Source organism: Rhinoderma darwinii, chromosome 12, assembly GCF_050947455.1.
Source record: "Rhinoderma darwinii isolate aRhiDar2 chromosome 12, aRhiDar2.hap1, whole genome shotgun sequence".
NCBI lineage: Eukaryota > Metazoa > Chordata > Amphibia > Anura > Rhinodermatidae > Rhinoderma > Rhinoderma darwinii.
The window spans coordinates 4,219,879-4,364,057 of NC_134698.1; the positions used below are offsets into that span (position 1 = coordinate 4,219,879).

The 144,179-nt window shown below is 42.7% G+C and overlaps 4 protein-coding genes across 5 annotated transcripts; 2 read left to right on the forward strand and 2 right to left on the reverse strand.

Moving 5' to 3' along the window:
- Positions 1 to 1,106: 1,106 nt before the first annotated feature.
- On the forward strand, positions 1,107 to 67,065 carry VANGL2 (VANGL planar cell polarity protein 2). Its single transcript, XM_075844596.1, has 9 exons — positions 1,107 to 1,467; positions 34,706 to 34,899; positions 49,924 to 50,198; positions 51,052 to 51,175; positions 53,073 to 53,677; positions 59,481 to 59,614; positions 61,711 to 61,846; positions 63,504 to 63,735; positions 65,889 to 67,065. The coding sequence occupies exons 3-9, from the start codon at positions 50,128 to 50,130 to the stop codon at positions 66,147 to 66,149; spliced, it is 1,563 nt and encodes a 520-aa protein (XP_075700711.1). The 5' UTR covers positions 1,107 to 1,467; positions 34,706 to 34,899; positions 49,924 to 50,127; the 3' UTR covers positions 66,150 to 67,065.
- Positions 67,066 to 72,923: 5,858 nt separating this feature from the next.
- On the reverse strand, positions 72,924 to 92,752 carry LOC142665012 (SLAM family member 5-like; the record flags this gene model as incomplete). Its single annotated transcript, XM_075844541.1, has 5 exons — positions 72,924 to 74,418; positions 78,476 to 78,508; positions 85,056 to 85,161; positions 88,297 to 88,536; positions 92,434 to 92,752. Coding segments are annotated over 5 exons (699 nt in total), but the record flags the coding sequence as incomplete, so codon positions are not given.
- A 23,082-nt stretch (positions 92,753 to 115,834) lies between these two features.
- Positions 115,835 to 121,360, reverse strand: LOC142664380 (SLAM family member 9-like). 2 transcript variants are annotated; one of them, XM_075843449.1, is made up of 4 exons: positions 120,874 to 121,360; positions 120,443 to 120,769; positions 119,361 to 119,618; positions 115,835 to 116,923 (listed from the first exon to the last, which is right to left on the reverse strand). In XM_075843449.1, exons 2-4 carry the CDS (start codon positions 120,675 to 120,677, stop codon positions 116,745 to 116,747), a joined length of 672 nt encoding a protein of 223 aa, XP_075699564.1. In that variant the 5' UTR covers positions 120,678 to 120,769; positions 120,874 to 121,360; the 3' UTR covers positions 115,835 to 116,744. The 2 variants fall into 2 exon arrangements, with proteins under 2 accessions (XP_075699564.1, XP_075699563.1); XM_075843448.1 differs by lacking the exon at positions 120,874 to 121,360 and having other exon boundaries at positions 120,443 to 120,833.
- Positions 121,361 to 134,672: 13,312 nt separating this feature from the next.
- LOC142665013 (uncharacterized) lies at positions 134,673 to 139,165 on the forward strand. The gene is made up of 10 exons (XM_075844542.1): positions 134,673 to 134,708; positions 134,821 to 134,952; positions 135,053 to 135,212; positions 135,543 to 135,641; positions 135,877 to 136,007; positions 136,401 to 136,713; positions 137,010 to 137,121; positions 137,291 to 137,427; positions 137,851 to 138,036; positions 138,383 to 139,165. Exons 1-6 carry the CDS (start codon positions 134,673 to 134,675, stop codon positions 136,665 to 136,667), a joined length of 825 nt encoding a protein of 274 aa, XP_075700657.1. The 3' UTR covers positions 136,668 to 136,713; positions 137,010 to 137,121; positions 137,291 to 137,427; positions 137,851 to 138,036; positions 138,383 to 139,165.
- The last annotated feature ends 5,014 nt before the right edge of the window (positions 139,166 to 144,179 follow it).

Here is a 144,179-nt window from a genome sequence, read left to right on the forward strand (position 1 = left end):
AACAAGTATTTTGAGATTAGTACCACAGTCCATATTATTTACCACCCAGCTATTCTATAAAGGTATGGCATCAGTGGGTTTATCACCTCATAACTAGGCAGGTGTACTGTACAGCAAATGGAGAAATCCTGTGAGATCGGCCTTACTAATCACCACCCAGCTTTCCCATATCCCTGAATGGCAAACTTGCATTAGTGTACATAGATATGGATTCGGGGGGGGGGGGGGGTTATCGCCGCATAACTTGACAAGTGTACTGTACAGTAAACTGAGAAATCTGAGTTACAACCCCTGTGAGAGTAGCTTTACTAATTACCACCCAGCTTTTCCGGATTCCTGAATGACAAACTTGCCCTATTGTACATAGATATGGGATCGGAAAGGGGGAAGTGGGTTATTGCCACATAATTAGGCACGTGTACTGTACTGAAAACGGAGTAATCTTAGTAAGAAGCCCTGTGAGTGTAGCCCTACTAATTACCACCCAGCTTTCCCAGATTCCTGAATGGCAAACCTGCCTTATTGTGCAAATGATTAGGATCGGAGGGGCGGAGGGTTACAACTAGGCAAATCTGAGTAACAACCCCTGTTAGAGCGGCCTTACTTATTCCCACCCAGCTTTCCCACATACAGATATAACTGAAGGTAATTGGAAATAATATTTACTGGGGAATTTTGCATAGACAAAACATTTTCGCAACCTGTAGCGGGAATTTGGGGCAATATTTTTTATAATTACCCCCCAATGCATAATTTACACTAGGCTCTTAGATACCCCGATACGTTTTAGTCTTACACAGCTCCCCCTAGTGCCATGGCAGTGGTCCTACATGTGGCAGTGCCATCTTCCAACAAAGGGATCTGTTTGTCTTCTCACGTGACGGCGTTGCAAAAACAAATCCGGCCAAAATAATAGGATAATGTCCCAAAATAAGATCAAGGGGGAAGCCCTGAGGTCCAGATCCCTTGTAGCAGCCACACATTAGAAAGAGAAAGGAGATCTGTGACTGTAGACAATGGTGGGAGAGGGCAGGAGCTGAGGAGGAGGGGGCAGGCGGAGGAGGAGGAAGGGATAGGAAAGGAGGAAGGGAAAGGGTTGTCCTTGGATCAGCACAGAGGTGTAGTATCTGCATTCTGGAGAGACACACAACTACGCTCACATCTACAGATCCTGGCAATCACTTGATCGATGCGCCTGGAAATCTGCCCTAATCCACAGGGATCGACTCACCGGAACTGGGATTTTTTTTCAAAAATTTCTGTCCTTTTTGCAAAATGTGGATTTTTTAACTCAACCCCGGACAACAAAAGCTTCTCGTATAAAAGGAGACTCTACCTCCCCTCCTCCTTTTTTTTTAAACAGCCACCGTCCTGCTTCCCTCCCTTCCCCCTCCTCCTCCTTTTCCAAGAAGTGATCCTGGAAGCTGGGGGATTGCACATGTCTGAGGATTTTCCTAGCCGCTTGGGGTAAGCCGCATAAAATCTGCAATGATATTATGTTTTTTTTTTGCACTTGTTGGGGGGTCTCCTTGGCTGGAGATCAGGATTGGGGGGGGTTGGGATACATTGTAACGCTGAGCTGATACATTGTAACATTGAGCTGCTACATTGTAACACTGAGCTGATACATTGTAAGTGATCTGATGGGAGCCATTCTCTGCTCTGGGAGGGGGGGATCTAAGGATCCGCTGCCATTAGATCTGATACCGGTCCGATCTAATCTACATTTGGGGTTCGGGAGGGGGGTCCGGTGACTGTACGGTTATAGGATTTCCACGCTGTGATCTTATTATGTTCTGTAGATCTGCTCCACGCTTGTTCATAATCTTAATCCATATTACAATCCCATTAATATAATCTGGAGATAAGGGGCGGTTAATCCCATGCTTCTACCAGGTGGCGTTATTGGATTATGAATCTATATGGCTGGCCTGTCCCCTCCAGCAGGCCCGATGAAGCCCTGGACTTTCCTAAAGTGTCTGCCCAGGGAGGGATGCAGCTGGTTGGGGGGAGCTGCCCACTAATACCTTACTAGGCTTGTGATTGTCTGCTGAGGGGGAAGGGGTCACCCCCTTTTGTTCACTTCGCATTGGTACGATGGATCGGTGATGGTCGTTGACTGTTGTGGGATATCGGAGGACGTGTTAATCGTTCACGTTGCGGTACACAGACTAATATGGCGTAATAGAGATGTATTACCTGCAGATAACATGGTGGGCACAACCTTACCCTGTGCCCGCTTCCTCTATGGTCTTTAACTTGGAATTTGGGGTGGAAGACGTTGGCAGCGAGATCGTATGGGGGGTAGGGGACGGGTTCCTCCAGGGCGGCCTGTTTCTTTGCTGACTAGGGGGGTCCCGCTATTTGGATCATAGGTCCCACATTGGCTGAGACTCTCCTGCCAGTTATGGGGGCCCTACGATTAAGTTTATGATCGTGGTCCCCCCTAAGTGGGCCTGTAAACTTGTGATCATGAGTGCCCCTCCGCATTGCCTGCCGGTGATGAGGGACATGTGATCCTAACCCCCATAACCATCAGACGATTAACAATCTATGGGGGGGATCTACAATAACAGTAGTGGACCCCCATAGCCAGAAGGTGACTGCCAATAATTGGGACCCATGACCTCATATCTAGCAGTTTACTGACCGTTAATGGGGCACCTTAAAGCTGGTAGATGACTATTGATCACCTACCGACTATAGGGTGTCCCCCTATTGGGCTTGCCATTGACTGTCAGCCCTTCTGTTGGTTATCGGGGTCCCATATTACCAACAGGCTATGGGGAGGCCTTCAACTTTGTTATGGCTGGTCCCCATTGCCTGCTGGTTGTCCCAAGTCCTATACTGACCGGCAGGCACCTGCTGACTATGAGGGACCTGTGGTTGAACTTGGAATCTCTGGCCCCCCCATTCGTTGCCTGCTGGCTATGGGGCCCACAGCGGAGTTTGGGACCTTTTGGTGTCAGCCAAGCGTATTTTAATGAGTCCCATATTGGCTATGGGCGTCCCAGATCAGGATTGTTATTCCCCCCCCCCCCCAGAGACTTCTGATGAGATGTGTAGAACTGTGCCCCAAACTGGAGCACGATCGTAGGTCCCACATAGTCATAAAGTTCCCAAAAGGCCAGACTTCTCGTGAGTGAATTTAGTAGAGTGATTACGGTACAGGAAGTCGTCTGCATAGATTCGAAGGGTTAATTTCCTGGGGTTACGTTGGTCAGTAACGGAAAGTTGTAGGAAACTTCAGAGGTGGAGGTGTAACAATTGTTTATGGCACCGTTGTCCGAGATCGCCACGGTTTGGCCTAAGATGGTGCTGTGCACCTTCTCCAGAACCTCCTTGGATTGACGTCACCACCAATAATTTTGGAATAATCATGTGACGTTCAAGGTCAAATCGTTACCCGGAATCCACATTACAAAAACATTCATCAATTTTTTTTCTTTTTTTTTTTTTCTTGGTGGTTCCTGATGAACTGTCTGATTGTAGGGCATCGGGATTTGCAGCAATGGAAGCCATCTTCTACGTAGGGTTCTTCTTGGGTTCCTCGTTCTTGTTGACGTGGGTCACAGTCATTGATTGGGTCGCAGGATTTGTCCTGTGCAGGTACATCGCCACCTCCATAGAGAACAGACCACCGATGAGCAGTACACCTCTACTCGGTCACTACGCAGGTACCTGCATAGGACGTATCCCAGGAAGACCCATTGCACCTGGCCGGAACCCACAAATACCAACAAGCCCCTTGGAGGTCTGATTTGTTAGACTGTTTTTGGAAAATGTTCTTGTTGGTTGACAAATATCTGGAAAAAATTTGAAGTCCCATCAATGGTTGGATGTTTATTGGTCTTGCCGGTCAAGGATGAAGGATTGTTATTGGCTGTAGGGCAATTACAATGGACGATCTGTCCCGGTATGTTTTTGAAGGTGTCCTCCGAATGACCGGTAGCCCTTAAATTCCCAGACCTAATGTCTATGGGAAGGTAATTGAGTGTATTTTGAGGAACCTAAGGCCGGGGTCTACGAGGTGACTTCCTATTCGAGCTGACCCGTGGCCTCTGAAGTCGAGCAGCAATCTTCTCCATATCAAGGTGACCGACTTGATGACTTTCCAAAAAGTTTTAGTTGACACAGTCGCGCTACGACGGAACTCAATGGCGATGTCACATGACAACAGCAGAGTAGCATTTCCCTTTGAGTTCTGTTGGTGTGTGACTAGGTTGGGGGGGGGGGGGGGCACAAAAATATCAACATTGTACTCTCCTGCTTTGGGTTTAACACCATCGAGACGGCTGTGTAGCCTGGGCTGAGGAATGCTGGGCACTATGTACCCAATAACTGTGCCCCTCCCATTCACTTGACATCCTGGCGACGGAATGTGGAACTAAAGTGTTAAAATTCCAAATGACTCTCTGCAAACTGCGCCGAGAGAGTGTTATTGTGTCCCCTGCAGCCTCGCTTTCTATGGTGGTGGTCATCTGGGGAGATGGACGTTCTGTGGAGGTGGCATCAAAAAAGACTTTGATGGTTGAGCTTTGGGTCATTTGGAAGTTAGCAGAATCCTGATCCAGAAAAGCGCGTTTTTGGGGAGGTCTGAAATTTTGGCGTTGATTATGCCTTTAAAATTGTTTTAATTTTATTATTATATATATATAATTATTATTTTTTATTTTTTTTATGGATTGCATATAACTTATTATAGACCTAGGCCCAAATTAGGTCAACAATCAACAAAGCGTCTAAAATATATATATTTTTTTAATATTATAAAATTTATAACTTGGCAATTTATTTGAACATTTTTGTGAATTGTTCAAATTTTTTCAATAAATATAAAATAAAAATATGACCTAATTAGAATTTAAAATGAAATAAAAAATTGTTTTTAACTATGCAAATGTAATTAAACACCCCCCCCCCCTTGTTTGAATAAGCTCCTCCCATTTTAAATGGTGAACAGTATAAAATCTATATTTTGCCGTTTATTTATGAGCGTGACATCAAAAATGCCTGTTTTTTTTTTAATGATTTCATTGACTCCTATTCATCTGACGGTCCATACGGTCAAAATGGCTGTCTCGCTTATAAGCAGTAATCTGATTGGTTGCTACGGTCAAATCCTTCAAATGTTTTAATTTTAATCCTTAATATTGTTCATATTTGTCAGTCTGGCGGTGGGGTCTTATTTTTCTGTATTTGTTGGGACCTGTTGACTATAAACATCCTTTACAGGTATTATGGTCTAATCAGGAGGGGTTCATAAACAGACAACACATTGATATTAATGGGCACGGTGTAATACTCCATTTCTCCTGTGGTGGCACTGCAGAGAAATTGAACACTTACTGCCAGGTTCTCCCCAGATCAAAGCCGATCAATAGGGGTCATTTTGATCTACTTAATGTCAAGATCCCTTCTAACAAGTAGCGATTGTCCAAAGTGGACAATTCCTTTTTAAGTTTTAAAAAAAAGATATTTTTCTGGAAAGCTGGGTGATTTTAATATGGTCGTCATAACTGCTCCCATAGAGGTTGTCACTCAGCTTTCCCATACTCCACATCGATAAATGTGCCAAATTATTCAGGGATATGGAAGCCTGATGTCCATTTACCTTTAAGGGAAAGCTGTGAGAGATGTAACGGAGGTTGTGTAGGTAGTCACCCAGCTTTTCCAGGATCGCATATAACTGTATGGCTGTATTTGTTATTGACAACTTGACTTACATACATTATGCTGACACCTGCTCTTTTAAGAGTCACCAACCGGGTCTATTATGGTCCCAAAAAGGGCATCGGTTGTTAGCTGGGATGGTCAACCTTTTGATGGTGTTTACTCAGCTGAGTTTGGGATGACATATGGGACTGGAAGGTACTTCAAGGTCGAGTCTGTTACCAACTCCAACATGTTCTGGTGGTCCTTGTGCTGGTTATATTGGGGGGCAAAGGAAGCGCTGAATTGGTTTTTCTCATCCATATTAGAAGACAACTGTGTTCTAACGGCATGGAATGCTCAGGGGCGGGCCCAGGATTCTTAAGCAACACCCCTGAGCAATATCTTAAAGGGGAACATACAATTTTTATGAGCAGTATTACCAAGTTGGATCATGTATAGGGGCAGTAAAGATCGCTTTCACTGGTCAGGGGGTCTCATAAACTTTCCTTTTTCTAAAAACTGCCCTTGTGATGTTAAGATTTCTGTATCTTCTTCGTGGCTGAGGACTGGCAAAAGGCTGTTTTTTATTTTTTCCCCTGCCCTCACCAGGGACCGTGAAGCAGACTGTATCTCCCTGCAGGCTGCTGGTTAATTAATATGGGATCTCTGCCCTGGGGGTAGCTGTCCTCCTTCATTCCTAAGGAGTGATCCGCAGACAATAGACGGTGTTAATCATTGACCCTGGTTCCTTATATGCGCCCTGTTATGTCTCACAGAGGGGGGGTGGGGGGTTGTTGGCCCCCATGATGCATTCATGGCTCTGTTAGTACAGATGTGGTCACCTTTCATACGCAGATTCAAGATGGTTTGTGGTGTCGTAAATGGCCATGTGACTAACACGTCCTCCTGAGCGTCTGCATAGCAAAGGCCTATTGTGTGTACTCTACAGCTGTTGGAGAACTACACCTCCCAGCATGCCTGGGTATGTAGTCCCTTTCCAACTGGCTACGGACCACGGCATAGTCTAAAAAACAATTTTTTTTTAATTTACCGTAATGGCGGCCATTTTTTTATTTTTGATGCGCTTTCACTTTAAAAGAAATATGGCGGCTGACAACGCCCCTCCTAGACTTTTTTTTTTTTTTTTTTTAAATTAATTTTATATATATTTTTTTCAGATACAAGCTGATATAAAAATGAGAGATTACTAGATCGCCTACACGGCGTATGACATGAGTCACTGCTGCGGCGCACGGTTCCCTCCTCGCCATACTCCAGACGTTTGTAGAATAATTTGCATATTTCTCTATTTATATCTCAGGAGTCTTAATTAGGAAATACAAGCAGAGCGAGCACATCCCACCCTAAGTGATAGGAGCATCGCGGTGCGCCCCCTCCCCCGTATCGTGATGGGAAAGCCATTAGTGCGGGTCTGACACGTTACCTGCTCCTAGACGAGGTGCGACGTCTCCTGAAATATTTATAGTCCTGTAGATACGCGGTGATATCTGTGCCTGCAACACTAAACACCGCTCACTCTGCGGGAGATTTCTACGCGGTAGATGATTTGTGTCGCCCAAATGCCGACGGGCCGTCATTACCCTGTACCCCACATCATGCCCTGTAAGCGTTCTCCTAGCAGCTGGCCTTATTTTATTTTTTTCATGGCACTGTTATTTTTTTAACTATATGGCGGTATAATGCGGGCGCGGTGTGGCGGTGGTAGTATGCAGGTGCTACGTAGCGGTGGTATGCGGGTGGTATTATGCGGCCAGTAAAGGGCGGCATTATGCGGGCACTATAGGGCGGTATTAGGCGGGCACTATATGGCGGTATTATGCGGGCACTATAGGGCAGTATTATGCTGGCACTATAGGGCGGTATTAGGCGGGCACTATAGGGCGGTATTAGGCGGGCACTATATGGCGGTATTAGGCGGGCACTATATGGCGGTATTAGGCGGGCACTATAGGGCGGTATTAGGCGGGCACTATATGGCGGTATTATGCGGGCACTATATGGCGGTATTATGCGGGCACTATAGGGCGGTATTAGGCGGGCACTATAGGGCGGTATTATGCGGGCACTATAGGGCGGTATTAGGCGGGCACTATAGGGCGGTATTAGGCGGGCACTATAGGGCGGTATTAGGCGGGCACTATATGGCGGTATTATGTGGGCACTATGACAGTATTATGCGGGCACTATAGGGCGGTATTGTGCAGACATTATAAGATGGTATTAAGTGGGCACTATATGGCGGTGGTATTATGCGGGCAAAAATTTCACCGATACACTAACATGAAGTGGTGTTCTAGAAGAAAGGCAAAACTGAGCCGGTGTATCTAATCCGGTCACGTGTGATACTGTCTGCTGTGTATCTAATCCAGTAACGTGTGATACTGCCTGCTGTGTATCTAATCCAGTCATGTGTGATACTGCCTGCTGTGTATCTAATCCAGTCATGTGTGATACTGCCTGCTGTGTATCTAATCCGGTCACGTGTGATACTGCCTGCTGTGTATCTAATCCGGTCACGTGTGATACTGCCTGCTGTGTATCTAATCCTGTCACGTGTGATACTGTCTGCTGTGTATCTAATCCTGTCATGTGTGATACTGCCTGCTGTGTATCTAATCCTGTCACGTGTGATACTGTCTGCTGTGTATCTAATCCTGTCATGTGTGATACTGCCTGCTGTGTATCTAATCCTGTCATGTGTGATACTGCCTGCTGTGTATCTAATCCTGTCATGTGTGATACTGTCGGCTGTGTATCTAATCCAGTCACGTGTGATACTGCCTGCTGTGTATCTAATCCTGTCATGTATGATACTGCCTGCTGTGTATCTAATCCTGTCACGTGTGATACTGCCTGCTGTGTATCTAATCCAGTCACGTGTGATACTGCCTGCTGAGCCGGTGTATCTAATCCAATCACGTGTGATACTGTCAGGCTTAGATACAAAGCTCTCTATCATGTGTGATACTGTTGCTGTATCTAATCCTATCGTGTGTGATACTGTTGCTGTATCTAATCCTATCGTGTGTGATACTGTTGCTGTATCTAATCCTATCGTGTGTGATACTGTTGCTGTATCTAATCCTATCGTGTGTGATACTGTTGCTGTATCTAATCCTATCGTGTGTGATACTGTTGCTGTATCTAATCCTATCGTGTGTGATACTGTTGCTGTATCTAATCCTATCGTGTGTGATACTGTTGCTGTATCTAATCCTATCGTGTGTGATACACCCCTGCAGGAGTGTCTTGTGGTGTTATATATGACCACTGATCTAATAATTCCTGAGAGCCTCCACTTGGTAATGAGGGGCCACGCTGGGTGGGCGCAGATGTTGTTTTGCGTTGGCACAATGCGGCTTTTGTCCCCCTTTCTCTTGTGTTTATGTGACGGGTGATTACAGCGCCGTTTTCTCCTGCCGGGCGCCACTTTTCAGCGCTCTCCTGACTGAAACCGCTTTTTATGTTGGGCCAGCGAGGAGCACGAAGCAACAAATCAAGTGTCTCTGCGGGAGATGGGAGCGCCCCGCCCCCGCCGCACATTACCGCTTTGTTTGTACACATCAGGCTGCGGCCTATTCAGGCCTCCACAGCTGGAGGGTTCTGCTCACTATCACTACGGACACGCTGCGTGCGCTGAAGAGGCGGAAAGCCCTCTATATGTGTTTAATTCACTATAAAAATGTAGTCACCCAGCTCTCCCAAACTCCTGAACGGCAAATCTACACTAGTACAATGGGATGGGGGAAGTATCGTTTCTTAAGAGTGCTGGGAAAGTTGGGTGACGTCCCGTGTCTGTGTTTACAGATTAACATCCTGTGCCATAAAACTGGATATAGTGATGTATCACTGCTCCGATTTGGCCCGCGGGTGCCTGGGAAAGCTGGGTTATATGGGCGATGCTGTTGTATTATACAGATTAGTGCGGGATCAGGGGCTGAGCTATACGGGGTGCGGAGGTCGCAGTAACACTCGGGCCCTGCGGGTGCCCAGAGGTCCCTATTCCGCATAGCTGGGTTTGGTCCTGTTTCTGGGAAAGCTGGGTGAAGGCCAATATGGCGGTGAATACGTTTGTGATACGGTGATGGCGGCCATATTGGTTCCCAGAGATGTTGCTTGTCCTGGGCTGTGTCGCTCCCTGTTTTGCGGGACCTGTGGGTGTGACGCCGTCCCTTGATGCGGCTCCAGATCCATTGTGGGCCGGACTGGGCAAACAAACCTGATCAAACATTGTGCGCTGTCACCGGGCTGCCAGGGATAGTGATCGGAGCGCTACGTGCCCGGTGTGACCCGCTGCTGGGGGGGAGGGCAGGTGGAGGGCAGGGCAGGTAGAGGGGAGGGCAGGGCAGGTAGAGGGGAGGGCAGGGCAGGTAGAGGGGAGGGCAGGGCAGGTTGAGGGGAGGGCAGGGCAGGTTGAGGGGAGGGCAGGGCAGGTTGAGGGGAGGGCAGGGCAGGTTGAGGGGAGGGCAGGGCAGGTTGAGGGGAGGGCAGGGCAGGTTGAGGGGAGGGCAGGGCAGGTTGAGGGGAGGGCAGGGCAGGTTGAGGGGAGGGCAGGGCAGGTAGAGGGCAGGGCAGGTGGAGGGGAGGGCAGGGCAGGGCAGGTAGAGGAGGGCAGGGCAGGTAGAGGAGGGGAGGGCAGGGCAGGTAGAGGAGGGGAGGGCAGGTAGAGGAGGGGAGGGCAGGTAGAGGAGGGGAGGGCAGGTGCAGGGCAGGGCAGGTGGAGGGGAGAGCAGGGCAGGTGGAGGGGAGGGCAGGGCAGGTGGAGGGGAGGGCAGGTAGAGGAGGGGAGGGCAGGTGGAGGGCAGGGCAGGTGGAGGGCAGGTAGAGGGGAGGGCAGGGCAGGGCAGGTAGGGCAGGGCAGGTAGAGGAGGGGAGGGCAGGGCAGGTGGAGGGCAGGGCAGGTGGAGGGCAGGTAGAGGGGAGGGCAGGTAGGGGAGGGCAGGGCAGGTAGCGCTGTGGTTACTGTCAAGTTCACCCCTTCGGGTCACAAGAGACGTGAAGAAGAAGTAACGATGAATAATGAGGAGATCCTGTGCCTGGTCCTGTCCTCCGCCGGCTCCGGTGTAACTTGTGACCAGGGGCGGAGCGCCACTTTATTGAAATCGGCAAATTCTACGAAAAATTAATTCCAGCGACTGATTTATTGTCTGTCGCCCACGGTTACTGTTACTATTATTATTTTTTACCTGTTTAAAGTTTCTTAAAGGGGAAACTAAACTTTCAACAAACTTCTGAAGTGTCGGAAGTTTGGATTGGGGGGGGGGGGGTCCGAGCACTGAGACCCCCACCAATCGCTAAAATGAAGCGGCAGGAGATCTCATGTGAGCGCTCGGCCGCTTCGTGTCTGGTCGGCATTTTATGGAACGCCGATGTATCGGAGTACGGACTCATAGACTTTCTGTTGAGTTTTTTGTCCCGTGTTTTTGCGGCAAGGAGTCCGGGCCATAGAAAGGCTGCGCAAAAGACACGACCTGTCAGATCTCTCGCTTTTTACGGACCGTGCTCCCATACTTTATATGGAAATGTGGTGGCTGTCCACTGTGGCCGTGTGCATGGGGCATCACACAAGATAGGATTAGATACACCACTCAGCAGACAGTATCACACATGAAGGGATTAGATACACGGCTCAGCAGACAGTATCACACATGATAGGATTAGATACACAGATCAGCAGACAGTATCACACATGATAGGATTAGATACACAGCTCAGCAGACAGTATCAGACATGATAGGATTAGATACGTGGCTCAGCAGACAGTATCACACATGATAGGATTAGATACACAGCTCAGCGGACAGTATCGCACATGATAGGATTAGATACATGGCTCAGTAGACAGTATCACACATGGTAGGATTAGATACACAGCTCAGCAGACAGTATCACACATGATAGGATTAGATGCACAGCTCAGCGGACTGTATCACACATGATAGGATTAGATACACAGCTCAGCAGACAGTATCACACATGATAGGATTAGATGCACAGCTCAGCAGACAGTATCACACATGATAGGATTAGATACACAGCTCAGCAGACAGTATCACACGTGACAGGATTAGATACACCATCTCAGCAGACAGTATCACACATGATAGGATTAGATACACAGCTCAGCAGACAGTATCACACATGATAGGATTAGATACACAGCTCAGCAGACAGTATCACACATGATAGGATTAGATACACAGCTGAGCAGACAGTATCACACATGATAGGATTAGATCCAGCGGCTCAGCAGATAGTATCACACATGATAGGATTAGATACATAGCTCAGCAGACAGTATCACACATGATAGGATTAGATACACAGCTCAGCACAGTATCACACATGATAGGATTAGATACACAGCTCAGCAGACAGTATCACACATGATAGGATTAGATACACAGCTCAGTACAGTATCACACATGATAGGATTAGATACACAGCTGAGCAGACAGTATCACACATGATAGAATTAGATACACAGCTCAGCAGAGTATCACACATGATAGGATTAGATACACAGCTCAGCAGACAGTATCACACATGATAGAATTAGATACACAGCTCAGCAGAGTATCACACATGATAGGATTAGATACACAGCTCAGCAGACAGTATCACACATGATAGAATTAGATACACAGCTCAGCAGAGTATCACACATGATAGGATTAGATACACAGCTCAGCAGACAGTATCACACATGATAGGATTAGATACACAGCTCAGCAGACAGTATCACACATGATAGGATTAGATACACAGCTCAGCACAGTATCACACATGATAGGATTAGATACACGGCTCAGCAGACTGTATCACACATGATAGGATTAGATACACAGCTCAGCAGACAGTATCACACATGATAGGATTAGATACACAGCTCAGCAGACAGTATCACACATGATAGGATTAGATACACAGCTCAGCAGACAGTATCACACATGATAGGATTAGATACACAGCTCAGCAGACAGTATCACACATGATAGGATTAGATACACGGCTCAGCAGACAGTATCACACATGATAGGATTAGATACAGAGCTCAGCAGACAGTATCACACATGATAGGATTAGATACACGGCTCAGCAGACAGTATCACACATGATAGGATTAGATACACGGCTCAGCAGACAGTATCACACATGATAGGATTAGATACACGGCTCAGCAGACAGTATCACACATGATAGGATTAGATACACAGCTCAGCAGACAGTATCACACATGATAGGATTAGATACACAGCTCAGCAGACAGTATCACACATGATAGGATTAGATACACAGCTCAGCAGACAGTATCACACATGATAGGATTAGATACACAGCTGAGCAGACAGTATCACACATGATAGGATTAGATACACAGCTGAGCAGACAGTATCACACATGATAGGATTAGATACACCAGCACAGCAGACAGTATCACATATGATAGGATTAGATACACGGCTCAGCAGACAGTATCACACATGATAGGATTAGATACACGGCTCAGCAGACAGTATCACACATGATAGGATTAGATACACGGCTCAGCAGACAGTATCACACATGATAGGATTAGATACACGGCTCGGCAGACAGTATCACACATGATTGGCTTAGATACACGGCTCGGCAGCGCACTCCTGTATGTAACTTTGGCCGTTTCTTGCTTTCCCTCGTTCTGTTCGTGACATCCGGCTGCAGCGTTTTCTTTCCTTCGGGTCTTTTTCTAGAGATCTCGTTTTTCCAGACTATCAGATGACGACTCTGGGCTTGGAATTTCAGGTGTACAGAGTCTCGCGGTGCGCCCCTCACCCACCGTACCTTCTATTGTCCTGGATCTTATTCAGAAACTTTCCCGCCATCATTAATGGGGCGTCACAGTTGGCAGCACAAATAAGCGCAGTTGTCCTAATTTTTATGTGTAATATTGCTCAAACTGACGCTGTAGCTTTAAGTTTTCATGTTGTCATATGTTGTGCCGCATCCTCGCAGCAGGAAGGTCTTGCTTTACAGCAGTTTGACTAGGACAGGGTCCGCTCCTCTTCAATAGTAGACGTTCCCCATCCCCCAGTACTGTACAGAGCGATGAGGAGATAAAGGAATAGTTTACTGTATGGAGTGTAATCTAATTTAAACACAATAAAATTTAGTATTGTAATTGTTTTACAACAGTCGTAAAGAGAGACTCTGCTCCTGGGATCGAGTTCAGTAGCTGAAACTAATGGTGATAATTACTGATTGTAAAAAAAATATTCCTGTCTCATTTCCCTTCAACACCCAGCGTCCTGGGGGCGTACTTTACGGGATGTTATTTCCCTTTTTTATTTTAGTGACTCTATCCCTTTAAATACATTTCTTAAAGAGACAGGCGTCCAGAATGGGGCATATTGGCTAATCAATTTAAAAGTTTCAGGTATTTTTTTTTTACATGCCAGTTATCCGTAATTTTCTGACTGGCGGTTAGATATGGGGTGTGTAAATGTGCATTTTTTAATATCTGCTCGTCCTTTAACGTGCGCATCCTTTGGCGCTTTTCCAGACTCTAAAATGCCTGCCGCTGTATCTTCGTAACCGCGATCGGCTTGTTCTGATACGTTTTTCTGGTGTTTGCTTTGATAAATGACTTTATGGATGGAGCTGTAAAGCTATTAGACCGCAGATAATAACACGCGTCCGTCTTTATTGGGTCTATTTGTGGAACATAAAATAAGATGGTAGATAAGGACTGTCCGCCGCTCTCTAACCACACATCCACGCATGTCTCGCCTGAAATACTCTGTGCTGCTGGGGTTCTATACCTTTCGCTATAACCTCTGTTCCTCACTTAAGGACACTTGCCCTGTCCTCGCTAAACTCATCGCACGATTGGACGTGTCGGTGGCTTCTACAAAAACGGCACACTTCTCCTGAAATACTCTGTGCTGCTGGGGGCCTTGCTTCTGCCATTCTCAGTGTGTGAGCTCTGTCCTCGCTGACCTCTTCATAGATCGTGCCTGCACGTTTGCTTACTGAAACACTCTGTGCTGCTGCGAGCATTTGTCAGATCTGTTTATAGGTTGTTCTGTCCTCTAACCAAAATGGTCGTCCGACGCCGCTGACTGTTAAAATCGTTTGGATGTGGAATTTCTAATATGTCATTACGCTAAGTGCTCTACTATTTACACGGTTGGCGTCTAAGTGCCTCGCGGGCCTGGATTATCGTCTTATTAGGAGACAAATCACTTGAGTGGTCATAAATTAATTTAAACGTGTATTGATGTCATATTTAACCCGGCGTCCACTTGAGGCGGCCATTTTGCATGTTTAAGGAGTGTCCTTTAAAATGGCTGTCTTAGAGACTTACCCATAGCAACCAATCGGATTCTACCTTTCATTTTTCTATCACACTTTTTAAAATGAAAGCAGTCATCCAATTGGTTGCCAGGGGCAACTACTTGCCATATATGAGGCCTTGTGGTTTTAGGTTGGACATTTTTATGGGTAAATTTTCTGACTTGACGGCGACCTTTTGAAGGTTGATCTGATAACTTGCGTTGTTTGCTGTTTTGGCGCCATCATTGATTCTAAAAGGGTATGTCCGGCTGGGTGATATTTACTGTAGTATTACATGGCAGCCACTCTCGTGAATGGCCGTCCATACAAAACACGTCTCCAGACCTCCAGATTATTCGCAGAGATCCTCCTCAATGTCGTCCATATGTTCTTTGTGAGACAATCATGTGGTGGCCATATTGGAAAATGAGATGAAGATAAATAGGATGCTTCACGTCCGTCTATTTGTATATCTATAGGGGTGCAGATATACCAGTCGGACCCAGGCCGTAAAGTAAATGGCGCATGGTTGGTGAGGGCCCTGTTAAATATTTCGCTTTGGGTCTTAGTGGCTTTACGTTGCCCTTCTCGGCGCGATGAAGAAATATACAGGTTGTGCGTTTGCCGGTTGCACTGCAAAAACTAGAAATACTTTTCCATGGAAATTTCACCGCTGAGATTCCGCAACGCTTCGTGCATTCGTCCTTGGATGGACAGATGCGGTTTCTTATGGCGAGCTGCGTGTTGAACTTGAGGTGAGATACGTCTGACATCGCCTTGTCAGGTGGAGTCGGCGGAAAGTTTGCCCAGACAGCGGGGTACGTCCCATCTGTTCTGCTGATTTACTGCGACACGTCCTCAATGTTTCCCTATAGAAGACCAGGCTGAATGTGACCTTACTACCATTGTGAAAAATACCACCGGATCAGATCTCTTAGGGTATGTGCACACACACTAATTACGTCCGTAATTGACGGACGTATTTCGGCCGCAAGTCCCGGACCGAACACAGTGCAGGGAGCCGGGCTCCTAGCATCATAGTTATGTACGACGCTAGGAGTCCCTGCCTCGCTGCAGGACAACTGTCCCGTACTGTAATCATGATTACAGTACGGGACAGTTGTCCTGCAGCGAGGCAGGGACTCCTAGCGTCGTACATCACAATGATGCTAGGAGCCCGGCCCCCTGCAGTGTGTTCGGTCCGGGACTTGCGGCCGAAATACGTTCCGTCCATTACGGACGTAACCTGGTCGTGTGAACCCAGCCTAATACTGCCCCTATATACAAGAATATAACTACTATAATACTGCCCCCTATATACAAGAATATAACTACTATAATACTGCCCCTATATACAAGAATATAACTACTATAATACTGCTCCTATATACAAGAATATAACTACTATAATACTACCCCTATATACAAGAATATAACTACTATAATACTGCCCCCTATATACAAGAATATAACTACTATAATACTGCCCCCTATATACAAGAATATAACCACTATAATACTGCCCCCTATATACAAGAATATAACTACTATAATACTGCTCCTATATACAAGAATATAACTACTATAATACTGCTCCTATATATAAGAATATAACTACTATAATACTGCCCCCTATATACAAGAATATAACTACTATAATACTGCCCCTATATACAAGAATATAACCACTATAATACTGCCCCCTATATACAAGAATATAACTACTATAATACTGCCCCTATATACAAGAATATAACCACTATAATACTGCTCCAATATACAAGAATATAACCACTATAACACTGCCCTCTATGTACAAGAATATAACTACTATAAAACTGCCCCTATATACAAGAATATAACTACTATAATACTGCCCCTATATACAAGAATATAACTACTATAATACTGCCCTATATACAAGAATATAACTACTATAATACTGCTCCCTATATACAAGAATATAGCTACTATAATACTGCTCCTATATACAAGAATATAACTACTATAATACTGCCCCCTATATACAAGAATATAACTACTATAATACTGCTCCTATATACAAGAATATAACTACTATAATACTGCTCCTATATACAAGAATATAACTACTATAATACTGCTCCCTATATACAAGAATATAACTACTATAATGCTGCCCACTATATGCAAGAATATAACTACTATAATACTGCCCCTATGTACAAGAATATAACTACTATAATACTGCCCCCTATATACAAGAATATAACTACTATAATACTGCTCCTATATACAAGAATATAACTACTATAATACTGCCGCTATATACAAGAATATAACTACTATAATACTACTCCTATATACAAGAATATAACTACTATAACACTGCTCCTATATACAAGAATATAACTACTATAATACTGCTCCTATATACAAGAATATAACTACTATAATACTGCTCCTATATACAAGAATATAACTACTATAATACTGCTCCTATATACAAGAATATAACTACTATAATACTGCTCCTATATACAAGAATATAACTACTATAATACTGCTCCTATATACAAGAATATAACTACTATAATACTGCCCCAATATACAAGAATAGAACTACTATAATACTGCCCCAATATACAAGAATAGAACTACTATAATACTGCCCCTATATACAAGAATATAACTACTATAATACTGCCCCCTATATACAAGAATATAACTACTATAATACTGCTCCTATATACAAGAATATAACTACTATAATACTGCCTCCTATATACAAGAATATAACTACTATAATACTGCTCCTATATACAAGAATATAACTACTATAATACTGCTCATATATACAAGAATATAACTACTATAATACTGCCCCCTATATACAAGAATATAACTACTATAATACTGCCCCTATATACAAGAATATAACTACTATAATACTGCCCCTATATACAAGAATATAACTACTATAATACTGCCCCTATATACAAGAATATAACTACTATAATACTGCTCCTATATACAAAAATATAACTACTATAATACTGCCCCTATATACAAGAATATAACTACTATAATACTGCCCCTATATACAAGAATATAACTACTATAATACTGCCCCTATATACAAGAATATAACTACTATAATACTGCCCTATATACAAGAATATAACTACTATAATACTGCTCCCTATATACAAGAATATAGCTACTATAATACTGCTCCTATATACAAGAATATAACTACTATAATACTGCCCCCTATATACAAGAATATAACTACTATAATACTGCTCCTATATACAAGAATATAACTACTATAATACTGCTCCTATATACAAGAATATAACTACTATAATACTGCTCCCTATATACAAGAATATAACTACTATAATACTGCCCCCTATATACAAGAATATAACTACTATAATACTGCCCCCTATATACAAGAATATAACTACTATAATACTGCTCCTATATACAAGAATATAACTACTATAATACTGTTCCTATATACAAGAATATAACTACTACAATACTGCCCCCTATATACAAGAATATAACTACTATAATGCTGCCCCCTATATACAAGAATATAACTACTATAATGCTGCCCCCTATATCCAAGAATATAACTACTATAATACTGCCCTATATCCAAGAATATAACTACTATAATACTGCTCTTATATACAAGAATACAACTACTATAATACTGCTCCCTACATACAAGAATATAACTACTATAATACTGCCTCCCTATATACAAGAATATAACTACTATAATACTGCCTCCCTATATACAAGAATATAACTACTATAATACTGCCCCTATATAGAAGAATATAACTACTATAATACTGCTCCTATATACAAGAATATGACTACTATAATACTGCCCCCTATATACAAGAATATAACTACTATAATACTGCTCCTATATACAAGATTATAACTACTATAATACTGCCCCCTATATACAAGAATATAACTACTATAATACTGCCCCTATATACAGGAATATAACTACTATAATAATGCCCCTATATACAGGAATATAACTACTATAATACTGCCCCCTATATACAAGAATATAACTACTATAATACTGCTCCCTATATACAAGAATATAACTACTATAATACTGCTCCTATATACAAGAATATAACTACTATAATACTGCCCCCTATATACAAGAATATAACTACTATAATACTGCTCCTATATACAAGATTATAACTACTATAATACTGCCCCCTATATACAAGAATATAACTACTATAATACTGCCCCCTATATACAAGAATATAACTACTATAATACTGCCCCCTATATACAAGAATATAAATACTATAATACTGCCCCTATATACAAGAATATAACTACTATAATACTGCCCCCTATATACAAGAATATAACTACTATAATACTGCCCCCTATATACAAGAATATAACTACAATAATACTGCCCCTATATACAAGAATATAACTACTATAATACTGCTCCTATATACTATAATATAACTACTATAATACTGCCCCCTATATACAAGAATATAACTACTATAATACTGCCCCCTATATACAAGAATATAAATACTATAATACTGCTCCCTATATACAAGAATATAAATACTATAATACTGCCCTCTATATACAAGAATATAACTACTATAATACTGCTCCTATATACAAGAATATAACTACTATAATACTGCTCCTATATACAAGAATATAACTACTATAATACTGCCCCTATATACAAGAATATAACTACTATAATACTGCTCCTATATACAAGAATATAACTACTATAATACTGCTCCTATATATAAGAATATAACTACTATAATACTGCCCCCTATATACAAGAATAGAACTACTAAAATACTGCCCCTATATACAAGAATATAACTACTATAATACTGCCCCCTATATACAAGAATATAACTACTATAATACTGCTCCTATATACTATAATATAACTACTATAATACTGCCCACTATATACAAGAATATAACTACTATAATACTGCCCCTATATACAAGAATATAACCACTATAATACTGCCCCCTATATACAAGAATATAACTACTATAATACTGCCTCCTATATACAAGAATATAACTACTATAATACTGCCCCTATATACAAGAATATAACTACTATAATACTGCCCCCTATATACAAGAATATAACTACTATAATACTGCTCCTATATACTATAATATAACTACTATAATACTGCCCACTATATACAAGAATATAACTACTATAATACTGCCCCTATATACAAGAATATAACCACTATAATACTGCCCCCTATATACAAGAATATAACTACTATAATACTGCCTCCTATATACAAGAATATAACTACTATAATACTGCTCCAATATACAAGAATATAACTACTATAATGCTGCCCCCTATGGACCATTATGTGACGTTTTTATTTTTGGCTGAAGTTGCTGTTCGGTATTTGCTATGGCGGGCCATATTTCTGTATCTGGAGTCTCTCGTCCGTTTTACTCTCCGCTCCTAATAAATGTGGTTTTGATGAACCCTGCGCTCTGGTAATTGGCTTTTTTATCACTGATATTATTGATCTCTTGCTAATCCAAAGTCCATCTCGCAGACGTTTCCTCTTCATTTCCTTGGGTGGTTCATTTAGAGTTGACGCTCACCCGAGACATGAATAAGGCCGTGCATCCGTGGTGCTGGATAGGCCGGGGCGGGGTATGGACACCATTGTTTGTTTGCGCTCAGATCCAATTAAGGCGACCTTCACTGGGTTACATAATCTCCTCTCGCCAGCTCCTGTGTTGTGGATCCATCGTACGTGCCGCGCAGTGACTTGTATATACAGTCAGCGTGGCACAAATGAACGTTACATGAAAACTTGTAGAACCGGCTTGAAGCTTTGTTTACCAATGGCTTCCTTCTGACTCAGTATTATATTTCTATAATCCAGCAATAGCAACGTTCACGGGTTTGGAAACAAAAATAAACAAATAATGGAAACACAAAAATTCAAAAAACACAAACTTTTTGAATTTTTTTGGAATTCTTTTTTTTTTTTCTTTTTGTTTAATTAACTGTTTTTTTTTTTTTGTTTTGTTTTTTATATCAACATTTTTTTTTAGAAACCGGTTTGTGTCGTGAGTTGTGTGTTCTGCATGTTTTCACCCCAGAAAAACATACTAAACTCTGTCCATCATTCAAAAAGCGCAAAAGTGGCCGTACACTTTTTAGATAGCTGTCGGCCAAACACTCGTTCGACCAAAAGCTTTTCCTCCCGACTTTCCCATGAACGCTCGACTCGAACACCCCCCCCCCCCCCCTGTACACATTAGTCAACCTGTCCCACAAAAATTGGCGGGTTTCGGTTGACTATCCTCTAGAGCGATTGGGCACCTTTTTTAAATCGGACCTTAATTTGGTTGGTTCATCCAGTAATGAGACCGTCTGACAATTATTTGAGGCCTTTCTCTGTCCTTGGTTAGAAAAAAAATATTTTTAACCAGTTTGATTCGTTGTTAATAAAAAAATTTTGACGCAAAAGCCTTTCTAGGCCGCTGGCCGTAATGGGTTCCAGCTTTTGTTTTTAATGCTGTAACAAACCACCCATTAGGCCTGGTGCTTGTTGCCCCTCTACCATCTTCTGTTTATTTGCAGGGAAAAAGTGGCATGACCCTGTGAGCGTCCTCTCGCTCAAGTCAATTATTTAGTAACTCTGATGTGTAGCCGGCGCTGGGCCCCCTCTTCCACGCCGGCCCCATAGCAGTGGCGTGGGTTACCGTTATGGTATGCCCAGACTTGCTATTGGAAACTGACTCAACAATCGGGTAACTGGGTGCTACCGAAAGGTCTGGCATCTAAGAAAGCCCCACAGATATAGGCAACATTTTCTTTACCCTGCAAGGGGTGAGAAGAAAATTGGGGGCCAACTGGCCCTTGGTTTTTGTTATGGGGACCACTCTGCCCTGTGTACACACTCTGGTTATAACATTGACTTGGTGGACCCAACCGGGTCATTAACGGGCCTTTTAAGGAACTGATCGAGGGTTTGGCTTGTCATGTGTGCCCCCTGATCTGTGCCCTCTCCTCAATTCAGCAGAACTGATAGTGGCTACATGACACATTTCCAAGTCCGGACCGAGCGTGGTTGTTTGACTTTGATACGGCATCGTTGATCTCTTTATCTTTGAGACTAATTCTTAAACTGGATTGTCCTGTGGATTCTCGCCACATCCCATGACCTGAGAGGGCTAAATTGACGCAGAGGTTGCCTTGTCATCTCATGTCCCAGACCCCAAGTAACTTTGGAACGTTGTCATTAACCCAAAATTAGAGATGAGCGATTCGATTCTACACTAATGGAATTGGCTCAGTTTCCAAAAAGTTTTTGGAGTCGGCAAAATCTGAACCATTTTCTCTCAAATCGTGGCAAAAAGGCCCCAATTGGCTGCTTTTATATACGATGTGCCCCTCCGCCGGGGGTCGCGTGATGTGCCCCTCCGCCGGGGGTCGCCTTCAGGATGGGAGCAGAGGTGCTGCCCAGGAAGGAGACCTGTATAACCGGGGATCGAGGGAGGCTTAAAGATTACATAAAACGGGGCAGAACTAACAGTAAATTAGGAAGTGCCATATATCCTCTTATCCTGTGTCTGATTCGGGTTTCCAGGGCAATCGGGTCACTTGTAGTGTGTGGCACATTTTTTGTGGATTGCATCACTCCCGAAACGAATTTCAGGAAATCGGCTCATCTCGACCAAAAATGTTGTTGGTCGGAACAATCCAGGTTGAGAATACAAACCCCAGACGCTGACAATACCTCATACCTCCTACCCATGAGCCTCTACCACCGTGTTTCATACTCCAAGTCGCATTGACCAGGATAAGTGCTTCAGTCTGGCGGGGATTATCGTGTGTATTTTTCTAGGACAGCCGACACCTCGGCGTAATTATAGATAAATGCTCCTTTGTAAACAAGGTGAGCGGAGACAGCAAGTTGGGTGTAGTCACCCCCCCTTCATGTGTTCACTTTTGTCGAGTTGAATCTGTTTCAACAAGAGTGTGTCAGGCGGCCTCCACCTTCAAGGCATGACGTAAGGGGCCTTCAACGAGACCTAGACAATGGAAGTCCTACAGGAGACGCTTTCCCGTGATTCTCCTCTTCGTGTTGTTAGTGGTTAATCTAAAGTTTTTGTCTAACCCTGCACTAATAGAGATGAGCTTGTGGACGTATTTTGGGCCAACTACAAGGCCCCCAAATTGCCCTTATGGACTATGGGAGCAAAATACAATGCAGAAATATGAATGTACTGCTTATCTTTAACCCAGTCCGAATCAATGAGCGACCTTACGTGTAGGCACTTTTATCCAACATAGGTTGACCCTCCGCTTTCCGGGAGTCCTGAAGGTAAATTTTCCTACACTGGTTCGGGGGTAAATCCTTACATAATTAGGCATATTTGCCATTCAGGAATATTGAACCGCTACGCGACAACTCAAGTGGCAGCATTTATAAAAATCAGTTTTACTCAAAATGGGATTTGTTATATTTTTGAGGATGATTCAAAAACATCTACTGGAATTTTTTGATATATTTTTAAAAATTTTTTTTTTTTGGGGGGAATTGGGCTTTTACAGAATGGCGAGGGTACGGGGAGGTGTGTTTCCATCCATTCTGGTCTTATGGCTTTACTGCTCACAGGGACGTTGTCTCGTTATATTATGCAGCCATTCCGTCAGCGCCCTCCTGCGCTCTGTCAAATTCTTCATCTTTACCTGTTGTCAGCGCTGTCCTGCATCATTACAGGCTCCTCGCTGTGATCCCCTCCAGAACAGCACGGCACTTCTACTTGCAGACGTGTAGCAGCGTTCCTCGTCTTTGAGGGAAATTAGAGTTGATGCCTCAAGATCAAATACAAAAACGTCCGATTTTTTTGATATTTTATTTTATTCGTGTTACGAGTAATTCTACGGAAAAATGTTGCCCAGTTATATTGGCAACTTTCCAAACCTCTTTTTGGGAAACCCTTTCCACTTTCATGCCACGTGCTAGGTTCCCTTTCGGCATCGGAAACCCAAAAAGGGTTTTATTTCCCGAAGATCTATTGAATCCATCTGGTCGCCATTCAATAAGGTGTTTGGCACTGAACGCCCAGTTTCTATGTGAGGTGCCTCCTTCCTGGCACAGACCACTGGAGGGGTAACAGGGCCTTGCGTATACAGCTGTACTGTTTGTTTATACAGTCTGCCCTTTAGGGTTTGTCTCCATGTGTTTCTGGGTTAACCAAATTTTGAGAGGGTGGGGGGTGGAGGACTTCTTCATTGTGAGGCTCCTTCTTTCATCTCGGCTGGCTAATGTCATGGAGAGAGTGTTTGGTGAGGGGATGGAGTTTCTTCAGGGGGCATCAACTGAGGTCTGGACGTTGCATGAGAGAATGATGGATTACACAAAATGGTTTTAGTGCGGCGGTAGCAGCTGGCCGTTCTCCACAGGACAGCAGGTTGAAATGGTCTGGACTTCGGCTACATTTTGCCTTTTGTGCCGGTTGCTACTTAATGAGGAAAACACTCGAAATCTATTCATCGGAATCTAATTTTTTATTTTTTTTTATTTGTGACACAAAATGAAATTTGTGTTTTACAAAATGTTGTCAATTTAATCGATTTTTGTGTTTTTGTTTTTTTTTTGTTTTTTTTTTTGTGCATTTTGTTCACATGCTTTTTTTGTGGACTTCAAAAATACACTTTGCATGTTGTATTTTATTTTTGTATTGACCCCTGAACCCGTTCTCTGAACAACATGTGTCCTGTAAACATCCAATCAATTTTGTAAATCTGAAAACAATTTTGTGAACACGGAAGAAATTTTGTGTCTATTATGAAATGCGTAAGCACAGAATAGTTTTTGTAATAAAAATCTGTACTTTTTGTCATAAAATGGCGATTCGGCATGTTATAATTTTGAGGTCGGTATCTAAGTAAACCCATTAAGGAAACCCAATTCTCGGCGGATTTCTTTTTGGCTTCGGTTCCAAGCCGTCTCTTTATAAAACAGAAGCTATAGACAGGTAACAACAGGCCTGGGATTAATCAGAAGAGCATTTGTTGAAGGATTTGATTGCCACAACGAGATCATCCCCCGTCTTAATTCTCTATGTAGCATGTCATCTCTTTACGGAGAGGATTTTTGGCTAGAGTGTATTATTTGCGCTCTTGTAATTCTTAAATCTCCTCATAATTATAGTTCGTTCTATAAGACGGTTAGTCATTTGATGGAAATAATTAGATCGGCAGCTTCAATGTATTTTTTTGTTCTATATCTCTTAATACGGAGAGTCTTCAATGTGGGATCAACTCGGGGAATGATGAGTCTTAAAGAACCTGGATTATAGCGTCGAGGGTTTCCAGTGCGTCGGTCAACGAGCTACTTGGGTTTTAGGCGGGACACGGTGGGATGATATTTTTTGTATAATCTCGGATTTCGAAGACGGAACTCCAGCTCAAGTTGAACCATCACGAGACTCCACCACTGTAAGGCCACAACAATATAAAAAAAATCAAGGGAGAACCACCTCGACTCCACCTTGTTTCCTATTCTTAGCATGAGGATCTATCAATTGGGTAGGGGTAGATTTTTTTTGCTTTTGTCATGATGGGTCCTCTCGCCTTCAATACACCTATCGTTGCCGTGTTATGGGTGTTCAGAGCTTGTCCTGTTTCAGACGGGCCGTTTTAAGCCCCAGACGGAACGCCCACAAACCCATTTAGAAACGCCCAGTTTGGATTCATATCTGCATGAACTCCACCCCCTTGAGGCCCGTTTTTTTAGGACAATACCATGAAAAACGGGACAGTTGGGAGGTATGCAGGTGGTCTCCAGACCATAGATGATGTGGAGGCAGCAAACACTTGATGTCCGCAATGTGGGAAAATTTTGTTAAGATTAACTTTTTGTCAGGCTCCAGAAGAAGACCGGGCAAGCTAAGCACCACCCTTCAGATTCTCCATAGACAAAATGGAGGGTGTTATTTGGAACTAGACCCCTGTTTACAGATTTCTGTAGGACATTGTTTCAACTGCTGGCAGATACCAGCTCCTTGTTAAGATCTTGGATCGTTTTTTTCCGGATGCTCCACATGACTGTAGAAGAGATTCCTTTTATCCTTCATGTGAACGGTTCTTGACCTGAACCAGGGCAGCGCCAATCTCCTCCACGTCAAGCTTTAATGTTAGGACAAAGTCGGTCACAGTGGACAATTTTGCCTCTTTCGGGTATTGTTTACAATCACCGACGCCCGATGAAATATTTTTGGGTCCTTACGTTTTTTGTTTTTTTTGCCTCGTTGAAAATATTTTTGAGGTTGGAGGTATGGCCATTTTTTTTATTTTTTTTTATTCATGTTGAAGGAGCCATGTGTCCCATTATGAGGGAATTCAACGTTTTGCTCTGTCCTTGAAAAATGTGTTTGTGTTGGCTGGTGGGTTCGTTGGAGGCTCTGCGAACTGTGGCTGGTTCTTGGAAAGCTTGGCACCCCGTAAGATACTTGAACCTCTCCTTAAAAACCCTTGGCACTGTTGATGACCCACTGTGTCAGGGGTACGGGTGGTGGGTTGCAGGGATTTCAATTTAGAGATGGAGCTCTCCTTTAAGTACTTCCATCTATCACCGTTTCTTGTACTCACTCGTTCTTGGCATAGACCCAGTGTTGAGTTATAACTCTCTAAGCTTGTGGTCCACTGTCTGGTAGGGCCCCTTAACCCTTTGATGTTTTTGCTGTAGGTTAATACCCAACAGATTTTTCTTCTTTGTGCCTGCAGTTCTGTTTTATGTATGTCTGGAGTAATGGCTGGTTAATGTCATTCTGCAGGCATGTTGGGTAATTTGGAGTAATTACACATAAAAATATTGCCTTGAAAATGCCCTTTTTTCTTCCGGAGACCTAGAGCAAGAAGACCGGCTTGGGACAAGTGGTAATCCTATAGCGGTATTTCTCCTCGGTTGAACTGGAGAGGGGGGCATATTCAAGAAAGAATTAAGCCGGGGCCATTGGCTCCTGTGTCGAACGCCTTGCATTGTTTTTGCCCAAAATTTTGGTTTAGCCCACAAAATGTTTGTCTTCCCAGAAGATGGGTTGGGTTGTCCTTTTTGTTTACTCAACTGATCCTTTTTTATTCTTTACAAATCGATAAGTCAAACTAAGAAATATTTTTAGATTTGTGGGAAAAGTACACTAGAAATTGGGCCGATTTGGCAAATTTTTTTTAAAATCCAAAACGAGGGGAAACCTCCTTCTCCAGTGACCGGAACGTGAACCTGCCCCAAGCAGCGGTCTGCCGACCCTAATAATTTACTGTGCAAGTTTGCTAATAAATACGCAGCGCAATGTACACAGGATGTGAAGTCTGTCTGGAAAACCACGTGACCAGCTGGAAAGAAAAGGTCGCCGAGAAAAAAGGATCTTAGGAAAACGGTTGAGTATCTGATGTTTATGGCTGGGCTTACACATAGCAATACCTGCTACAGCCCGACATATAACACGGATACACCTGCACTGTAGTAGGATGGGCGGGAGGGCGTTGGGTTAGATAATAACTCGAATGTTTTTGAAATAGAGGACGCAGCCAAGTTTTGAATTGGGGAAAATGCCCTTTTAGTCCCACTTTTTAGTCCCACTTTTTGAAATATTTTCCCGTCCTCTGCTGTTTTTGATATTTTTCCCTTGCCCCACCCTCCCTCTAAATGCCAAAAAGTTGTAAAGTTTGTACAATCGCTGCCAGTGTTTTTTTGTATGAGGGTGAAAGGTTCATGCCCCCGGGTGCTGGAATGAACTAAACAGTAGAACAATACAAGATTATACCCTGGCAGCCTTGGCGTTGTTAAACACGAGTCGCTACAGAGTTTCTCTGATTGATTTAGGGGGTTATGGCTGTAGGTTCCAGTCCCGGGATTGGTTCTCAAGGCGGCCGCTGGCAAGGCGTTTTATTGGCTCGATATGAATTATGTGTCTTTTATTGTTACTTGGTACAATACCGCACTGTTGGGAGATCTCTGTACAATTCCTTCAAGTGTTTTACCACCTTCTAAAAGGAAACGTTACTAAGCTTCCCGTCCAAGGTGGGGCCTCAGTGTTTTGTTTGTTTTTTGTTTTTTTTTGTTTTTTGAAAATAATTTTGATACCATGTGGTCGTAGATTGACAATATTTAAACATTTTTTGTGTAATTTGGCAAATTCGCTGTTTTTGTAAATTTTCTTCTACAACATATTGCCCATTTTTAGGCTCCGTTGTGTAAATACTGCGGGTTTTCCGCAACGGAATTAGTTGTGGAAAATCCGCAGCAGATACAGTTGCAGCAAAGTGGATGAGAGAAAACAAATCTCATCCGCACGCTGCGTAAATATTGAACGGAAAAAAAACTCTCAAATTGACCTGCGGTGCAGAGTTTTATTCCGCAGCATGTCCATTTGTATTGGCGTAAACGCTTCTTATTTGTTGTGGGTTTTCCCCATTGAATTCAATAGGGAGGAAAATCCCGCAACAAATAGCAGTTGTTGCGGTGGGTCCGGAGCGATTCTGCTGCAAAAACGCAACTCAGGAAAAAAGAAAAATCTTATACTTACCCAGAAGTCTGTTTCTTCCTCCAAGCCCGCCTCCTGGATGACGTGTCATCCCATGTGACCACGGCAGCCAATCACAGGCTGTAGCGGCGGTCACATGGGATGAAACGTCATCCCAAGAGGCCGGTCTGGATGATGTCAGAGGGCCGGCCTCCTGGGATGACTCTTCATCCCATGTGACCGACGCTGCAGCCAATAATAGGCTGCAGCGTTCTCCTGGGATGACGTTTTAGTGCGTTGTGTTTTTGTTTTTTTTTTGGTGGTTTTTTTAAGTTTCGTCTTCTGGAATATAATTCTACCATAAATTATATATATTTTGTTTCTTTAAATTAACCAGGCAAAGTGTATTTCCGTAAGGCCTGATTCAGCCGAACGAGTGCAAACTCGGACGTGAAAAATGGCCGTTTCTCAAAACAGTCGGGACCCGTTTTCACACATCCTTCATAGACTTAAGTCTATTGCGGGAACCGTGAAAACGGATAAAAATAGGACATGCCCTTTTTTTTTTTTCCACGGGCTCTTCACACAGTCCGTTATAACAACGCCCATGTGAACGGCCCCATTGAAATACATGTGTCCGTGTGACTGCGTCTTTTTAACGGCCGTCACGCGGACCAGATATATACGCTTGTCTGAATTCGGCCTTACTAGGATTGTACAGCTTGAGGGATATCTCAACGCCGCTATTTCGAGAAACTGTATTCTCCGAGACAAAAGCCTTGTTTTGGCGTTGAAATTTCCCATAATCCCCTGTTTTCGGATCTCCGTAAGATTTATTATACATGGAGGATCGCCTTATCCATTATTTACAATATGCCGCCCTCACTCCCCAGGGCTGTCTGAGACCTAAACCATCAAAATCCCTTAACCCGTGCTGACAAAAATAACAAAAAAAACAAAAACACAAATTTTTCATTTTAATAAACAAAATAATTGAATTTTTTTTCGGCTTTTTTCCACCGCACACCGAATTTAAAATGATTTTCCTGCAAATTAATAGGGTCCTTGTGGGATTGGTAGGTGTGAATATTAATCGGCCCTCGACTGCGCTGTTCTCTTCTGATTCTGGCTGGTGAGAAAATGAACGCGGGTAATTGACAAAAAAAAATACAGAAAAATGTAAACCCACAAAATATTAGTGTTTCGCAAATTCCTGAACCCCCGGCCCTTGTTTAGGGCTGAGATTGCAACAGTTCTGGCGATGTATATACAGAGACGGCTTATAAATCTTCTACGGTGTATTGTTCCAGACAGGGTGAAAAAAAACAACCAAAAAAAAAAACCTCCCATGACATATGACTGTTTACATGAATGGCCTTTGCTTCCCGGCTCTGTACATTCAGCACTCTGCAGATTTTTTTTTTATCAAGATGCTAGACATTCGGCTTATTTTTAAAAGGAAACAAAAAGCATTAATTTTGTCAAAATTTATTCTAAAATTTCCAATTTTTTTGAGGATTTTTTTTTTTTTAACATGGACATTTTGGAAAGAGTCTCAATTTCCTAAATGTTTCCTATTTTAATATTCCTTTAAGTTGCTTTGCAATAAAAATTCTCATTTACTGAAGCAGAAGCAAAGTCGTGTTTTTGTTGGACCAGAATTTTTTTTTTTTCGAGTGTATAGACCTATATATATTTTTTTACCATTTTTAATTCTTTACATCTAGACAAATGGAGGCAGTAGGAACCACATTGCTTCTTCATCATTCATCCTAAATCCTATGAAACCCAAATGAAATGACCCTTGATCTCCATCTTCCCAGCTACTTAAAAAAAATGTATATAAATTTTTCGATTTTTATTTTAATTTTTTTTTCTTTTTCTTTATTTATTTTTTTATTTTATTTTTGGTTTTAAACTTTTTTTTTTTTTTTTTTTTATCTGGACACTCTTAACTTAGATTTTTGTTTTTTGTGTATATTTTTTTTTAATAGTGGTAATTTGCCTGTCATAGTGTTTTTAGCTGGGCCCTGTTAATATTTGAATTCTCCCCCCCCCCCCTTCAATTGAAGTAAATTGTATTATTTTCTGACTACAACAAAGGCCGTGTAGAGAAGGACAATATTTTAGTGCTTTCTGTGGGTGGTGATAATGTTGTGACAATGGGCTTAAGAATTGCTAATGCTCCGTCCTCCCTGGCTAGAAATGAAATTTATTGCTCTCTGGGAGAAGGTTATGGAGATCTGTGGTTTAAGGGAAGAGGAGGGGGCACTTCACCTTCCCCCTCCCCCTACACATGCATTCAGTATTAAACAGATTTGACAGTCGTAACAATACAACGAAGGTCTGGTTTATTCTGGATGGAACTTGTCATGTAATTTTTATATATTTTGTTTTCTTTTTTTGACTTTTTTTTATCACATTTTTTTAAATTTTATATCTTTTTTTATTTTTGGACCTATTTTTTATTTTATTTTTTAAGTGAAAACCATGTAAGAAGTGTGGTGCACTAAATTAGCATATATTCTATTCCTTTTGTGGTGCACATCCTTTTTCTGGTCTGAGGACCACATTTTCAGATTGTACTACCCCCAAGGGCCGCAACAAAAATTAAAACGGGATCACCATCTGAGACCTTTATGGTATTTTGACAGGATATGTGATAAATGTCTGACCGGTTGGAGTTTGGACTCGCAGCTCTCAAGAGAAAGTAGCAACAGCCGAGCATTTCTCAACTCCCATAAACTACAATGGAGAAAGCGCATGTGTGGCCCCCTCTCTCCTTCTTGATCTTCTGTTTTGCACTCCAGAGAAGATCCCCCTTCCCCCTCCATTCTCCCGTTATATGGATGCCCTCCATTAGTTCCAGCCACACAGTGCTCTGGGACAGTGGCAGCCGTTTAGTTCCCCCCCACAAGAATGTCTGTGCCCGAATTGTCGGAGGGGCACATGCAACGGCGTTGTGGGCCGCACGTTGTGCACCCCAGCTTTAGGTGTTCACTAGGTAGATTTTGGCATTTTAAGGCATGCTATTGATTGAAGTTACTGTAGGTTTCCTACTGATCTTACAAATTGCTAAGGCCAAGTCTATGGCCGTTTCGGACGTATATATGTGACTCAATTCTCCGGTGACACCAGGACAACTATCTTGTAGTTGGATTCAACTTTTTGAAGGAGGAGACCTAAATGTTCCTATTGCACTGCAACTCAAGGAGAAGGGAAAAGTTACGGGTCTCGAGTTTTTATGAAAGCTACATCACACATTTCTAGTTGTGTGACCCATTTGAGGTTAAGGTCACATGGTTGAAAGACCGTGCGCTGTCCGGTCTTGGCCAAACTGAACAGAACTGGGGTCAAGGTGTATCAAACCAACCAGAGAAACACGTACATGGAGATGGTATATACTACCAGAAATTTTGTGACTTTTTTTCCTCTGGTGGCTTCTTCTAATTTTTCCAAAAACATTCTGAAAGGTCTACTTGCTACTGATGAAATTGCCCTACTGTGTGCCCCTATTACGGAGAAATTAAGATGGTGAGCCCCATTGGGGGCAGTAACTGATGTGAGATTTTTGTAAAGCCCATTCTTGCAAGTACTCTAGATAGATGGTGACTACTAACATCTTCTCATATTTTTGAGACTTCCTATGGACCATGACCCCTGCCTCCTACCTATATTGTATATCCTTAACTTTACACATAAGGAACCCAACTCCGATGAAACCAACTATGACCCACGGCTTACAGACCATACACCAGCACTAATATGGTATCTAGAAGCAGTGGAGATCCTTCAGGCCGAGGCCTCAGATGTCGGATGTTTCCAGGGCACCATGAACGTCTGTCTCTGGCTTCCTACACCGTCTGCCCTTCAGGCCTGTGCTTTGTTACCGGTCTCCCGTCCTTTGTCTCGCTGCCGGAGTCGTTTCACGGATAATGTACTTTGTTCCTTGTGTTCATACCTGGGTTTGTGTTCACTCTGTGTCTACAATGGTTGCTGCTTGAATAGAATACCATATTATTCCATGGTGTCATACGACTTGTTAACCCCTTGTAGACCTTGGAGGAGGTCCGCCAGATCCTTTGCATTTCAAATTACCATTGACATACCTTTCACAAATATTTAACTTGTAAAGGCAAACACCTTGTATTCTGTCTTCTGGCCGTGTTATCTCCTCGTGTTCCCTCTCCTTCACCCTTCTGTTTTGCTGTCTTTAACTCTTTTTGTTGCTCTTTTAGGGCCTATATGTTTATTTGCCGCCCTTGGGGGTCACCTCACTCTTTGGATATAGTCATTTGTGAATTTGGTTGCCCTTGTACGTACTTGAGGTCATCTTGCTTTCTTGGTGGACCCGTTTTATTGACCACATGAGGTCTCCTGGGCTAAGTGTCAACCTGACCTCTTTAGTTGTCCCCCACCTATGGGCCTCATCTTAGCCTCCTTCCTTCCTTGGGCTGTGTTTCCCTTTTAGCTTCGACCCTTAGATGGGCTAAATTTCCCTTTTTGGTTGCCCTCCTCTTGGTTTCCTCCTTTTTTTTATTTTTTATTTTTTTTATTTGCATTTTTCTTTTGGCCACCTCGATCATTGACTGACTGCTACCAGTTTGGGCAACTTAGCTGATCCCTTTTTGAACCAGCACCAATAAATGGCAAGGTAGTCCATAATTCCTTCCTTCTCCACCTAGGTCTACACTTCTACTCTAATTGAGCAGCTCAAAATAGTTCCGTGAAGTGACTTCCATGCAATTCGAGTTTCCTCTCCATATTTTTCTGTGGGGTGACTGTGTACAATTTCTGCAATTGTTGACTTTCATAGGGCGTAACTTTTGCTTTGATGGCCAAGAAGTTGCACGTTGATATTTCCTCCAACGTTCTGGCTGTGCAGAATTTTTGTATTTCTCTAGGACGCAGCTTCCCAACCTAGTCTAAAGTTTCCTTCTACCTCTAGCCCTATTGTCTAGTCACTTGGTCCCCCCCCCATCCTAAAAATAATAATGCATTTTCCCTCTCGTTCTTCTAAAATCACGCAGAATAAAACATTTGGTTAAAGTTTCGATCCATTGCCTGGATGTTGGTCAACTCTTCCTTGCAAAATTTTTGTCTCCAGATGCCCAATTAAATTTTGTAAAATTCTTCGGCCACTTTATTCGCGGCATAATGTTTCATAGCCCGCTTCCGGGACTCGGGAGGAATGTGTGAGGCAGACTAGGGAGATATTGAGAATTTTTATGGCTGCCGGTCAGTATGCAGACATTAAGAGCTGCTGATGATGGATGAGGTTGGGATGAGGTAATGAACTCTCATCGTGTGAGCGTGGGACTGACTATCTAGGATTTCCTAACAGTTCCTTGGATTTCCAGATCCAGGAAGAAATTAATATTCCCTTTTTTTTTTAAAAAAAAAAAAGCCTTTTAGCTCATACTCAGCGTGTCTGGCTGTTCACGGACCCATTGTCAAGTCAATGTTATGTGCTAATGTGTGGCCATTGCCGTACCTGCCCATTCATCATGTTGGCAGAAATCCTATACATCATATATACCCTCTAATTTATTCGGGGGGACTGGGTAATATATACGGGTACTGAACTGTGGATATTATGGTCAATATGTAATTTTCCTTGGACCGGTTGATTACCAAGAACCATTGCTTACAAGTGATGCAAAAAAAATTTTAGAATATTTTTTTTTTTTCATTTTGCTTATGGAGAAATCTATGAAAAAATTCTATCATGTATGTAGGGTCGGACAATGTTCATTTCACCGTCGGACTCTCCGTTTTGGAGCCTCCGTCGGTAGTAAAGTGATTTTTGACGGGAAGAATCTCGCAACATTCAAATTTCTATTCTTCCAATCAAAATGATGGAGCCCTGATGGACCCCATTAGTCTTTGGTGTAAGTCATGTGATGGATCCGGCTCTGCCGTGTTGGTTATACGGAATCCATGACGGCGGTGTAAACCGAGCCTACCAGTGTAATGTAATAAGAATTGTTAAATCTGATGCCTCCCACTTTTTTTTTTTTTTTAGAAGAAAATCTTTATCCTTCTCCCCGTCTCAAATCTAGTCCTGGTCTCTTGCATTATCTATAAATTGTATGTTTGTTAGTTTATGCTATTTAACCTATAGTGTTTTTGTTGTTTTTTTTTGTAGGTCTTTGGTTACTATATAAAGAAGTCTCCTATAAGAAATATCAATGGTGAATATTTGAGGAAATCTATCAAATTTTTTTTTATTTAGTCTTTTTAAAAAAAAAAAAATTCAAATCGAAGTTACACTAAGATGCACAAAGGATCGTAGGATTAATCCACACAACCCGAGCCCGTCTATCCTGTGATCCTAACCCGGTGAGTGTCCATCTGCAATATGTACTGTTCTTTCTTCTTTCAACTAAGGAAGCCATTTTTTTTTTGCTTATTTGTTTTATTTATAAATGTATTATTTATTTATTTTTTTGTGTTTTTTTTTTTTTTTTTTTTAAATTTATAAATGTGAACTTTTTTTTATTATTATTTTTTTCCAATTCTTATGACTTCTTGGGTCATCTTTCATGGTTGTTCTCCATTTCTTGGATGAGACCATTTGTGGGTATGTTAAGTTACCAAGTAATTTTTTTTGTAAAATTTTTAGTTTAATCAAGGGTAAGGTGTGGGGTTTAATCCAAATACATATTCGTATTCATTATTTCAATCTTCTCCATCATTATCTGTGCCTGAGTGAAACGTAATATTTCAGATTTTTTTTAAAATTTCTATTTTTCCTCGCTTTTATGCCATTAGGCAAAAACACTAAGGGCCTGATGACCGTAGCTGCTCGGTGACAGGAGTTTGTCGTCTTGCACTGTAACTTTTACGCTTTCTCCCAACTTTTAGAAAAAAAATGCGTATCGGAGGTATCTTGTGATTCCATTTATTTCTTTCTTTACGTTTTTCTTATGTTATTTGTGTGCCATATGCTTCACGTGTACTACGCAACAACGGTAAACTGGTCTGACCCTCTGAAACTCAGCATTTTCCCGAATGTTGACCCTAGTTATTGTCTTTGTGTTACAGATCTGTGACGGCAATGATTTAACTCCATCACATTACAGAAGCGGCCATCGGTTGCTTGTTTTTGACACTAACATATAGTCTACGGTAGAGCGGTGTACATGTCTGTCTACCGTAGCCGACTAACACAATTGCCCAGTCACCTAGGGCAAATATTCATTGGGCGGCCCTCACCCTGTTCGCGAAGGCAAAGTATTTTGTTGGCTTTCCCCCCCCGGTAACCCGCATGTGCCCAGCTAGCCCGCCTTCCCCAGCTAAACCGGATAGGTCATAACAAAATTCCTAGAAAGTGTTGCTGGTTGGCTGATTCGTCTACAAAGACTGGGGTATTATGTAGGAATCGGAGTCTCTTTTTCACTTGCGTAATGAAAGTCGTGAGATTCCCACTCTCGTCATTGACATGTCGAGGTGACTATGCCGATTCCCAGGCCGGAGTTTGTCGCGTCCGGCTTGTTTATATTTTCTTTTCCTGAAGGATGCAGAACAGGTTTGCTGCGAGACTTTCTGGTCCTGGATCTCAATTTGTCACTTGTCGTCCTGCTGTAATTTAATACCTGGGGCCATTGTCCCTTTTAATTGGCTAATGCCATTGGCTTGGATAACCAGAGCTGACGGAGTGACTAATATTTTTATTTTTTATAGCTCTAATACGTCTTAGAAAAAAAAATGAAGCATCCTGTTTAAAAATAAAAAATAAATAAAAATCGCCTACCGTTTTGTGTATACAGCTCCTATGCAAACATATGTGTCTCTGTGGTTAGGTGTATTCTAGACGTGTCCCCCTCTCCTTGTAATCCACAGACCGTAGAAAGCGGGCAGAAGCAGCGGGCACAGCCTCCTTATATTTACGAGCGTTGCTGTATTTTCAGTTTTCGGGGGGGGGGGGGGGGTAGTCTTTGACTTCTTGGAATTGTAACTGGAACATTTGCATTGAAGTTCCTAAACCAGACCGCAGTGAATCTTTTTATATTTTATTGATCATGTGCAGCTCATTAAAGCAGAAACATTTGTGCAACTAGAAATTCTTTGCCAGGCCATAAATTTGACAAAATTATTCCAAAATGTTCACGGCCTCATGGAACCTTCCGTACAACATTCTGCGTATGTTTAAGGAGCTAATTATTTACTTACCAGCTCTTCAGTGTGAGGGGACCTCTTAAAGGGGCTCTCCAGAACGCTATAAATATAGTTTCTGGGAAGAACACACGTCTATACAGGTGCGTATAGAATTTCTATGTATACTCCACATATGTATCTACCTGTTAGGGCTTATTCACACTGCAGTGTCCGTTGGAGCTTTATGTCGAGAGATACTCATGACGTATACCTCCCTAAAGCCTCTGCCATATAGACGTACAGTGCCATACGTTGACTTTAGGCTTCCATTGTAAAAAAGGTTTGGATACCTCTGTATGCCATAGTGGAGTTGACTACGCTATTCCATACAGCAAAATAGAAGATATACTGATGTATACCTGCCCAAACTCCAAAAGGATACAAATAGGAGAAAAATGGACCAAATATACTAGGCGCTGCTGTTTGGAGAAATATTTAATAAAAAACAGGCTACGCGTTTCGACACAGGACATGTATCTTCATCAGGCCGTCTACAAACTCCAAAAGGTCACCTATAGGGGTCCATCTGACAAATGGGGCCCTATGGAAAAGCTGAATGGACACATAGGGGGTAAGTTATCAACCTTTATACGCCGCTTTTTTTGCATAGAAAGTTGCAAGTCTTTGGCCTTTCTGTGCCACTCTCACCACTTTTGTGGAAAGGGGACATTGCCACCGCGGGCCGCCAATTTTTTTTTTCTTAGAATTTATTCCAGAAAACTATGCCAGCTCCTAAATGTCGTAAGTTTGACCTAATATGGGACGTAGCAAGGTGCCCGTGCTCGACCCTTACCTTGCCACCTCTAACCAAAATCCCATTCCATTGGACAGTTAAATAAAAAATGATACTTGCCGCTCCTTTTCATGTCCCTCATTACTCCAGCGCGGCTCAAACAACATAATTACGCTAGACAACGTCAGGATGTTGTATGCGACGTAGCACTGATGATGTTTAAGGGCTGCATCACATATAAGGTCCTGACGCTTCTCGCTGTCCAGTACTGAGTGGCGCTGGAATGATGGAGCCGGAGGAGTGGTGAGGGGAATGTCTTTTTGTTTTATTTTTTGGCCAGTGTACGGCGCATGGCCGCGGTCGTTGTGAACTCCACCTCCCAGTCTATTAAGACTGGCGCATGAAACGCCAGTCTTAATAAATCCCTCCCCCCCCCCATAGTGTGAATAGGCCCTAACTGCGATGCAAGATATTTGCTCTTGGTGCCAAATTAACTCGGATAACCCTTTGAACCAGTGACCCGGCAAAAGGAGTAGCAGTTGTCTCCGAGCTCCTATGTCTTTGAGGGCCCCACTTAATCTCTCCACCAACAAACACCACTCCAATGGGACAGCCAGTTGTGTACTACTTGACGTGACCATCCTTGGATTTGGTATTGGAAGCCGCTACATCTCTACTGTACACGACAAATTCTTATAGTTCCTCCTAAAGAAAACATTTCACCAAGATGTTCTGCCAAAGATTAACTAAATTGCACCCAATAGATGGCTCTCCGAACTTCTTAGATACTGAGCTCTTCCTATTTCTTAGGAGTCGGGGTGGCAAGGGATCGTAGGCCACCTCTTGGCACTGAAATCCCTGAGATGTCTCACAGAAGGGTGAAATACGGTTTGGGCACGATCAGGGCACCACTAAGTATTCTAACCGGTCCTGTAGGTTCCCATTTAAGCTGTAGTCCCGAGGAAGATGTCTTCTTCTTGCATGACGTAGACCGTCGATACAATAGTAGAGGGGCAGGATTTCGCGTTGGAGGCCTGTCTAATCATGCAGCCGGTCTCTGAACAGGTTCCACAGGTTCTACCTCTGAGCTTCAATTCCAGCTTGGTGTTTGGCTAATGTGTTATAGTATTAAGAGTCGGATGCTTATTTTTGAAAACTAAAACTATAAAATGTAGACTGTCCCGTGTGTAGTTTTCTAACGGTCTACTTACCATGTGATTGTAGGTATGGCAAGAGCATGGGAACGGCGGGATGTGGTGGTAGGAATCAATGAAATCTAAAAAGAAAGGTGGTGTCTCAATGTGACCATGTATTGCCCGAGAGAGTCAAGTCTTAAAGGGAGATTAGGGTAAACCACCCAACATTCGAAGATCAAAAGTTGTCAGGGGCATAGCTAAAGTTGGTACAGAGGTAGGTCACATCCGGAGTCTGAAGGGGCCCAAAGGCCTCTTTGGCACATGGTAGGTGGAGGACCCTGTTAAAGACTTTGCGTTGGGACCCAGGAGCTTCAGTTATGCCTCTAACAAAAAAAGGTAAAATCTCTCCTCCATAAATGTAGTGAGAAATAAAGAAATGGTATAGGCATTGCGTGCTGCCACCATGACACGGTCTGCCTCAGGTGCCCTCATACTACCAGCCATGGTTCCCCCAATATCGAGCTTGGACGTCCTGATGGCCACAGTTTTTTGCTCCGTTTTTGCTTCCCGCTATAGTCCAGAATGTGCGTTATGTGTAGTGTGTATATATGAATATTTTTGTATTCTATTTAAGCCCAACGAACAAGCCGCTACCACCTTCCATTTCAACCTAGAAGAGTCTGGAGAGGCGCTTCAGAACCATTACGGCTCATTGTTGAAGCACAAATGCCGATCCCTAATGTCCTTTTATCAGGGTAAGGCCTCATTTACACGAACGTAATATACGCGCGTGCTTTGCACGCATGTCGTACGCACCTATATTAGTCAATGGGGCAGTTTAGACGATGCGTGAATTGCGCTCAGCGCGTGTGCGCAGAAAAAAACTCACGACATGTTCTATAATCGTGCGTTTTTCGCGCACTCACGCACCCATTGAAGTCAATGGGTGCGTGAAAACCACGCATGCCGCACGGAAGCACTTCCGTGCGAACTGCGTGATTCGCGCAAGAGCTGTCAAACTCCTGAATGTAAACAGAAAAGCACCACGTGCTTTTCTGTTTACAAACATCCAAACGGAGTGTCAAATTCGAGATGAGCGCACCGAACTTCACCGGGTTCGGCCAAACTCGTTTTGACCGAAACCGGTAAAAAATGTTCGGGTACGCGACGTCAGGAGACAGTCACTGTCCACGGTGCTGAAAGCGTTAAACTGGTTCAGCACCATGGACAGTGCCTTCCGCTCCGAAAATCCATGAACCTGTAAAAAAAAAAAGACGTTCTGACTTACCGATAACTCCGGTCCGACCTCCCGGGATGACAGTTAAGTCCAAGTGACAGCTGCAGCCAATCACAGGCCAAGCACAGGCTGCAGCCAATCACAGGCTGCAGCGGTCTCATGGACTGCGGCGTCATCCTGGGAGGTGGGGCCGGATGACAAGAGTGGGACGCGTCACCAAGGCAACGGCCGGGAGCCCGGACTGGGGGAAGCAGGAAGTTCTTGGTAAGTATGAAAGTCTTTTTTTATTCACAGGTTGGTGTATATTGTGTTCGGCATTCACTGTCGAGGGTGCTGAAAGAGTTACTGCCGATCAGTTAGCTCTTTCAGCACCTTGGACAGTGACGGGCGTCGACTAGCCTCATCTCTATGATGGCGGCTGCGCGAAAATCACGCAGCCGCGCATCATACACGGATGACACACGGAGCTGCCAAGTGCCTTTTGCGCGCGCAAAACGCAGCGTTTTTTGCGCGCGCAAAACGCACACGCTCGTGTAAATGAGGCCTAACTCTATGTAGTCCACTTCATGGTCATTTCTTCCCAACATTAATGTGCTTATAGGTTTCTTAGACCTTTTTGATGTTGGTCTGTAAACGCCTCCCCTCCCCATCTTAGAAAAGAAAATCAAAGGCCCAACATGCAAAGATTTTTGTGTATTGTTTTTGCGTTCGTCTGTAGCAACCTATCGGACTCTCTTGGTAAAATTTAATATTACACTTTCCTCCCTATTTTAGGTAACTGGCTATAAATTTGAGGAGGGTAGATGGTGAATCCACCCTAACATCAGGAGGGGGCTATAAAGCTCAAAGTGTATTATATTTACTGTCTAAAATTGGCCCTTGAAAGTTGTTCTCATGTCGAACCATGTCTTTCTTTTTTCCCTATAGCAGCCTGTACTGATGTGGCAACTGGCAATGTAAACATTGTAGCCACAGTCTGGACTATCAGGGACCGAATTTTGACGGTAGTTGTATTACATGGTTTCGGCTTAATTCGAGAAAAGGAAATTCCCCTTTCACCACCTTTCAAGCGGTAATCCCACCCACAAACAATGTTTTTGCATGCTGTTGCATAACTAATCACGCCTAGGTGGCGGCTTTATATTCCCATGGTCCCTTCGACCTTTTGTTCCAGCTTTCCTACTACCCCAGGAACGGGAATATGAGCGCTCGATGCCACATTTCGACATTTGCCTGGAGTCTATAAAGCATTACAATGTTTTTGCACACTAGTCTACTCCTCTGGGTATTGTTGGCCCCGGGATGCCGTAAAGATTTTCTTTTGTCTCGAGACTTTTTCACGGTCGTCTCCCTGGAGAAATTGGATCCCTTTTCAGAACAATGGAAAAAGAGTTACAAAATGAAGCAATTTTTTTTTTTCCACGGTCTAGTTTCGGTCTTTGCTCACCCTACACCCTTCCTTCCAATTTCTCCACCCTGCTTCTCTCCATGCAGGGAGAATGCTTCTAGGCCTGGTAACCATTACCTAGGAAACCAGAGGGGTGCATGTAGGGGGATGGGGGAAGTGCATGGAGACTGGGCCTTTTTAGGTTTCCATGGTAATAGATGCAAAAAAATCTGGTATTTCGGGACAAAAGCCTTCACTGACTGCAGTATCCTGACCCTGTCCATCCAAAACCAGTGACTGGAAGCAGGACATGATTGGATCTGTCTTTTTTTTTTTCCATTCGTGTTTCTATGGTCACCAAGCCTGGTTATATCGTCGCCGAGCCGTTGTTGCGGTGCACGGAGCAGAATGTCATGTACGATGTTATTCAATGTCCATAAATAAAATACCGCTTTTTAATTGGCTGATAATAAGTTAAGTTATGAAAAAATAGGTTTTTTTTGGGTTAAAGAAATTTTTGTAAATGCCCAATTGGGGCATGTGGAGTTGATGGGGAGGTTCATAAGAGCCACATCACTAGCCAAGTCCATAAACCCTGGGGACGTTCAGAATTATATCGAATGAAGAACCTATGGGTAATACTTAGCTGTAATGTTTTTTTTTGTGTTACCTGATTGGCTATTATTTAGCTCTGCTCCTATTGGCCAAAGCTTTGACCGGTGACTCCGGCTTGTCTGCATTGCCTGTTGGAGTCGGAGGTAGTCTAAAATCCAGCACCTGTACCACCAGTGGCTCTGACTGCTGATTTGAAAAAGGACCCAGTGGTATGAGACCATGCCACACAAAAACAGCTACTAGAAGGCCACCAAAAAAGAGTGACAAAATGGACCATACATAGAAGCCGGTGGTCCTCAAGACGCTGAAGCTTTGCCTGACGTAGGTCTTACTGGTAAATTAAAACAGATCCCAAATGGGTCAACCCTTTTAATGATCCTAGGTGAAAATCATGGGTTTTTGATCACCTTCTTGGAAATCTGCTTGACTGGCACTTCTGCTGTTGCGTTCACATGCGATTTAATTTTGAGGAATATCCATATCTCTGGCACAAACTGTTTTACAGAAGTAAAACTTCTTTCAAAAACAGCGCCACACATGTCCCTGGGTGATGTGTGGTATTGCAGGTCCGCTTCATTAACTTAAGCAGAGCTGAGCTGCAATGCTAGACATGGGCAGTTGTGGCGCTGTTATGAGAAGTAAGCAGCCATGTTTTTCTAATCCTGGACAATGGCTTTTTATTTTTTTTAGTCCTATGTTATTGCATTGCTTTTCATTCATCTCCTTTTTGATGTGGCACCGGGCAGAGAACAATAGTTTAATTATCTGTCGTAACCGTATCCAGCACCTATTGACCACACTGAAGACTCTCTTGGTTCATTCTGTTTGATGCTTTCCCGGTTTTGTCCTTGTTCGTAGCTGCCGTTATAGTCATATCTGATCTGTCTTCAGGGAAACCTCCCCACAACACAAATAACCCGTAAGAAAGCCTCTATGATAAAACTATACAAAGTACACAAACCCCCCCCCCCCCTATTCATGAAACATCATGACACAACGCTGTAGTAGTTATAGTCTTGTATATAGGAGCAGTATTATAGTAGTTATATTCCTGTAGATAGGGGGCAGTATTATAGTAGTTATATTCTTGTATATAGGGGCAGTATTATAGTAGTTATATTCTTGTATATAGGAGCAGTATTATAGTAGTTATATTCCTGTATATAGGGGCAGTATTATAGTGTTATATTCTTGTATATAGGGGGCAGTATTATAGTAGTTATATTCTTGTATATAGGAGCAGTATTATAGTAGTTATATTCTTGTATATAGGAGCAGTATTATAGTAGATATATTCTTGTATATAGGGGGCAGTATTATAGTAGTCATATTCTTGTATATAGGAGCAGTATTATAGTAGTTATATTCTTGTATATAGGAGGCAGTATTATAGTAGTTATATTCTTGTATATAGGGGCAGTATTATAGTAGTTATATTCCTGTATATAGGGGGCAGTATTATAGTAGTTATATTCTTGTATATAGGGGCAGTATTATAGCAGTTATATTCTTGTATATAGGAGCAGTATTATAGTAGTTATATTCTTGTATATAGGGGCAGTATTATAGTAGTTATATTCTTGTATATAGGGGCAGTATTATAGTAGTTATATTCTTGTATATAGGGGCAGTATTATAGTAGTTATATTCTTGTATATAGGGGCAGTATTATAGTAGTTATATTCTTGTATATAGGGGGCAGTATTATAGTAGTTATATTCTTGTATATAGGGGCAGTATTATAGTAGTTATATTCTTGTACATAGGGGCAGTATTATAGTAGTTATATTCTTGTATATAGGAGAAGTATTATAGTAGTTATATTGTATATAGGGGGCAGTATTATAGTAGATATGTTCTTGTACATAGGGGCAGTATTGTAGTAGTTATATTCTTGTATATAGGAGCAGTATTATAGTAGTTATATTGTGTATATAGGGGCAGTATTATAGCAGTTATATTCTTGTATATAGGAGCAGTATTATAGTAGTTATATTCTTGTATATAGGAGCAGTATTATAGTAGTTATATTCTTGTATATAGGGGCAGTATTATAGTAGTTATATTCTTGTATATAGGGGCAGTATTATAGTAGTTATATTCTTGTATATAGGGGCAGTATTATAGTAGTTATATTCTTGTATATAGGGGGCAGTATTATAGTAGTTATATTCTTGTATATAGGGGCAGTATTATAGTAGTTATATTCTTGTACATAGGGGCAGTATTATAGTAGTTATATTCTTGTATATAGGAGAAGTATTATAGTAGTTATATTGTATATAGGGGGCAGTATTATAGTAGATATGTTCTTGTACATAGGGGCAGTATTGTAGTAGTTATATTCTTGTATATAGGAGCAGTATTATAGTAGTTATATTGTGTATATAGGGGGCAGTATTATAGTAGTATTCTTGTATATAGGGGGCAGTATTATAGTAGTTCTATATTCTTGTATATAGGAGCAGTAGTATAGTAGTTACTATAATACTGCTCCCTATATACAAGAATATAACTACTATACTACTGCTCCTATATACAAGAATATAGTTATATTCTTGTATATAGCGGCAGTATTATAGTAGATATGTTCTTGTATATAGGAGGCAGTAGTAGTATAGTAGTTATATTCTTGTACATAGGGGGCAGTATTATAGTAATCATATTCTTGTATATAGGGGGCAGTATTATCTTAGTTATATTCTTGTACATAGGGAGCAGTATTACAGTAGTTATATTCTTGTATATAAGGGGCAGTATTATAGTAGTAGTTATATTCTTGTATATAGGGGGCAGTATTATAGTAGTTATATTCTTGTGTATAGAGGGCAGTATTATAGTAGTTATATTGTATATAGGGGGCAGTATTATAGTATATATATTCTTGTATATAGGGGGCAGTATTATAGTAATTATATTGTATATAGGGAGCAGTATTATAGTAGTTATATTCTTGTATATAGGAGCAGTATTATAGTAGATATGTTCTTGTATATAGGAGGCAGTAGTATAGTAGTTAAATTCTTGTACATAGGGGCAGTATTGTAGTAGTTCTATTCTTGTATATAGTGGGCAGTATTATAGTAGTTATATTCTTGTATATAGGAGCAGCATTATAGTAGTTATATTCTTGTATAGAGGGGGCAGTATTATAGTAGTTATATTCTTGTGTATAGAGGGCAGTATTATAGTAGTTATATTGTATATAGGGGCAGTATTATAGTAGATATGTTCTTGTATATAGGAGGCAGTAGTATAGTAGTTAAATTCTTGTACATAGGGGCAGTATTGTAGTAGTTATATTCTTGTATATAGGAGCAGTATTATAGTAGTTATATTCTTGTATATAGGGAGCAGTATTATAGTAGTTATATTGTATATAGGAGCAGTATTATAGTAGTTATATTCTTGTATATAGGGAGCAGTATTATAGTAGTTATATTCTTGTATATAGGAGGCAGTATTATAGTAGTTATATTCTTGTATATAGGAGCAGTATTATAGTAGTTATATTCTTGTATATAGGGGGCAGTATTATAGTAGTTATATTCTTGTACATGGGGGGCAGTATTATAGTAGTTATATTCTTGTACATGGGGGGCAGTATTATAGTAGTATTCTTGTATATAGGGGGCAGTATTATAGTAGTTATATTCCTGTATATAGGGAGCAGTATTATAGTAGTTATATTCTTGTATATAGCGGCAGTATTATAGTAGATATGTTCTTGTATATAGGAGGCAGTAGTATAGTAGTTATATTCTTGTATATAGGAGGCAGTAGTATAGTAGTTATATTCTTGTATATAGGGGGCAGTATTGTAGGAGTTATATTCTTGTATATAGGGGGCAGTATTATCTTCGTTATATTCTTGTACATAGGGAGCAGTATTATAGTAGTTATATTCTTGTATATAGGGGGCAGTATTATAGTAATTATATTCTTGTATATAAGGAGCAGTATTATAGTAGTTATATTGTATGTAGGGGGATGTATTATAGTAGTTATATTCTTGTGTATAGAGGGCAGTATTATAGTAGTTATATTCTTGTATATAGGGAGCAGTATTATAGTAGTTATATTCTTGTATATAGGAGCAGTATTATAGTAGTTATATTCTTGTATATAGGGAGCAGTATTATAGTAGTTATATTGTATATAGGGGCAGTATTATAGTAGTTATATTCTTGTATATAGGGAGCAGTATTATAGTAGTTATATTCTTGTATATAGGAGCAGTATTATAGTAGTTATATTCTTGTATATAGGGAGCAGTATTATAGTAGTTATATTCTTGTATATAGGAGGCAGTATTATAGTAGTTATATTCTTGTATATAGGAGCAGTATTATAGTAGTTATATTGTATATAGGGGCAGTATTATAGTAGTTATATTCTTGTATATAGGGGGAGTATTATAGTAGTTATATTCTTGTATATAGGAGCAGTATTATAGTAGATATGTTCTTGTATATAGGAGGCAGTAGTATAGTAGTTATATTCTTGTATATAGGGGGCAGTATTATAGTAGTTATATTCTTGTATATAGGGGGAGTATTATAGTAGTTATATTCTTGTATATAGGAGGCAGTATTATAGTAGTTATATTCTTGTATATAGGGGCAGTATTATAGTAGTTATATTCTTGTATATAGGAGCAGTATTATAGTAGTTATATTCTTGTATATAGGAGCAGTATTATAGTAGTTATATTCTTGTATATAGGGGCAGTATTATAGTAGTTATATTTTTGTATATAGGGGGCAGTATTATAGTAGTTATATTCTTGTATATAGGGGCAGTATTATAGTAGTTATATTCTTGTATATAGGGGCAGTATTATAGTAGTTATATTCTTGTATATAGGGGGCAGTAATATAGTAGTTATATTCTTGTATATAGGGGCAGTATTATAGTAGTTATATTCTTGTATATAGGGGCAATATTATAGTAGTTATATTCTTGTATATAGGGGGCAGTAATATAGTAGTTATATTCTTGTATATAGGGAGCAGTATTGTAGTAGTTATATTCTTGTATATAGGGGCAGTATTATAGTAGTTATATTCTTGTATATAGGGGGCAGTATTATAGTAGTTATATTCTTGTATATAGGGGCAGTATTATAGTAGTTATATTCTTGTATATAGGAGGCAGTATTATAGTAGTTATATTCTTGTACATAGGGGGCAGTATTATAGTAGTTATATTCTTGTACATAGGGGGCAGTATTATGCTACATTTCTCAGTGACCACCAGTGACAACTTTTCTGAGGCTTAGAATGTGCTCCGAAGAGTTGTCTTCCCTTCCTCCCCTCTTCTTTTCAGTTCACAGTGGGCTACAATGAGCCAAATAGAAATCTCTTCCAAATGTGAAGAGAATATGAAATTTGTCTTTCATTGTGTATAGAGTGGACGGACACTTGACATAAACCCTTCACTATGGAGCAGCTGTTGACCCCTGGCTTCTTCTGTAGTGATGGACCCCACTAACCGCTGCTTTGTTCTTTAAGAATTCGGGATTTATCCGGAGGTGATAAGGACTCAGTCAAGTGTTTCTTAACCACTGAGATGTAACATTAATTCTTCTATATTGGACCGTATTCCTTTTTTTGCATTCTCCGTGTTGCCACCATGTAGAAATTTTGGGAGGGCTCACCGTGTTGGCTCCGTATGACTATGGATCTACCCAACCATAAGGAGCCAAGAGAGGTACCAGATTATGAGTATTTGTAGGAACCTCTTCTAGTCGACCTGATGATAAAAGGTTTGCCATTTTTGTATACCAGTAAAATAATGTTTTCGGCAAAGAAAAATTGTGATTAATTTATGGGGCTTTTCCGCAAAAATGTTCATATTTGCTCAATGAATATTTATAGTTTTCAAATGAATTGTCTTCTAAATTATTCGTCTTTATTGACTGTCAAATGAATTCAACAAGAAAATTATCGCCAACTGTTTCTCACACGTTCTGCATCTTTAATTCATTTATCCTCATTAATTATTCCTACCAATTTGTAAACAGAGGGAAATGCAGGCATTTCCTAGTTCTGTGGAATATTCTAGACCTAAAAAAACAGAAAATTTAAAAAATATTCGTAACTTTGCCAGTAAATTTGTATTAATTTCCTTATTTCGCTACGGTCTAGTGAGTGCGTTGGTCACATATTTTTGAAAGACGCCCATACGCATTACATCAAAGTTGGCTGAATTTGGCAGGTCCAGCCGACTCTTCTGTGTACGGGGTCTCCCGGCTCTAATACGACGGCACATCTTGGCAGAGAGAAGGTTCGGGGATGTAGGATTGTCCTTTATTCCCATGGGAGATTAGTTGCCGCCATGTAAATAAGCGGAGTCGGGAGAAATAACTTGCGTTCGGCAGATCACGATCTAAAGCGTATTGGTGACCTCAACAGTTTCCGCTTTCCTGTAGATAATTTAGTCAATATATCTGAGGGTTGTGGTGGTAAAAAAATAGACCTGCTGTTGAGACGATCGATCGGGATCTATGGAAATCTTGTTGTAAAGTTTACTGGGCATGTTCGAGAAATGTGGACTAATGCAGTTGGTCGTGAATAGTTCATGTCTTATATACTTACACCAATCTGCCTAGTTTTCCCATAGTTCCTTCGACCCCCTCAACCTACATTAGTGTCTTCGAAGCTCGATGGGTAGAGTAGGACTTGATTGCTTCTTTTTACTAATGGGTTTCCCTTTTGAAGTGATATTACTACTTATTTTATTTTTTTTATACAAAATGGCTGCCACCTCTCCAAATGGGAGAACTCCGCTTAGCTCTGTCATAGATTATTTACTATGACTTAAGTATGAGGAAACACAGATCACTGCATCTGTTTACATTACCCAATTAGGTCAGATTTTTTTTTTTTTTAGAGAAAGCCGGATGTTCAAGGTAAACAAAGTGCTGAGAGTCCCAGAAACTTAAACAGAAAGTTGCGCCGGGGGGGTTGATTTGGCAAATAACATAATGAGTTTTCGCTTGTTGGCTCAGGATGACAGACAAGTCTCCTAACTGAGGACGGGTTTTACCGGTGGTGGGCTCCGGGTTCGTTCCCACCTTCCTGTTTGAAGTTCTTCTTGATTACCTGATGTCACATTTATACAGAATTGGGTGTAACCCGACAGACTCCGACATGTACCTTCCCTTTTTTAGGACAGGGTGAAACCCTGTCAACTTTTAGTGGTTCTTCGATGTCTTCCATGACCTGTTGAGGTGGCCATATACATTAGATATATGTTGTCCGAACCCGCCGGCTCTGGCCTTCCTTCTAATTTGTATGGCGGTGTTCTGACTCTCCCCCCCGACGGCGAATGCCGGGGGAGTGAAAAGGTTCAGGCATGTTGGATTCCAACGTGCCCGATCCTCTTGTTTGCAAGTAGATAAGCTGCTGCCAGTCCCCTCTCTAATGGTAACACATGCATCCTTGCCAAGCGGCATGTGGTTGGGAGGGATCGCTGTCCGCCAAAGGATCGTATGGCCAGCATTATCTATTATTCATGATATGTCCGGCATGTTCGATGGTATCTAAAAAGTTTCTGATGCCACTACAAGTAGACATGTACATGTTCTGTATATTTATATGGAGGGTGGACCATCAAAATCCTCTTAGGCCCAAGGAACTCCAGTCTGATACTGGGTAAAGGCCTTCTGTTAAAGGGGATTTCCACCTACATTTGACATACTGTAGACCACTTTATCTGGTGTGGTTCCAAGAATTGGGGCTTCTGACAATTCCTAAAACTAAGGTGGCACTTTGTAAAATACCTGAATCTTCAGGGGGCTCAGGGTCTTTCATAAGTCAAGGCTGGACAATACCAGGATCCAGGCAGCTAATACGACACCCTACACATTTTTTTATTGAGGCCTTATTTTTTGGATGGTTTTCTACTGGTCCCTATTATTAAAGTTCTCATTGATAGGCCACCAAAAAACTCAACTGGTTCCTGAAGCAATCCTAGCAGATCTCTATGAAAAGAGCTACATGGGAAAACTAAGATGTTGCTACAATATGGTGGATTGTTTTTAGTTCATGCAATAATTTATTTTTTTTTCTTCTTGGTTTTCTTTTTATGTTAGGTCTTCTTATTTTTCCTATGAGACGGAGCAAGACAGGCAATCAAAATAGAGTCCCTCAAGGTGAAAGTCGATTTTCTGACGGCGCCTTTTGGCCTGAAAAAGCCTGTGCTGAAAGAGGCGGCAGCGGTGTTGGCTGCGGTTCCAGGTTCAGGGAAACTGAAATCCGTAAACGTGGATCGCCACAAAGGCCGTTTCTCTGAAAACATGGACAACGAGTCCCAATATTCTGGGTACTCGTATAAATCCGGGCAATCCCGAAGTTCACGCAAACACAGGTAAGAAAGGACGTTCTGTCCAGGACTTATAATCTTGGGATATATAAATATGTCAAATGCCTCCATTAGCTGATCTTCATAAAGTTGACATTTTCTGAGATGAACCCATAATTTTGTTTCTAGACGCTAGGAATTGGTCTCGAGATTGGCCATGAAAATGGCTGGTTCCAGCTTTAACCCAAAGTGGGCTTATTTTAGTCTGGGACCACTTCGCACCTCAAGACCCTCATAGGGCTACCCATTTTGGTAGTACTGAAACCTTATAATGCTCACTAAGCAACTGGACAACTGAGATCACTCCATTTCATTGGTTGTATGGTTGCGTTATGGTGCCATTGCTTGGCACCCATTAAGCTTACACATGCCATCCAATGCTCTCAAGGAGAAGGTATGACCTACAACCCACTGGCCGCAACATGGCAAAAGTGTACCTAAAAATATTCTCTATACGGGTTGTCCACTCTTTCATAGCCGTTTTTGTGCTAGAAGTGTCCCCTGAAGATAAACTGATCACAGGGTGTCCCATTACTGTGTACCCGAACTTTCAGCTGTGATTGGTCAAAGAACCCGGCATTAAGTGATCCGTTTCCCTGCAGCGCTACCACAGGGGAAAAGAAGTATTGCACAGTTCTCATTGAAAACAATGTAATGTGTGAACCTGCCGGATCCTCCAGAGCGTGGGACCGCTCTCTTTATCTACTCTCCGCTTTGGCTCGTATATGAGGGTCCTGAAAACTGTATCCTCCTCTGTTCACTCAGAGTTCCCTAACGGGGTATGCGAAAATGGGTTTTGTAAAGAATGACAATTTTACTGTGTCTCTTACGTTTTTGTTTTAATAAAAAATTTTTGTAGGGATCGAAGGGAAAGACATCGATCTAAAAGCCGGGACGGCAGCAGTCGGGGAGATAAATCCGTCACTATACAAGCTCCTGGAGAACCTTTATTAGATAATGAGTCCACAAGAGGAGAAGAAAGGGTAACATTTTTAGTTTTTTTTTTTTTTTTTTTTTCTATAAAATTTTTGTAAAGTTTTTTTTTTTTTTATTTTATTTTTTTTCTCCCTTTTTGTTAATATGGGAAATGTAGATCCTACACACCCTCCGGTACATTTTCCAGTTTTGCTTTTCTCATGATGGCCGTGCTCGTTCAATACTAAAAAAAACATTTTTTCCATCGTGGGATTTTCCATTTACGATGGCAAACAACTTCTTAACCCATTCACTTCCTACATAAAATTTGGGTAAAATTTTTTTATGCTTAGTAGTATAACGACATCCCACCCTACAGAGCATTGCAACAACTTCTAACGCCTGCCAGCCCTTGTGGCTAATTATTTTCCATGAGTGTTTGCAGAGGTAATTAGCAGAAGGGTTTATTGATTATTTTTTTTTTTTTTTGCACCATTTATCTACTTCCAGTCACCATCCTAAAAGCCGTCACACTGCAGGGTTAATATTAACAGGCAACTGGGTGTGTAAGCGAGATGTGCCCCGGACATGTACCTCTCTGGACGGTTGCCAGGGAGAGTTAATGAGCTGATCCCAAGTCGTATCTCAGTGCACAGGGTAATTGTCAGGATTTTGCTATTGGCCAGTGGTGATGTCATGGTTTCCCGGCCGTGTCAAGGGCAGGAAGATACAATGTGCTAAAGCCGTGAGCCTTTCTGTGGGAACTACATTATCCGGCCCCTCTATACAAATTTACTTGTCTAAGCTCTTCGTTACCTTTTGATTTTTAAAGGGACAAAAGCAGGATCACCCTTAGGAGTTCACGCAATTTCTGCTGTAGGGGGCGCCGCAGACGACTCAGCAGCCGATGCACAAATCGTAATATCGTATAGTAGTATTTTTTTTTTTACGCATTGTATAGCGGTGTTATTAGTTTACTTTGTGTATGGAGCTTTTATTTGGTCGCTATATGCTGGTGTTACTATATGGTAGCATTATTTACTGTATAGTATATTATTTTTTCACTATATAACGTTATTTGAGCAGCTACATGGAAGTTTTATGAAGGCATCATACTGTATGCACTGTATGGTTATTTGTACACTATATGGCATTACACCATCCAGCATAAGGCCCGACGTTCCCTATATCTTCCACATACCCCAATGGGAAGGTGAACCTTGTGGTGCAACTTTACGCCAATCAATGACGTGGCTATGTTCACATTTGCAAAGTGGCTTCCGTTCAAATGGGAAAACCCGAGGCTCTGCCGGTTCAGTCATACGACGGATGCCGCTGGAGCCCCACTGACCCCTTTGAGGTGCACCCGTCATGGTGTCTGTCATTTTGACAGGAAGAATGCAGCACTATACCTCCCGTCAAATCTGACCGCCTCTAGCGCAAATAAGAACAGAGCCTATAGCTAAACATAAGCAATATATGAATTCGGCAATTTTGGTAATTCTTTGTTTTTCAAATTTTACCAGTGTCGACCTCAAAAAGATCTCGTAACTTTTTGAAAAGTATTATGTTTTACAGACTGGGATAACGTCATATAATATATAAAAAGGCGTAGACTAAGGACTGGAGCCAGTGAAGGCGAGAATAGTTTTACCAAGATTAATCCAAGCTCCCTCCACAATGAGATCACTCAATGTTGTGTAATCGGCCGCCCTTCCAATTGACAGGATAAGACATGTTCAGTCCCTTTCATTTCTGACAAATTAGGTTGTTTTAAGTACAATACAGAATTAAAAATCTAAATCCAATTACAGAAAACTTAACTAAACTGCAAATTCAAAATTTGCCCAAAGAATTTGTTGAAATTTTAATTTTTGAATATAAATTAGTTTTTTTTGTAATTTCATGGTAAAACTGTATTTATTTATTTTTACTACAACCTCCTGTTTTTTATCTTTTTCCCAGGATGACAATTGGGGTGAAACCACAACCGTGGTCACTGGGACTTCCGAACACAGCATATCCCACGATGACATTACACGTATCACTAAAGACATGGAGGACAGTGCCAACCTGGACTGCTCCCGGCACTTTGGGGTCATAATTGGCGGAGCTTTAGCATTCATCTCGTTCCTGACCCCTATAGCCTTTATGCTGTTGCCCAAAATTTTACCGTGGGATCTGGAAGCCTGTGGTACGCCTTGTGAGGGTCTATTTATCTCCGTGGCCTTCAAACTCCTCATCCTTCTTGTTGGCAGCTGGGCGCTTTTCTTCCGTCGCCCCAAAGCTTTCTTCCCTCGGGTTTTTGTCTTCCGGGCACTTATCATGGTCCTCATATTTTTGCTGGTGGTGTCATACTGGCTTTTTTATGCAGTCCGTATCTTGACCACGGCGGAGAGGAATTACCAGGGGATAGTACAGTATGCCGTCTCACTTGTGGATGCTCTTCTCTTTGTTCACTACTTGGCTGTTGTCCTTCTGGAACTGAGACAACTCCAACCTCAGTTCACGATCAAGGTCGTCCGGTCCACAGATGGAGCCAGCAGACATTACAACGTTGGCCACTTAAGGTAAGTCAACCACGTGGAGAATCGCTAACTAGATCGTGGAAAAACTCCATAAAAAGTTTTCCCGTTGGTCTGCTACTTTCGATGCCGATTTAAAGGGGGCACTTTTTGGCCCATTTCTTGGCATATGTACTCGGGGGTCCATAATTGTGACCCTTTTTATCTTCTACTTGCCACCATAAATTGTTTGTTGGCTTAAAATGTTTCACTAGAAGTAAAATTTGCATTGGACAGGCTCGATTACGATAGTCAACCATGCTTGACCAGCAGCATAATACCCGCCAGTTCAGCCTTGTGATTTATGGGCGATGATTGAACCGTAATTGACTGCCTGTTATATGGAATAATCTAGAATTAGATTCTATGGTGATAGTTGTAATTACGGCACTAAGGACTGTATTTATTTTTACGACCGCAAACAATGAAATGGATGAGATTGCGTTTATTTTTGTGGTCTGTAATTTTGTATCCTTAATGTAAATTTGTGTTCGTAAAAGGGTTGCCGTAGTAACCTCGGGAAGAACTTTTACAAGCTACGCAAAAGCAGTAATGTGAAATAAAAGTGGTAAATTGGGCGATGAGCAGAATGTGGATGAGCCTGAAAACCAACGTATCCCGTAATGCTATCAATGGGTGACGGGGAGTTCTTATTCTGCAAGTGTCTACAACATCTTCTCATTTATCTCGAGCAAGAATATGTTGATGTTTCGGTTTTGTTTTTATGGGCCATGTAACTTTTTGGATTTTTTTTTTTGCAAAATTAAAATGTCAAAAGTTCAATTGTAGCTATAACACAATGTTTGTTTGCTTTTTTTCTTAATGGGAAATGCACCTCCCCCCTACCAAAATGACACCCAAAGCACTACTACTACTACTTACTCCAATGGCTTCCTTCCATAGTGTTAAAGGTGTTTTCCCATAATCGTTATTTATCACCTAGCCACAGGATAGGCGATAAATATCTAATCGGTGGAGGTCCGACCACTGGGACCCCAATCGATTACGGAAATAGGCTTACCTTGCCGTTCCTGGAAGCCCCATAGGAATGGAGCGGAAGTGCGGGCTGCCAGGATTGGCAAGGTAAGCCCGCTCTCGTGATCGGTGACCAGACCCCCACTGAACAGACATTTATCACCTATCCTGAGGATGGGTAATATTGATTGTGGTAAAACTTATTTAATGTCTATAATTAGCATAAGGTGGTTTTGAACTTTTTGAAGTATTATGTTTTAGAAATTTGCTGTTTTAAAATCCTCCAAATGCTTTTATGCCAACCAATTAAAGCCAGATTTTAGTGTAAAAAAAAAATTTGTAGTAATTAGTTGGATGAACATTTGTTTGATCCAGTGCAGACGTAGAAGACTGGGGGCCCCATAGTCATGATCAAATCGGGCACCCTGTTATGGTACGAAGATTTGCCACCCAGGACGGAAGTATTTGTTTCCTTTTCCATGAACCATGAGGCAGTTCCCCATCCCAATCTAGAGAGGGGAATCCATCAGATGTTCTCACCACCCAGTACCAAAAAGGATGGAACCAACCTAGAAGGGGCCATCTCTCCTAGGGCACCATACCAGTCTTCCTCTATGATCTGTACGCCCTTGATTTGAACCCTCGGGATCCTCTTAAGACATTAGATGACCATTCCCTTTACTACAAAGTATAACACACCGGTCTTAAGCTGCTCAATGACCCTGGGTCTTGGCCTCCATCAACATTCCGGTTACCCATAATGTCCCCAATGAATGTAGGACACCACCTACTCCCTCAGCCCCCAGGTAGAAGAAAAAATAATTTACCGAAAGAAACATCCAACATAGTTAATTCTCTTGTTATGCAGAGGCGTAGCTAGGTTCTCCAGCACCCGGGGCAAAGATTCAGTTTGGCGCCCCCCCCCCCCCAACCTCTTTCCCGACATCTCCTTCCCCCTCGCCGTGTTTGTTTTCTTTACCAATCGACGTGTCATTTCTTTTTATGTTGAAAAACGGGTGCCAGAGGCAAGGAAGCCTTATTTCCCAGCTACCAATAGAACAGTTAAATTTTTAAATTATAATCTTTATTATGCTATTCCAGCAAGCGAACATACAGACAAAACCAACATAAATAGTTAACATTTTCTATGCATGGATGGGGTCAGTAGCCGTTAGTGGCTGTAACAATGTGCATGTATTCCTGCCGTCTGTGAATGCAGATACAGGAAGTCACCGATATCGACGGAGGCCTCATAAATAATTAGATTGTAAATTCTTAAGTAGAGATGCCCCAATTCCAGCATGCGTTAAAATAATGAAAAGAGCCCCCCCCCCCCGACATGTTTCGCTACGTATGTAGCGTCCTCAGGGGTTCACGGGGCTACTCGGGGCTATTTCTTTTTATGCAACGCGAGCATAAAATTATTTGTACATTTCACAAGCAATATGGTTCTATATACAACACCAGAACCAAGCTCAGTACATATATACAGCACCAGCACAAATACAGCTCCATTTAGTGCAACCCCTGCCGTATAGGTTTGTACGGCGTAAAACTACAGCTCCCAGCATGGCCCGAACAATGGTAAGGATATGCTGGGAGATGCCGTTTCACAAAAAATAAATCCTATCATTATCATACCACCATCATCTCGCTGCAGATCATACAGTGACTACATTACTGATTAGAGGCAGAGTGAACATTTACATTAAGTGACTCACCGGTGACGTCTCAGATTCTAGTTCTTTTTCTCCATCTGGTCCAGACCTCTATGATGACTTCTCCCGGTCCATTTCTGCAGTTTGCCGCTCACATGTCTTCAGCTTCTCACTTTTCCAACATTTCTGCACCTATAAATAAATATAAAGTTATCATTATACCACACACTACCCCCCTAAATATAATAGCACCATACACTGCACCTCTAATTATAATAGCACCATACACCGTGTCCCACACACACACACACTGTGCCCCCTGTAGATAGTGTCTGCCATAGAGACCCCTGTAGATAGTGCCCCCTGTAGATAAGTGCCCCCATATAGACCACCCCTGTATATAGTGTCCCACAAATAACTCCCCCTATAGTGCTCCACAGATAGCCCAACCATGTATGTAGCCCCCCTGTAGATATAGCCCACCCCTGTATATACTGCTCCACATATAGTCCACCCCTGTATATAGTGTTTCACAGATAGCCCACCCCTGTATATACTATATACAAGGGTGGGCTATCTGTGGAGCACTATATACAGGGGTGGACTATATGTACAAGGGGGCTATATACAGGGGTGGGCTTTCTGTGGAGCAATATAGGGGGAGCCATTTGTGGGATACTATCTAGAGGGCTGGGCTCTCTCTCTCTAGAGGGCTGGGCTCTCTCTCTCTAGAGGGCTGGGCTCTCTCTCTCTAGAGGGCTGGGCTCTCTCTCTAGAGGGCTGGGCTCTCTCTCTCTAGAGGGCTGGGCTCTCTCTCTCTAGAGGGCTGGGCTCTCTCTCTCTAGAGGGCTGGGCTCTCTCTCTCTAGAGGGCTGGGCTCTCTCTCTCTAGAGGGCTGGGCTCTCTCTCTCTAGAGGGCTGGGCTCTCTCTCTCTAGAGGGCTGGGCTCTCTCTCTCTAGAGGGCTGGGCTCTCTCTCTCTAGAGGGCTGGGCTCTCTCTCTCTAGAGGGCTGGGCTCTCTCTCTCTAGAGGGCTGGGCTCTCTCTCTCTAGAGGGCTGGGCTCTCTCTCTCGAGGGCTGGGCTCTCTCTCTCGAGGGCTGGGCTCTCTCTCTCTAGAGGGCTGGGCTCTCTCTCTCTAGAGGGCTGGGCTCTCTCTCTCTAGAGGGCTGGGCTCTCTCTCTCTAGAGGGCTGGGCTCTCTCTCTCTAGAGGGCTGGGCTCTCTCTCTCTAGAGGGCTGGGCTCTCTCTCTCTAGAGGGCTGGGCTCTCTCTCTCTAGAGGGCTGGGCTCTCTCTCTCTAGAGGGCTGGGCTCTCTCTCTCTAGAGGGCTGGGCTCTCTCTCTCTAGAGGGCTGGGCTCTCTCTCTCTAGAGGGCTGGGCTCTCTCTCTCTAGAGGGCTGGGCTCTCTCTCTCTAGAGGGCTGGGCTCTCTCTCTACAGGGGGCTGGGCTCTCTCTCTCTACAGGGGGCTATATCTATCTACAGGGGGCTATATCTATGGAGCACAATATACAGGGGTGGGCTATATCTACAGGGGGCTATATACTATATAGCCCACCCCTGTATATGGTGCTCTATAGACAGCCCACTCCAGTATATAGCCCCCCTGTAGATATAGCCCCCCTGTAGATATAGCCCCCCTGTAGATATAGCCCCCCTGTAGATCTAGTCCCCTGTATATAGCCCAGCCCTGTAGATATAGTTCCCCTGTATATAGCCCCCCTGTAGATATAGTCCCCCTGTATATAGCCCAGCAGATATAGTCCCCCTGTAGATATAGTCCCCCTGTAGATATAGTCCCCCTGTATATAGCCCAGCCCTGTAGATATAGTCCCCCTGTATATAGCCCAGCCCTGTAGATATAGTCCCCCTGTATATAGCCCAGCCCTGTAGATATAGTTCCCCTGTATATAGCCCAGCCCTGTAGATATAGTCCCCCTGTATATAGCCCAGCCCTGTAGATATAGTCCCCCTGTAGATATAGTCCCCCTGTATATAGCCCAGCCCTGTAGATATAGTCCCCCTGTATATAGCCCAGCCCTGTAGATATAGTCCCCCTGTATATAGCCCAGCAGATATAGTCCCCCTGTATATAGCCCAGCCCTGTAGATATAGTCCCCCTGTAGATAGACACCCCCCGGAGATAAAGTCCCCCCCCCCCCGCAGATACAGCCACACTTCTATTACAATTTAAAAAATAATAATTTCAAACTCGCCTTATTCCCGCTCCCACGCCGTCCGGCAACCATGGAGACCTGCTCTCTTCTGCGCAGGTCTCCAGGGGGTTGAACGCGGCGTCTATGAAAGGCGCTGATTGGCTGGGCAGGATGACTTTCCCTGCCAGTCAGTCAGCGCCTTTCATCGACGGAGGCGTCACTGGTACAAAAGGTACCAGTCGCTTCATTGGTGGAAAGGCGCTGAATGGCCGGGCACGGAACGTGCCCGGCCATTCATTGCTTCTAATTGTACCTGTGTCCTTGCGACACAGGTACAATTATAGTGCAGGAGGAGGGGGCGCTGGCGCCCCCCTCTGAACTGCGCCCGGGGCACATGCCCCGCTTGCCCCCCCCCCTAGCTACGCCCCTGTGTTATGAGAGAAGACGGCTGGTGGGATCTGCCTTTACCCTTACGGATTCGTTTTTGAGGGCGAGACCCATGAAAACAGGATCTACCAACAAAAACTATACTATGTACAATTTTATTTCCATAGACCACATCAAATCCTGGGTGGCTGATCTAAGGTTGGGGGAGAGGTGAAGGCTATCATGGATAGCTTCACCTGATTGCTTTTATGTTTTCCGTCATATTAGTTTGATTTGGAACCTTCGGTCTACGCTCTCCTCAACTCATGTAAATGGTTCTCATGAAAATTGGATTGTTTAACATGGCCTCTTGCTTGAGGTGAGGACTGGAAATATGCACGTTGACTATCGACGAGTTCGGATTTTGTTTGGTTCTTTAATGGACAATTCTATATGAACATCTCTACTGGGGTGGTGCGTTTCCCATTTAAGTAGAAGCCATATTTGTTCACGCTAGCTCTTTCTGTACTGTTTTGGTTCCCATAAACCTTCTGTATTCTCCTTGTGTTTCCATTCTTCCTCCTTCCCTTCACGAATTTATTATATTTTTTTATTTTTGCTCCTGGTCCTACCCTGTCTTGTTTTCCTCTCACAGTATCCAGCGAGTTGCTGTATGGATTTTGGAAAATTATTATCACGACTTCCCTGTCTACAACCCTGCTCTCCTGAACCTGCCCAAATCCATCCTGTCCAAGAAAATGTCTGGCTTCAAGGTCTACTCCCTCGAGGGTGAGATGTTGCTTTCCCCTTAGAACTACCCACTCTTCTCCTTATTGTCTTCACCTAATGTCCTCTAATCTGTGCTATATGATCCCGTGTCGCCATTGACTTTGTCGTTTGCCGTTTGTAATAACTTGTGTTGAATATTTGAACTTTTTATTCTATTTTTATTTGATGACTGGGTATTGAGGTGTGTGTAACTTCTCCATGACATGAAGCCATGGTGAGATGTCTACCAGCATGCCCTACAAGTCATTCCAATCCCGATTTGCTGTACTGTTGACTTCAACCCACTTTTTGCTATCGGTTATTTCCAGTTTCGATAAGGCTGACTGCCCACCTTAGTCTATACATTGGGTGATACCGTTTCTTGTGACTTCCTTTGGGCAATTTGAAGGAAAACTTCGATCTCCCTCCTTTAAAAACGTGATTTTTTCCACTGTTTTCCGTTATCAAGTGGATTGGTCAGTTTGAGTAGCTCGTCTCAAGGTTTGATATCTAAAAAATTACAGACCAATTGAAGTAACCCCACTATGTAACCCATTATCTTGGAAATACACATAGTAATTTGGTTAACCCATGGTGTTAGTGTTTGACTTGATGGACAACTTGAGTTGACCTCTTGGTCAACCTCTTATGGACATCTATGACTCTACAATAGATCGAATTATTTAGTCCAAGTTCATATGCTGATTTGGTCAACTTTTTGGGATCTTTTTAGTGGTGTCCCTATGGGAAACTAAATAGGCAGGGTTTAATTTAGTAAGGAAGGCCATTGTCTAAGGGTTTTATAAGCTTCCAATGAACCTTCACCTTGGTTCTCGTTCACTCTTCGCATTGGAATCGCTCTCTTTAGTCGTGGGAACACTCTGATAATGGCAAGTAGGGCAAAACTTTATATAAAATGTGAGTTTATTGTAGAACTCCAAAAATTCTGTACTGCAAAAAGACTTTCCGCTTCATCTTCCATCACCGTGGGTAGCTGCTCCCTCCCACTTCACTTTCATGACCTCCATAACGGTCTACAATAGTAGACGCAGTAATAAATCCTTTGGCCTTCTGAGTCTCCTTCCATTGAGTAGCTGTTGGGAGGGGGTTTCTCTTTTATTATAGAGGCTGCAAAATTCCACCTCCTGAAATCCCGGCCCCTTTAGGGCACTGTGAGTTGAATATCAAACCATGAATTTCTGAAACTTCAAAGCTTGCCTGTCACATGCGTTGAGGCCTCATTAAGTTTCTATGCTGACTTGAAATATAGGTTGACACTTCAGGCTTCCTATTTTATATTAAGTCCACGTTAACCCTTCAAGGATTGTATTTTCAGTCTTTAACATCATTTTAGTAATAAACCCATGAAATTTACGTGACGGTTAAGATTAAGCCCAAAGATACATCTGATAGAATACCAACTCAAAAATGTATTGACTATAATTTTCCCTATTGGGGTCCTCCGTATTGTTGGACCGCACCTCAAACAGAATGCCAACCAAAATGTGGGATCGGGACTGCTTTACCTTCGAGAGAGATCTGAGAAATAAGGTACAAGGAACACAAATTTCATGTATGAAACAGAATGCCCCCCGAAGCTCTCGAAGATTTGAGAAATGTTAACATTGGTTGGTTTCTTCAAAAAGATACGTGGTCTTGGAGGAGGCCGACGATGCGGTCAACTGTCTGACTCCTTATCCCATAAACCCTTAGTCCTTCTGTACCTCTTCCCCTAACCGAGTACATTTTTTTAAGTGTAAGATGGAGAATTCAAAAATATTCTCTCGCTTTTTCTATTAATTTACTGCAATTTTTGCAAGCTAGAGATAATTGGCTAAATTTACTGGGGGTGAACCATGGAGGCTAGTTTTGTACAATTGCCGTTTTATGATATTCCGATTTCCTAACTGGTCCATTGAACTTTTTGACCAACTTTACCTACAAAGACCTCATTAGTGGTGACTCAAAGCCCATATGGACAACGTACAAAGTTCTACATCTCTTGCCGTCCAATCTTCGCCTCTTCCTTTCCAGAATGTGTTGCATCTTCTTTAGTTTGGGTTCAGGATACTTCTTTGTTAACTCTCTATCTTCCATTTTTCTTTTTTTGGGTATAGAAAATTCTACTAATAATTCAACAGGACAGTCCCGGGCAGTGATAGCTGCTGCCGCCAGGAGGAGAGACAACAGCCACAATGAGTATTATTATGAAGAGGCCGAACATGAGCGGAGAGTGCGGAAAAGGAAAGCCAGGTACCTCCACAGTCACACCTTAATACAGCCGGAGTAGTAGGCCATTCCCGTCTGTTAATTGTCCTTGATATCCCAGGGCATTGCTGGACTGATGTTGGTGGACTATAACACCTGTATACAGAGGGACCAGGTACATTGTAGGCTACGAGTAAACAGTATTTTTGATAGCAAACTTGGTGCCTTCTCACCACACTGTATACAGATTGACTTTGTTCATGGGGTCGAGAACCTTAAAGGGGTTATCCCGTGAAAAACCTTTATCACCTATCCACAGCTGGTACCCCCACTGATCCCTGGAACGAGCTCACGAGCCCCCAGTTTCCCTGAATGGACCGAAGGTTGCGCACGCACCCTTCCGCTCCATTCAATGTCTAAGGGCATGATGGACGCAGCGGAGTGGAGAAACCGGGGGCTCAGGACTCTTACATTGTAGTGATCGTTGCGAATCTGGATCTACGGCGATCAATTGATTGTATGAGGCAGCGTCTATAGAGAAGGGGGTACAACGTTGTATAAAGACTGCCAATATTTTTCAGTGTTTTCCGGTAATAATTTTTTTTATTAGTGCCCGTAACGGCATTCTAGTTCACGCTCTTGGATCAGTGAAGATTTATGTCGTATCTGTTCGGCTTGTCTTTAATACTCTGCTCTCCCCTCCTGTCGGCTATATATACGTCTTACACTGGATTGGTGTCGACCTGTACTGACCTGCAGCTTCATCTGTCATCATCTGCCTCTTAATGATAATCTCGGCATAGATAGATGTCATTCTCACTTACAGAAATAGTCAACGGCAACCAGCAAAGCCCTGGAATTTAGGATAAATCTCTTTCAAAAATGTTCGCCTCGTTGCTTTCGTATTACCAGCAGAGTATTCGGACAGGTGTCACTGAGAGGACAACGATGAAAGTTCTAGATGTCGACTTTCATATATTGGGGTCATCTTCACTACGTTTATGTTGCAGCTTCCACTTATTTTAAGGGTGGTGGGATGCCTAGAATTGATCCCAAATAGAGGAGAAGGTTATAGTAAAGCTTTATAAGCCTCTTTTTGTTCCATCATGTCCAGTTTTTCCCAAAAAATTACGCATGCAGATACTGTGGTAATCACGGTGTGTGAACAAAGCCAAAGCCCCCAAGGCCTTCTTTAATTATGGTGGCTTCGGGCCAGGGAGTCCAATTTTTAAAGGGGTTGTCGGGTTTAAACAACTAGTTTTCATACGCCCTATTAGCGAATTCAGAGTTCAGAAAGAGCATCTCTCGATGGAGGATCTATCCTGTCATGCAATACACAAACACATGAATTTGAATGAACACTGTGTAATGCTTAACTTCCCCTGTGGTGGTGCTGCTGGGAATTTAAACACTTACTGACAAGTCTTCTACAGATTACATCTGATCGCTGGGGATCTCAGCAGGAGGACATGTTGTGATCAGCTTATTGTCAAAGGGCCCTTCTACGTAGGGATTCCTAATGTCGGTCCTTTAGTCCAATCCTAAATTAGTCCTTCTTCATAGTAGTCATGGAGGTCCACCACTACCAAAACAAGGGTGCGTTACTTGTAAGATAAAGTGTTCGCCAACGATACATGAACTCCTAATTTTGATGACGTTCAGATGGTGGATTTTCTAACGGGGCTGACGCCTTTCATCCTAGGTTGGTGGTCGCCGTTGAAGAAGCTTTCACTCACATCAAGAGGCTGCAAGAAGAAGACCAGAAAAACCCGCGGGAGATCATGGACCCCAGGGAGGCTGCTCAGGCCATCTTCGCCTCAATGGCCAGAGCCATGCAGAAGTATCTCCGCACCACAAAACAGCAGCCGTACCACACCATGGAGAGCATCCTGCAACACCTTGAGTTCTGCATCACCCACGACATGACTCCAAAGGTTAGTAGGTAACATTTCATGGCTGGTCATGTCCATATGTTCTTTTATCATTGGAGCCAGTTTGAGGAACTTGGGTCTTCCCTTAATTAGGTTGGTGGCATCATCATGGATCTTCTGTACCAAAGCTTCTTCAGAGATGTTCTTCTAATTCGCTTGTGTGCTAACTGTAGAGCCTCTAATATAATTGAAAGCATTCCTTCACCCGTAACTTAATGGTCTGACCCAACTTGTTTAACGTCTTCGGGGGGCTATAGGTAAATTAAGTTTTGTGCATAGTCCAACACCCCTGCGGGATATTTAGAATCCTGGATATTTAACAATTTTTGACCCTTCTTTTCCGGACTGTTGGCGTTCCTACGGCCAGAGGATGTAAAATAATCCCATAATCTGGTCCCAGATTGCAGCTAACCATTTAATCTTCAGAGTTGTTTCCTTTTGGGGTCTGGTGCTAATGTTACTGCATGCCGCTCCATTTACTACTGATATGACCTGTGAAACATTTCCCGCAGAGGTGTTAAGCTTGTGTAGGACAACTTGTTAAACTGTGGCTTAAACCCCCCCCCCCCCTCCCCATTTAGCTATAAATTTTTCACATGTAATCGGATATATTGTCTTTTGGTTTTTTTCCCCTTTAAGATACAGCTATGCCCCCTAGTGTTCACTAGTATGAACTACAACACAAATCTGCTTCTACAGTGCCTTCTCCCGTAGGATAAGGCTATTGGTTTCACACAGGCAGGCTTTACTGCACCTTGCACTCACATTTTATTAATTATTCAGGCCTTTCATTCATATTTAACCATGGACTCTCTGCGAAAGTCTTTGTTATACGCTGAGCAGATGTGTGGATCACACCCCGGAGCCTTTAATGAAACACCATGAACAGCTCGGAGACCTTTTAAAACCACCGTCCTTCACTTAGATTATTTTCCAGCCAACAGGTTATGGTGGAGTTTGCATCAATGAATTTATTTTTTTTCACCACTGAATATTTAACGCCTATTCTTGGATTAGGCCACCGGTATCGGTCTTGAATCTATAAGCCACAAAAAGCTTTTATGGTTCCATCATATCCAATGAGATGTCTACCTGTCTCCCTTTTTTTAACAAAATTGTGAAAAGTAAAAAAAAAAAAATTTCAACATTTTTTTTCAAAAATAAATTGAAAATTCTAAAATCTACCTAGTTTGAATTGGAACTTTTTGTTTTAAACAAAAGAAATACAGAAGAAGAACTGAAACCCCTAGAATGTTTTTGAATAGTTTACCACCTTTCAGTTCACCTCATCTAATCCTGTTATGTACAACTTGTGGTTCAGCCATGAGCAGATTGGAGCCTGGTCTGCTCCGAGAGTGAGGACTGTTGTGCAATCGAGTTTCATATAGTCCTTTCACCACATTTTTTTTTTTAAATAAAATTTTCTATTGATTGGGACTCCTTTTAAGGGGTTGGAAATGATTACTTTTGTTACCGTTGATACAGATTATCTGCATGTTGGCCAAATATGGTTTGTGTCCATTCTTTGGACCCTCACCCATCAGTATGATCCCCTCCCACACACGGTCCCTGTAAGAAGCACACATAAGCCAACTCCATACAGAAATTGACACTGGTCAGGGTCGAACCTTTGTGCCAAGTCCCGAACTATTGAGCCCTGTTCTGCTCCTCTAATAGTTTGGACTGAACTTGTTAAATCTTCTATACTTGTCCATTGTGTCCAATTCCTAATGGTTCCCTGTATCGTTATGGAAAGGTCTAGGGTGGTACAATATGTATACCCCAGTGGGTACATGCTCTATCTCTAGGGGGTACTTGCTTAGGTACATTGATAAACACTGGTCTTGGGCATCCAAACACTGCAAGATTTGTCCATGTGGTTGGAAGTTAATGTGGCGCATAGCCCCGTTGACGGCCATCATTGGTTGCCATTTTTCATGCGGCAGAAGTTCTCCGACTAAATTGCGGGAAGGAAGAGGGTGTACAAATTAGATCATTTGTAGATGTAAATCCAAAGGTGTCTTCACAAGTTCTCCATTATGGGGTATTTTTGGTTTGTGCTCTTAGCCGTGAAGAACCAGGGCTCCTTTTTGTAGAAGGCAAAAAGGCTTGGATCATATCCGTTCATTTTACAAGTCTTTTTGTTTCCTTCACAGGCTTTTCTCGAGAGGTACTTGGGTCCAGGACCAACTATTCAGTATCACAAAGACCGCTGGCTGGCTAAACAGTGGACTTTAGTCAGCGAGGAACCAGTTACCAATGGATTGAAAGATGGTGTTGTATTTGTTCTAAAGCGTCAAGATTTCAGCTTGGTGGTCAGCACCAAAAAGATTCCCTTCTTTAAGCTTTCGGAAGAATTTGTAGACCCCAAATCACATAAATTTGTAATGAGGCTTCAGTCAGAGACCTCAGTTTGAATGCTAAGGACCTTCACCCAGTTGGAAGGGTATACAAAGGAAAGATGACCACAACTTTTGTAAATCTGTGGTCCTCTTTCTACTTCGGTGGTTTTCTAAGGACTCTAAAGTTGACTTTTTACAAAAACCTCAACATGCCTTCCATGGGTATGCACCAAACAAGAACTACTGGTAACTTCAGTTCTCTTACACCTTGTTGCCCATCAGAATTTGAGGACCTACGTGGAATCTCATTACTTCCATTTTACGAAGGGAATAAGACCCCATTCTTCCAGCTACCAGGGTGCCCAATGACTCTCACCATGGAGCCGGTGCTTCTGTCTGGTTCATAAGCATTATTTTTCTTCTCTTCATCTTGGCAATAATTGAGATCTACCACTGTTTGCATCAGCTGAGACTTCAAGAATACGAAGACCTTCTCCTGAGTTTCTTCAGGACCAACCAAGGACCTAAACGGATACAAATGTTTGGTGCCAAAAACAAAGGGCTGTCGGTTGATGCTTTTCGATATTCCTGGTGCTGTCCTCCTAAGGTCCACCTTCGACTTTTTGACATATTGAGTGCTCGAGAAGATACTCACACTAAACTATGTGTGTTCCTCCGTAAGTTTTGCGACCTTCAAAAAGACCGATGTGACGTCATGGTTGGCAAAAATGTTTTCTTGTTGACATAAATGTTTTTATAAGTCCATCCAGGTTTGATAAGAACCACTAAACTGGCACTGTCTTTTTTGTTTTTGTTTTTTTAAAAAATATTTCTAATTTGTACAAAATAGAAGCTCTGTAAATGAACTCGTACATATCTAGGCAGGAAAAACTTTTTGTTTTGTTTTTTTAATTGCAGAAATGTATTGCCATTGTGGTTTGGGATGTAAATTCACCTACATAGTACCGTACAAGTCCTTCTTCTTTTTTTTTTTTTTTTTTTTTTTTTAAGTCACGTTCTCATTTTTTGCACCAGTTTTTCAGTTCCATGGGTGCCAACCCGGAAATAACAAACTATTACATTCCAATAATGTGTCTCTGGATTAACTCAAAAACACGAAGTGCACTAACAGCCTTGTCATCTCGTTTACAGTCTACCACCTATAGACCCTCCATTGGGCTTGCCTATTTATGTTGACATGATCATTTTAGGTGTGAAGTTGCTACATTTGGTTCTACCACCTTTTTAATGAAGTGTTGTGAAACGAAGAATTTTTAAAAAAAAATTTTTTACAAAAAATTTCAAATTCATTAATTTTTGTTTTCTTCATAAGACCATCTCTCTACAAGAAGAGAGGCCATAGGATGTGGTGTTTACAGAAACCGTTGACCATTTTTTTCCCCCCCATTGTGATGTCTCACTTTTTAATATAAAACGGACTTTTAACATTACTAGCTTCTCACTACTGAAAGACGTAAAAAAAAAAAATAAAGTTGTTTTTACACTACCTAACTTATTTGTTGACAAATGGGTAAATCGATGTGTGAAAGGGTGTTTAAATTGTTGCCTACATCTAAAGGGTGGGGTGGGGGTTCCAAATAATTTTTCATCTCCTTTAGACTTTGTAAGGTATACTTCCCATCCAGAATTTAATAATAATTTTTGTAACCAAACTGGAGATCCATGTAGAAATTAGAAAAATGGAGGTCCAACCAAGCAGGGCAAAAACTGGTGCTAGCCCCAAATTGGGCTTTGGACCTCATAGCTCTGTTTCTAAAGTAGAATACTTCGGTAATCCTGAATCCGATGGCATATTAGGACCGTACGGACATCTGTGGGTGGATGCCATATTATAGCTTCGTTCTACTCATAGGTTGTATGGTGCTATAATAGGGTCGTGTCGTAATGTTTTTTACATTTACCAACACTCTTGAGGTCTCAAATGATAAAAAAAATGACTGGATCGATCCAAAACCAACCTGTAATTTTTGTTAAAATAGTGCCTAGCCTCAAACAGAAGAGTTCTGCATAAAATTTTGTAGCACTGATGCACTCGGCCATATTACAGATTATTGTGGTGCCCATAGGGTTCATACTCTACCTCCACTGTGTCTCCATATAAAAAAAAAAATACCCTATGGATTCTGTAAGACAAAAAAATCATGACAAATTCCATTGCCTGCTGTATTACAGAGGAGATGTCCTTCACGGGAACCATTGCTTCTGGGGGAAATTTGTCCCGTGGGGGAACCATGTGGTCCATATTATGTGGGTCTGGAATGTAGACCAGTAGAGACTTCATTCTTTGGTTAAGGGGCAAAATAATGGAAAAAATGTAACTTCTCTATGGCCATAGCTTGTTCAATATTTGTCTTTTTTTTTTTTTTTTTTTTTTCTAGATCGGGGCTGAATTTTTTTTAATACTCCATCAAATTTTCAAAAAGTTGTCACATTTAAAATTTGTGTAAAATATGGCAATTGTAAAAACGCGAAGATTCTCCATACACGTGAAAAGGTTCTTCAGGACAATCAAGTCAAAATATTAACTTCAACATGTAATTCATTTGGTTAATCAGGAGATGGGACTTTCCGTCTTGATGTCTCGGGGAGAGAAACTTTACCATGTAAGACCCGTCCGTGTGGTTGGAAGTTAATGTGGTGCGTAGCCCTGTTGATGGCCATCTTTGGTTGGCCTTTTTCATGCGGTAGATAGATATAGTCTATTCTTTAATTGCTGAGGTTAGTTGTCCATTACAGAACTGCATCATGTGTGGTCAACTTTAGAAGGGCGCACCAACAGAACAACCTTCGAGAAAAAGTGGTCTTGTGGAGTGTAGCACGCTAAAGGAATGAAATCGTATTGGTCTGAGCACCAAGAAGCCAAGGTTCTTCTGAAGAACGTGTCCCCAAGGAGGCTAGAAGGCCCACAATTTGAAATATATTCACAGTTTCGGGGTTTTTTTTTGTCAAAAGGACTCCCAACAGGTTCTCAAGCTCGGGCTTATTGGAAGGTAGACCTAATGCCTTAAAAAAAATTAGTGGCCACATTGTAGCCCAAAGGGATTTTCATGAGGAAGTGACCTATCCTTTTACTAATAACCAGCACCTTACGACCATACATGACTATAGGTCGGATACAGATTCACTTCCACATGACTCGAGTAGCATGCCAAAATGGCTACTTCTATGATAGATGATGGTTCCAGTAGGACTGGAGATCCTTGCGCGTGACGTGCTGGTTCTTGTCCCTCAAGTTTGTATCAAAATATTAATGAATGTATATTTTGTTATTTATTGTGTTTTTTTTTTTAGATGTTTTAGGTTTCTCCGAGCTGGGCAAAGAGGTCATAGGCGCTTCATGAAGACTACGTCATTTACCACTAGGACAAACTTTTATTTTCTATTACCTTTTTATACCAGCTTCATGCCTTGTTCTCTTTTTTTTGACCTTTTCATTTTTCATATCCTTTAGTCCAGTCCCAAGTCTTCTCGTTTCCCAAAAATAACTTTTGCTGGGGGAATCTCTTCCTGACATCATTACCCATTATTTTTAAGCCCAACTGGATCCCCAGTACCTTCTTGAACACATATAACTTATATACATAGTCCGAAAGAGCCAAGTGTCATCTGAAAGCAGAAGTGGCCATTTATCGTTAACTGAGGCAATGGCTATAGAGACCTCTTCTGTCCCCAGACCTTCGGGACGGTGAACACAGTCCTTGCCTTTTCTCAAAGCAAATGGAGGGATTGTGTCCATAGCGCTAAGACTTTATAACCAGATGGGATATGGAGTCCGTCCAATTATTATAAAGGATTGTAATTCCCCTACATCCAAAAATTCTCGGCCTGTTCATCGTATTGGTCCATAAATATGGCCACGTATGGTCTGCTTTGGCAAAATACTTTGGATATATGCTCTGGTTGGAACCGAGACCTATAGTTGGGAGGGAAATGGGTTTTTCTAATTCGTTTGCTTGAGCCTCCTTGGTCAATCAACTACTATAACCGAGAAAAGTAGCTGGCACATCCACATTTCCACGTTGAAGACACTCTTTGCTCTGGCCAGTAGAGGGTAGATCCAGGGCAGGGCATATGGACAGAGGTTGCGTGGAGTGGTCAACCCCCCTACAAACTTATATGGCCGGTATTTTTGTATTAAGACTTCTCCCCTCTTTGTAACCAATCGTCCTCACGCCCATACATAAAGGGCATCATCTTCACTAAAAACCTAGATTCTGGCTGACCTCTTGACCGATCTTTGCACCCGACCTTGAGAAAATTCCAGAGATACAAAATGAATTTCCTGAGATTTACTGATTGGTCTGTGATTTGTAAATTTTTTTTTTTATACATTTGATTTTTTATTTTTATTTTTGTATTTCCCCCCCCCCCCCCCCGGGCTGTTTTATGTGCATGCCTGTAAAATACTGAAAAATGTCATTTCTTAATCTACAAAACCTGTTTTTACAGTTTGCAGTGATATGAGACCGTTTGGCATTTTAGAATTTTTTTACTTTTCAACATAGATAAACACTGTACAATTATTTTTTTTTTTTGTATAAAATAAACACCTTTTTTGAAGTTTTCTTTCAATTTTTGGTTTGGCGTATTTGGGTGAAAAAAAAACCCAAAAACTTTAGGTATTAAGACAAATTTGTGTAGAAAAATTTCAATCAAATATTCTCAAAAATTGGTAAACCGAAGTCCTCAAGTCGCCCTTTTCTGTCAAAATGTTAAATTAGTCTTTTTGAATGTTTTTGACTATGGGCTTAACACTACACAACTGACGTTGTATTGATAATAATAGATATACGTTCACTTGTGTTCAAAATAACTATCACTGCCTATATGAACGATTAAAATAGAATTTTATTGTAGACCTCAACGACTAAAAATGGGCTAGATAGCCAAAGAAACTATTAGAGGCGTAAGCACCGCGACCAGTCGGGGGGCTGCAAATGGATATTGTATTTGTGTACCCCCCCAAATGCCTCAAGAATTCTCCCCCTTTAATTTATGATATATACACGTGGTCATCCGTGCCACTAGAACTGTGTCCCAACGCGTTTCACCACCCCTTGTTAGCAGGGTGCATCATCAGGGGTCACCATATTTAATAGTTCAGAACACAAAGGCCGGTTAGCACCAGTTGCGTGTTTTAACGGTTACCCGGCTCGTGACGACACTGGTCAGCTGGTTGAACACGAGCGGAGTGAACGCCGGCCATATATAGTGATAGTCCCTCCCACCATGCGAGGACACGGCGCCCGGCCGGCCAATCCCATACAGGCACACGCCGGTCACCTGAACGAGGCGAGCCCCCGGATGTACAGTGAAGCCGCGGGTGAGAGGAAACAAAGCGTCCCTAGGGGGGTAGGATGATAAGCGTTAAATGACAGACGACTAGAGATATATACATGGGTCAGGGGGACTAGGTGTAAATGTAGAGAATGTAGGGGCCTGAATGAAACGCCCCAGGCGGAATTATCTGATGGGGGTGGGATTATAGGAAACCGTTAAAGGATAGCTGTTCATTGAGGCCTGCAGGTTTCACGGTCTACATGCGAAAAATCCACTGGGCCTCTTTCTGTAGAATCCTTTTATCCAAGTAGTGGCTGACTTATCTTTTGACTCGGTCTATGCAGGGAATCTGGAGCTTTGTATCAGAAAAACGGCGCTCCGATCCCTATAAAGCTATATTAAGAAATTGGTGCCGAATTTTGATGCTAAAATAAATGGTGATCATGGATTGGTTGTTCACTTTGAGCTCCTGCCCCAAATAACTTGTATGAAAGGGGAACCCTTAGCGAAAACTTATTGAAGGGGACTCTATACCGTAATACACAGGTTCTTTAGAACAATTGCTGTAGCTCCCTGGTTTATAATGGTCACATGATTGTATTCTAGCAATCTATATTACAACCCCCCCCCCCCCCAACAGAATAAAACGGCGCCATTAAAAGCAATGAGGTTCAACAGAAATTGTAGCAGGGCTGGGGGTTGGGTAGGGAACGTTGCACATATAGAAGTTGCGAAGCATTGTGGCTTCCTGTACGGGCCACGAGGTCAGGTTTCTTCCCCTTTTAACTCTCTCTGGTATTCTGGAAATTTCAGTTTCACATGGTTTAGATTTGCAATCCCTTATTTAGAGTCAATTTTCATTGTCACCAATTCAAATATATATATTTTTTGTGTTTAGAGCAATAGTTGGTGCTCCACAGTTACTTTTCCCACCACTTTAACCACAGACAGGAAGTGGCAGCCATTTTGGATCCTATGGACCACTGTCTTTGGTCACCCGGTCACCTACTTGTATAAAGTAAACATTTTCTTCTCGCCCTGACGTCTGTAAATCTTTGTGGATGTAAATCCAGTTTGACAGCCTTAATATAGTCACAAGACTCATCTGAACTGCAATTCGGTCACCCTAGAACACTATAATGAAAGAGAGTGCGTGCGTGCGCCTCTGAGCCTTGCAGCCATATTATATCCGTCTGACATCAGCCTTCCCCACGTGAGCATCCGCTATACGTTTTTGGACTAGTACTGGCACTCTTACATTAAAATAAGAATGGAGCCTGCTGCGTTGAGGAGGGAGCTTGCTGCAGCAGAAACCTTCTCCCCACTGGATCGTCTGCAATGGAGACCAAGTTAGGTAAGTTTGTGACCACAACACAGAGGACCTCTGATTATATTTTGCACACCAGTGTAAACTCAGCAGAAAATGTGAATGATTATGGGGGTCTCCAAACTGAAACACAGATTTCTAACACTCATGTGGGGTGGTATCTCCCCCCCCCCCCCCCCCTCAAACCCATAGTCTTCCACACTGCAAAGAATCATGGTACTTTAATTCCAGGCCACAAAAACTTGATTTACTTATCTTGCATTGATCTTGAGATACAGGTCTTCTCTAGTCACATCCAAACTGCATTCACAGTTTTTGGAGATACAGATCATCTCTAGTCACATCCAAAGCTGCAGTTACATCATGTCTTCTACTCCAGTCACAGTTCTGCTGCCTGACACTTGACAACCGTTAACACTTTGTTGACTAGTCGCTTAGCTAGGAGTCTATATGGCGTTGCACTCTGGTGCATGGAATTATGGGTGACGTCCAATTATTGCGCAGTGCATGATTTCCGCGCTACATTTCATACACGCCACTACTCTGTCCAGACATTGAACCAGCAGGGGGACGTAGTGAGATGTGATCACCTGCTGCCTGAACACTAAACCGAAACCAGTACAGGTCTAAATGCAGCTTTGGATGCAACTGGAGACAAGACATCCGTACACGATACGTAAAGCAAACAAATTGGACAATTACTCAAAATTACATGTAGTGAACCTGTAAAAGGATTCATTAAAAAAAGTGAAAAACTGGAAATTTGGGGTAAATGCCCTCCTGCCCCATACCCAGAGCCGAGTAATCTCATACTCCTGTGAGCTTAAAATCACTCGGTATCGTTTGTTATAGGTTAAATGGCGTACGTGAACACAAAATTATTTACAACATTCGGTAAAAAGAAACTATCGCCATGAAGAGTGGCGCTCGCAGCAGGGGGGGGGGGGAGAAAGGTGTATTTGGGGGGAGCGGCCACATCTGAACCCTGGTAATGCTATGTATATGTAGAGATTTAGTATAATGCTCCCCCTGCTGGTTCAGTGGCTGTAGGGCTTGTAGATGCATTTGTGGCCATTAGGTGGCAGTGTGATCAGTGACTTATAAATGAAACTTAACCCATTCTGCTGCAGATAACCTTTTATGCCTGGTCGTGCATAGCAGGGAAGACGTTGGGTTACTGCACACAATGCTATCCAGCGCCGCAGGGTGAGTAGACCTTATTGCCTAAATGGTTGTTCGTCGCCTTTAGAGGTAGATGTTGAGCTCCGCTTGTGATCCTGCTGGGAGCTGTAGTTCTAGAAAGAGACGTTAGATTAGTGATCTCCCTGTAGACTCCCTGGCTGACTGAACCTGTATATAATATAAACCTGTACACCCGGGGCTGGTCCCTTTAAATGGCCGTTTCCATCTTCTAATGTTCTGGCCGATCCTAGTGATCTGATCGTTGGGGGTCTGTTCTCTCGGACCCCTACTAATTCCCAAAATGAAGAGACCGAGGTCTTCTGCGCTCCTGACCACATGTACTGTAACCTGGACCCGTTCAGCACTGCTGCATCTTCATTCTGAGTATCGGCGGGGGTCCCGGCAGTCTGACGACCCTTTTCAGTAATCGCCCCCATATAGAAGAAATAGAAAGTCACAACGTCCAGATCCCGATAGTAAACGTCGTCCATGGATTCATCCGGAGGATCCGTCATTCATTCTGTCAGTGATTACCTGTAGTAATAACGTGATCATCAATGAGGACTCCACCCCTGAAATAAGGACCGGGACACCCCAACATTATACACCATCGAGAACCATCCATAAGATGGAATCAGAAATGTCACAGAAGTGTAATGTACCCCAAGTGTCACCGTGTCATTATCCTGTACCCCGAGTGTCAGTGTATCATTATCCTGTACCCCAAGTGTCAGCGTGTCCTTATCCTGCACCCCGAGTGTCAGTGTCATTATACTGTACCCCGTGTCAGCGTGTCCTTATCCTGCGCCCCGAGTGTCAGCGTATCCTTATCCTGCGCCCCGAGTGTCAGCGTATCCTTATCCCGCACCCCGAGTGTCAGCGTGTCCTTATCCCGCGCCCCGAGTGTCAGCGTGTCCTTATCCCGCACCCCGAGTGTCAGCGTGTCCTTATCCCGCGCCCCGAGTGTCAGCGTATCCTTATCCCGCACCCCGAGTGTCAGCGTATCCTTATCCCGCGCCCCGAGTGTCAGCGTATCCTTATCCTGCACCCCGAGTGTCAGCGTATCCTTATCCCGCGCCCCGAGTGTCAGCGTGTCCTTATCCCGCGCCCCGAGTGTCAGCGTATCCTTATCCTGCACCCCGAGTGTCAGCGTATCCTTATCCTGCACCCCGAGTGTCAGCGTGTCATTATCCTGCACCCCGAGTGTCAGCGTATCCTTATCCTGCGCCCCGAGTGTCAGCGTATCCTTATCCTGCGCCCCGAGTGTCAGCGTATCCTTATCCTGCGCCCCGAGTGTCAGCGTATCCTTATCCTGCGCCCCGAGTGTCAGCGTATCCTTATCCTGCGCCCCGAGTGTCAGCGTGTCCTTATCCTGCGCCCCGAGTGTCAGCGTATCCTTATCCTTGCACCCCGAGTGTCAGCGTATCCTTATCCTGCACCCCGAGTGTCAGCGTGTCATTATCCCGCACCCCGAGTGTCAGCGTATCCTTATCCCGCACCCCGAGTGTCAGCGTGTCATTATCCCGCACCCCGAGTGTCAGCGTATCCTTATCCTGCACCCCGAGTGTCAGCGTATCCTTATCCTGCACCCCGAGTGTCAGCGTATCCTTATCCTGCACCCCGAGTGTCAGCGTATCCTTATCCTGCACCCCGAGTGTCAGCGTATCCTTATCCTGCGCCCCGAGTGTCAGCGTATCCTTATCCTGCGCCCCGAGTGTCAGCGTATCCTTATCCTGCGCCCCGAGTGTCAGCGTATCCTTATCCTGCGCCCCGAGTGTCAGCGTATCCTTATCCTGCGCCCCGAGTGTCAGCGTGTCCTTATCCTGCGCCCCGAGTGTCAGCGTGTCCTTATCCCGCGCCCCGAGTGTCAGCGTATCCTTATCCCGCGCCCCGAGTGTCAGCGTATCCTTATCCCGCACCCCGAGTGTCAGCGTATCCTTATCCCGCGCCCCGAGTGTCAGCGTGTCCTTATCCCGCGCCCCGAGTGTCAGCGTATCCTTATCCTGCGCCCCGAGTGTCAGCGTATCCTTATCCTGCGCCCCGAGTGTCAGCGTGTCATTATCCTGCACCCCGAGTGTCAGCGTATCCTTATCCTGCACCCCGAGTGTCAGCGTATCCTTATCCTGCGCCCCGAGTGTCAGCGTATCCTTATCCTGCGCCCCGAGTGTCAGCGTATCCTTATCCTGCGCCCCGAGTGTCAGCGTATCCTTATCCTGCGCCCCGAGTGTCAGCGTGTCCTTATCCTGCGCCCCGAGTGTCAGCGTATCCTTATCCTTGCACCCCGAGTGTCAGCGTATCCTTATCCTGCACCCCGAGTGTCAGCGTGTCATTATCCTGCACCCCGAGTGTCAGCGTATCCTTATCCTGCACCCCGAGTGTCAGCGTGTCATTATCCCGCACCCCGAGTGTCAGCGTATCCTTATCCCGCACCCCGAGTGTCAGCGTATCCTTATCCTGCACCCCGAGTGTCAGCGTGTCATTATCCTGCACCCCGAGTGTCAGCGTATCCTTATCCTGCACCCCGAGTGTCAGCGTATCCTTATCCTGCACCCCGAGTGTCAGCGTATCCTTATCCTGCACCCCGAGTGTCAGCGTATCCTTATCCTGCACCCCGAGTGTCAGCGTATCCTTATCCTGCACCCCGAGTGTCAGCGTATCCTTATCCTGCGCCCCGAGTGTCAGCGTATCCTTATCCTGCGCCCCGAGTGTCAGCGTATCCTTATCCTGCGCCCCGAGTGTCAGCGTATCCTTATCCTGCGCCCCGAGTGTCAGCGTATCCTTATCCTGCGCCCCGAGTGTCAGCGTGTCCTTATCCCGCGCCCCGAGTGTCAGCGTATCCTTATCCCGCGCCCCGAGTGTCAGCGTATCCTTATCCCGCACCCCGAGTGTCAGCGTATCCTTATCCCGCGCCCCGAGTGTCAGCGTGTCCTTATCCCGCGCCCCGAGTGTCAGCGTATCCTTATCCTGCGCCCCGAGTGTCAGCGTATCCTTATCCCGCGCCCCGAGTGTCAGCGTATCCTTATCCTGCGCCCCGAGTGTCAGCGTGTCCTTATCCCGCGCCCCGAGTGTCAGCGTATCCTTATCCCGCACCCCGAGTGTCAGCGTGTCCTTATCCTGCACCCCGAGTGTCAGCGTGTCATTATCCTGCACCCCGAGTGTCAGCGTGTCATTATCCTGCACCCCGAGTGTCAGCGTATCCTTATCCTGCGCCCCGAGTGTCAGCGTATCCTTATCCTGCGCCCCGAGTGTCAGCGTATCCTTATCCTGCGCCCCGAGTGTCAGCGTATCCTTATCCTGCGCCCCGAGTGTCAGCGTATCCTTATCCTGCGCCCCGAGTGTCAGCGTATCCTTATCCTGCGCCCCGAGTGTCAGCGTATCCTTATCCTGCGCCCCGAGTGTCAGCGTATCCTTATCCTGCGCCCCGAGTGTCAGCGTGTCCTTATCCTGCGCCCCGAGTGTCAGCGTATCCTTATCCTTGCACCCCGAGTGTCAGCGTATCCTTATCCTGCACCCCGAGTGTCAGCGTGTCATTATCCTGCACCCCGAGTGTCAGCGTATCCTTATCCCGCACCCCGAGTGTCAGCGTGTCATTATCCCGCACCCCGAGTGTCAGCGTATCCTTATCCCGCACCCCGAGTGTCAGCGTATCCTTATCCCGCACCCCGAGTGTCAGCGTGTCATTATCCCGCACCCCGAGTGTCAGCGTATCCTTATCCTGCACCCCGAGTGTCAGTGTATCCTTATCCTGCACCCCGAGTGTCAGCGTATCCTTATCCTGCACCCCGAGTGTCAGCGTATCCTTATCCTGCGCCCCGAGTGTCAGCGTATCCTTATCCCGCGCCCCGAGTGTCAGCGTATCCTTATCCCGCGCCCCGAGTGTCAGCGTATCCTTATCCTGCACCCCGAGTGTCAGCGTATCCTTATCCTGCACCCCGAGTGTCAGCGTATCCTTATCCTGCACCCCGAGTGTCAGCGTATCCTTATCCTGCACCCCGAGTGTCAGCGTATCCTTATCCTGCACCCCGAGTGTCAGCGTATCCTTATCCTGCACCCCGAGTGTCAGCGTATCCTTATCCTTGCATTTTTACCCCGCCTCTGTCGCTTTTAAAAATGTGGGCTGGGCTTGGTGATAGGGGCGTGTCCACTTATGGCCTGACAAATTCATTATTATTTGTGCCAGAATTTAGCGGAAACCTAGATTTCCCTTCGTGACGCACGGACGGCCAGAGATGCCCCTAATTTATTAAGGGGCATGCACCTTGATATAATTAGACACATTTTACTCCAGTGCCATATAAAACATCAATATTAACAAATCTGCCCCTTTAATAATCCTTTAGTCTCGAGCTTCTACTGCAAAGCTCTAGTTCCACCTGGTGGAGGATCGCAGTACTGCAGGCGCCATCCTTGAACAGACCTTTCACTGGCCTGCGGATATAAGATCCCAAACAAGTATTTATCATTCTTCCCGGGCCACTTCCAGATATCTATAAAAATGTCTTATTACAATGAAGTCTAATATCGAGACAGTCTAATGCTATAATAAGTGGATACACAGTGGAAATGAAAGCCACAATGTACTGGTACTTACTATTGTGACCATAGACTCTCAACAGGGCGAGTTCTATAAAGAGAGACAACAAAACATGAACCCCCATAATTGTCACATCACACATGTTCACATGAGTAAGTCATAGTACTCCTGATAATCGTGTGTATATAGGGGGCAGTATTATAGTAGTTATATTCTTGTATATAGTGGGCAGTATTATAGTAGTTATATTCTTGTATATAGTGGGCAGTATTATAGTAGTTATATTCTTGTATATAGGAGCAGTATTATAGTAGTTATATTCTTGTATATAGGGGCAGTATTCTAGTAGTTATATTCTTGTATATAGGGGGCAGTAATATAGTAGTTATATTCTTGTATATAGTGGCAGTATTATAGTAGTTATATTCTTGTATATAGGGGCAGTATTATAGTAGTTATATTCTTGTATATAGTGGCAGTATTATAGTAGTTATAGTCTTGTATATAAGAGCAGTATTATAGTAGTTATATTCTTGTATATAGGGGCAGTATTCTAGTAGTTATATTCTTGTATATAGGGGGCAGTAATATAGTAGTTATATTCTTGTATATAGTGGCAGTATTATAGTAGTTATATTCTTGTATATAGGGGCAGTATTATAGTAGTTATATTCTTGTATATAGGGGCAGTATTATAGTAGTTATATTCTTGTATATAGGGGGAAGTATTATAGTATTTATATTCTTGTATATAGGAGCAGTATTATAGTAGTTATATTCTTGTATATAGTGGCAGTATTATAGTAGTTATATTCTTGTATATAGTGGCAGTATTATAGTAGTTATAGTCTTGTATATAAGAGCAGTATTATAGTAGTTATATTCTTGTATATAGGGGCAGTATTATAGGAGTTATATTCTTGTATATAGGGGCAGTATTATAGTAGTTATATTCCTGTATATAGGAGGCAGTATTATTGTAGTTATATTCTTGTATATAGGAGCAGTATTATAGTAGTTCTATTCTTGTATATAGGGGGCAGTAATATAGTAGTTATATTCTTGTATATAGGAGCAGTATTATAGTAGTTATATTCTTGCATATAGGGGCAGTATATAGGAGTTATATTCTTGTATATAGGGGCAGTATTATAGTAGTTATATTCTTGTATATTGGAGCAGCATTATAGTAGTTATATTCTTGTATATAGGGGGCAGTATTATAGTAGTTATATTCTTGTATAAAGGGGCAGTATTATAGTAGTTATATTCTTGTATATAGGAGCAGTATTATAGTAGTTATATTCTTGTATATAGGAGCAGTATTATAGTAGTTATTTTCTTGTATACATGGGGTAGTATTATAGTAGTTATATTCTTGTATATAGGGGGCAGTATTATAGTAGTTATATTCTTGTATATAGGGAGCAGTATTATAGTAGTTATATTCTTGTATATAGAGGGCAGTATTAGGGCGGGTTCACACATAGCGGAATTTCACTTAAATTCCGCTGCGGACACTCCGCAGCGTTAATCCGCAGCGGAGCCGTTTCTCCATTGACTTTCACTTTAATTTAGCAGTGTTCGTTTACACGATGCGTACAATTCCGCTGCGGAGCATAGGCTGCGGAGCGGAATTTGTTGTCCGCAGCATGCTCTGTCTGTTGCGGAGCAGTGGCGGACTGGTTGCGGACTCATGGCGGAATTTCTCCATTGACTTCAATGGAGAGTCAAAATTCCGCAATGAAGTCCGCAGATCTTATGTGTGCTGCGGAGCGTATTGTTTTTACTACCATGACATTTCTTCATTCTGGCTGGACCTATGTATTTCTAGGTCTACAGCCAGACTGAGGAAGTCAATGGGGCTCCCGTAATGACGGGAGCGTTGCTAGGAGACGTCTGTAAATAGTCACTGTCCAGGGTGCTGAAAGAGTTACGCGATCAGCAGTAACTGTTTCTGCACCCGGGACAGTGACTACCGATCTCAATATACATGTATCTGTAAAAAAAAATATAAGTTCATACTTACCGAGAACTCCCTGCGTCTGTCTCCAGTCCGGCCTCCCAGGATGACGTTTCAGTGTAAGTGACGGCTGCAGCCAATCACAGGCCAAGCACAGGCTGCAGCGGTCACATGGACTGGAGCGTCATCCAGGGAGGTCGGGCCGGATGCCGAAAGAGGGACGCGTCACCAAGACAACGGGCGGTAAGTATGAAATTCTTTGACTTTCACTAGGGAAAGTGCTGTCCCTTCTCTCTATCCTGCACTGAATAGGGAGAAGAGAAGCACTTTTCCTGCAGTCCGCAGCGGCCAGTCCGCATCAATTTTCTGCACATTTTGTGCAGATCCGCTGCAGAATCTGCAACGCAGATTCTGTGCGGCATTGATGCGGACAGTTGCGGAGGAATTCCGCCATGTGTGGTCATGCCCTTATAGTAGTTATATTCTTGTATATAGGGGGCAGTATAATAGTAGTTATATTCTTGTATATAGGGGGCAGTATTATAGTAGTTATATTCTTGTATATAGGGGCAGTATTATAGTAGTTATATTCTTGTATATAGGGGGCAGTATAATAGTAGTTATATTCTTGTATATAGGAGCAGTATTATAGTAGTTATATTCTTGTATATAGGAGCAGTATTATAGTAGTTATATTCTTGTATATAGGAGGCAGTATTATAGTAGATATATTCTTGTATATAGGCAGCAGTATTATAGTAGTTATATTCTTATATATAGGAGCAGTATTATAGTAGTTATATTCTTGTATATAGGGGCAGTATTATAGTAGTTATATTCTTGTACATAGGAGGCAGTATTATAGTAGTTATATTCTTGTATATAGGAGCAGTATTATAGTAGTTATATTCTTGTATATAGGGGCAGTATTATAGTAGTTATATTCTTGTATATAGGGGGCAGTATTATAGTAGTTATATTCTTGTATATAGGGGCAGTATTATAGTAGTTATATTCTTGTATATAGGAGCAGTATTATAGTAGTTATATTCTTGTATATAGGGGCAGTATTATAGTAGTTATATTCTTATATATAGGGGGCAGTATTATAGTAGTTATATTCTTGTATATAGGAGCAGTATTATAGTAGTTATATTCTTGTATATAGGGGCAGTATGATAGTTATATTCTTGTATATAGGAGCAGTATTATAGTAGTTATATTCTTGTATATAGGGGCAGTATTATAGTAGTTATATTCTTGTATATAGGGAGCAGTATTATAGTAGTTATATTTCTGTATATAGGGGCAGTATTATAGTAGTTATATTCTTGTATATAGGGGGCAGTATTATAGTAGTTATATTCTTGTATATAGGGGGCAGTATTATAGTAGTTATATTTCTGTATAAAGGGGCAGTATTATAGTAGTTATATTCTTGTATATAGGAGCAGTATTATAGTAGTTATATTCTTGTATATAGGGCCAGTATTATAGTAGTTATATTATTGTATATAGTAGCAGTATTATAGTAGTTATATTCTTGTATATAGGGTCAGTATTATAGTAGTTATATTCTTGTATATAAGAGCAGTATTATAGTAGTTATATTCCTGTATATAGGAGCAGTATTATAGTAGTTATATTCTTATATATAGGAGCAGTATTATAGTAGTTATATTCTTGTATATAGGGAGCAGTATTATAGTAGTTATATTCTTGTATATAGGGGGCAGTATTATAGTAGTTATATTCTTGTATATAGGGGGCAGTATTATAGTAGTTATAATCTTATATATAGGAGCAGTATTATAGTAGTTATATTCTTGTATATAGGGGGCAGTATTATAGTAGTTATATTCTTGTATATAGGAGGCAGTATTATAGTAGTTATATTCTTGTATATAGGGGGCAGTATTATAGTAGTTATAATCTTATATATAGGAGCAGTATTATAGTAGTTATATTCTTGTATATAGGGGCAGTATTATAGTAGTTATATTCTTGTATATAGGGGCAGTATTATAGTAGTTATATTCTTGTATATAGGAGCAGATTATAGTATTTATATTCTTGTATATAGGAGCAGTATTATAGTAGTTATATTCTTGTATATAGGGGGCAGTATTATAGTAGTTATATTCTTGTATATAGAGAGCAGTATTATAGCAGTTATATTCTTGTATATAGGGGCAGTATTATAGTAGTTATATTCTTGTATATAGGGGGCAGTATTATAGTAGTTATATTGTATAAAGGGGGCAGTATTATAGTAGTTATATTCTTGTATATAGGAGCAGTATTATAGTAGTTATATTCTTGTATATAGGGGACAGTATTATAGTAGTTATATTCTTGTATATAGGGGCAGTATTATAGTAGCTATATTCTTGTATATAGGGGGCAGTATTATAGTAGTTATATTCTTGTATATAGGGGCAGTATTATAGTAGTTATATTCTTGTATATAGGGGCAGTATTATAGTAGTTATATTCTTGTATATAGGGGGCAGTATTATAGTAGTTATATTGTATAAAGGGGGCAGTATTATAGTAGTTATATTCTTGTATATAGGAGCAGTATTATAGTAGTTATATTCTTGTATATAGGGGACAGTATTATAGTAGTTATATTCTTGTATATAGGGGCAGTATTATAGTAGTTATATTCTTGTATATAGGGGGCAGTATTATAGTAGTTATATTTTTGTATATAGGAGGTAGTATTATAGTAGTTATAATCTTATATATAGGAGCAGTATTATAGTAGTTATATTCTTGTATATAGGGGGCAGTATTATAGTAGTTATATTCTTGTATATAGGGGCAGTATTATAGTAGTTATATTCTTGTATATAGGGGCAGTATTATAGTAGTTATATTCTTGTATATAGGAGCAGTATTATAGTCGTTATATTCTTGTATATAGGAGCAGTATTATAGTAGTTATATTCTTGTATATAGGAGCAGTATTATAGTATTTATATTCTTGTATATAGGGGACAGTATTATAGTAGTTATATTCTTGTATATAGGGGCAGTATTATAGTAGTTATATTCTTGTATATAGGGGGCAGTATTATAGTAGTTATATTCTTGTATATAGTGGCAGTATTATAGTAGTTATATTCTTGTATATAGGGGCAGTATTATAGTAGTTATATTCTTGTATATAGGAGCAGTATTATAGTAGTTATATTCTTGTATATAGGAGCAGTATTATAGTAGTTATATTCTTGTATATGGGGGCAGTATTATAGTAGTTATATTCTTGTATATAGGAGCAGTATAATAGTAGTTATATTCTTGTATATAGGAGCAGTATTATAGTAGTTATATTCTTGTATATACGAGCAGTATTATAGTAGTTATATTCTTGTATATAGGAGCAGTATTATAGTAGTTATATTCTTGTATATAGGGGGCAGTATTATAGTAGTTATATTCTTGTATATAGGGGGCAGTATTATAGTAGTTATATTCTTGTATATAGGGAGCAGTATTATAGTAGTTATATTCTTGTATATAGGAGCAGTATTATAGTAGGTATATTCTTGTATATAGGGGGCAGTATTATAGTAGTTATATTCTTGTATATAGGGGGCAGTATTATAGTAGTTATATTTTTGTATATAGGGACAGTATTATAGTAGTTATATTCTTGTATATAGGGGGCAGTATTATAGTAGTTATATTCTTGTATATAGGAGCAGTATTATAGTAGTTATATTCTTGTATATAGGAGCAGTATTATAGTAGTTATATTCTTGTATATAGGGGCAGTATTATAGTAGTTATATTCTTGTATATAGGGGGCAGTATTATAGTAGTTATATTCTTGTATATAGGAGCAGTATTATAGTAGGTATATTCTTGTATATAGGGGGCAGTATTATAGTAGTTATATTCTTGTATATAGGAGCAGTATTATAGTAGTTATATTCTTGTATATAGGGGAAGTATTATAGTAGTTATATTCTTGTATATAGGAGCAGTATTATAGTAGTTATATTCTTGTATATAGGGGCAGTATTATAGTAGTTATATTCTTGTATATAGGAGCAGTATTATAGTAGGTATATTCTTGTATATAGGGGGCAGTATTATAGTAGTTATATTCTTGTATATAGGAGGCAGTATTATAGTAGTTATATTCTTGTATATAGGAGCAGTATTATAGTAGTTATATTCTTGTATATAGGGGGCAGTATTATAGTAGTTATATTCTTGTATATAGGGGAAGTATTATAGTAGTTATATTCTTGTATATAGGAGCAGTATTATAGTAGTTATATTCTTGTATATAGGGGCAGTATTATAGTAGTTATATTCTTGTATATAGGGAGCAGTATTATAGTAGTTATATTCTTGTATATAGGGGGCAGTATTATAGTAGTTATATTCTTGTAGTATTTCATATTATTTATATTTGTATAATGCCAGACTGACAGACATGCACACAGGAGAGAGGAAAATGTGACCCGGATGTCTCTTCCTTTACAGCATCTTATATATATATATATATATATATATATATATATATATATATATATATATATATATCTCATATATCTTCTGATTGTAGCGGGGTAATCATTAGTATCTAGATACTGATCATTTATGCCACCAGTATTGTTTAGCTTAGAGCCCCCAAAATACCTTAGAGTAACGTACCTTTTCTGATACCAGCGATGTAATTGGTATCCAGCAACAGAAATAATAATAATAGCCGCAATTATAACAACCATGGAAGCGTACACTATACTGCTATGACTTCCTTCTGAAATCAGAAAATTAGAGATATTATTTTTTTTAATTTCATTTTTGCTTAAATTAATGATGATAATAATCATAATCATCAATAATAATAATAATAATAAATTAGGGGTTTTCCACCAAGACAATAGATGGCAGGTCTCTAAGATATACTGACATTTGATGTTAAGTTGGAGTCTAAATATTTTGCTTCTACAAAGGGCATCTATACACCAAATACTGTATAGAGATCTAATGTTGGAACGTTTAGGGCATGCCCACACGTGGCGGATTTCCTCCGCAACTGTCCGCATCAATGCCGCACAGAATCCGTGTTGCAGATTCTGCGGCGGATCTGCACAAAATGTGCAGTAAATTGATGCGGACTAGCTGCTGCGGACTGCGGTAAAAGTGCTTCCCTTCTCCCTATCAGTGCAGGATAGAGAGAAGGGACAGCACTTTCCCTAGTGAAAGTAAACGAATGTCATACTTACCGGCCGTTGTCTTGGTGACGCGTCCCTCTTTCGGCATCCAGCCCGACCTCCCTGGATGACGCGGCAGTCCATGTGACCGCTGCAGCCTGTGCTTGGCCTGTGATTGGCTGCAGCCGTCACTTAGACTGAAACGTCATCCTGGGAGGCCGGACTGGAGACAGAAGCAGGGAGTTCTCGGTAAGTATGAACTTCTATTTTTTTACAGGTTGCTGTATATTGGGATCGGTAGTCACTGTCCAGGGGGCAGAAACAGTTACTGCCGATCGCTTAACTCTTTCAGCACCCTGGACAGTGACTATTTACAGACGTCTCCTAGCAACGCTCCCGTCATTCCGGGAGCCCCATTGACTTCCTCAGTCTGGCTGTAGACCTAGAAATACATAGGTCCAGCCAGAATGACGAAATGTCATGTCCAAAAAGCAAGACGCATCCGCAGCACACATAACATGTGCATGACAGCTGCGGACTTCATTGCGGAAATGAGAATCTCCATTGAAGTCAATGGATAAATTCCGCCATGAGTCCGCCACTGCTCCGCAACAGACAGAGCATGCTGCGGACACCAAATTCCGCTCCGCAGCCTATGCTCCGCAGCGGAATTTTCCGCATCGTCTAAACGAACCCTACTAAAAAGAAGTGGAAGGCAATGGAGAAACGACTCCGCAACCAACAGAATTGTGTACAAAGTAACTCCACCAGCAGAATAGTGAGTGCAGCTCTGGAGTATAATACAGGATGTAACTCAGGATCAGTACAGGATAAGTAATGTAATGTATGTACACAGTGACTCCACCAGCAGAATAGTGAGTGCAGCTCTGGAGTATAATACAAGATGTAACTCAGGATCAGTACAGGATAAGTAATGTAATGTATGTACACAGTGACTCCACCAGAAGAATAGTGAGTGCAGCTCTGGAGTATAATACAGAATGTAACTCAGGATCAGTACAGGATAAGTAATGTAATGTATGTACACAGTGACTCCACCAGCAGAATAGTGAGTGCAGCTCTGGAGTATAATACAGGATGTAACTCAGGATCAGTACAGGATAAGTAATGTAATGTAGGTACACAGTGACTCCACCAGCAGAATAGTGAGTGCAGCTCTGGAGTATAATACAAGATGTAACTCAGGATCAGTACAGGATAAGTAATGTAATGTATGTACACAGTGACTCCACCAGCAGAATAGTGAGTGCAGCTCTGGAGTATAATACAAGATGTAACTCAGGATCAGTACAGGATAAGTAATGTAATGTATGTACACAGTGACTCCACCAGAAGAATAGTGAGTGCAGCTCTGGAGTATAATACAGAATGTAACTCAGGATCAGTACAGGATAAGTAATGTAATGTATGTACACAGTGACTCCACCAGCAGAATAGTGAGTGCAGCTCTGGAGTATAATACAGGATGTAACTCAGGATCAGTACAGGATAAGTAATGTAATGTAGGTACACAGTGACTCCACCAGCAGAATAGTGAGTGCAGCTCTGGAGTATAATACAAGATGTAACTCAGGATCAGTACAGGATAAGTAATGTAATGTATGTACACAGTGACTCCACCAGAAGAATAGTGAGTGCAGCTCTGGAGTATAATACAGAATGTAACTCAGGATCAGTACAGGATAAGTAATGTAATGTAGGTACACAGTGACTCCACCAGCAGAATAGTGAGTGCAGCTCTGGAGTATAATACAGGATATAACTCAGGATCAGTACAGGAGAAGTAATGTATGTACACAGTGACTCCACCAGCAGAATAGTGAGTGCAGCTCTGGAGTATAATACAGGATGTAACTCAGGAGCAGTACAGGATAAGTAATGTAATGTATGTACACAGTGACTCCACCAGCAGAATAGTGAGTGCAGCTCTGGAGTATAATACAGGATGTAACTCAGGATCAGTACAGGATAAGTAATGTAATGTATGTACACAGTGACTCCACCAGCAGAATAGTGAGTGCAGCTCTAGAGTATAATACAGGATGTAACTCAGGATCAGTACAGGATAAGTAATGTAATGTAGGTACACAGTGACTCCACCAGCAGAATAGTGAGTGCAGCTCTGGAGTATAATACAGGATGTAACTCAGGATCAGTACAGGATAAGTAATGTAATGTATGTACACAGTGACTCCACCAGCAGAATAGTGAGTGCAGCTCTGGAGTATAATACAGGATGTAAGTCAGGATCAGTACACGATAAGTAATGTATGTGAACAGTGACTGAGATTGTTCTAATTTTTCTCTATTTAGTACTTTAAAAGCACAAATTGGGAATAGAAGTGTTAACAAGCAGGTACATAGAACGTTTTGCGGATAAATTGCGGACCAATTCGTTTTTACGGCCCCATGTACATGACCGTGGTTTACACAGAGCCGTGTGGGTGCCGCAACTCAGGACAAGTCATTTTTCAGTCCGGATTTGCAGATTCACCAATACTGGTGAATTGTTATGTGTGAGTCCTGATGACACATGGATGCACAATTTTTGTGTTTCAAAACCATCAGGACACCCTTGTACACTTAAGGTACTTAGTATAAATATATGGCAAGAATGATACAACCGTATGTAACCTGCTTGTTGACTGTTTCCAAACATCCCTCAACACTCGAAGAAAGAAATTGACCAGTACAGTGTAATAACTGATGAGCTTTACCTTCACAGTATTTCCTGGGGGTGATGGATTTGGAGGAGTGACTGACGGGGTTTTGGGCTGTACAGGTGTAACGGGTTTCGGGGTCGGTAACATTCACAATATTACGGGTCACATTTATGTCACCGCCGGTCCATGTAATGGTCACGTTAGATCCACTTGTTGTGCAGGTCAAGATCACATGACAGGGCTCATGACTCGAAACGGTATACTCCATCTTGATATCATCGGCTGATAATTTCGCTGCAGACGTTAGTAAAGAACATGTCAGTAATAGTGATGCACATTATTTGAAGCTTTAGGGGGGGGGGTCTCTAGTTCATCCCACTATGTCATATACACAAGGGGCAGGGAAGCCTAAATATGAGTTGGGGGACATGATGTCACCAATGTTTTCCCTTAAAGGTTAACTAAACTACTTATTGTAGTGACATATCAGAAGTTTTGATTGGTGGGGCTCCGAACACTGAGACCCCACCGATCGCTAAAATGAAGCGGCGTACTGGCTCAATAGAAAGTCTATAAGTCCGTATGCCGCTCCGAGGAAAGCCGATCAGAAGCGAAGCCGCACAGCGATCAGAGCGCTTCTGCCGCTATGTTTTAGCGATTGGTGGGGTTCTCAGTCCTCGGACCCCCACCGATCAAAACTCCTGACATGTCACTATAACATGTAAAAAGTTTTTTTTAAAGTTTAGTTACCCTTTACGTTCTCAAATTTCAACTCCACAGGGTCAAGGAGTAAAGAAGGAATTCTGCTTTAACCTTCACTACAAGATCGGCACAGTTGTCTCCTGAAATACTCTGTTCCACTAGAACATTCTGCTCCTTCCTCTATCGGTGCCTCATGTAGCCCTGTCCTCACTATTAGGCCTTATTCACACGAACGGGTTTCATATCCGTAAGATGCGCGTGAAAATCACGCGCGGCGCACGGACCTGTGTAAGTCAATGGGGCCGTTCAGACAGTCCGTGTTTTTCATGCAGCGTGTGTCCGTTGCGTAAAAGTCACATGTCCTATACTTGGGCGTTTTTCGCACATCACGCACCCATTGAAGTCAATGGCTGTGTGAAAATCACTCGCCGCACACGGACGCACTTCCATGTGCTGCGCGTGATTCGCACAAAATGAAGGGACAAATGAAACCACCTCCTACATTTCTGTTTATTAACATAAAAACCGTGCGTCATAACGATGTCATATGCGCGAAAATCACGCAGCCACGCACCAAACACTTATGACACATGAAACTGCAACGCACAAAAAATGCTGCGTTTTTTGCGCGTGCAAAACGCACTTTTTCGTGTGAATAAGGCCATAAGAATAATTTTCTGAGAATTTTTTTTTCTTCCAGGTGAACTCCACCCACAATGACAGGCTACGCCCCATAATGACAGCCAGGAAGCCTCCAGCCTGCAATCATCAGTACCAGCAGAGTCCCCGTCCCCCCATAAACAGAAGAAACCCCCAATATCCCTCACCGCCAGCAGAGTGCTTTCCCCTACACAGCCATAAAATGAATTTTCAGCTTCTTGTTGTAGCTGCCACTAGGGGGAGCTCAGTTTATACATATTTATATAGATCCCAAGTCAATAGGATCAATATAAATACATATTCAGCCAGCTCCCCCTAGTGGTGGTTACCGGTATGGGAGATTTTCCAGATTTCGGGAGACTTTGACAATTCTGGAGAGTTGGCCGTATGATATAATCACAGTATAGACCGGTCCTTGTACCCCACATTTTCAGCACACCCCCTCCTGAAATACTCTGTGCTGCTGATAATAACAAATCACTGGAACTCTTACAGGCAAATGCCCTAAGGATGGAGATAAGAAGAAAGTGTGAGCTCTTCAGGTTAATATCATGTTATCTAGTAAGAAGATTCGTTTTAGGAAATGAAATCAGAACATGAAGGACTTGTAACGTCAGTCCCTGATCACGAGGGACTGATATGGTGACGGCTTTATCTTGTTCCTCATCAGATGTGAAGAACACCCCATCATGACTTCCTCTACTGGACAACCGCAAGTCCTAACCCTATGCTTCCTGCAGTGCTACGACGTAATTCCACGTGACGCGTGACAATGCAAAATGTGGACTCTATAAAACTTTTGCAATGTTGTCGACCCAAATCACAAGCTTCTGTATAATCACCGCTGCAGGTCTTAAAGGGACCACGCACACAACTGTGGCGATAGCGTGTACACACCCCTGAAGTTGGGAGGACCACCGGACATAAAGAGCTGCTGGTAGTGACGGCGCCTTGTTCTGGGGTTACTAGGGGTGTGGTGTGTATTGGCAGGGGTTTGGGGCTGGCACTGATATGGGGACATTATGGCTGGTACTTCTTATGAGGAGGAGTTGGTAAATGTTTTTTGGGCTGTGGCTGGTAATGGGTGAGATGTAGATCGGGGGCGAATTTGGCTGCAATGGGAGTCTGTGGAGAGCACTTGGAAGCATTTTAGTTGAGAATAGTGGTCTGGAAATGTATGGGGGGGGGGGGTCACAATGTGACTGACAGTCTATGAGGGGAACTGTAGCATGGACTGTATGAGGCCAACACTGGCTAATACTATATGAAATAGGGCACACTGAGGCTGGCACTGTATAAGATGAGGGCACACTATGGCTGGCACTGTATAAGATGAGGGCACACTATGGCTGGCACTGTATAAGATGAGGGCACACTATGGCTGGCACTGTATTAGATGAGGGCACACTATGGCTGGCACTGTATAAGATAAGGGCACACTATGGCTGGCACTGTATAAGATGAGGGCACACTATTGCTGGCACTGTATAAGATGAGGGCACACTATGGCTGGCACTGTATAAGATGAGGGCACACTATGACTAGGACTGTATAAGATGAGGGCACACTATGGCTGGCACTGTATAAGATGAGGGCACACTATGACTAGGACTGTATTAGATGAGGGCACACTATGGCTGGCACTGTAAGATGAGGGCACACTATGACTAGGACTGTATTAGATGAAGGCACACTATGACTAGGACTGTATTAGATGAGGGCACACTATGACTAGGACTGTATTAGATGAGGGCACACTATGACTAGGACTGTATTAGATGAGGGCACACTATGACTAGGACTGTATTAGATGAGGGCACACTATGACTAGGACTGTATTAGATGAGGGCACACTATGACTAGGACTGTATTAGATGAGGGCACACTATGACTAGGACTGTATTAGATGAGGGCACACTATGACTAGGACTGTATTAGATGAGGGCACACTATGACTAGGACTGTATTAGATGAGGGCACACTATGACTAGGACTGTATTAGATGAGGGCACACTATGACTAGGACTGTATTAGATGAGGGCACACTATGACTAGGACTGTATTAGATGAGGGCACACTATGACTAGGACTGTATTAGATGAGGGCACACTATGACTAGGACTGTATTAGATGAGGGCACACTATGACTAGGACTGTATTAGATGAGGGCATACTATGACTAGGACTGTATTAGATGAGGGCATACTATGACTAGGACTGTATTAGATGAGGGCATACTATGAATAGGACTGTATTAGATGAGGGCACACTATGAGAACCACACACAGCGGTTACCCGCCAATCTTACAGCGCCATCCACGCAGGACCATCATTGACTTTAGTGCCTGAGGAAGGTCAAGGTGTCGACCGAAACGTCGCACTGTCACTGGCTACAAATAAATAAATTATTTGTTTGGATAAATAACTCCATATTGGTGTGCATAGTATTTATTTTCTCCACACTATGACTGTATTAGATGAGGGTACACTATGACTGGCACTGTATAAGATGAGGGCACACTGAGGCTGGCACTGTATAAGATGAGGGCACACTGAGGCTCGCACTGTATAAGATGAGGGCACACTGAGGCTGGCACTGTATAAGATGAGGGCACACTGAGGCTCGCACTGTATAAGATGAGGGCATGCGGACGCTGGCACTGTATAAGATGAGGGCACACTCCTTTTGCTATCCATGAGGATGCCCTTTACATTTTTGGGTTATAATTGGGGGGCACTCTCCATCTTTCAGGGTTTACATGTTGATATTTTCTTGGTAGTGGTAATCTCAGAGATAAGCGGCGCCGGGGTAACGGTCAGGTGACTTACGGTACATATGGAGCTGGTAGTGCACTGTGCACATTTCCTCGGTGCGGAGCTTAATACTCGCGTCGTACGTCCCTTCGTCTTCCTGACGCAGGTTCATGATGATTAAGGAGCCGTCCTCGCCGCTTGCCAGCTTCTCCTTGTACGTGCCCGTGACTCTGATCCGGGTTTGTGGTCCTGTTGATGCGATGCGATTAAAATTGTAAAGCCAGGTGACATCTGTTAAGTTCTTATTGTACACGCGTAGCGTCACATTGTCGTCGTGCGCCCCATTGACAACGAGCAGCTTCCCGCAGAAGTTTTCACCCTGGAGATCTAAGAACAAACGTCACCGAGAGTAAAAACGAATGTAAAAAACAATCAAATTCGACACAAAGATTAATGGAAGTCCAGACCACATATAAGAAGTCACTAATGATCGCCGAAGACCGAAGTAGAAATGCCAACGCCCTCATCTGCTTACTGCTGGTAGCGTTCCATACCACGATCTATCATAAAAGACAAACTATCAGACAACACCAGAATAAATCACATAATAACTCACGTCTCACATAAAGAAAAATCATGAAGCTCCCGAGAAAAAGCATCCTGGTCGCACCGCCAACGTCCGGTAGTCACAGACCGGGAGACACTGCAGCAAGCCGAGATTCAGAAGAGGAAGCGATCTCCGCCAGTGACATGAAAGAGTCTGTGACTTCAATAACGTGTCTGCTGCTTATATCATCACACATAGCCCATCTACAGCAGCAACCAAATACACTTCCCCAAGGGTGTATCACACAGGAAAAGCTCAAAAAGAAAAATGACCAAATTATCATCACTAGATACAAGAAGATGTATAAGAAGATGTATAACTTATACCAGCTATACATATATAATTATATACAGAAGATACCCAGGTTATACCAGCATGCTCCATATCACTATATACAAGAAGATATATAACTTATACCAGCTGTACATATATAATTATATACAGAAGATACCCAGGTTATACCAGCATGCTCCATATCACTATATACAAGAAGATATATAACTTATACCAGCTGTACATATATAATTATATACAGAAGATACCCAGGTTATACCAGCATGTTCCATATCACTATATACAAGAAGATGTATAACATATACCAGCTGTACATATATAATTATATACAGAAGATACCCAGGTTATACCAGCATGCTCCATATCACTATATACAAGAAGATGTATAACTTATACCAGCTGTACATATATAATTATATACAGAAGATACCCAGGTTATACCAGCATGCTCCATATCACTATATACAAGAAGATGTATAACTTATACCAGCTGTACATATATAATTATATACAGAATATACCCAGGTTATACCAGCATGCTCCATATCACTATATACAAGAAGATGTATAACTTATACTAGCTGTACATATATAATTATATACAGAAGATACCCAGGTTATACCAGCATGCTCCATATCACTATATACAAGAAGAAGTATAACTTATACCAGCTGTACACATATAATTATATACAGAAGATACCCAGGTTATACCAGCATGCTCCATATCACTATATACAAGAAGATGTATAACCTATACCAGCTGTACATATATAATTATATACAGAAGATACCCAGGTTATACCAGCATGCTCCATATCACTATATACAAGAAGATGTATAACTTATACCAACTGTACATATATAATTATATACAGAAGATACCCAGGATATACCAGCATGCTCCATATCACTATATACAAGAAGATGTATAACTTATACCAGCTGTACATATATAATTATATACAGAATATACCCAGGTTATACCAGCATGCTCCATATCACTATATACAAGAAGATGTATAACTTATACCAACTGTACATATATAATTATATACAGAAGATACCCAGGTTATACCAGCATGCTCCATATCACTATATACAAGATGTATAACTTATACCAGCTGTACATATATAATTATATACAGAAGATACCCAGGTTATACCAGCATGCTCCATATCACTATATACAAGAAGATGTATAACTTATACCAGCTGTACATATATAATTATATACAGAATATACCCAGGTTATACCAGCATGCTCCATATCACTATATACAAGAAGATGTATAACTTATACCAACTGTACATATATAATTATATACAGGAGATACCCAGGTTATACCAGCCTGCTCTATATCACTATATACAAGAATATGTATAACTTATACCAGCTATACATATATAATTATATACAGAAGATACCCAGGTTATACCAGCATGCTCCATATCACTATATACAAGAAGATGTATAACTTATACCAGCTGTACATACATAATTATATACAGGAGATTCCCAGGTTATACCAGCATGCTCCATATCACTGTATACAAGAAGATGTATAACTTATACCAGGTGTACATATATAATTATATACAGGAGATACCCAGGTTATACCAGCATGCTCCATATCACTATATACAAGAAGATGTATAACTTATACCAGCTGTACATATATAATTATATACTGAAGATACACAGGTTATACCAGCATGCTCCATATCACTATATACAAGAAGATGTATAACTTATACCAGCTGTACATATATAATTATATACAGAAGATACCCAGGTTATATCAGCATGCTCCATATCACTATATACAAGAAGATGTATAACTTATACCAGCTGTACATATATAATTATATACAGAATATAACCTGGTTATACCAGCATGCTCCATATCACTATATACAAGAAGATGTATAACTTATACCAGCTGTACATATATAATTATATACAGAAGATACCCAGGTTATACCAGCCTGCTCTATATCACTATATACAAGAAGATGTATAACATACCAGCTGTACATATATAATTATATACAGAAGATACCCAGGTTATACCAGCATGCTCCATATCACTATATACAAGAAGATGTATAACTTATACCAGCTGTACATATATAATTATATACAGAAGATACCCAGGTTATACCAGCATGCTCCATATCACTATATACAAGAAGATGTATAACTTATACCAGCTGTACATATATAATTATATACAGAAGATACCCAGGTTATACCAGCATGCTCCATATCACTATATACAAGAAGATGTATAACTTATACCAGCTGTACATATATAATTATATACAGGAGATACCCAGGTTATACCAGCACGCTCCATATCACTATATACAAGAAGATGTATAACTTATACCAGCTGTACATATATAATTATATACAGAAGATACCCAGGTTATACCAGCATACTCCATATCACTATATACAAGAAGATGTATAACTTATACCAGCTGTACATATATAATTATATACAGAAGATACCCAGGTTATACCAGCATACTCCATATCACTATATACAAGAAGATGTATAACTTATACCAGCTGTACATATATAATTATATACAGAAGATACTCAGGTTATACCAGCATGCTCCATATCACTATATACAAGAAGATGTATAACTTATACCAGCTGTACATATATAATTATATACAGAAGATACCCAGGTTATACCAGCATGCTCCATATCACTGTATACAAGAAGATGTATAACTTATACCAGCTGTACATATATAATTATATACAGAAGATACCCAGGTTATACCAGCTGTACATATATAATTATATACAGAAGATACCCAGGTTATACCAGCATGCTCCATATCACTATATACAAGAGATGTATAACTTATACCAGCTGTACATATATAATTATATACAGAAGATACCCAGGTTATACCAGCATGCTCCATATCACTATATACAAGAAGATGTGTAACTTATTCCAGCTGTACATATATAATTATATACAGAAGATACCCAGGTTATACCAGCATGCTCCATATCACTATATACAAGAAGATGTATAACTTATACCAGCTGTACATATATAATTATATACAGAAGATACCCAGGTTATACCAGCTGTACATATATAATTATATACAGAAGAAACCCAGGTTATACCAGCATGCTCCATATCACTATATACAAGAAGATGTATAACTTATACCAGCTGTACATATATAATTATATACAGGAGATACCCAGGTTATACCAGCATGCTCCATATCACTATATACAGGAAGATGTATAACTTATACCAGCTGTACATATATAATTATATACAGAAGATACCCAGGTTATACCAGCATGCTCCATATCACTATATACAAGAAGATCTATAACGTATACCAGCTGTACATATATAATTATATACAGAAGATACCCAGGTTATACCAGCATGCTCCATATCACTATATACAAGAAGGTGTATAACTTATACCAGCTGTACATATATAATTATATACAGAAGATACCCAGGTTATACCAGCATGCTCCATATCACTATATACAAGAAGATGTATAACTTATACCAGCTGTACATATATAATTATATACAGGAGATGCCCAGGTTATACCAGCATGCTCCATATCACTATATACAAGAAGATGTATAACTTATACCAGCTGTACATATATAATTATATACAGAAGATACCCAGGTTATACCAGCATGCTTCATATCACTATATACAAGAATAGAGATGAGCAAACCGGGACAACCGAACCTGGTTTCGGTCCGAACATCGGGAAAAGCTCGGTCCGCAGCGAATCCGAACTTTACCGGGTTCGGCTTAACCCGTTTTGGCCGAACCCGGCTACATTTTGGAGCCTGCCACATGTTAGATGTAAAATGGAGGATTTCACAATATCACCTGACATCAGGCTACCCCCATAATGCCTTGCAAACGGCTCTCCCAGCCAATCGGGAGGCAGCAGAGGGGCGGGCTCAAGCCTGCAATAAAAGTCTATGCACGGAGCTCAGTGGCCATTTTACAGACAGGAGCTGTAGGGATAGCATCTCTGTGCAGTTAGGGAAAGCTTTAGGAATCCAGCAATCGAAGGGGCTCATCCACTACAGCGGGAGTCTACTCTCAACATCCAAATTGCAATACAAATTCTCCATTTGCCAAGCCAATGTGTGAATAAGCTTTTAGAAGGGGCTCATCCCCGGCCGTTAACATAACAATCCAACTTGTAATACAGGCAGCCTTTGTAGTACTACAATGCCCAGCATTCCCTGAGTCAGTGCAGTGGCTGATAGAAATTCTCATTCATTGCCGCTTGCCAAGCCAGTGTGTGAATACGCTTTTAGAAGGGGCTCATCCCCGGCCGTTAACATAACAATCCAACTTGTAATACAGGCAGCCTTTGTAGTACTACAACGCCCAGCATTCCCTGAGTGCGCACTGGCTGATAGAAATTCTCATTCATTGCCATTTGCCAAGCCAGTGTGTGAATACGCTTTTAGAAGGGGCTCATCCCCGGCCGTTAACATAACAATCCAACTTGCAATACAGGCAGCCTTTGTAGTACTACAACGCCCAGCATTCCCTGAGTGCACAGTGGCTGATAGAAATTCTCATTCATTGCCATTTGCCAAGCCAGTGTGTGAATACGCTTTTAGAAGGGGCTCATCCCCGGCCGTTGCATCCAAATTGCAATACAGGCAGCTGAGGCAGCCTTTGTAGTACTACAACGCCCAGCATTCCCTGAGTCAGTGCAGTGGCTGATAGAAATTCTCATTCATTGCCATTTGCCAAGCCAGTGTGTGAATACGCTTTTAGAAGGGGCTCATCCCCGTTACCGTTAACATAACAATCCAACTTGCAATACAGGCAGCCTTTGTAGTACTACAACGCCCAGCATTCCCTGAGTGTACCGCGGCGTGGCTGATAGAAATTCTCATTAATTGCCATTTACCAAGCCAGTGTGTGAATACGCTTTTAGAAGGGGCTCATCCCGGGCCGTTGCATCCAACTTGCAATACAGGCAGCTGAGGCAGCCTTGGTAGTACTACAACGCCCAGCATTCCCTGAGTGCACCGCGGCGTGGCTGATAGAAATTCTCATTCATTGCCATTTGCCAAGCCAGTGTGTGAATACGCTTTTAGAAGGGGCTCATCCCCGGCTGTTGCATCAAATTTGCAATACAGGCAGCTGAGGCAGCCTTTGTAGTACTACAACGCCCAGCATTCCCTGAGTCAGTGCAGTGGCTAATAGAAATTCTCATTCATTGCCATTTGCCAAGCCAGTGTGTGAATACGCTTTTAGAAGCGGCTCATCCCCGTTACCGTTAACATAACAATCCAACTTGCAATACAGGTAGCCTTTGTAGTACTACAACGCCCAGCATTCCCTGAGTGCACCGCGGCGTGGCTGATATAAATTCTCATTCATTGCCATTTGCCAATCCAGTGTGTGAATACGCTTTTAGAAGGGGCTCATCCCCGTTACCGTTAACATAACAATCCAACTTGCAATACAGGCAGCCTTTGTAGTACTACAACGCACAACATTCCCTGAGTGCACTGCGGCGTGGCTGATATAAATTCTCATTCATTGCCATTTGCCAAGCCAGTGTGTGAATACGCTTTTAGAAGGGGCTCATCCCCGGCCGTTAACATAACAATCCAACTTGCAATACAGGCAGCCTTTGTAGTACTACAACGCCCAGCATTCCCTGAGTGCACCGCGGCGTGGCTGATAGAAAATCTCATTCATTGCCATTTGCCAAGCCAGTGTGTGAATACGCTTTTAGAAGGGGCTCATCCCCGGCCGTTGCATCCAATTTGCAATACAGCCAGCTGAGGCAGCCTTTGTAGTACTACAATGCCCAGCATTCCCTGAGTCAGTGCAGTGGCTGATAGAAATTCTCATTCATTGCCATTTGCCAAGCCAGTGTGTGAATACGCTTTTAGAAGGGGCTCATCCCCGTTACCGTTAACATAACAATCCAACTTGCAATACAGGCAGCCTTTGTAGTACTACAACGCCCAGCATTCCCTGAGTGCACTGCGGCGTGGCTGATAGAAATTCTCATTAATTGCCATTTACCAAACCAGTGTGTGAATATGCTTTTAGAAGGGGCTCATCCCGGGCCGTTGCATCCAACTTGCAATACAGGCAGCTGAGGCAGCCTTTGAAGTACTACAACGCCCAGCATTCCCTGAGTGCACCGCGGCGTGGCTGATAGAAATTCTCATTCATTGCCATTTGCCAAGCCTGTGTGTGAATACGCTTTTAGAAGGGGCTCATCCCGGGCCGTTGCATCCAACTTGCAATACAGGCAGCTAAGGCAGCCTTTGTAGTACTACAACCCCCAGCATTCCCTGAGTCAGTGCAGTGGCTGATAGAAATTCTCATTCATTGCCATTTGCCAAGCCAGTGTGTGAATACGCTTTTAGAAGGGGCTCATCCCCGTTACCATTAACATAACAATCCAACTTGCAATACAGGCAGCCTTTGTAGTACTACAACGCCCAGCATTCCCTGAGTGCACCGCGGCGTGGCTGATAGAAATTCTCATTCGTTGCCATTTGCCAACCCAGTGTGTGAATACGCTTTTAGAAGGGGCTCATCCCCGGCCGTTGCATCCAATTTGCAATACAGGCAGCTGAGGCAGCCTTTGTAGTACTACAACACCCAGCATTCCCTGAGTCAGTGCAGTGGCTGATAGAAATTCTCATTCATTGCCATTTGCCAAGCCAGTGTGTGAATACGCTTCTAGAAGGGACTCATCCCCGTTACCGTTAACATAACGATCCAACTTGCAATACAGGCAGCCTTTGTAGTACTACAACGCCCAGCATTCCCTGAGTGCACCGCGGCCTGGCTGATAGAAATTCTCATTCATTGCCATTTGCCAAGCCAGTGTGTGAATACGCTTTTAGAAGGGGCTCATCCCCGGCCGTTGCATCCAATTTGCAATACAGGCAGCTGAGGCAGCCTTGGTAGTACTACAACGCCCAGCATTCCCTGAGTGCACCGCAGCGTGGCTGATAGAAATTCTCATTCATTGCCATTTGCCAAGCCAGTGTGTGAATACGCTTTAAGAAGGGGCTCATCCCCGGCCATTGCATCCAATTTGCAATACAGGCAGCTGAGGCAGCCTTTGTAGTACTACAACGCACAGCATTCCCTGAGTCAGTGCACAGTGGCTGATAGAAATTCTCATTCATTGCCATTTGCCAAGCCAGTGTGTGAATACGCTTTTAGAAGGGGCTCATCCCCGTTACCGTTAACATAACAATCCAACTTGCAATACAGGCAGCCTTTGTAGTACTACAACGCCCAGAATTCCCTGAGTGCACCGCGGCGTGGCTGATAGAAATTCTCATTCATTGCCATTTGCCAAGCCAGTGTGTGAATACGCTTTTAGAAGGGGCTCATCCCCGGCCGTTGCATCAAATTTGCAATACAGGCAGCTGAGGCAGCCTTTGTAGTACTACAACCCCCAGCATTCCCTGAGTTAGTGCAGTGGCTGATAGAAATTCTCATTCATTGCCATTTGCCAAGCCAGTGTGTGAATACGCTTTTAGAAGGAGCTCATCCCCGTTACCGTTAACATAACAATCCAACTTGCAATACAGGCAGCCTTTGTAGTACTACAACGCCCAGCATTCCCTGAGTGCACCGCGGCGTGGCTGATAGAAATTCTCATTCATTGCCATTTGCCAAGCCAGTGTGTGAATACGCTTTTAGAAGGGGCTCATCCCCGGCCGTTGCATCAAATTTGCAATACAGGCAGCTGAGGCAGCCTTTGTAGTACTACAACGCCCAGCATTCCCTGAGTCAGTGCAGTGGCTGATAGAAATTCTCATTCATTGCCATTTGCCAAGCCAGTGTGTGAATACGCTTTTAGAAGGGGCTCATCCCCGTTACCGTTAACATAACAATCCAACTTGCAATACAGGCAGCCTTTGTAGTACTACAACGCCCAGCATTCCCTGAGTGCACCGCGGCGTGGCTGATAGAAATTCTCATTCATTGCCATTTGCCAAGCCAGTGTGTGAATACGCTTTTAGAAGCGGCTCATCCCCGTTACCGTTAACATAACAATCCAACTTGCAATACAGGTAGCCTTTGTAGTACTACAACGCCCAGCATTCCCTGAGTGCACCGCGGCGTGGCTGATAGAAATTCTCATTCATTGCCATTTGCCAAGCCAGTGTGTGAATACGCTTTTAGAAGGGGCTCATCCCCGGCCGTTAACATAACAATCCAACTTGCAATACAGGCAGCCTTTGTAGTACTACAACGCCCAGCATTCCCTGAGTGCACCGCGGCGTGGCTGATAGAAAATCTCATTCATTGCCATTTGCCAAGCCAGTGTGTGAATACGCTTTTAGAAGGGGCTCATCCCCGGCCGTTGCATCCAATTTGCAATACAGCCAGCTGAGGCAGCCTTTGTAGTACTACAATGCCCAGCATTCCCTGAGTCAGTGCAGTGGCTGATAGAAATTCTCATTCATTGCCATTTGCCAAGCCAGTGTGTGAATACGCTTTTAGAAGGGGCTCATCCCCGTTACCGTTAACATAACAATCCAACTTGCAATACAGGCAGCCTTTGTAGTACTACAACGCCCAGCATTCCCTGAGTGCACTGCGGCGTGGCTGATAGAAATTCTCATTAATTGCCATTTACCAAGCCAGTGTGTGAATATGCTTTTAGAAGGGGCTCATCCCGGGCCGTTGCATCCAACTTGCAATACAGGCAGCTGAGGCAGCCTTTGTAGTACTACAACGCCCAGCATTCCCTGAGTGCACCGCGGCGTGGCTGATAGAAATTCTCATTCATTGCCATTTGCCAAGCCTGTGTGTGAATACGCTTTTAGAAGGGGCTCATCCCGGGCCGTTGCATCCAACTTGCAATACAGGCAGCTAAGGCAGCCTTTGTAGTACTACAACCCCCAGCATTCCCTGAGTCAGTGCAGTGGCTGATAGAAATTCTCATTCCTTGCCATTTGCCAAGCCAGTGTGTGAATACGCTTTTAGAAGGAGCTCATCCCCGTTACCATTAACATAACAATCCAACTTGCAATACAGGCAGCCTTTGTAGTACTACAACGCCCAGCATTCCCTGAGTGCACCGCGGCGTGGCTGATAGAAATTCTCATTCGTTGCCATTTGCCAACCCAGTGTGTGAATACGCTTTTAGAAGGGGCTCATCCCCGGCCGTTGCATCCAATTTGCAATACAGGCAGCTGAGGCAGCCTTTGTAGTACTACAACACCCAGCATTCCCTGAGTCAGTGCAGTGGCTGATAGAAATTCTCATTCATTGCCATTTGCCAAGCCAGTGTGTGAATACGCTTCTAGAAGGGACTCATCCCCGTTACCGTTAACATAACGATCCAACTTGCAATACAGGCAGCCTTTGTAGTACTACAACGCCCAGCATTCCCTGAGTGCACCGCGGCCTGGCTGATAGAAATTCTCATTCATTGCCATTTGCCAAGCCAGTGTGTGAATACGCTTTTAGAAGGGTCTCATCCCCGTTACCGTTAACATAACAATCCAACTTGCAATACAGGCAGCCTTTGTAGTACTACAACGCCCAGCATTCCCTGAGTGCACCTTAGCGTGGCTGATAGAAATTCTCATTCATTGCCATTTGCCAAGCCAGTGTGTGAATACGCTTTAAGAAGGGGCTCATCCCCGGCCATTGCATCCAATTTGCAATACAGGCAGCTGAGGCAGCCTTTGTAGTACTACAACGCACAGCATTCCCTGAGTCAGTGCACAGTGGCTGATAGAAATTCTCATTCATTGCCATTTGCCAAGCCAGTGTGTGAATACGCTTTTAGAAGGGGCTCATCCCCGTTACCGTTAACATAACAATCCAACTTGCAATACAGGTAGCCTTTGTAGTACTACAACGCCCAGCATTCCCTGAGTGCACCGCGGCGTGGCTGATAGAAATTCTCATTCATTGCCATTTGCCAAGCCAGTGTGTGAATACGCTTTTAGAAGGGGCTCATCCCCGGCCGTTGCATCAAATTTGCAATACAGGCAGCTGAGGCAGCCTTTGTAGTACTACAACGCCCAGCATTCCCTGAGTTAGTGCAGTGGCTGATAGAAATTCTCATTCATTGCCATTTGCCAAGCCAGTGTGTGAATACGCTTTTAGAAGGAGCTCATCCCCGTTACCGTTAACATAACAATCCAATCCAACTTGCAATACAGGCAGCCTTTGTAGTACTACAACGCCCAGCATTCCCTGAGTGCACCGCGGCGTGGCTGATAGAAATTCTCATTCATTGCCATTTGCCAAGCCAGTGTGTGAATACGCTTTTAGAAGGGGCTCATCCCCGGCCGTTGCATCAAATTTGCAATACAGGCAGCTGAGGCAGCCTTTGTAGTACTACAACGCCCAGCATTCCCTGAGTCAGTGCAGTGGCTGATAGAAATTCTCATTCATTGCCATTTGCCAAGCCAGTGTGTGAATACGCTTTTAGAAGGGGCTCATCCCCGTTACCGTTAACATAACAATCCAACTTGCAATACAGGCAGCCTTTGTAGTACTACAACGCCCAGCATTCCCTGAGTGCACCGCGGCGTGGCTGATAGAAATTCTCATTCATTGCCATTTGCCAAGCCAGTGTGTGAATACGCTTTTAGAAGGGGCTCATCCCCGTTACCGTTAACATAACAATTCAACTTGCAATACAGGCAGCCTTTGTAGTACTACAACGCCCAGCATTCCCTGAGTGCACCGCGGCGTGGCTGATAGAAATTCTCATTCATTGCCATTTGCCAAGCCAGTGTGTGAATACGCTTTTAGAAGGGGCTCATCCCCGTTGCCGTTAACATAACAATCCAACTTGCAATACAGGTAGCCTTTGTAGTACTACAGGGCCCAGCATTCCCTGAGTGCACCGCGGCGTGGCTGATATAAATTCTCATTCATTGCCATTTGCCAATCCAGTGTGTGAATACGCTTTTAGAAGGGGCTCATCCCCGTTACCGTTAACATAACAATCCAACTTGCAATACAGGCAGCCTTTGTAATACTACAACACCCAGCATTCCCTGAGTGCACCGCGGCGTGGCTGATAGAAATTCTCATTCATTGCCATTTGCCAAGCCAGTGTGTGAATACGCTTTTAGAAGGGGCTCATCCCCGGCCGTTGCATCCAATTTGCAATACAGGCAGCTGAGGCAGCCTTTGTAGTACTACAACGCCCAGCATTCCCTGAGTCAGTGCAGTGGCTGATAGAAATTCTCATTCATTGCCATTTGCCAAGCCAGTGTGTGAATATGCTTTTAGAAGGGGCTCATCCCGGGCCGTTGCATCCAACTTGCAATACAGGCAGCTGAGGCAGCCTTTGTAGTACTACAACGCCCAGCATTCCCTGAGTGCACCGCGGCGTGGCTGATAGAAATTCTCATTCATTGCCATTTGCCAAGCCAGTGTGTGAATACGCTTTTAGAAGGGGCTCATCCCCGGCCGTTGCATCCAATTTGCAATACAGGCAGCTGAGGCAGCCTTTGTAGTACTACAACGCCCAGCATTCCCTGAGTCAGTGCAGTGGCTGATAGAAATTCTCATTCATTGCCATTTGCCAAGCCAGTGTGTGAATATGCTTTTAGAAGGGGCTCATCCCGGGCCGTTGCATCCAACTTGCAATACAGGCAGCTGAGGCAGCCTTTGTAGTACTACAACGCCCAGCATTCCCTGAGTGCACCGCGGCGTGGCTGATAGAAATTCTCATTCATTGCCATTTGCCAAGCCAGTGTGTGAATACGCTTTTAGAAGGGGCTCATCCCCGTTACCGTTAACATAACAATCCAACTTGCAATACAGGCAGACTTTGTAGTACTACAACGCCCAGCATTCCCTGAGTGCACCGCGGCGTGGCTGATAGAAATTCTCATTCATTGCCATTTGCCAAGCCAGTGTGTGAATACGCTTTAAGAAGGGGCTCATCCCCGGCCATTGCATCCAATTTGCAATACAGGCAGCTGAGGCAGCCTTTGTAGTACTACAACGCACAGCATTCCCTGAGTCAGTGCACAGTGGCTGATAGAAATTCTCATTCATTGCCATTTGCCAAGCCAGTGTGTGAATACGCTTTTAGAAGGGGCTCATCCCCGTTACCGTTAACATAACAATCCAACTTGCAATACAGGCAGCCTTTGTAGTACTACAACGCCCAGAATTCCCTGAGTGCACCGCGGCGTGGCTGATAGAAATTCTCATTCATTGCCATTTGCCAAGCCAGTGTGTGAATACGCTTTTAGAAGGGGCTCATCCCCGGCCGTTGCATCAAATTTGCAATACAGGCAGCTGAGGCAGCCTTTGTAGTACTACAACGCCCAGCATTCCCTGAGTTAGTGCAGTGGCTGATAGAAATTCTCATTCATTGCCATTTGCCAAGCCAGTGTGTGAATACGCTTTTAGAAGGAGCTCATCCCCGTTACCGTTAACATAACAATCCAACTTGCAATACAGGCAGCCTTTGTAGTACTACAACGCCCAGCATTCCCTGAGTGCACCGCGGCGTGGCTGATAGAAATTCTCATTCATTGCCATTTGCCAAGCCAGTGTGTGAATACGCTTTTAGAAGGGGCTCATCCCCGGCCGTTGCATCAAATTTGCAATACAGGCAGCTGAGGCAGCCTTTGTAGTACTACAACGCACAGCATTCCCTGAGTCAGTGCACAGTGGCTGATAGAAATTCTCATTCATTGCCATTTGCCAAGCCAGTGTGTGAATATGCTTTTAGAAGGGGCTCATCCCGGGCCGTTGCATCCAACTTGCAATACAGGCAGCTGAGGCAGCCTTTGTAGTACTACAACGCCCAGCATTCCCTGAGTGCACCGCGGCGTGGCTGATAGAAATTCTCATTCATTGCCATTTGCCAAGCCAGTGTGTGAATACGCTTTTAGAAGGGGCTCATCCCCGGCCGTTGCATCCAATTTGCAATACAGGCAGCTGAGGCAGCCTTTGTAGTACTACAACGCCCAGCATTCCCTGAGTCAGTGCAGTGGCTGATAGAAATTCTCATTCATTGCCATTTGCCAAGCCAGTGTGTGAATATGCTTTTAGAAGGGGCTCATCCCGGGCCGTTGCATCCAACTTGCAATACAGGCAGCTGAGGCAGCCTTTGTAGTACTACAACGCCCAGCATTCCCTGAGTGCACCGCGGCGTGGCTGATAGAAATTCTCATTCATTGCCATTTGCCAAGCCAGTGTGTGAATACGCTTTTAGAAGGGGCTCATCCCCGTTACCGTTAACATAACAATCCAACTTGCAATACAGGCAGACTTTGTAGTACTACAACGCCCAGCATTCCCTGAGTGCACCGCGGCGTGGCTGATAGAAATTCTCATTCATTGCCATTTGCCAAGCCAGTGTGTGAATACGCTTTAAGAAGGGGCTCATCCCCGGCCATTGCATCCAATTTGCAATACAGGCAGCTGAGGCAGCCTTTGTAGTACTACAACGCACAGCATTCCCTGAGTCAGTGCACAGTGGCTGATAGAAATTCTCATTCATTGCCATTTGCCAAGCCAGTGTGTGAATACGCTTTTAGAAGGGGCTCATCCCCGTTACCGTTAACATAACAATCCAACTTGCAATACAGGCAGCCTTTGTAGTACTACAACGCCCAGAATTCCCTGAGTGCACCGCGGCGTGGCTGATAGAAATTCTCATTCATTGCCATTTGCCAAGCCAGTGTGTGAATACGCTTTTAGAAGGGGCTCATCCCCGGCCGTTGCATCAAATTTGCAATACAGGCAGCTGAGGCAGCCTTTGTAGTACTACAACGCCCAGCATTCCCTGAGTTAGTGCAGTGGCTGATAGAAATTCTCATTCATTGCCATTTGCCAAGCCAGTGTGTGAATACGCTTTTAGAAGGAGCTCATCCCCGTTACCGTTAACATAACAATCCAACTTGCAATACAGGCAGCCTTTGTAGTACTACAACGCCCAGCATTCCCTGAGTGCACCGCGGCGTGGCTGATAGAAATTCTCATTCATTGCCATTTGCCAAGCCAGTGTGTGAATACGCTTTTAGAAGGGGCTCATCCCCGGCCGTTGCATCAAATTTGCAATACAGGCAGCTGAGGCAGCCTTTGTAGTACTACAACGCCCAGCATTCCCTGAGTCAGTGCAGTGGCTGATAGAAATTCTCATTCATTGCCATTTGCCAAGCCAGTGTGTGAATACGCTTTTAGAAGGGGCTCATCCCCGTTACCGTTAACATAACAATCCAACTTGCAATACAGGCAGCCTTTGTAGTACTACAACGCGCAGCATTCCCTGAGTGCACCGCGGCGTGGCTGATAGAAATTCTCATTCATTTCCATTTGCCAAGCCAGTGTGTGAATACGCTTTTAGAAGGGGCTCATCCCCGTTACCGTTAACATAACAATCCAACTTGCAATACAGGCAGCCTTTGTAGTACTACAACGCCCAGCATTCCCTGAGTGCACCGCGGCGTGGCTGATAGAAATTCTCATTCATTGCCATTTGCCAAGCCAGTGTGTGAATACGCTTTTAGAAGGGGCTCATCCCCGTTACCGTTAACATAACAATTCAACTTGCAATACAGGCAGCCTTTGTAGTACTACAACGCGCAGCATTCCCTGAGTGCACCGCGGCGTGGCTGATAGAAATTCTCATTCATTGCCATTTGCCAAGCCAGTGTGTGAATACGCTTTTAGAAGGGGCTCATCCCCGTTGCCGTTAACATAACAATCCAACTTGCAATACAGGTAGCCTTTGTAGTACTACAGGGCCCAGCATTCCCTGAGTGCACCGCGGCGTGGCTGATAGAAATTCTCATTCATTGCCATTTGCCAAGCCAGTGTGTGAATACGCTTTTAGAAGGGGCTCATCCCCAGCCGTTAACATAACAATCCAACTTGCAATACAGGTAGCCTTTGTAGTACTACAACGCACAGCATTCCCTGAGTGTACCGCGGCGTGGCTGATATAAATTCTCATTCATTGCCATTTGCCAATCCAGTGTGTGAATACGCTTTTAGAAGGGGCTCATCCCCGTTACCGTTAACATAACAATCCAACTTGCAATACAGGCAGCCTTTGTAATACTACAACACCCAGCATTCCCTGAGTGCACCGCGGCGTGGCTGATAGAAATTCTCATTCATTGCCATTTGCCAAGCCAGTGTGTGAATACGCTTTTAGAAGGGGCTCATCCCCGGCCGTTGCATCCAATTTGCAATACAGGCAGCTGAGGCAGCCTTTGTAGTACTACAACGCCCAGCATTCCCTGAGTCAGTGCAGTGGCTGATAGAAATTCTCATTCATTGCCATTTGCCAAGCCAGTGTGTGAATACGCTTTTAGAAGGGGCTCATCCCGGGCCGTTGCATCCAACTTGCAATACAGGCAGCTGAGGCAGCCTTTGTAGTACTACAACGCCCAGCATTCCCTGAGTGCACCGCGGCGTGGCTGATAGAAATTCTCATTCATTGCCATTTGCCAAGCCAGTGTGTGAATACGCTTTTAGAAGGGGCTCATCCCCGGCCGTTGCATCCAATTTGCAATACAGGCAGCTGAGGCAGCCTTTGTAGTACTACAACGCCCAGCATTCCCTGAGTCAGTGCAGTGGCTGATAGAAATTCTCATTCATTGCCATTTGCCAAGCCAGTGTGTGAATATGCTTTTAGAAGGGGCTCATCCCGGGCCGTTGCATCCAACTTGCAATACAGGCAGCTGAGGCAGCCTTTGTAGTACTACAACGCCCAGCATTCCCTGAGTGCACCGCGGCGTGGCTGATAGAAATTCTCATTCATTGCCATTTGCCAAGCCAGTGTGTGAATACGCTTTTAGAAGGGGCTCATCCCCGTTACCGTTAACATAACAATCCAACTTGCAATACAGGTAGCCTTTGTAGTACTACAACGCCCAGCATTCCCTGAGTGCACCGCGGCGTGGCTGATAGAAATTCTCATTCATTGCCATTTGCCAAGTCAGTGTGTGAATACGCTTTTAGAAGGGGCTCATCCCCGGCCGTTAACATAACAATCCAACTTGCAATACAGGTAGCCTTTGTAGTACTACAACGCCCAGCATTCCCTGAGTGCACCGCGGCGTGGCTGATAGAAATTCTCATTCATTGCCATTTGCCAAGCCAGTGTGTGAATACGCTTTTAGAAGGGGCTCATCCCCGGGGTTTTGATTCAACTTGCTGCACTCCAGCAGTGAAATGTCTGGTAAAAAAAAGGTTGTGAAAGGACGGGGTAGAGGAAAAAACACCCATGCCGTGTCCTCTTCCAGTCCAAATGTTGGATCTGTTGGTGCCAGACCCAGTACCAGCATTTGTGGCACAAGACATGTGCCCAGTTCCACTAGTAGCAGCAGCCATGTGCCTGCTGGTAGTAGTAGTAGTAGCAGTATCAGCAAGCCAGACTTGTCCATCTCCTCCTGTGGGCGGGTTACTTTAGACATTACGGCCATTGTGGACTGGTTGGCTGGCTCGCGGTCATCTCAGCAGGAAGACTCTGACGATCTGGCTTCAAGCCAGGTTTCGTTGGATTCCAGATCCTCTACAGTTCCTTGGCACAGTGACAGTAGTAATATGGGTATTTCTAGCGTTTCCATTCCATCATCTATGTCTTCACTCCCCCTTCCTAGCGGGAAGCCATCATTCCTGAAAGTCCTAAGAGACATCTCCTCGGGTGCGAAGGAAGATACTGAACAACATAGTGATGATGATTTGTTTTCCGCGAGTCAGCCAACGGAGTGTGTTGCGGCGGTGGTGGAGGTGGAAGCGGTGTCCGAGACGCATAGCTGTGGTAGTGGGGGTGTTGGTGGCAGCTGTGGTGGCAGACACATTTTAGAGGGGGGGCATGGAGCCCACCATGATGTCACATCACATTTACAACACAGTGCCAGAAGTGGCGGGGATGATGAGGAGGGCTATGATGATGTTGTTTTAGACTGGATGTGGGAACCAGGTGACGAGGTGATGATGGCGTCAGAGGAGGAGGGTAGTAGTGGCGGCACTGGCAGTGATAAACAGCCAAGCCGAGGTAGGGGCAGAAGTCAATCTGCAAAATGTTGCAGCGGTAGGGTCAGCTCAGGAGTCGGTGACGGCGACACTGATGCTACTGGTGTAGGCTCCCGAAAAAAGCCTGCCAGATAAGGGGCAAGCTCGGGTGGTGGTGGTGGTGGTGGTGGACGTGGTACTATCTCTTTACGGTACTCTGCCGTGTGGCAATTTTTCTGTACCTTCCCGGTGGACGAAAACATGGCACAGTGCCGTATCTGCAAGCAGAAAGTAAGGCGTGGGCAGGGCAGCAATGTAGGAACTACCGCTCTACGTAAACACATGGAGCGGCATCACAAGGCCATGTGGGACAATAGACATGCCCCACCATCATGTACATCTAATGAAGACCCCTCTTCCACTGCTGCTGCTGCTCCGAGTCCCTGTCATCTAAGTAGTAGCCAGGCCTTATCCACCATGTCGTTGTCATAATCATCATCATCACTGTCATCTAGTGCTCCTCCTACGTCCTGTCAGTTATCCATTACGGAATCGTTGTCCAATAAGCAACAATATATACCCAGTCATCCACTTGTCGTGCGGCTTAATTCACACCTGGCTAAGTTGTTGGTGGTGCAGTCGCTGCCGTACCACCTGGTCGACTGCCTTGCACAAGCACGTGGAGGAAAAGGTGGGCCAGTCCTTGCAATTATCCGTGTGCAGCAGGGTACATGCCACCATCGACACGTGGAGCAGCAACTATGGGCAGGGACAGTACATGTCTTTCACGGCCCACTGGGTCAATATTTTGCTGTCCGATGCACCACCGCAGCAATGCCAGGCATTACCACCTCCACGCTTGTATCTTTCTGGTTCAACTCCGGACACCAAGCGCCTACCATCCTCCTCCTCCTACTCCTCCTCCTTGCCCTCCTCAATGGAGGTCTTCCCGTTCCCAGACAGGACACAGCGTATCTTCCACTCCTCCTCCCTCCTCTTTTCATAGGTGCAAGGTGAAGCGCCACAACGCTGTCTTACACCTGCTGAGCCTGGGCGAGAAAAGCCACACAGGGCAGGAGCTGCTGCTGTGCATCAAGGAGGAAATCGCACGCTGTCTGTCTCCTCTGAAACTCACACTGGGCAATGTTGTCTCTGATAACGGGAAGAACGTTGTGGCTGCACTGCGTCTAGGTCACCTGACACACGCTCCTTGCATGGCACATGTGATCAATCTGGTCATAACACGCTTCTTAAAGTCATATGTTGGTTTGAAGGGTGTGCTGGCCATGTCCAGGAGGGTTTGCGTTCGCTTTAGACGTTCGTATGCATTTAAGCACGCCCTCCTGGACTTGCAGCGTCAAAACAATCTCCCAGAACACAGCCTGATTTGCGACGTTCCAACACGCTGGAATTCCACCCTGCACATGTTGGACCGTCTGTACGAACAGCGGAAAGCCGTGAATGATTTCCTGATGCAGCAGACGGGCAGCGTTTGGAGCCAGTGTAATTTCGAGCTCAGGCACTGGCAGCTGTTTAGAGACGCATGTCGCGTTTTGAGACCCTTTGAAGAGGCCACACGATTTGTGAGCCGTGACGCTAGCGGAATGAACGATGTTATGCCGCTGATATTCATTATGGAGAAAACGCTCACAGCGATGATTCAGCAAAGGATGGAGGAAGGATCACATCTGGCTATGGATGTTGAGGAGGAGGAGGAGGAGGAGGAAACAGGACCTGAAGAGGAGCTGGATTTGGAGATGGAATCACAAGAAGGGATAGGGGACGAGGCAGCCGCACAACATGACAGTGATGGTGGAGATGACGAGTCTGACGACGACCTTGATGATGGACAACCATGGCAGTATGGGGCGGAGATGGAACCAACTGGGCCCTCTGAAACGCTGGCCAGGATGGCGAGCTGTATGCTTCGTTACTTGCGCGCTGACTGTCGTATTGTTAGCATGAAGCAAAGAGATGAGTACTGGATAGCCACACTTTTAGACCCTCGGTATAAAGCCAGAATGGGGGAGTTTTTTGCGCCTTCCGAGAGGCAAAATTGGCTTATTATCGAGAGAAGCTATGCAGCCAGCTTGTCACGGCTTTCAAACGGCAAACACCTGCTGCAAGCATGTCTGACCGGGGGGCCACTCTCCGCTCCCCACTGTCTCATCGTTCCACCACCTCTGCACTAGGCGGCAGCAGCGGCAGCAGCAGCCAATTCAGTTCGGAAAATATGATGACAACATTTTTACATCCAATACCCCGACCTGACACACATCGTAGTCACCAAAGGGATGTTCACCATCACCAGGTCCAGCACCTAAACAACCAGGTTCACTCGTACCTGGACTGTGCCCTTTCTCCTTCAGAAATGCTGATCCCAGACCCCATGGACTTCTGGGTCAGCAGATTGGATCATTGGCAAGAACTGGCCCAGTTTGCCATGGGTGTACTGTCTTGTCCACCCTCCAGTGTAGCGTCAGAGAGGGTATTCAGCGCGGCAGGGGGCTTCGTCACCCCTAAGCGAACAAGATTGTCCGCCAACAGCTTGGAAAATCTCACGTTCCTGAAAATGAATCAAGCGTGGATCGGTGAGGATTTTAAAACCCCTGTGCCTGATGCCACTGATTAGATCTGACATTGCTGCTGCCGCTGCCGCTGCCGCCTGCTACTGCCGCCTGCTACTACGGGATTCTGTCCTGTCCACTCTTTTTTTAATGTGCTGCTACTACTTCTACCACCAATCCACCCCCAGTGCCGTCTGCTACAAGCAGGCCTGCCCCACCACAGGGCTTTGTCCTGTGACTGTCCAGTGTCTTTTAATGTGCTACTACTACTACTACCACCACCATTGCTGTCTGTTGGCTACCTCTACTACCACCAATACACCTCCACTGCCGTCTGCTACAAGCAGGCCTGGAGGGCTTGTGAAAAGCCATTGCTTGTTGCTTTTACATCCATGTATGGATGAACCCCGGCAGGCATCTGCCAATAAAAAGGGTATAAATAATACCTCTATATACTGCATGTATAAATAATACAGCTATATACTGTACATATAAATACCTTCATATAAATAATACCTCTATATACTGTATATATAAATAATACCTCTATATACTGCATGTATAAATAATACCGCTATATACTGTATGTATAAATAATACCTCTATATACTGTATATATAAATACCTTCATATAAATAATACCTCTATATACTGTATGTATAAATAATACCTCTATATACTGTATGTATAAATAATACCTCTATATACTGTATATATAAATACCTTCATATAAATAATACCTCTATATACTGTATATATAAATAATACCTCTATATACTGCATGTATAAATAATACCTCTATATACTGCATGTATAAATAATACCTCTATATACTGTATGTATAAATAATACCTCTATATACTGTATATATAAATACCTTCATATAAATAATACCTCTATATACTGTATATATAAATAATACCTCTATATACTGCATGTATAAATAATACCTCTATATACTGCATGTATAAATAATACCTCTATATACTGTACATATAAATACCTGTATATAGATAATACCTCTATATACTGCATGTATAAATAATAACTCATATACAGTACATATAAATACCTTTATATAAATAATACCTCTATATACTGTTTATATAAATAATAACTATATATACTGTATATGTAAATACCTTCATATAGATAATACCTCTATATACTGTATATATACATAATACCAATATATACTGTATATATAAATACCTTCATATAAATAATACCGCTGTATACTGTAAATATAAATACCTTCATATAAATAGTACCTCTATATACTGTATATATAAATAATACCTCTACATATTGCATGTATAAATAATACCGCTATATACTGTACATATAAATACCTTCATATAAATAATACTGCTATATACTGCATGTATAAATAATATGCTATATACAGTAAATATAAATACCTTAATATAAATAATAAATCTATATACTGTATGTATAAATAATACCAATATATACTGTACATAAATACCTTCATATAAATAATACCTCTATATCCTGCATGTATAAATAATACCTCTATATACTGTACATATAAAATATCTTCATATAAATGATACCTCTATATACTGCATGTATAAATAATACAGCTATATACTATACGTATAAATACCTTCATATAAATAATACCACTATATACTGTAAATATAAATACCTTCATATAAATAATAACTCTATATACTGTAGATATAAATAATACCTCTATATACTGTACATATAAATAATACCTCTATATACCGCATATATGAATAATATCACTATATACTGTACATATAAATAATACCTCTATATACTGTAAATATAAATTACTTCATATAAATAATACCTCTATATACTGTATGTATATATAAATAATACTTCTTTATATTGTGTGTATATATATATATATATATATAATACCTCTATGTAAATAATACCTCTATTTATATACACAGTATAGAGAGGTAATACCTCTATAGACTGAGAATATAAATAACAACTTATATAATACCTATATATATATATATATATACACACATATACTGTAAATATAAATAATATCTTCATATAACTAACACCTATATATAAATAATACTGCTATAGACTTTTAATATAAATAATACCTCTATATAATATATATATATAAAAATAATACTGCCATATACTGTGAATATAAATAACACCTCACATAAATAATACCTCTATATACTGCACGTATAAATATACCGCAAATATAAATACCTTCATATAAATAATACCTCTTTATACTGCATGTACAAATAACACCGCTGTATACTGTACATATAAATACCTTCGTATAAATAATACCTCTATATACTGTATGTATAAATAACACCGCTGTATACTGTACATATAAATACCTTCATATAAATAATACCTCTATATACTGTATGTATAAATAACACCGCTGTATACTGTACATATAAATACCTTCATATAAATAATACCTCTATATACTGTATGTATAAATAATACTGCTGTATACTGTACATATAAATACCTTCATATAAATAATACCTCTATATACTGCATGTAAATAACACCTGAAATAAATAACACATATATATATATTGTCATGCACATGGCTGCGGGCCGCCAGGCTCACTCACCTCCTGACGGCCGCAGCCATGGATCTGCGAGTGATGGCCCCAGCCTCCTCAGGAGACGCCAGCGCTCACTTCCGCTTACCTCGGCCGGTTCCCGTAGGGTGCGCGTGCACGCTCGTGCCCGCTCTTAAAGGGCCAACGCGCGCACCTGAATTAAAGTTAAAATTAGCCCATGAGCACCCTGGACTGTAAGAGGGGCTGAGCCCCTTCCTGCCTTGCCTGAACATTGCTCACAAAACAAGTGGAGTGCTCATAAAAAATGTGACCCTGTAGAAATATGAATAGAACAGGAGTGATATATTTGATATATGAGATTATGGATTATTGGGGATTATAAGATTATGATGAAGTTATATGTACGAATTGGACAAGAATCTTTTATTTTTAGTAAAATGTTTATTTTTATTGAAAACAAAATCAAAAAGTGAGAAGTCACAAGTTCATTTTTTGGAACTCAAACCACGAGACATAAAATGACGGAATTCGCACACAGTCAGTTTACGTGGCAAAACCCTCAGTGTTGAGACACAGGAGATGAGCGAAAAAATCAGTTTCGATTTACCCGACTAAAAATATTCAAAATTTGTGGCTTCTGTCAAAATAGAATTTTTTTTCAAATTTCAAAGAAAATTTGTCACCAGGACAGACCCATTCAAATAAAAAATGCAGCCGTCTAGATTAAAGGAAATGGAGGGAACGGGAGACGACAGAGGGCAGCTATCACGTTGGAGGACCAAGAATGGTGGGGTACATATTCTAACCCCCTGCCTTGGGCACCAACAGAAGGGCACCAAAAAGGGTCTTCTTTTTGAAAGGGGCTGAGCTGCAATACCAGTCTCTGTCCATAAATTAGGGTGGCGCTGTTTCTGGACTAAAAGCAGACCTCTTAGGCTCCCCATATTTCAGTAGAGCCGCCATGTAAATATATCAGCCCAAACAAAAAATTCCGACTATATCTTCTGATACTTGTTGGATCTTCTCATCATTATGGCGCTTGTTTTTGTAACTTTTTGCAAATTTTTTTTTTTTTTGTATTTTTATCCTGTTTTTGTTGTTTTTGTTTTTTTCACTTTATATATGAGAAATATTTTTTAGGTCATAGAATCCAACAGTCCAACCCTTGATGGCCAAAGTCCATGACTATGAGCACCTTAAAAGAGACCTTCTAGAAGAAAACGTCAAAAATGTTATATAAGAGATATATATATATACTGTATATAAGCTGTATCTAGGAGGAGTCCAAGTTCAGAAGCTCAGATGGAAACCTGTACAACCGACTACTTCTGCTATTCGAGTCCAGACTTGACCCTTGTGGGACCTTCATCCGGTGTGTCTCCTGAGGCCTCCACCACCTCTGTTTTTATGTGATGGCCCAGAATCAGTCCCGTGATTATCAATATGCAACTGGCCAGCTTCACCCTCATCACGTTCAGGACTGTGTAGTCTCCTGGTTTCTCTTGTCTCCCTGAATTGAGCCAAGAAAAATAATAATAACATACAAATCCCAAAAATTGTGCTACTCAAAATGGGCATTACCATCGTTACCATCAACCAATCGTTCCAGATCTAGTGGGACAGTTCCAGATTCTGGTATATGCATCCTCAAGACGCATATACAGTTGAAGCCATTGGTGGAGCAGGGAGCCGTCAGCTGCCTGCTCCACCATTTACTATGTCATGCCTGCTCCGAGCGACACAGGTCAAAGCCCGGAGGGGTAGAGGGATCTCCTCCACTCATCGTGGGAACAGGGTTAGATATTTGTTTTATTATTTTTATTAGGCACTATGGGGGCTTTGTGCTTGATATAAGGGGCAGCTGTGGGGGCATTACACTGTGCGGGGGCACTATAAGGGCATTATATGTTGTGTAGGGCACTATAAGGGCATTGAACTGTGTGGGGGCAGCTATGGGGCATTATGCTGTGGAGAGGCAGCTAAGGGGGCATTATACTATGTTTGGGGGCACTATAGGGGTACTATACTGTGCACTGGGTGACTATGGGGAATTATACAGTGTCGGGGGTTCACTATGGGAGCTTACAGTGACGGGGGAGGCACTATGGGAGCATGATATGGTGTGGGCTAAACTAGGTGTGTTTGGGGAGGGATTGGGCGGGTTTAGAGGCGTGGCTTAACAGGAAAAAGTGTGCCGCTTTGTGCGAGGCATCAGTTGTACCTCTTTACTATATGTGAAAGTTGGGAGGTATGGGAGGTATGCCATAGGGGCCACATGGTTGGTGGGACCAATTATTTTCAAAAGGGCACCATCTGGTCCTTGGTAGTAACTCGATTTTCTAAGAGGTTGGGTGTGAGGCAGAAAAATTTTTAAATTTGCAATGGTCACTGAACACTTATGGACGCCATCTCCGGAAGAATCAATATGTCAATGCGAAGATTAAGGGTGAGGGTCTGTCTCAGGAAACAGATTAACACTACGCAAGAGTCCAGGATCCGAGGACACCCACAGACCTTCACCTGCCACCCCAAACTGACAATGTGCCCAGAAGAAGACCCGTGTGAAGACACTTTGTACTCCACTGACAGATTTAGGCCCTGCTCACACTGAGTTTTTGACGCGTTTTTTTTTTACCGCAAGCAAAAAAAACACTTGTGGTAAAAAGAAGCGACATGCCCTATCTTGACACGCCTGTGGTGCAAAACCACTCAGAGAAATTTCAAAAAACGCATATGGTGCAAAACTAGTCATAAAATAAATAAAGAAAAAACGCCTAAAAAAACGCGGCAATAATCGCGGCAAAAAAACGCGTTAAAAACGCATGTGGTGAAAAACAACGCCAAAACGAAGAAAAAATATTTTAGAAAATCCAGTTGCCAAACGAGTATTTGGATGTTTCCCCAGCGGCTGCACCAGATGGAGAAAAAACACCTGAAATCACATTCACATTATCAATGGGTGCGTGAAAACCACGAAGGTCGCACGGAAGCACTTCCGTGCGAACTGCGTGATTCGCGCAAGAGCTGTCAAACTGAATGTAAACAGAAAAGCACCACGTGCTTTTCTGTTTACAAACATCCGAACGGAGTGTCTTACACATGAGCGAACCGACCTTTACCGGGTTCGGCCGAACTCGTTTTGACCGAACCCGGCAGGAGACAGTCACTGTGCAGGGTGCTGAAAGAGTTAAACTGTTTCAGCACCCTGGACAGTGACTTCCGATCCCAATATACGTGAACGTGTAAAAAAAATAAAAAAGTTCTGACTTACCGATAACTCCCGTCTTCTTCCTCCAGTCTGACCTCCCGGGATGACAATTCAGTCCAAGTGACAGCTGCAGCCAATCACAAGCCAAGCACAGGCTGCAGCGGTCACATGGACTGCCGCGTCATCCAGGGAGGTGGGGCCAGATGTCAAGAGAGGCGCGTCACCAAGGACGCGTCACCAAGGACGCGTCACCAAGGCAACGGCCGGGAAGTTCTCGGTAAGTACGAACCTCTTTTTTTTTAAACAGGTTACTCGATATGGTGATCGGAATGCACTGTCGAGAGTGCTGAAAGAGTTACTGCCGATCAGTTAACTCTTTCAGCACCATGGACAGTGACTGACGTCGACTAGCCTCATCTCTATGATGGCGGCTGCGCGAAAATCACGCAGCTGCGCATCATACACGGATGACACACGGAGCTGTCAAGTGCCTTTTGCGCATGCAAAACGCTGCGTTTTTTGCGCGCGCAAAACGCACACGCTCGTGTAAATGAGGCCTAAAACAAACAAAAAAAAAGTTGTCGTATGGTGTCAGCGGACCAGCTTTCTCATTATCTATCTATCTATCTATCTATCTATCTATCTATCTATCTATCTATCTATCTATCTATCTATCTATCTATCTATCTATCTATCTCATATCTGACACCCAGTATAGAATTGGATAGATTGGCTTTACCTTTCTTGCAGTATTCCCAAGGGGTGACAGATTTGGAGGTGCTAGTTATGGGGTTCCATGCTGTACAGGTGTAGATGACTTCAGGATCAGGGTCTTGTACATGTACAACATTACTGGTCACGTTGGTGCCATTGCCTGTCAAACTCTCCCAGGTAATGTTCACGTCTGATCGATTCACTGTGCAGCTGACGGTCATGTTACACGTCTCATTATTGGAAACCTCATACTCAATCTCAATATGATCATCTGATAACATTTCTGTGGAGAAATATGAAAAGGAGTTATATGGTTAAGATCTGAGTCCATTCACTCCTTTCATTGATATATGGAAATTATATTATTAATCAAATCCATATTACAGCTCAATGTCAGTTAGCTGCAATAAAGGGAGTTGTGGTGTTATCCTGCAGACCTAATGTGTTCTGAACAATATTTTTGTTCGGATATAACAGATTCCAGCTTAACAGTTGTCAATATTCTTCACATCAACATTATAATTATAATGTGTTTACAGATGGTGCTGTGCTATGTGAACGCAGCACCCTCTAGTGACATAAGACAGGAAAAACAAGCGTATTGGTTACCAATAGCAGTAAAGATCGTGGTTAAAGCACCGATCGACTATATGTGGTTGATCGGTGCCCGTTACGGGCAATTTATCTGTTTGTGCAAGAGAACCCTAGAGGCTCTTTATCACGGGCTGATGATCGCACTTTCCTGATCATTGCCTCTTGAAAACATCGATCAACCGGCAAACTCTCATTGTTGTCGGCAGCCCATCTCCCCGAAACTGTATGTGCCTGAATCATATTAACAAACGCTTGGCCGCATATAGTACGAATGATTGATCCATGTAAATGGAGCTAAGTGATCGCCGATCAATATGCTCTATGATCGATCGGCGCTAGTTACGGGCAGAAAACCCGCCTGTGTAAAATGACCCTAAGGAATCCGTGATCTACTGAGGACTTGTCAAAGATCTACCAGGATCTCGATACTGGTTGCCTACCTAGGGTCTACTGTATCTATATACCTATTGCATACAGTGCTTATATTGACCAATTAATGGACTTTTCTCTTACCGTATACTTTGAGGTCATACATCAGTGCACAAAAATTTTCTTTTCCCGATGTGCTTGTCAGGGTACTTGCTATATAGTTTCCTTGGTCTTCCCTGACCAAGTTTTTCATGAGTAAAGATCCATCCTCCATGCTGTACGCTTTTTCTTTGTATCGGTAATCTCGAATTTCTATTTTTTTTCCCGATTCGGAGGTGGCAAAATGATTTCCCGAGATAAACCAAGTGATGTCTCCCATGACCTCAACTGGATCCACCTGAAGTATGACATCACCGCCCTCAGCACCAACAACATGATTCCACTCTCCGCAGGATCCTTCACATAATATATCTGATAAGTCATAAAAACAGGTCCAAATGTGACATAATTCTCCATAGGCCATACTAAAGAATATATTTAGGTGATATTAAAAATAATAAAAAATATATATATACCTCATTTATCAACTTATAGTGATTAAAAATCATAATTCAGCTATGGAAGGGATTCTTTGCAGTAAGAGCAGTGAAGTGCTGGATATTTTGCATTACAGCTTTGAAGATAATAGAAAAAGTTGAAGCATTTTTGACTATGTTTTTGGATTGTGGGACTGCAACCACAACAGAGAGGTAAGTAGTCGGCACTGAGGTCCTGGGTTTGAATTCGACCAGAGGACCATGGATCTTGGATGTTCTTCTTGAGTTGGTGTCCTCTGTGAACATCCCCTAGGGGCTCATTTAGTGATCTCAATAAGAAATAATTAATTTTGTCTCAAAAACTAGCACCATCATAAATTCAAAAAGTCAACAATGCCCAATCCAATGTTCATAGGCAACCTCGAGGCTAAATCTTTAAGAAATTTAAAAAAAATGTCAAAAACAAAAACACAAGATAAAGACTCACATTTTAGGTAAATTCCCATTAGGATCCACGAGAGCAAGATCATCTTCCTTGGTCACGATGTCCTGGTCATTATGACCTTAGTGAAAGCTGACAAGGAATTTCATGCTGCAAAGTAAACACTCCTCCAAAAGGGAACTTTTTGCTTTCTAATATCTAGTTTCAAGGTTTAGATGTAACGTAACCAGGCTGTGACCTTGGTGCAACATCTGCAGGTCCTACCCGAGAGTTAGAGGTCGAGGAACCTGGACAAGATCGAAACATGGTAGTTTTCCATCCACCTAAATTCTTCCACCATAATTCATTGAGCCAAAATCCCCTTAAATTTATCTTACAACATGCCATAAAGAGGTGTTAGACAACCCTGGTGGGTCCATGAGCGGAGACCCTACCGATTTCCAAAAACATCCTCAATTTTTTCTAACGTTTTAGAAAATTTTTACCTAAGCCTGGCTGAAGGTATATAGTCAGTTCCGACAAGAACTATGGGGCTTCTTGGGCCCTCCAATAAATTATTCTGAGGACCACCCTTCAACTATACAAAAATATAAACACGTAAATTTTTAATTGTATCGTAATCTTTGTTATTGTCTTGAACAGGTGGCAAGTGATTGTCTCCAAAGTCACCTCCTAAGGCCTAATGCACATGACCTTGGACATGTCCTTTCTGTCCAAGGATCGGAGAGTCGGGTCCGTTTTCACGGACCCGATATACCCCTTTAAAGTGAATGGATCCGTGAAAGCTATGAGGTGTCACTTGGATGCCGTGAAAAACGGCCCGATGGCACTCGGTCGTGTACAACTGGCATAAAGAGAATGTCTTCTGTTGGAACTTTGCGGCTAGGGTTGCAGTGTTTTATTTTTGCCGTAATTTGGTGCAAATCACATGATAAATACAGGACAAAACAGGAACTTGTAAATAAACTTTAACGTGGGTAAAAAAGTGGGGGGCAAATAAAGACTGAATGTTATTTGCCCCTTTGGTCTGGAGAGCCTTAGACAGACAATGACTCTCTGTAACTTAGTGAGTATCCTCCAACTTCCGCTCTTGACGCTCGGGGCTGGTAAGGTCGGCAGTGTGGGCCACCAGCTGAATGTGAATGTCTTTGGCTTTCCGTTGCCTTGCCCGTTGGAGCCAATGCCAATTGTGACCGGATACTGCTGATCTTCCTAGGGCTGAGTGGACCGGCAAAGGGGGAATAACCAATCAAATTGGTAGTAATCTAATTGTGCAGGCACTTTTTGTTACCAGTAAAAATGTGTTACTGCCCCCGGCCCTCCAGTGTAAATACCACCTGGGCTGGTGGTTTACCTGTCTACTGGTGACCGTATTTAGGGCCCATTACATTGTCAGGGTCTGAGTTCACTGAAGTACCCTCTGGCACTCTGGTGGTCCAGTCCGACCCGATTGTCAAAATTATAGTATAGGTCAGGATTTCGACAAAGGTATGTTTCCACGCATCACTTCAATTGCCCTTAGGGGAATTATTGGCCCAGTTATCATCCAAAAACGAATTAACCTGTAATAGAAAAAATGCCTCCAGCACATTGGATAACATTTCTGTAGGAAAGAAGTAGAACTGGGCAATCACGACCTAAATCAAAATCATGAGTAATTGAACATGTGACTCCGATTCTCATTAATGAATGATTATTCAGGCCACACCCCATTTTACATGCCACGACATTTAATATTTATCCCCTGAGCCTGCTGTATAATACTGTATAAAATATACCCCCATAACTGCCCCCACACAGTATAATGCCCCCATAACTGCCCCACACACAGTATAATGCCCCCCATAACTGCCCCCCCCACACAGTATAATGCCCCCATAACTGCCCCACACAGTATCATGCCCAAAGCTGCCTCTATACAGTATAATGCCCCCATAACTGCCCCCCACACCGTATAATGCCCAAAAGCTGCTTTTACACAGTATAATGCCCCCTATAGCTGTCCCCAGACAGTATAACGCCCCTATAGCCACACCACACAGTATAATGCCCCCATAACTTACCCCATAGTATAATGCCCCCAAAACTGCCCCCACACAGTATAATGCCCCCATAACTGCCCCCTCACAGTATAATGCCCCCATAGCTGCCCCCAAGCTGTATAATGACCCCATAACTGCCTCATAGTTGCCCTACACACAGTATAATGCCCCATAACTGCCCCCCACACAGTATATTGCCCCCACAGCTGCCCCCAATTGTGCCTAATAATAATAATCTACATACTCACCTAACCCCGTTCCAATGATGAGTGGAGGAGATCGCTCTGCTCCCCCGCACATTCCGGCTCGGTGCAGACAGGTGCGGTGACGTCACTGCCTCGCGTCCTGCGATACATAGTGTATGTCAGAGCAGGGATCTTATAGCTCCCTGCTTTACCATTGGATTCAACTGTACCTGCATCCTGAAGGTGTGGATACAGTTTAAACTGAGGGAAATGAAAAAAAAAACAACTAAATGTGCAAAGATGACGTTGATTAATTGCTCTGAATTTCGTTTTTGTTTTTTTTTCGATTAATTGCCCAGCCCTAGTTAGAAGTGATGTTTTTGGGACTAGAGACCCGCAGATTATTGGTTTATAGGGAAGTTTCCTCCCAAGAGGCTAAAGGCACAAAAACAAGAACATTAAAATGAAAAACAAACTGTGACGACTTCTCCTCCAGAAGGTCTGGAGACACAGAAACCGCTGAGTGGTGGACAGGCTCCTAAAGAGAAGAGAAAATAATGGTGTTTGTCCTATGAAACTGGAAGGAGGATCCCATCCCGTCTAGTGCTTGTTGACTAGTAGTTTTATGCCCGTCCTGGGTTGTCTAGTGGGCGAGTGCCACTTGTCCTTGGTGGTCAGTGGTTTAGGCTCCCAGTCCGATTGTTGAGCGTTAAATGATAAAGCCCTGGCAGTCACCACTAGGGGGAGATCACTTTATGTGGATTTAAACAGGAGGGTTGTAAAACCCTCTATGCCGTGAGCTCCCCCTAGTGGTGCCTGCAAAAACCACACTGGGGCAAATTTACTTCTGTGTCTAGAATGTGTCGAAAAATGCACCAAATTGTAATTTTTTATTAATTTTAGACCTGATGTTTGCGACTCATTAGACACTTTTAAAAAGTGTCCCGAAAAGGGAAACAGGGTGTGGCCTAGCAAAGGGGCGTGGCTTAAATGCACCAAAATGTGACAAAAATCTAGCACAAAATTCTGCTGCAAAATAAGCCAAATCAGAAGTGGAATAAGGAGGAAAAACGTGTCTAACAGGTCAAGCAAGAGGCGCCAAAGTTATCATACAGCGTGCGTCACTGTCATAAATGTGGCGCTAAATCGGATAATCTGCTGTAAGATCACACCGTGTAACTATTAGACATTATTAGTGGATCTGCCCCTATGACGGGATCTCGGGAATCGGGAGAACCTGTTCAGGGCCAACTTCCTCCCCCCATGGGCCCCATAGCAGCTGCATGATCTGCATGTAGGAATGATACGACTTCACCTCTCTTACAGGCACAATGTTATGGAGGCACTGTGGATGGGCAGTACATAGGGTCACTGTGACTCGCACTGTTTTGGGGGTGATGAGGCTATCACTATTATGGAGGCACTGTGACTCGCACTGTTTTGGGGGTGATGACTCACTATCACTATTATGGAGGCACTGTGACTGGAACTGTTTTGGGGGTGATGACTGGCTATCACTATTATGGAGGCACTGTGACTGGAACTGTTTTGGGTGTGATGACTGGCTATCACTATTATGGAGTCACTGTGACTGGCACTGTTTTGGGGGTGATGAGGCTATCACTGTTATGGAGGCACTGTGTCGGTCACTGTTTGAAGAGTGATAAGTCTACTACAGTTATGGGGGCACTGTGACTGGCGCTGCTTTAATGGCACTATGGCTGGCACTATTGTAGGGGCATTGGGCATCTGAGAAATGTGCAGCATGTTGTGTCACACCTTCTTGTTTTTCCTTTTCCATCTGTTCCTGCATTTTCCGAGTGCTTGACTCGGGAAGGCCTATGGAGCCATGGTTCATAAAAGAAGTGGGCCCATCATCACATTGGACAGGGTCGGGGAAAGGCTGGTGTAAAGACTACTAGAAAGCAAACCAGCAGAACGTGCTTTACACACACTGATCCAGCAGGGGGCACCAGTGAGTTATAATCCGGAGAACAGGAAAGGAGAAGAATTCAAAAATAGTAAAGAATAACTTTTTGAAAAAAACCAAAACCTTCTTGACCTTTTTCCTGTATCTCGGGAGTATATGTTGTTACAATAACATTTTTCTGCAGCTGAAGAAGAAGCGGACCGCGTGATGTACTGACTATATAAAGTTAGGAGTTTATAGCAACCGATTCTAAAAACATCACATGACAAGATGTAAACACTGCAGATATTACATTATTTACCCCCTCATGATTATTTCTTGTAGACTCTCAGTCTCCTCTACGGACACATGTAGACGGGGCGTGGCATGGCTTGGGATGTAGACAGACACCCGATGTCAGAGCTCCTGCCGAGTGACCCTTTATTTCCACTCTTTGGGCTCCTACAACATTTATTATTACCCTGTTGGGTATCCCTACCTCCCTGGAAGGCCGCACAGAGGTGGCGGATGGCGGGTAAAGCGGCAAAAAGGCATAAGGAGCCTGAGACCAGGAGGCCCAAAAGGAGCTATGTCGGTGGGAACAGCGGCTCGGCTGGCGGGCTTTGAGGAGCATGGTTTCCAAGAGGACTATGGCGCAAGGGACTGCGTCTACCAGGTTTCTACTCCTATAGTGGGTCAGGTGTCACATAAGGCAGAACCCACCTTGAAAGATGTCTAATAATCTGTGACAGTGTAATTTTGATTTATCCTCACTGAATCTACGAATAGGCACCCTTAAAGAAGCACTCCAGCAATTATTTTTGCCTATATAGTGCCGTATAGGCTGTTATTAAAGAACAATGTAGGGGCTCTTGGGTATGCATTGTGTATTCCTGTTTTAATTGATGTGCCATTTATGAGTTGTCTGCCATCTTGGGTCTTTCTTCCCCTCTGATATGGTTCCCCTAATGCTGACTACATTTCCCATGATGCTTGTGGCTTTGCAGTGGCTAAGGGGCGGAGTCTCATAACACTGTACATGCTCTGAGTCCTATCTAAGTTCAGCCAGTAATATATCAGTGACAAAGAATTTCTGTCCTCACATTGCAGTCTCATAGTATTCCTATGTGATGCAGCTTCAGCCGGTCTCCTCTGCCTCCTGCTTGTAATAGATTTCTCTCTGTCAGTTTTTACACATGCGGCAGTGAGGAACAGCGTCTCATAGAAATAAACTGGACTCTTTGCACACAGCTTGCACAGATAGTATAGTCAGGTAGTGTAAGTCAGAGGAAAATTATAACTCTCCAGGTAATCAGTGTATGGACTCACCGGTTATATCCCTACACTCCTGCTCCCTTAGATAGGGGAAAAATTATCTCTTCAGCGGCACTATATGCATGGGGACATACAGAGGAACAAGGCGGTTGTAGCGGGATGGTACTGGCTAAAACGGATGACCTAGAAAACAGGCGTAATAATGTGCAATTTGTTGGGGTGCCCAAGAAAACAAAGGTGACTGATGCCACGGTCTATTTTGAAACTTGGCTGAAATCAACCGTGGCTGCGAACATATTGTAGCCACTATATACAGTTGGAAGAGCACAAAGTGTGCCCAAGCGCTCGTTACTCTACATATACACAAGAATATAACTACTATGATACTGCCCCTATGTGCAAGAATATAACTACTATAATACTTTCCCTATATACAAGAATATAACTACTATAATACTGCTCACTATATACAAGAATATAACTACTATGATACTGCCCCTATGTGCAGGAATATAACTACTATAATACTTCCCCTATATACATGAATATAACTACTATAATACCCCTTCTATATATAAGTATATAACTACTATAATACTGCTTCCTATATACAAGAATAATACTACTATAATACCTCCCCCTATATACAAGAATATAACTACTATAATACTGCAACTATATGCAAGAATATATCTACTTTAATACTACCTCCTATATACAAGAATATAACTACTATAATACTGCTCCTATATACAAGAATCTAACTACTATAATACTGCCCCCTATATACAAGAATATAACTACTATAATACTGCCTCTATATACAAGAATATAACTACTATAATACTGCCCCTGTATACAAGAATATAACTACTATAATACTGCCTCCTATGTAGAAGAATAGAACTACTATAATACTGTCACCTATATACAAGAATATAACTACTATAATACTGCTCCTATATGCAAGAATATAACTACTATAACACTGCCCCTATATACAAGAATATAACTACTATAATACTGCCTTATATACAAGAATATAACTACTATAATACTGCTTCTATATACAAGAATATAACTACTATAATACTGCCCCTATATACACGAATATAACTACTATAATACTTCCGCATATATACAAGAATATAACTACTATAATACTACCCCCTATATACAAGAATATAACTACTATAATACTGCCCCTATATACAAGAATATAACTACTATAATACTGCTCATATATACAAGAATATAACTACTATAATACTGTCACCTATATAAAATAATATAACTACTGTAATGCTGCCCCCTATATACAAGAATATAGCTACTATAATATTGCCCCTATATACAAGAATATAACTACTATCATACTGCTCCTATATACAAGAATATAACTACTATAATACAGCTCCTATATACAAGAATATAACTACTATAATACTGCCCCCTATATACAAGAATATAACTACTATAATACTACCCCCTATATACAAGAATATAACTACTATAATACTGCCCCTATATACAAGAATATAACTACTATAATACTACCCCTATATACAAGAATATAACTACTATAATACTGCTCCCTATATACAATAATATAACTACTATAATACTGCCCCTATATACAAGGCTATAACTACTATAATACTGCTATATACAATAATATAACTACTATAATACTGCCCCCTATATACAAAAATATAACTACTATAATACTGCTCCTATATACAAGAATATAACTACTATAATACTACCCCTATATACAAGGCTATAACTACTATAATACTGCTCCTATATACAAGAATATAACTACTATAATACTGCTCCTATATACAAGAATATAACTACTATAATACTGCCCCTATATACAAGGCTATAACTACTATAATACTGCTATATACAATAATATAACTACTATAATACTGCCCCCTATATACAAAAATATAACTACTATAATACTGCTCCTATATACAAGAATATAACTACTATAATACTGCCCCCTATATACAAGAATATAACTACTATAATTCTGCTCCTATATACAAGAATATAACTACTATAATACTGCTCCCTATATAAAATAATATAACTACTATAATACTGCCCCCTATATACAAAAATATAACTACTATAATACTGCTCCTATATACAAGAATATAACTACTATAATACTGCCCCCTATATACAAGAATATAACTACTATAATACTGCTCCTATATACAAGAATATAACTACTATAATACTGCTCCCTATATACAAGAATATAACTACTATAATACTGCTCCTATATACAAGAATATAACTACTATAATACTACCCCTATATACAAGGCTATAACTACTATAATACTGCTCCTATATACAAGAATATAACTACTATAATACTGCCCCCTATTTACAAGAATATAACTACTATAATACTGCCCCTATATACAAGAATATAATGACTATAATACTGCTCCCTATATACAAGAATCTAACTACTATAATACTGCCCCTATATAAAATAATATAACTACTATAATACTGCCCCCTATATACAAGAATATAACTACTATAATACTGCCCCTATATACAAGAATATAACTACTATAATACTGCCCCTATATACAAGAATATAACTACTATAATACTGCCCCCTATATACAAGAATATAACTACTATAATACTGCTCCTATATACAAGAATCTAACTACTATAATACTGCCCCCTATATAAAAGAATATAACTACTATAATACTGGCCTCTATAAACAAGAATATAACTACTATAATACTGCCCCCTATATACAAGAATATAACTACTATAATACTGCCTCTATATACAAGAATCTAACTACTATAGTACTGCTCCTATATACAGGAATATAACTACTATAATACTGTCCCCCATATACAAGAATATAACTACTATAATACTGCTCCTATATACAAGAATCTAACTACTATAATACTGCCCCCTATATACAAGAATATAACTACTATAATACTGCCCCCTATATACAAGAATATAACTACTATAATACTGCTCCTATATACAAGAATATAACTACTATAATACTGCCCCCTATATACAAGAATATAACTACTATAATACTGCCCCCTATATACAAGAATCTAACTACTATAATACTGCCCCCTATATACAAGAATATAACTACTATAATACTGCCCCCTATATACAAGAATATAACTACTATAATACTGCCTCTATATACAAGAATACATAGTTACATAGTTACATAGTTAGTACGGCTGAAAAAAGACACATGTCCATCAAGTTCAACCAAGGGAAGGGAAAAGGGAAGGAAAAATTTCTACACATAGGAGCTAATATTTTTTTGTTCTAGGAAATTATCTAACCCTTTTTTAAAGCCATCTACTGTCCCTGCTGTGACCAGCTCCTGCGGTAGGCTATTCCATAGATTCACAGTTCTCACTGTAAAGAAGCCTTGTCGCCTCTGCAGCTTGAACCTTTTTTTCTCCAGACGGAGGGAGTGCCCCCTTGTTTTTTGAGGGGGTTTTACAAGGAACAGGATTTCACCATATTTTTTGTATGTGCCATTAATATATTTATATAAGTTAATCATGTCCCCCCTTAGTCGTCTTTTTTCAAGGCTAAATAGGTTTAATTCTTTCAATCTTTCCTCATAACTTAAATTCTCCATGCCCCTTATTAGCTTCGTTGCTCTTCTTTGTATTTTTTCCAACTCCAGGGCATCCTTTCTATGAACTGGAGCCCAGAACTGAACTGCATATTCTAGATGAGGCCTCACTAATGCTTTGTAAAGTGGCATTATTACATCCCTGTCCCGCGAGTCCATGCCTCTTTTAATACACGACAATATCTTGCTGGCCTTTGAAGCAGCTGATTGACACTGCATGCTGTTATTGAGTTTATGATTTACAAGTACACCCAGATCCTTCTCAACAAGTGAATCCGCCAGTGTAGCGCCCCCTAGGACATATGATGCATGCAGGTTGTTGGTACCAAGATGCATAACTTTACATTTATCTACATTAAACTTCATTTGCCAAGTGGACGCCCAAACACTTAGTTTGTTTAAATCTGCCTGTAATTCATGAACATCTTCCATAGTCTGAACTATATTACATAGCTTGGTGTCATCTGCAAAAATAGAAATAGTGCTATTAATCCCTTCCTCTATATCATTAATAAATAAGTTGAATAATAGTGGTCCCAGCACTGAACCCTGGGGTACACCACTTATAACCGGGGACCATTCAGAGAAGGAATCATTGACCACAACCCTCTGGATACGGTCCTTGAGCCAATTCTCAATCCAATTACAAACTATATTTTCTAAACCTATAGTCCTTAATTTACCCATTAGGCGTCTATGGGGGACAGTGTCAAATGCCTTTGCAAAGTCCAAAAACACTAAATCCACAGCGGCCCCTCTGTCTAGACTTCTGCTCACCTCTTCATAAAAACAGATTAGGTTAGTTTGACAACTTCTGTCCTTAGTAAAACCGTGCTGGCTGTCACTTATAATGCTATTTATTGTCACATAATCCTGTATATAGTCCCTCAATAGCCCCTCAAACATTTTCCCCACGATGGATGTTAAGCTTACTGGTCTATAATTACCCGGGGAAGACCTAGAGCCCTTTTTGGAAATAGGCACCACATTTGCGCTGCGCCAGTCCATTGGCACTATACCAGTCACTAGAGATTCTCTGAATATTATGAAAAGGGGGACAGAAATAACTGAACTAAGCTCTTTAAGAATTCTAGGGTGTAACCCATCTGGTCCCGGGGCCTTGTGCACATTTATTTTATTTAATTTAGCTTGGACCATCTCTACATTCATCCAATTCAGTATATTAACTGATATATTAACAGCACTGGCACCGGCTACATCAGCTGCTCTTTCTTCTGTTGTATATACAGAGCTAAAGAACCCATTTAGTAACTCTGCCTTCTCTTGATCACCTGTGATCAACTCCCCATTACCATTATCTAGGGGTCCTACATGTTCAGACCTTGGCTATATACAAGAATATAACTACTATAATACTTCCCCTATATATAAGAATATAACTCAGGGGCGTAGCTAGGGGGGGGGCAGGCAGGCAGGGCATGTGCCCCGGGCGGAACTTAGAGGGGGGCACCAGTGCCACCTCCTCCTGCACTATAATTGTACCTGTGTCTATAGGACACAGGTACAATTAGAAGCATGAATGGCCGGGTACGTTCCGTGCCCGTCCATTCAGCTCTTTTGTACAAGTCGCGCTTCCGTCGGTGAAAGGCGCTGAGTGACAGGGAAAATCATCCTGCCCAGCCAATCAGCGCCTTTCATAGACGCTTTGTTCAACCCCCAGGAGACCTGCGCAGAAGAGAGCAGGAAGAGAGCAGGTCTCCATTGCTGCCGGCCGGCGTGGGAACGGGATTAAGGGGAGTTTGATTATTTTTTATTTTTATTGTAATAAAAAAGTGTGTGGCAGTATCTACAGGGGGGGGGGGGCTTTGTCTACAAGGCGGACTTTATCTACACGGGGGTGGGGGGCTTTATCTACAAGGGGGACATTATCTACGGGGGGGGGCTTTATCTACACGGGGGGGGCTTTATCTACAAGGGGGACTTTATCTACGGGGGAAATTTATCTGCGGGGGAACTTTATCTATGGGGGGCTTTATCTACAGGGGGGCTATATACTGGGGTGGGCTATCTATGGAGCACCATATACAGGGGTGGGCTATATCTACAGGGGGGCTATATACAGGGGTGGGCGATCTATGGAGCACTATATACAGGGGTGAGCTATATCTACAGGGGGGCTATATACAGGGGCGGGCGATCTATGGAGCACTATATACAGGGGTGGGCTATATCTACAGGGGGGCTATATACAGGGGTGGGCTTTCTGTGGAGCTCTATGGGGGGAGCTATTTGTGGGATACTATATACAGGGGTGGGCTATATCTACAGGGGGACTAAATACAGGGGTGGGCTATATCTACAGGGGGGCTATATACAGGGGTGGCTGATCTATGGAGCACTATATACAGGGGTGGGCTATATCTACAGGGGGGCTATATACAGGGGTGGACTATATGTGGAGCACTATATACAGGGGTGGGCTATATACAGGGTTGCACTATACGTGGAGCACTATATACGGGGCTGGGCTATATCTACAGGGGGGGCTATATACAGAGGTGGGCTATCTGTAGAGCACTATAGGGGGAGCTATTTGTGGGACACTATATACAGGGGTGGGCTATATGGGGGCACTATCTACAGGGGGCTCTATGGGGGCACTATCTACAGGGGTCTCTATGGCAGACACTATCTGCACAGTGTGTGTGTGGGACACGGTGTATGGTGCTATTATAATTAGAGGTGCAGTGTATGGCGCTATTATATTTAGGGGGGTAGTGTGTGGTATAATGATAACTTTATCTTTATTTATAGGTGTAGAAATGTTGGAAAAGTGAGAAGCTGAAGACATGTGAGTGGCAAACTGCAGAAATGGACCGGGAGAAGTCATCATAGAGGTCTGGACCAAATGGAGAAAAAGAACTAGAATCTGAGACGTCACCGGTGAGTCACTTAATGTAAATGTTTATTCTGCCTCTAATCAGTAATGTAGTCACTGTATGATCTGCAGCGAGATGATGGTGGTATGATTATGATATGATTTATTTTTTGTGAAACTGCATCTCCCAGCATATCCTTGCTGGGAGCTGTAGTTTTACGCCATACACACCTGTACAGCAGGGGTTGCACTAAATTGAGCTGTATTTGTGCTGGTGCTGTATATATGTAATGAACTTGGTTCTGGGGCTGTATTTATGTACTGAGCTTGGTTCTGGTGTTGTGTATAGAACCATATTGCTTGTAAAATGTACAAATGTTTTTATGCTCGAGTTACTTCAATAATAGACTAAAATCAGAGGCGGTTTTATCTGAAAACAGATCCGTAATTTTCAGCCATTTCTGATCTTGTGTGTGAACATATCCTAAAGGGGCATACGTATCTCACACATTTATGGCATATCTATAGGATAGACCATAATGTGTGATCGGTGCGGGGCCCAGTTTGCCATTTTCAAACATTAATAATGATCAAACATTTTAAATATATCTGATATTTTCCAGGACTATAACTCTCCAAGATCCCAATCACTTCTCAACAGAGTCCCAGAGGCAGCGAAATAATAAATGATTGTCAAAAATGAAATATTTTCCATCACTAATGTGATCAGCGGTGAGAAGCAAGGGAGGAGCTAGAAGCTTGATGCCCCTCCCCACCCACTACTGCCACTTGTAGGCTACACCTGCCTGATCATTGCCCCAGGTGATGCGCATAGTATTTCTGTTCATTCATGTCTGCCCTGTTACTGGATGGGGCAGTGATTGATATAGTACCAAGTGATTGACAGACGAGCAGAGCCCCCAAGCAGCTAATATTTAATATTCAACTCCCGATTCCCATTACTGACTTTTTTTTTTTGTTGCCCAAGACCCTATCACAATGACTTCAATTTTTCAAATGAAATCTTACATAACATCTATATGAAGCAGGAAACATGGTGGACCCATGTGATGTGACCTAAAGCTTTAGGTTATCTGCCTACACTAGACCAAATAATTGGTTATGGTGCAGGTTATGTTACTACAGGTTCCTTGGGGGTGGAACCAGGCACAGTTCTGATCCCGCCCCTGAGCACAGGTTACTGATTCCATTTACCGCTAAAGCAATAAATTGAGATTGCGGCTCAGAGCAGCAGGGCTGGGTTGTACTACGGAGCCACCACAGTGCTATCAGTGGGGCGACCATGACACATGACCCTATACAAGGATGTGTCACCACCTATTTGATGTACCAAATTATTAGATAAGTCATTCATTGTCACTGTTTTTCTGTACTAGAGCTCAGAAATGTTTTGGACACCTGGAATTTGGTAGAAATAGACTAGAAGGCGGCTGAAGATCTCTTTGATTATATGGAGGTCTACAAGCAAGCCATTCTGAGTGACCTGGTGAGGGCTATTAACTCATAGTATGAACATCAGATTTGCGTGGAGATCTCCTTTAAGGTTTACTAGAGCTTAGCCATCACAATCAGCTCCTATTCTTCTCTTCCTATTCCAGTTACCATCTAAATACAACGCCGCCATGTGCCGCTTCTTCATCAGAGTCATCAAGTACAGAAAAGATGCGGCACACTACCTGGAGAACCATATGATCAATGTTCTATGTGAGGACATAAAGGTGGAGTACATGGTAAATATGGCGTCCTGGACCTTTAGACAACCGTAGTGTTCAGTGTGATACAAGTGAAGAACATGGATGATTATAACCGGGTGCTTTTCTGTATTTTTAGAAGGGACAATACTATTCCTACATCATGACTAAGAAGGTTCTCGTCTGGCTGAGCATCCTCCATCTTGAAGTGGTGGTCGGGGAGCTGAGATACAACATCGTCTATGAGGATTTCAATGCTGCCATTGTCGACACCTTAACAGAAATGACATCTCTATGTGGTAAGTGATGTCCATCTCTTTCGGTAACGAACCGCCAAGGAGTCTACTGGACGTGGATTGTCTGACCAGGTCGGTCTAGTGGATGTGACTGCAGGAAGGTTGGGCAGGGTTTGCTTATATATGTCAAATCCATAAGTCTCTCTGAGCAGATCTTCAGCCCAACATTTGTAAGAGACTCATCTTCACCCTCTACAGCCACAAGATCAGAGCTCAAACTCTATTGTCTCGAAACCTCTATCTAGAGAGCACACGGACCTACACCATCTATTGGCACCAGGACACATAACATTGGTATAATATATGATAATTATCTTTTTTTTCTCCTGACAGCTACAGTCATCATGCCACACATCTTAGACATGCTGCCAGTGCTGAGCCGAGTGGTCAAAGATGCTTCTGACCAACCATCTAAGGAGACGTTGTGTTACGGTGAGTGTGATGTTTTAGGTGTTTGCAGCTGAGATCCAGTGTATTGCAGCCTCCCCATAGTCGTCTTCTATATGGTTATCATGTATGGTTATGTAATGTTATGTAGTCACCTTGACCGACATTGTTCAATAACTGAGAGTTCTGGGGTCCCAAACCAGAGCTAGTGGCCAGAGAAACGATTGCCGAGATCACAATATCCAGCTTATCCCTATTCATGTGTATTTCCCCTCTGCAGCTATAAGATGTTTCTCCTGCAGCGTCCAAGAATATATTGGGAATGGTGGCAACTGCAAGGTGCAACTTATGAAGGCCATAAGCAACATGAAGACCAACATTTCCACCTGGCTGAATTATGTCCATGCTGAGGTAAGAAGAACTCCTTCATCCCTGTCCTTATAGGATTGGGTTAGATTGCGTATGGGGCATTCTCACCATAAGATCCCTTATGAGATATTGTAAATGTTCGGATAAGTGCTGGATGATGAATAGTTTGGGGATTAGTTGGATAAATAGTTGGGGGAAGGGTTGATGACGGATAGATAGATGGTTGATCAGTTTTGTGTGGCTGGATGTGTTTGGATGAATAGAGAGTAGGTAGATGGACAGGGCATGAATACAGAGATGGGTGGGTAGATAATCTTGGGTGGGTTGGTAAATCTTATAATCATGTCTTATATCCCTTGCTGCAGTCACAGATATGTGTAAGAATGAGTTTTCTAATACACAAATGGTAATCTGACATTTGTAACATCTCAACAGCTTCAAAACTCCACCAAAGTTGCCCTGGAATTCTTTACTGCACCCGAATCATCGGAGAACCAGCCGACCGAGACGGTCGATGACGAATTGCAGACCCTTCCTCATGCCGAGCTCCTGGATAAGTACAGGTACGAAATAGACTGCGGCTCATCACCCATTATTAGTGAGAAGAACCTGTCAGGCCACATACACCTTAATCCACCATTCGTGGCGTGGAACTTGTTTCTTCTTGTGTTCAATAAAGGGAACAAGTTGCAGTGGAGATGAAGGAACAGCAAGATACAGAGAAGCAGCGGATTGTGACGCTTGTGACGTAAGTTCTGATGTTATGGGCTCTGATGGAGGGTTTGTCAACGAGCTCATTGCTGGAGTCCGTTAAGCAATTATGGAGATATCTCCTAGGGGTCAGTAATATAATGTAGAAGGTGGAGCAGTTACAACAAATGTGTAATGACCATCGCTGCCATAGAAATTAACTACAATGTTACTTAAGGATCTTTGGAGGAGGGGCTTCATGTTGATCATCCCTCCCATGAGCAATGCATCATCAGGGGAAGACTCCATGTTAATTACAATGATCTTATTTCTTAACGTTCACATTTTTTCCAGATCTCTGGTATCTGGCAGGAAAGTAAGAAAGGATTTCTTGCAGTTTCTGCTCGATGCCCTGAAGAATGCAGACCCAAAGACCAAAATGACAGCCGCTATGTTCTTCAGTGAGGTGAGATGGTGGCATCAAAGTCTATAGGTATGGGGGAGGGAATTATGACACCCTACTGCCCATTAGGCCTAATTCTGCCCAGCCCAACACAACACAATCCCTGCAGCATTCAATTCATGTCACCCACGTAGTTCCTCCGGGGTCACTGACCCTTCTCTGATTTATTTAGGCTTTGAAACATCCAAAAGGTATGAAGCAGAAATACCAGGAATCCAACATCTACTGAAGATCACAGAAGAGGATGATAATATATGCAGCTTCGCGATGGAGGTACTGGGGAATGCCGCCATCAGAGTCACAAGACTGGTAAGTGTGATGTCCCACTATGGCACTACCATGTGAGAGCACTTGCCTTATGTAGTGCAGAAATACACGGGAAGAAAATGTTCATTTGGTTTGACCAGCTTGAATTTTTGTTGGCCACCATCTTGCATATGATGTCATATCCTGTGTGTTATTGTAGCTGGAAAGCTACAAGAATAAGATCATTGCCCACCTGGAATTCAGACTTTCAAAGACCAGCAACACAAAGGCCATCATGGCAGCACTGAGGGCGCTGTCCTACATCATTAGACGCCTAAATCTTTCTGTCCTCAGGAGACAATTCTTTAAAATATGCCGGGAGCCACGGCTATAAGTATCATCTCTATATGTATGTATAGTGTATGTGCTGTCTTATTACATACTACTATTATTACTAATATAACCTGGACTTTATTTGTCTTGTAGCCGGACGGCAAGTCCAGATCGCGGCCATAAACCTGTTAAGAGATGTGACAGAGAGCTGCCACCTCCCGCTATCACCAGGCCGGTACTTCATCTCTGCAGAGCTGCCGGTCCTACATAAAAGGAGACAACATTCAGGGATTTTTCCGGATGGAAATGTCTCAACTGAGATCCATCTACTGCTGTCTCGTAAGTACCGGTTCCTTAGGGATGCGACGCCAGAAAACGCTGCATTGTGGGAAAGCTGCTGATGTCCAGTGGTGTCTGGTAATGGGATGTCACTATTGGGGTCTGATTTAGGAGATTTTGGTTGGGTATAATAGTATGCACGGGTTTGGGGTCACCCTCTGTTCCCGGCTACTCATTGATCGGCTGGTGACCCTGGGTAGGGGATTGGCTATAACATAGTAGACAGGATTCACTGGATATGTCCAAGGTGAGAAATAGATGCATCCCCTCAATAGAGTATGTTATTTAAACAAGCAATACACCTGCCCAACCCATCACATCTCTTAGACTTGTTCTTTCTTTTCAGGTCTGTCCACACTGCACTGCGAGGACTTCTCATGTAACATCAAAAAAGCCAATGAAAGAGCCGTCTCCATCCCAGCCACCACGTGGTTTTACATCGGCACTGCCAAAAAATAAATTACATGCATTAGGAAATATCAATAATAACATGTAGGGGGCAGAGCTAGCAGTCTGACTTGTGGCCGAGCCTCAGGCCTACATCAAGGAGTGTGGAGAAGGTGTGGACTCACCGGCCGGTGGAGTCCAACGATGCCAGTTATCCGTCAACATCAGCGGGAGTCCTGGACCCTAAGAGCGACTCACGGAGATAATGGGCACCAAGGACTTGGCTGGCAAGACAGAATATACAGTCAGTGTACGGGAACATATGGACTATACAGTCTGTGGACGGGCAGCACGGTGGCGCAGTTTGGGGAATATCGCCGTTATCAGATCATAGAGACCGTGTATAATGTCAACTCCACGTATAACATACAGACGTGAGGACACGTCACCTGGACTTGCTGTCTTTTTCTTTCTTGGAGCTTGCAGTGGTGGAGCGATGTTGGGAGGGTGGAGGTCTACAAACTGGGACTAGCTGATAATATTACATACATACAAGGATCAGACTACACAGTATGTTTGTAGTCTGTTACCGTAGAAACACATAGGTCTGCATGGGAGCTTTAGACACAAATAGAAAATGTCTAATTCAATTTTATATTTTTATTTTCGATGCATTGGACCAATGAAAGAAAGACTATTGACAAAGTCTACATACCCTTTAAAGTGTCTCTTCAAAAGTAAATTTTGGTGAGAATTTGAATTTTTTTAAATTGATTATTTATTTCTTAGTGACTGACCCTGACCATGGTATATAAATTTCCACTTGCTTTCACACATTTTGTTACAGTCACACATATTGTCATAAATAGAGTGTCGTGTGGTTCCCCACATCTCACTTCTGCCTTCACATTTCCGGTGTGTAAGTCGCAGGTAAGAGAGAAGGACTGAAAGTGTCTCTTGCACATATATAATCAGGAATCTTACACACAGATGGCCTACATAGCAATACATTTATTTAAAGTGAAACAGTCTTATTTTATATTTTTTTTTATTTTTTTGTTACTTTTTTCCACAAAGAATGCAAAATCGGCACCTAATTTTAAAAAATACATTTTGTAAAAAAAATATATATTTTTTACAGTCTTACAGAGTTAACAGCATGAAAATCTACAGTCCCAGACTCCCACATTTCTATACCTTTTATATACCTAGTGAATATCATTGGGTGACACTTATCTACAGCCATGCCCGATTGTTCCATTTTGTGTAGAGTTCCATTTTAAGGTCCTTTAGAAATATCGAAATCTTGGTTTGAGCTTGGACTTCACATGAGATACCATGGAAATGACAGAAACAGCATATTCTCAGCAAAGCGCTGTACTGTCTACCGATGTGTAATAATAGTCACCAGGTCCTCGGACTATATAAGGACTGTGCTTGCAGAGTGTTCTCTAAATTAGACCTTTTCCACCCCACTAATTCTGCCTCAGTTCTTTGTTAATAGGGTCCTCTATCGTAGTAATATTTTAAGTTCTCTCAAGATTACCAGAACTGACTGTGGTTTCCGTGGTTTTTTTCAGAATTTCATAACTGTGAGGAAACTACAGTATTTAGCAAAAACTGATGGGTACAACATCCTAATGTATATGGTGCCGATGCATTCTACAGTACTATACAGCGTCACATCACAGGACATGGGTGACAATAATTTAACCAGTAGTCATACCAGAACCCCACAGTAGGCAAAGCAGTCCCCTACTTCCCCAGTAGTCAAAGCAGTCCCCTTCTTCCCAGTAGTCAAAGCAGTCCCCTACTTCCCAGTAGTCAAAGCAGTCCCCTAATTCCCCAGTAGTCAAAGCAGTCCCCTACTTCCCCAGTAGTCAAAGCAGTCCCCTACTTCCCCAGTAGTCAAAGCAGTCCCCTTCTTCCCAGTTGTCAAAGCAGTCCCCTACTTCCCAGTAGTCAAAGCAGTCCCCTAATTCCCCAGTAGTCAAAGCTGTCCCCTACTTCCCCAGTAGTCAAAGCAGTCCCCTACTTCCCCAGTAGTCAAAGCAGTCCCCTACTTCCCCAGTAGTCAAAGCAGTCCCCTACTTCCCCAGTAGTCAAAGCAGTCCCCTACTTCCCCAGTAGTCAAAGCAGTCCCCTACTTCCCCAGTAGTCAAAGCAGTCCCCTACTTCCCCAGTAGTCAAAGCAGTCCCCTACTTCCCCAGTAGTCAAATCAGTCCCCTACTTCTCCAGTAGTCAAAGCAGTCCCCTACTTCCTCAATAGTCATAACAGCTGCTCACATCACTAGTCTAGTCATAACACGCCTTACTTCCCCAATAGTTACAGCAGTACCGACCCCCTAGTAGTCACAACAGAACCCCTTACACTAGTGGCCTCCTCCCCTTACACAGTAGTCACAGATGGACTCCACCCATCCCCCTCCCTTCATACAGTATTTACAGAATTACAGCAAAATGTCCTATACCCCTCCGCTGACAAAGTAGTCACAGCAGGACTCCCAGCCACCCTAGTTATGGAGCTTCATGCCGTAAGTGACCACATCCAGCACCATGCATTTTGGAACCGGGTGGAAACACTCAGCAGTCCAATGAATAAGGAGCAGGAGGCAAAAACTTGGTCATCAGAACCAATTTTCTAGTCGCCCTGATAACCTGGTGTCCCGGTTTGTCCAGTTCTGCCATAACCCATTGTTTTTGTTCTCCTCGTCTTGTGTAGATTATCTTAGTTATGTAGAAATCTCAATGACAGGACCTATAGATTGTTTTCCGGTCCACTGCTGGGTTGATGACATCATTGATTAGAGATCCAGTATTAGGAGAGCTATGGTCTACTCAGGTGCTGGCTGGAGGTTTGATGAAGATTCTTGTGGACACTGATGAGGAACATATGAAGGTCATAGAGTTTGGTCCATGACATTTTAAGGGAACACCATTTCCATATTCTAGGAACTCGCTAAAGGTACTGATTGTCCTTATGGAAAAATGTTAAGGAGACTTTAAGGCATAGTCCTTGGGAAAATTATACCAAAACCATAATTTTCTGAACTCGTTCAAAACATCCAAAGTTATGGTTGATCCTGTAGAGATACCTCATCGGAGCTTTGTGATGATTGCTGTGACCACAATCTCTTGGACACCACCTGTTTTATGGCCATGCCTGTATGAAGGGAAACATCAGAAAGGTGTTCATTAGTGAAGTCTACAGAAATAAAGACACTGTAGGTGGCATAGTCTGTCTATAGGGGATGAACATGCTCAGACAGCCCCCAACCCACCAGACATCATATCTAACATAGCCCTGGACTACCTAAGATGAAACATTATAAGAGCTCATGCACATGGCCTTATTATGGCTCCAAGTTGTACAGACCCGTAATACAGTACCCCTTCAAGTCTATGGGATCATACTGTCCATCCAAATGCCTCCAATAACATAGGGAAATTGGGGCATGCTCCATAGGACATATTCTTCCTAGGAGGCTGCTTACAGCAGCACACAGAGTCCCTACGATATCACTACTCTGCCCTCTTTTGTTATTTGGATCCCATAAGTGAGGCGAACAGGGTTTATGACGGTAGGCTTAGCTATGACAAGCATTTTCGGCAGAGGAAAGCCGTACGTCCTTCCATTATATGGGATCATAAGGACATCAGCTTATGGATGTGACTTATGGTTGCACCTCCTGGATCGGGTCAGCCCTTTTGTGGGGCAGCCGCCTTTTCCAGATCAGGAACGTAGCGTTCGGCTGCGGCAGGAGAGGGCTGTTGCTGGCAGTTTAATGAGGGGCAGTCTAAGTTTGGCTCCGACTGTCAGTATAAACACGAATGTTCAGGTAACGGGGGTTCCCATGGTCCCTCGAGATGTTTTAAATGGGGTAAGGGTGAATGGGGAGAGACTGAGCAGAAGGGGGGGACGACGACAATGGTGAAAGTGGAAAGGATGCGTCCGTTCCTCGAGGTTGGTTTTGTTATTCCCTGTACTTCCCACCCAACTCCCAGGATTTGAGACAGCCGGTGTCGTTTCCTTTATTGCAGCATTTAGGTGCCTAGCTGTGGGAGGTGTTCCAGGTTTGAGGCAGTGTTATTTCATTTGCCATTTTTTCGATGTTTTTAGGGTGTTGGAAGTAGTGGCGAGTAGTCAGACGAAGGTTGGGGGCCTGTTGTATTCGGATGTCATTGTGGGAACTTGTATGTTGGAATGTTTTTTTGCAGCATTCTAAGCAGCGTCGGACTCGGGTTCCTTGGGCCCACCAGAGGATATGATTTCGGGGGCCCACCCTCCATCTATATAGAAGATGCCCACTTAATTTCATCAAAGTCCTTGTTGTTATCATTGAACACACAGGACAGATCATCAATAAGGTCTAATAGGTAATTTGTGACTCTTCCCATAAGAAATAGACCCTAGAGGCAAGTGAGTGGCACCAAAGAGCTCCCAACGGGATTGTCTTCATCTGGACCTTTAAGGCCCACTACTGTGTTCAAGCCTGGGCCCACCGGAGAATCCTCTGGTTCTCTGGTGGGCCAGTCCGACCCTGGTTCTAAGACTGATCAGCGGGGTAGGGGCACTCTTTCATTTGGGTGCTTTGCATGGGTCTGATGTGTGTCCGGTGCATTGTTTTCAGGAATATTTAGCGTTGCGTCCGGTAGGACAGGTACCGTTGTTGGTACATGCCGATGGGCGTTATTTTTCAAAATTTTAGTTAATTCAGGTTTCTAAGAAATGTTTAGATTCCCTGGGTTTGTCGGGTCAGAAGTTTATCTTACATTTCTTTAGAATTGGTGCTGCTACTGAAGCGGCAAGATGGGGTTTGGGTTCTGAAGTGGTGAAACGAATCGGTCGGTGGGAATCGTTGTGTTCTAGAAGTTACGTCCGTCCTCACTTGTTGGAGAGTTTTGTTAGGTAGGAGTTTTTTTCTTCAGTGGAGCATGCATTGTTTTTTTTTATTTTCATCTTCTATTTTATTTCAGATACTGGACCTTGCTTACTATGGATTGTAGGACTCTCCTTTGTGTATTGGGGTGGGGTGCGAGCTGATGCGCGTCCGGCCAGAAGCCAACTGGGGTTTAATAAGGCTGAGGTTCAGATTCGTTGGTTGGGGACTCGAGGGCTTTTGTGGAGCAGGAGGCTTCCCGAGATACAGTTTTATGCGAGTTGTGCTGGTGGTCCATGCAGGGGGTAATGATTTGGGTGTTGGGACCTCTAGGGATCTCATGCGAGACATTAAATTGGATTTGCTAAGATTGTGGGCTTCTTTTCCGGGTCTTATTATTATAATGTCATGGTGAGGCGAATGTGGCGACAGGCATGGTCTGGTCAGCATTAATAAGGCTAGGACGAATGTGAATAAGGTGGTGGGGAAGTTTGTAGCTCGTAATGGTGGTATAGTGGTTTCGCCATTGGACGTTAGAAGGAGCAGATGAGGGTTTTTTGAGGCCAGATGGGGTCCATCTTAATGATGTCGGGATCGACATGTGGACTTTGCGCCTTCGGGAGGGTATTGAAAAAGCCCTTAGTTTATGGAAGGACGATCATGTATAAAGGGTCATACATGCTCGTTGTGTCATGGATGAGGGGGTTCTTAAAAGGCAGAAAGAATATAAATTAAAGTTAAATATGGTTGTTGGGGCATGTCGTGGAAATCCATCGCTCAAAATATATTAGACTGAAATTTATACGAGTCCCAACAGACTCTCAAGGCCAGACTCCATTAGTCAGTATCCTAATTAGGATATTTCACCGATATAT

What these genes read in the sequence shown, in the direction of transcription:
- VANGL2 (XM_075844596.1), top strand. Translation starts at nt 50,128, where the DNA reads ATGGACAACGAGTCCCAATATTCTGGGTACTCGTATAAATCCGGGCAA. An exon ending in TACAACGTTGGCCACTTAAG is followed by an intron (nt 53,678 to 59,480) that starts GTAAGTCAACCA and finishes TTCCTCTCACAG; the next exon opens with TATCCAGCGAGTTGCTGTAT. An exon ending in CAAGGTCTACTCCCTCGAGG is followed by an intron (nt 59,615 to 61,710) that starts GTGAGATGTTGC and finishes TTTTGGGTATAG; the next exon opens with AAAATTCTACTAATAATTCA.
- LOC142664380 (XM_075843448.1), bottom strand. Translation starts at nt 120,821, where the DNA reads ATGGCCTATGGAGAATTATGTCACATTTGGACCTGTTTTTATGACTTA. An exon ending in GTATGACCTCAAAGTATACG is followed by an intron (nt 119,619 to 120,442) that starts GTAAGAGAAAAG and finishes ATTTCTCCACAG; the next exon opens with AAATGTTATCAGATGATCAT. An exon ending in TTGGGAATACTGCAAGAAAG is followed by an intron (nt 116,924 to 119,360) that starts GTAAAGCCAATC and finishes GGCTCAATTCAG; the next exon opens with GGAGACAAGAGAAACCAGGA.
- LOC142665013 (XM_075844542.1), top strand. Translation starts at nt 134,673, where the DNA reads ATGGAGGTCTACAAGCAAGCCATTCTGAGTGACCTG. An exon ending in ACATAAAGGTGGAGTACATG is followed by an intron (nt 134,953 to 135,052) that starts GTAAATATGGCG and finishes CTGTATTTTTAG; the next exon opens with AAGGGACAATACTATTCCTA. An exon ending in TAAGGAGACGTTGTGTTACG is followed by an intron (nt 135,642 to 135,876) that starts GTGAGTGTGATG and finishes TCCCCTCTGCAG; the next exon opens with CTATAAGATGTTTCTCCTGC.